Source organism: Salvia miltiorrhiza, chromosome 6 (assembly GCF_028751815.1).
Source record: "Salvia miltiorrhiza cultivar Shanhuang (shh) chromosome 6, IMPLAD_Smil_shh, whole genome shotgun sequence".
In the NCBI taxonomy this organism is placed as follows: domain Eukaryota; kingdom Viridiplantae; phylum Streptophyta; class Magnoliopsida; order Lamiales; family Lamiaceae; genus Salvia; species Salvia miltiorrhiza.
Window position 1 is genome coordinate 35,008,184 of NC_080392.1, and position 138,080 is coordinate 35,146,263.

The 138,080-nt window shown below is 35.7% G+C and overlaps 12 protein-coding genes, 2 non-coding genes and 1 pseudogene across 18 annotated transcripts in view; 10 read left to right on the forward strand and 5 right to left on the reverse strand.

Moving 5' to 3' along the window:
- Positions 1-23,430: 23,430 nt before the first annotated feature.
- LOC130990820 (uncharacterized) lies at positions 23,431-24,873 on the forward strand. The gene is made up of 5 exons (XM_057915055.1): positions 23,431-23,757; positions 23,868-23,954; positions 24,096-24,160; positions 24,245-24,321; positions 24,413-24,873. Exons 1-5 carry the CDS (start codon positions 23,431-23,433, stop codon positions 24,871-24,873), a joined length of 1,017 nt encoding a protein of 338 aa, XP_057771038.1.
- Positions 24,874-46,576: 21,703 nt separating this feature from the next.
- Positions 46,577-49,417, forward strand: LOC130989234 (rop guanine nucleotide exchange factor 1). The gene is made up of 5 exons (XM_057913187.1): positions 46,577-47,094; positions 47,397-47,513; positions 47,606-48,135; positions 48,239-48,595; positions 48,714-49,417. Exons 1-5 carry the CDS (start codon positions 46,833-46,835, stop codon positions 49,146-49,148), a joined length of 1,701 nt encoding a protein of 566 aa, XP_057769170.1. The 5' UTR covers positions 46,577-46,832; the 3' UTR covers positions 49,149-49,417.
- LOC130989235 (F-box protein SKIP23-like) lies at positions 49,281-51,730 on the reverse strand. Of its 2 annotated transcripts, XR_009090541.1 has the most exons (3): positions 50,406-51,707; positions 49,876-50,008; positions 49,281-49,591 (listed from the first exon to the last, which is right to left on the reverse strand). XR_009090541.1 is itself a non-coding variant. In XM_057913188.1 (2 exons), the coding sequence occupies exons 1-2, from the start codon at positions 51,585-51,587 to the stop codon at positions 49,979-49,981; spliced, it is 1,212 nt and encodes a 403-aa protein (XP_057769171.1). In that variant the 5' UTR covers positions 51,588-51,730; the 3' UTR covers positions 49,700-49,978. The 2 variants fall into 2 exon arrangements, 1 of the variants encoding a protein (XP_057769171.1); XM_057913188.1 differs by lacking the exon at positions 49,281-49,591 and having other exon boundaries at positions 49,700-50,008; positions 50,406-51,730.
- An 8,381-nt stretch (positions 51,731-60,111) lies between these two features.
- Positions 60,112-62,148, reverse strand: LOC130989236 (uncharacterized). The gene is made up of 6 exons (XM_057913189.1): positions 61,944-62,148; positions 61,142-61,208; positions 60,941-61,063; positions 60,784-60,867; positions 60,525-60,611; positions 60,112-60,440 (listed from the first exon to the last, which is right to left on the reverse strand). Exons 1-6 carry the CDS (start codon positions 62,009-62,011, stop codon positions 60,354-60,356), a joined length of 516 nt encoding a protein of 171 aa, XP_057769172.1. The 5' UTR covers positions 62,012-62,148; the 3' UTR covers positions 60,112-60,353.
- A 4,103-nt stretch (positions 62,149-66,251) lies between these two features.
- Positions 66,252-67,605, forward strand: LOC130989237 (uncharacterized; annotated as a pseudogene).
- Positions 67,288-71,094, reverse strand: LOC130989238 (transcriptional elongation regulator MINIYO-like). 2 transcript variants are annotated; one of them, XR_009090542.1, is made up of 3 exons: positions 68,811-71,094; positions 68,525-68,674; positions 67,288-67,415 (listed from the first exon to the last, which is right to left on the reverse strand). XR_009090542.1 is itself a non-coding variant. In XM_057913190.1 (2 exons), the coding sequence occupies exons 1-2, from the start codon at positions 69,525-69,527 to the stop codon at positions 68,627-68,629; spliced, it is 765 nt and encodes a 254-aa protein (XP_057769173.1). In that variant the 5' UTR covers positions 69,528-71,094; the 3' UTR covers positions 68,269-68,626. The 2 variants fall into 2 exon arrangements, 1 of the variants encoding a protein (XP_057769173.1); XM_057913190.1 differs by lacking the exon at positions 67,288-67,415 and having other exon boundaries at positions 68,269-68,674.
- Positions 71,095-73,358: 2,264 nt separating this feature from the next.
- LOC130989240 (uncharacterized) lies at positions 73,359-74,547 on the reverse strand. Its single transcript, XM_057913191.1, has 5 exons — positions 74,436-74,547; positions 74,233-74,355; positions 74,076-74,159; positions 73,817-73,903; positions 73,359-73,732 (listed from the first exon to the last, which is right to left on the reverse strand). The coding sequence occupies exons 1-5, from the start codon at positions 74,484-74,486 to the stop codon at positions 73,646-73,648; spliced, it is 432 nt and encodes a 143-aa protein (XP_057769174.1). The 5' UTR covers positions 74,487-74,547; the 3' UTR covers positions 73,359-73,645.
- A 2,583-nt stretch (positions 74,548-77,130) lies between these two features.
- LOC130989241 (uncharacterized) lies at positions 77,131-78,551 on the forward strand. Its single transcript, XM_057913192.1, has one exon. The coding sequence runs from the start codon at positions 77,506-77,508 to the stop codon at positions 78,427-78,429; it is 924 nt and encodes a 307-aa protein (XP_057769175.1). The 5' UTR covers positions 77,131-77,505; the 3' UTR covers positions 78,430-78,551.
- Positions 78,552-80,413: 1,862 nt separating this feature from the next.
- Positions 80,414-87,656, reverse strand: LOC130989242 (transcriptional elongation regulator MINIYO). Its single transcript, XM_057913193.1, has 11 exons — positions 87,500-87,656; positions 87,025-87,366; positions 85,815-86,787; positions 85,474-85,583; positions 85,187-85,371; positions 84,604-84,709; positions 84,254-84,514; positions 83,961-84,149; positions 81,595-83,856; positions 81,249-81,458; positions 80,414-80,732 (listed from the first exon to the last, which is right to left on the reverse strand). The coding sequence occupies exons 2-11, from the start codon at positions 87,241-87,243 to the stop codon at positions 80,538-80,540; spliced, it is 4,710 nt and encodes a 1,569-aa protein (XP_057769176.1). The 5' UTR covers positions 87,244-87,366; positions 87,500-87,656; the 3' UTR covers positions 80,414-80,537.
- LOC130991090 (U1 spliceosomal RNA) lies at positions 87,492-87,651 on the forward strand. Its single transcript, XR_009091053.1, has one exon. It is a non-coding gene; the product is annotated as a U1 spliceosomal RNA (small nuclear RNA).
- Positions 87,657-88,106: 450 nt separating the features above from the next.
- On the forward strand, positions 88,107-88,227 carry LOC130991089 (U5 spliceosomal RNA). The gene has a single exon (XR_009091052.1). It is a non-coding gene; the product is annotated as a U5 spliceosomal RNA (small nuclear RNA).
- Positions 88,228-109,250: 21,023 nt separating this feature from the next.
- Positions 109,251-112,116, forward strand: LOC130989243 (heterodimeric geranylgeranyl pyrophosphate synthase small subunit, chloroplastic-like). Its single transcript, XM_057913195.1, has 2 exons — positions 109,251-109,721; positions 111,464-112,116. Exons 1-2 carry the CDS (start codon positions 109,389-109,391, stop codon positions 112,001-112,003), a joined length of 873 nt encoding a protein of 290 aa, XP_057769178.1. The 5' UTR covers positions 109,251-109,388; the 3' UTR covers positions 112,004-112,116.
- Positions 112,117-112,784: 668 nt separating this feature from the next.
- LOC130989244 (F-box/LRR-repeat protein 10) lies at positions 112,785-115,888 on the forward strand. Of its 3 annotated transcripts, XM_057913196.1 has the most exons (4): positions 112,785-113,060; positions 113,142-113,350; positions 113,568-113,661; positions 114,248-115,888. In XM_057913196.1, the coding sequence occupies exons 1-4, from the start codon at positions 112,875-112,877 to the stop codon at positions 115,742-115,744; spliced, it is 1,986 nt and encodes a 661-aa protein (XP_057769179.1). In that variant the 5' UTR covers positions 112,785-112,874; the 3' UTR covers positions 115,745-115,888. The 3 variants fall into 3 exon arrangements, with proteins under 3 accessions (XP_057769179.1, XP_057769181.1, XP_057769180.1); XM_057913197.1 differs by lacking the exons at positions 112,785-113,060; positions 113,142-113,350 and adding an exon at positions 113,954-114,014 and having other exon boundaries at positions 113,585-113,661; XM_057913198.1 differs by lacking the exons at positions 112,785-113,060; positions 113,568-113,661 and having other exon boundaries at positions 113,213-113,350.
- An 18,973-nt stretch (positions 115,889-134,861) lies between these two features.
- Positions 134,862-135,269, forward strand: LOC130990821 (uncharacterized). The gene has a single exon (XM_057915056.1). The coding sequence runs from the start codon at positions 134,862-134,864 to the stop codon at positions 135,267-135,269; it is 408 nt and encodes a 135-aa protein (XP_057771039.1).
- Positions 135,270-137,268: 1,999 nt separating this feature from the next.
- LOC130989246 (serine/threonine-protein kinase STY46-like) overlaps positions 137,269-138,080 on the forward strand; it is a 6,795-nt gene continuing 5,983 nt past the window's right edge. Inside the window, exon 1 of the mRNA XM_057913200.1 lies at positions 137,269-137,957. Coding sequence (XP_057769183.1) covers positions 137,764-137,957 — 194 coding nt within the window. The 5' untranslated portion in view covers positions 137,269-137,763. The remainder of the gene's footprint in view (positions 137,958-138,080) is intronic.

The following is a 138,080-nucleotide window of genomic DNA, read 5'->3' on the forward strand; positions in this document are numbered from 1 at the left end:
GATGCTCTACTAGAAAGGCTTATAAGCTCTCTGAAGATTTATGATAAGAAATGAAATTGCTCTAAATGTGGTAACTTTCACACATTTGATTTTTTTTTTTTAAGAAACTAATTCTATTCTAACTCTTCTTGATGAAGTGACAAAATGGGCCTATTTTCTTGTCTTGCATAATATACAACCATTATTGATCATCTATGCAAAAGTGTTAGAATAGGATATAATGGAACATAGAATTTCCCTTGATATCATATCATAATTTATTCAGAGAAGTTTATTTTTGTGATTGATAAAGTGCTTGATTTTTTTTATCCTTAAAACTTCACTGTTCATTGGGATGTGAATCAACCAAAACTAAGCTCAAACGATAGATATAATCAAGGGTCTTGGGAATATCCCAAAGTTCTAATCTATCTAAGTAATAAGTGATGATGAGTAATACCTACATCAGTGTTGGATATTTAATAAAATGTCTATTTCAAATTATTTATTATTTATATGGTTAATGTTAAAGAATAATAGTTAATACAATGCTGGGCTTATCCGGAGTACAATGTCATTCTAAGAACCTTCCTTAACAAAAAGAGAGGTCAAACCCGAGTCAACATCGAAGTCACCCGAAGGGAGGATCCGGCGTAGTAAAAGACAAGATACGGTGCAGTCCGAGGAAAGAAGATCTGGCACGGTTCAAGCACGTGGCCTCCAAAAGTCAGTGATGATCGAACATTTGAGAAAACACCTGACAAAAGTTGCAAGTTAGTTACCAATGGGATATTTAACGATGGTGATAAGCAAAGTAGTTGTTGCATGAAGAGTACGTGAATTATATTAGATTTACTATTTTACCCTCCTCGTATCTCTCCTATAAATAGTTAATAAATAGTTAGTTCATCCCACTTGTAATCTTTCACGCTATATTCAATGCAAGAATTCTCTCTGCAATTTACTTCTGAGTTTCAAGGAGTTTATGGTTTTTAGTTAGTGTGATTTTAGGTGTTGATATTTATTACATCAATAAGGAATTAGTTTTACTATTTTTTATCTATCAAAGTTAATTCTTAAAAGTAAAGGCTCTTTATTGATCAAGGCAATCAAAATTTATTTGGCTTGTGACATTTGAATGAGAAGAAATGAAGAAAAATGGACACACTCTTATTAGTGCTATTGATTCAGAAAGAAATTTAATGGGGTGTTTACTTTTCATGATTGATAAGATGTATAATTGAATATTTTTATCCTCGATGGTAGGATTTCCTAATTTCGTCCTTTGAATGAGATATGAATCAAGCAAAATTAAATAGCATAAATAATAGAAATAATCAAGGGTTTTTGGAATATTCAAAAGTTTCAATCTATCTAAGTATATAAGATATAAGCTGTATTATTTGTATCTGTTAAGGCTAATCCTCAAACATAAAAGTTCCTAATAGTATGTGTAGATATTTTGATGAAAATTCTAACAAGATAATAATGTTCATTAAATAAAATAATGTGTTGTCGATGTATTGGTCATTGATATGATATGTCTTCAACTATAAAAGGAGTTCATCTTTATTTTAATTATATTATATTGATTATAACTATTTATATAATATAGCTAACTCATTAATTTTATCTTCTTATAAAGTATAAATTAATTATTTTTTTTATTATAATTAAGTGTGTATCACCGTGGATCACTAAAATTATTTTTTAAAGAGAAGTGTGGTGGTAATACATATGCATATTAAATTTCTCTTAATTGTAATATTATTTTTTCTCTATTTGACTAGTATAAATCAATGTTAATTTTTTCCTTTCATGCTAAAATTCTAAATATTGCACATTCTACCCCAAATCTTGCAACGAATGAGAGGTGTGCATAAAACTCTATCATCAAATATAATACGACAACTATACTCCGACAACTAATTCGCTAAGCCATGCCACCCTCTGTGAAAGCTATCTTCCATAATTAGGGTCGTAATCCGGGTCCAGCTATTCGATTATAACTGAAACTAAATTGAAATTTCGGTTAGTCGCTAATCGAAATTGACCGGTTCGGTTTGGTTATTAGTTATTAAATTTTAGGTAAATCGGTTATTCGATTTAACCAGCAACCGATCGGTTAAACCAAATTAACCGATTTAAATTAAATTAATATATTATATTTTATTATTTTATTTCAAAAATTGGATCTAACCTTACTTAAGTACCTAACCGAGAGATTCACAATCACAGACACCACACCTCGACCTCGGTTTCTCCTTCAAGTTTCCTTCTGTCGTGTCACGGTCTCACTGGCTCAGTTCACGAATCCAAGTATCCTTCAATCCCGTGAGCGAAGATCGAATCCCCCACCGGGCACCAGTCCACCACCGTCTGGTTCTTCGACAAGAACCTACTCGCGACAGCAATTCGAGCCCTAATTTCGTCGCGGCGGCTCTTCCATATGCGCCAATTCGCCTTTGATTTTTATTATTTTTTGGTTGATGAATTCGGTGTCCTGTGATATAGATGTTTATTATGTTGGATTTGTATACTGAAAATAAGAACATTTTATGCTTGTATACAATGATTTCTGTGTTCACTATTTTATCTCCTATCTGATTGTGTTCATGATTGTATATGTATGTCATTTATCTCTATATAAGTTGATTATATGGTGATTAATGGATCACAGAAGGTCATATAATTGGAATGAACTTAAGAGATATAAATAGATCACAGTCGAGATGACTCTAGGACGAGTCATTGGTCTAGGCTGCAGTATAGATGAAAATAGTTTATCTTGACTATTTGTCTATACTGGTACGTCATAACGTATTGATAGGATCACAGTGAGATGTATTCTTCTATCTGACATAAGTGAAGAATCAAGATCTCGGTGACTTAATAAAATCTTAATACTAATAAGATTTCAGATATATATGTTGATTCGTGTATCACTTTGATTTACTATGGGTGAGAGTTATATATTAACTTGAGTACTCTGTATCTTGGGTGATGGCGGTTAATATATGATATTTGGTTATCTGTATTAGTACCCGTATCCGGTATAGGATAATGACATCCCCTTAAGGAGCTCAAAAAGGTTTATTGCGTTAAACCCTGCAGGTTGATTAAGTTCAGGCGCAATAATAAGGTTTGAGTGGTACTGCTTAAGGATTACAAAGAGATTAATCAATTTAAGCTTCAGAGCTCTAATTAATTAATGGATGTCGGATATTTTAAATACGGAGATTTAATAATAAGTCTAAATACAAGCCCCAACTCATCATCGGTAATAAAGGGGTGAGTCAGTATTGATTCTCTAGTGGAATGAATTAATACTTATGAATTAATTCTGATCTGGGCTGATCATAAGAATTAATTCATTAGAGGCCCGTCTTTATTCCTTGTATCTGATCCCTGGACTGGCCCAAAGTCTCCTGAGCCCAGTAGGAGTTAAAATTCGCCCCTTATAGTTATGGAAGCCCTAGGACTGTGTTTTGTCTATAAATACAGCTATCTGCTCTCAGAATAAGACACACACAAAAATCAGGGTTTTAGAGAGCAGTAGGGGCGCCAACTTTGAGGTGGCCGATTTCTCCTTGGGAGTTCTCATAGTTCGTTGTCCATCCAACGTTGGGAATTGAGCGGGATATAGTTCAGAAGGTCAGAACTGGAGTAATTCGATTCAGCCATCGACAGCCTTTGCATCCAATTCACAAGTGATTCTAACTCCAATGTGCAACACTTAAATTCATAGGAGCATGTTAGGAATTAATCGTTGTATGGTGAATTAAGATATTTGAGAAACGATCCACGTGGAGCTAAATCCTTCAATTGGTATCAGAGCCTGGATTGATTTTCTTGGCTCTGTCAGTTAATTCGAGTATGATTAATAATATGCGTTGTTTTTCCTGCTGCTGTTCTTCGTGGTCTGTTGATTCGTGGGATACGTCGTTTTGACGTTGTAATCATTTTTCCACCACGAGAAAATTCATGGTTAGATTTGAATTTCAAATTGTACTTTGTTTTTCGGCTATAATCTGTAATTATGGCAAAACGAGACGAAGACGACGACAATCAGACGTAGAACGAAGAACAGGTTTTTGGAGTGGATGAACAGGTTTCAGGCTGTGCTGTCACGCGCGTCCGCGAGCTGCTGTACTCTGGCCTCTGGTCTGTATGCTGCTCTGGCCTCCGAGCTGTCTTTGCTCTGGCCTCTGAGCGGTCTCTGCTTTGGCCTCTGAGCTGTCTCTGCTCTGGCCTCTGAGTTGCTGCTGCTGCTCTGTTTTCCGAAGCTACCGAGGAAATGGCGCACGAATCTCGAGGTAAACTCTAGGGGTTCCCAAACCCTAGTTTCAAAGACGGGCCTGATGGAGTTGTTTCGAGCCGAGTTGTCGTCTTTGCTTGTTAATATGTGTTTTTAACTGTGCTTAGACAAGCATGCTAGGTTTATCATTTTCTTAAGCATGTTGTAGAATTCTGCGAGCATGTTTTACGTGTTGCCTTCTAGAAGAGCATGTTTAGGATTATATGTTGAGCATGATCAAACCTTTTGAAAGAAAAAGACTAAGCTAATTTTTATGGTGTTTAAAAATTATTTTAGACCCCCACAAGCGGTCTCAAGACAAAGTGATTGAGAATGTGAGTAAACGTCCACACGATCGTGGCTTACTTCATGTTTGATTTCACGAGTTTGTCAAGTTGAGATTTCTATTAAAAATATTTAAATTCATTTAAATAGTGGGAGTTATGTGGAAAACGTCCACACGATCGTGGCTTACTCGTCTGATTTTCATAAGTACTTTAGATGATGGATTTAAATAAGATAACCAATAGATTAAATTGAAAGCAGCATGGTCCTAGTGAGTATGTCAATTTTGAGAATTTAATTGTCAAGGCTAAATTGTGGTCGCTGCTTAGATATCGTTTCAATTACAATGTACAACTCCCTATCGGAGTCCCTTCTTGAATATGATATGGTCTAGTTAAGGTCCAACTATTAATTTCCTTTGTCAAAAGGTTAAGTTGACATGGATGAAAATTAAATGACTAGGTGAATAGTCTGGTTGAGGGATTCATGTGTAAACGTCCACACGATTGTGGCTTACTCGTGAGAGTCCTTGGGCGGTTGGAGGTTTCATTAATATTATTTTTATCAAAAGGTTACAATATTATTGTTACGAATTATGTGCTTCATGTTCTTACATGTTTAAATTGTTTACCTTCAGATATGTCTATGTCTCCTATCATCTCTATTCTTGCAAACAATCCTCTCACCAGTCCGAATTATGTTGAGTGAAAATGCCATCTTATGTATATTCTTGACGCTGAGGAGCACAGTTTTGTGCTCACTCCCCTTACTGATGAGTCGATTGATGTGGAAAGAGAGGCGCATAAGAGGTGGCGCAAGTTAAATAATATGGCCAAGTGCTATATTATGACGCCTATGTCACAAACCTTGCAACTCCAACATCGGGTCATGAATGACGCGGCTGACATCATATTGAACCTCACTGAGGTATTTGGGGAGTCCGAGAGATCTGCTCGCTTTAACATAATGAGAGAAATCTTAGCATGTAAGATGAGCGAGGGCAGTTCTGTACACGAGCATGTCATGCATACGATAAATCTTTTTGATAGGCTTGAGTTGCTTGGAGGTGGTATCGAAGGGGAAGCCAAAGTCGATATCATCCTAAACACTCTCCCCAAGTCTTTTGAGAACTTCCGTCTCAATGCCATTATGAGAAAGGTTAACTATTCTCTTAATGAGTTGTTGAATGCTCTAGTTATGGCAGAGGGAGTTATGGGCAAAGGGAAAGAGGTACTTGTCGCTACCAAGGGATCTGCTTCTTCGTCGAAAGGCGGGAAAAAGAAGTGGAAAGGTTCGAAGGGCAAGGGAGGCAAGGAAGCTAGTGGGAGTAGCGGAGCGGGCGGCCCTACCGGCGGCGTGAAGAAGCCAACGGAGAAGGGAAAGTGCTTCAAGTGCGGCAAGACTGGATACTGGAAGAAAGATTGTCCGGTGCTAAAAGCAAAGGGACAAGGTACGTCACAAGTTCTAGTAACTGAGACATGTTAAGCTTCGTTTTCTACTCATTCTTGGGTAGTGGACACGAGGGCAACTGACCATGTTTGTTACACCTTGCAGGGCTTCAAGCCGACAAGGGAACTAGCAAGTGATGAGATCACCATCTCCATGGGCAATGCGGCAAAGGTCGCAGTTGTTGCAGTTGGAGATTTATCTTTATGTTTTGGTGATGACATTTTAGTTTTGAGATATATTTTGTATGTGCCGGAATTTCGGCGGAACATCAATTCTGTTTCAAAATTGTTTTTGGAAGGATACTCTGTTACTTTTGATAGAGGTGTTTCTATCATGAAAAATAACATGATTATTTATTCTGGAATTTTGAACAACTCTCTCTATACTATTATATGTCCAAGTTATAGTTATGTCCATGTTGCATCTACATCACAAATTTGTCCAAATCCAAATAAGAGGAAATATTTTTCTCATAAATAATATACACACGCTTGGCACCTAAGGTTAGGCCACATCAATCTAAACATGGTCCAAAGGCTCGTGTCGAATGGAATTTTGAAAGATTTTCAAGCTGTTCCATTTAGATCCTGCGAATCCTGTATAGAAGGAAAGATGACGGCAAGGCCTTTTAAGGCAAAGGGGAATAGGGCCTCGCATGCGTTAGAATTGATTCACTCTAACTTGTGTGGACCGATGTCCACAAAAGCTCGTAGAGGGTATGAGTACTTCATCACTTTCATTGACGATTACTCAAGATATGGGTATATTTACTTACTTCACCACAAGTCTGAATGCTTTGAGAAGTTCAAAGAATTAAAGGCGGAAGTGGAGAAGAGATTGGGTAAATCTATCAAGTCATTGTGGTCTGATCGTGGTGGCGAATACCTCAAAAATGAGTTCAAGCAATACTTGTTAGATTCTGGGATTACATCCCAATTGACTGCACCCGGTACTCCCCAACAGAATGGTGTAGCGGAGAGAAAAAACAGAACTCTTTTGGAAATGGTACGATCAATGATGAGTTATGCATCGTTGCCTATTTTATTTTTGGGATATGCCTTGGAAACAGCGGCTTACTTGTTGAATCTGGTGTCGTCCAAATTTGTGCCTAAAACTCCTACCGAATTATGGTCAGGACGAAAGCCCTGCTTGCATCATATAAAGGTATGGGGTTGTCCTGCATATGTGCTCGACAAGGATACAAAGAAATTGGAGCCTAGATGTGAAGTAATGCTGTTTGTAGGATATCCAAAGGAAACGAAAGGTGGTTATTTCTATAATCCTAAGGATCAGAAAGTGGTTGTTAGCACCAACGCACGATTCTTGGAACAGGATTATATGGATAAACACAAGTCTAAGTCCGAGATTGTCCTTCAAGAAATCGAAGGCAATGGACAGGCGATTCCATCACCCCAGCCAAGTGTGCAAGTGAATGCACTACAGGACACTGCACAAACCATTGTCACAGCTGTACCACCATCACTTCATCGTAGTGGGAGGGTTATTGTCCAATCCGATCGATTTATATTTTTGGGAGAATCTTCGGATCTTGTCCTTGTTAATGAACAAAAGAATATCGACCCTGATAACTTTAGACAAGCGATGGAAGATTTAGATGTAGATTTTTGGTACGACGCCATGGTTTCTGAAATAGAATCCATGACTGCTATGGAGGTATACGAGAAAACTAAATTACTAGATGGCTTTTTGGCCATAGGTAGTAGGTGGGTATACAAGAGAAAGAGAGATTCGGATGGCGAAATCGCAGCTTTTAAAGCTAGACTGGTGGCGAAAGGTTATGAACATGGTATAGATTATGATGAGACATTTTCGTCGGTTGCCATGCTTAAGTCCATCCGAATACTCATTGCCATAGAAGCCCACATGAACCTTGAGGTTTGGCAAATGGATGTCAAGACCGCTTTCTTAAACGGTTTCCTTGAAGAAGGAAGGGACATCTATATGCAGCAACCCGAAGGGTTTGTGAAGAAGGGCGAAGACATCTTGTGTGGAAGCTAAAGACGTTTATTTATGGACTTAAGCAAGCTTCGAGGTCATGGAACAAACATTTTGACGAGGTCATTAAATCCTATGAATTTACTCGTTGTGAGAACAAAAGTTGCGTGTACCGCTTAGATGCCAATGGTAATGTGGTTTTCCTTGGACTTTATGTAGATGATATCCTCCTCATTGGCAATAATGTGGCGCTATTATCGAACATAAAAAAGTGGTTATCCGAACAGTTTCAAATGAAGGACTTAGGAGATGCAGCATACATCCTGGGGATCAAGGTTGTTCGTGATCGCCAAAAAAGGATGTTGAGCTTATCTCAAGCATCCTACATTGATACTGTGATTGCTCGTTTTAGCATGCAAACTGCCAATAAAGGATTACTACCTTTCAGATAGGGATGACAATGGATCTTGGACCCGGTCCAGATCCGTGGATCCAGATCCGTTTTTACGAATCTGGATCTCAATTTTTTGGACCCGACGGATCTGGGCCGAATCTGGATCTCAATTTTTAAAATGGATCTGGATCAGGATCTTAAAATTTTAGATCCGGATCCGACCCAGATCCGACCCGTGGACCCGTTTATTTTAATATATATTATTTAATTTTTTATATTTAATTTAGTAATAATATTAAATATATTAAAAATGAATAATAATACACCAAATAGAATACACACCCTAGTTTCTACATTTTCTCCCAACTCTCTCGGTCACTCTCTCTCCAGCCTCCAGGTCGCCGCCCTCCCTCACCCGTCCGGCGGTCCCTGCTCGTCTCCCTCCCGGCGTCCCTTCTAGTTCGACGACGAAGGTAAAGTTATAGGTCGTCGTCCTCCCTCAACCCTGCCCATCTGCCTATCTCCCTCCTAGGTTCCAGTGTCCTTCCAGTTCGTCGGCCTCGCCCTGCCGGCCTCCTTCTCAGTTCGCCGAAAAAGGCAGAGTTACAGGTCGCCGCTCTCTCTTTCACACTCTCTCTTTTATAGCCCCTCTCGATGCATGTCACGCACCGATCGCCGCTGTGCCGCACCATTCGCCGTAACAGCCACTTCTCGACGCACCGTCGGCCGGATGTCGATGTCCACCACAGGGTGCTCAGAATCTAAGGTCAGCCATTTTGTTAGATTTGTTGATTTGGCAGCCATTAAATTGTTAGATTTTGTTAGATAAATTGTTGATTTCAACCATTTTTGACAGATTGAGTTTGTTAGATTCAGTCATTTCAGCCATTAAATTTGTTGATTTCAGCCATTGATTTGGCAGCCATTTTGTTAGATTGGATAATGGTTTTTGATTGAGTTTGTTAGATTCAACCATTTCAGATTGGATTTATCGAAACTGTATGGTTTTTGAATTGGATTTGGTAGCCATTTTGATTTATCATGTTGATAGATTGGTTTTGGCAGCCATGTATTTATCATGTTACCAGATTGGTTTTTGATTTGGCAGTCATTTTGACATATTGGATTATGGTTTTTGAATTGCTCATTAAATTACTTTTAGATTATGATTTTTGACTTGTCATGCCATTTTTGATTTTTATAGGAAAGTGAAAACAAATTGGTAGAAGAAGGTTTTGGAAGACTTGTTCTCATAGATCCATGCATTGAGATTTGTTTATTTTGAAATTTTGATGACTTAATTTTCTATGTTGAGACTTTGTATTGCATGAATGTAATTTGCAGAATATATTGAAATTAGATGTTGTTGATTTTGTGAATTTTTTTAATTTAATATAAAAATAGTAGATCCATGGATCTGAACCCGTGGACCCGCAGATCTGACGGATCTGGATCTGGATTTGATAGATAAAAACGGATCTGGATCTGGTATTGATGAGATCCAGTCCAGATCCGGCCTGTTGCCATCCCTACTTTCAGACATGACATTCCTCTATCGAAGGACATGTATCCTAAGACGCCTAGTGAGGTTGAGGAAATAAGGAAGGTACCATATGCTTCCGCTGTAGGTAGCCTCATGTATGTGATGCTTTGCACAAGACCTGATATTTGCTATGTCGTTGGCATGGTTGCGAGATATCAGTCAAACCCTGGACCAGGACAATGGACTGCGGTAAAGCATATTCTCAAGTACCTGAAAAGGACTCGAGACTATAGGTTAGTTTACAAGTCAGATAATCTAACTCTTTTGGGTTATATCGATTCGGATTTCCAGGCTGACCGGGATGAGAAGAGATCTACCTCTGGTTATGCGTTTACCTTGGGAGGTGGAGCCGTATCATGGCGAAGTGCAAAGCAGAAGTGCATTGCAGACTCCACCATAGAAGCCGAGTATGTAGCTGCTTCCGAAGCTGCTAAAGAGGCTGTATGGTTCCAGAACTACCTCTTGGATCTAGGAGTGGTACCTAATTTGCCTAAGAGTATCATAATTTATTGTGATAACTCAGGTACAGTGGTAAATTCTAAGGAACCCATGACACACAAGGCTACCAAACACATAGAGAGAAAGTACCACATTATACGAGAAATCGTACAAAGAGGAGATGTGCTGGTTGAGAAGATCAATACCTTTGGAGAACTTAGTTGATCCTTTCACAAAGGTCTTACCGCAGAAGGCCTACGAGAAGCATGCTCGAGGGATGAGATTGCGGTTGATGCCACCCACTTAAGAAACTTTCAGTATAAGTGGGAGAAATGATAGTGTTGTAATAGCTAGTATTTAGACGCATTGTATACTAAAAGTTTGCTTTAGTATAAGTGGGAGATTGTTGAATTTGAATACTGAAAGCAAGAACGTTTTATGCTTGTATACAATGATTCCTGTGTTCACAATTTTATCTTCAATCTGATTGTGTTCATGATTGCATATGTATGTCATTTATCTCTATATAAGTTGATTATATGGTGATTAACGGATCACAAAAGGTCATATAATTGGAATAAACTTAAGAGATATAAATAGATCACAACCGAGATGACTCTAGGAAGAGTCGTTGGTCTAGGCTGCAGTATAGATGGAAATAGTTTGTCTTGACTATTTGTCTATACTGGTACGTCATAACGTATTGATAGGATCACAGTGAGATGTATTCTTCTATCTGACATAAGTGAAGAATCAAGATCTCGGTGACTTAATAAAATCTTAATACTAATAAGATTTCAGATATATATGTTGATTCGTGTATCACTTTGATTTACTATGGGTGAGAGTTATATATTAACTTGAGTACTCTGTATCTTGGGTGATAGCGGTTAATATATGATATTTGGTTATCTGTATTAGTACCCGTATTCGGTATAGGATAATGGCATCCTCTTAAGGAGCTCAAAAAGGTTTATTGCGTTAAACCTTGCAGGTTGATTAAGTTCAGGTGCAATAATAAGGTTTAAGTGGTACTGCTTAAGGATTACAAAGAGATTAATCAATTTAAGCTGTCAGAGCTCTAATTAATTAATGGATGTCGAATATTTTAAATACGGATATTTAATAAGTCTAAATACAAGCCCTGACTCATCATCGGTAATAAAGGGGTAAGTCAGTATTGATTCTCTAGTGGAATGAATTAATACTTATGAATTAATTATGATCTGGGCTGATCATAAGAATTAATTCATTAGAGGCCCGTCTTTATTCCTTGTATCTGATCCCTGGACTGGCCCAAAGTCTCCTGAGCCCAGTAGGAATTAAAATTCGCCCCTTATAGTTATGGGAGCCCTAGGACTGTGTTTTGTCTATAAATACAACTATCTGCTCTCAGAATAAGACACACACAAAAATCAGGGTTTTAGTTTGAGATGGCCGAATTCTCCTTGGGTGTTCTCATAGTTCGTTGTCCATCCAACGTTGGGAATTGAGCGGGATACAGTTCAGAAGGTTAGAACTGGAGTCATTCGATTCAGCCATTGACAGCCTTTGCATCCAATTCACAAGTGATTCTAACTCCAATGTCCAGCACTTAAATTCATAGGAGCATGTTAGAAATTAATCGTTCTATGGTGAATTAAGTATCCAAGAAACGATCAACGTGGGGCTAAATCCTTCATATTGGATGTGGGTTTGTATATGATTTATGTTCACAGTTTCAGTCCAAAAATTAATTGACTTTTCTTGATTATGTAGAAAGAGTTTGAGTCTTTTAGATGCGTGTTTATTCTGAGAGGATGACAGTTTTACTTTGAGTTCTTATCTTATCAATATTTTTCTTTGAGAAATCAATTTGAGGTTATGGAAAGTAGGATTTAATGGAATTATGAGTTTTTCGGGTGATGAGGAGTAAAATAGCACCAACATTGTGCACCCGTGGAAATCCACCCATGTAAATCCCACCGTGACAGTTTACCCATGGAAGCTCACCCGTGAAAGCTTGGCTATGAAGTCTGCTTGACAGCCGTGGAAAAGTCACTGTGGCAGCCAAATCAAAGTTCATCCTTGTCAGAAGCCACATTTGACATCCACGTGTGCCGAATTCCACCCGTGGCAACCTCCAACCTTGTCATCGCCACCCTTAGTAATTTCAACCATGTTAATGATTTGGGCCTAATTGTATTAATGGGCTTTAGAGCTAGGTCCACTTAATAACTTATAAATAGAGCTCTTATGCATAGAATTAGAGACAGATTATCCATTATTACTATCCAGCTCTGTACATGTAACAATTCATAGAATATAGTGAAAAAACTTTAGCAACCTTCGTGGATATAGATCATTATGATCAAACCACGTAAATTTCTGTGTCCTTTATAATTTTATTTATTTCTGTGGGAAAAATTGTGCTAAGGCGTGAGTATCTATCAATTTATTTTTCTGAAAATTTGAAAATTTCACGGGTAAGGGACGTCATCTTCTCCGACTAGATTCATCTAATTCATCTTATTCGGGGGTAAAGGACGTCATCTTTGAGAGATGGTTTCTCTCTCAAAGATTCGGTTGATTTGGTTTACGGCTTGAAAAATATGGTTTGGTTTATATTTTTGAAAAAATATGGTTTACGATTTAGGTTTGGTTTTTTAAAAATATAGATCAAACCAAACTGTAAACAGTAATATATTTAAAGTAATTATCATTATTATTATTCCTCAAAAAATATTATTATTATTATTATTATTATTAATTTAGTAATTTGTTGCACACTTATGTAGCTTTTTTTTCTAAGTTAAAAAAGAAAGATGCAAGGAATGGTGTAGATAACTAGATATTACTCATTATAGTACTAATTATTGTCATATTTATTTTCATACAATATTCATGTTGGATTGTTGGTTATGTCACATAAGTTGATGATGTGAAGTTTATACAACTTCTTGATTTTTTGCAACTGTTTTTATTTTTTAAAGATATGTAGAGTCATTTCATTTATGTCTTAGATTAGTTATTAATGTGTTTCGACTTTATTATTATTATTTTCAATGATATTTTATTTTTATTATTTTGAATACCATAGATGTTCGAACTTTTTATTAAATAAGAAAATAAAAAATATAAACAAACCACAAATCAAACCGCATTAATACATTTTGATTTGATTTAAATATGATGCTAACACAGTTTAATTTGATTTCAAAAAATTATCAAACCGTATTTTACAATTTGGATTGGTTTTGGTACCAAACCGCGAACACCCCAGCAAAATATGATCGAATAAGTTGAAGCTCACCACTACAAAATATAAATTTAATAATTAAAAAATAGTGCCTATTGAGCTTTCTCGGCAATTTGTATATTCTATTTTTTTGTCTAGTTTGTGTTGCGGTAGATATATAACTTTCTAGGTAAATAATGTGCAATGTGTTTCTCAGAAAATTTTGTGGGTCAACAATCTTTTAATTTGGTGTCATTTTTTTATTTATTAATTTTTATAAGTTATTGTGGCTCAAAAAAAATTATGCATTACAACTTAATTAATGATCTTTTGATTGTGTTAAAATAAATTCAACATTTTATTAATTAGTTATTAAGAATCTTCAATTAAACTCATATCTGACTTTAGAATCGGGAATTCAACTGAATCCAATCGGATTAAATCTTACATGTATAAAATCGATTAGAGATTAGAAATAACTATAAAAAAAAATAGGGTTAATTGCCTATAAATCCATAACGTTTACACGGAATTGGTTTTTGCTCCCAATTTTAAAAATCTGCTTTTAAATCCATAACCTTTCGTTTTTGTCTCGTTTTTGTCCGATGATCAGTTTTTTCTTATGCCGGCACCGGAAACGACACGGTGGCAGCCGGAATTGATGTGGTGGCAGCCGGAAATTGACACCTAGGCTATTTTTGACATGCGGAATTTAAAAAAAAAATAACAAAAATAAGAAAATCCTCCCCCCCACCCCCCCGGCCCTCCCCTCCTTCCATCAACTTCTTCCCTCTTGCCCCCTAATTCCCCCGCTGGCGCCGCCCTCTGCCACCACCATCGCCGGCTTCCACACAAACCTCACAACAATGGCTTCCTCAACTATGACTTCTTCAAATTCGAACACAACATTCAAGAAGAAGGCTTCCACTCAAACGGTCAAACCTCACAACAATGGCTTCCTCAACTACGCTGCCACCTCCGTTGCCGCTACACTCAGAGAGTTTCTCGGCACCTCCATCTCCCTCAGAAATATGCCGCCACATCCGTCTCCCTCTAAAAACCCGGCACACCCACCTCTCTTTCTGCGGCGACTCAGGGCAGCGGCGACATTATAGCCCCCATTTCCTCCGATTTTCGACGACAGAAACCCTATATCCCCAAATTCTAGCCCCCATTTCCTCCGATTTCCGACAATAGAAACGGCTCTCTTTCCTCTGTTTCAACATCGGCCGAAACCCTAGATCCCCAAATTTCAGCCCCCATTCCCTCCGATTTTCGACGATAGAAACGACTCTCTTTCATCTATTTCAACATCGGCCGACATTAGCAACTCTCTGCCACCACCGTCAACTCACGACCAAACACCCTTCGTTCGACTCGACTCACTCAACCACAAAGCAAGCCCGGAAATTCTAGTTCAGTTTATGCGGCGGCGGTGGCGGAGGGCCGCACAAACTGGCCGACGGCATATGGTGGGGGAGAGAGAGAGGGCGCCGGGCGTCGGGTGGGAGAACGTGGGGAGGGGAAGAAGACGATGGTGGGTGGTGGGAAGGGGGGTTATTCCACATGTTAAATTATTTTTATTTTTATTATTATTTTTTTTACACATGTCAAAAATATGTTTAGGTGTCAATTTTCGGCTGCCACCACATCAATTCCGGCTGCCACCGTGTCATTTCCGGCGCTGACGTAAGAAAAAATCGGTCACCGGATAAAAACGAGACAAAAATGAAAGGTTATGTATTTAAAAGCAGATTTTTTAAATTGGGAGCAAAAATCAATTCCGTGTAAACGTTATGAATTTACAGACAATTAACCCAAAAAAATATATGTGACATGAGAGGCAGTGAGAGTTGGGCCTTTTTGGTCACGACCCAATATAATTTACATTTGATCCATGAAGGCCCCGACCCGGAGTATAATTCGACCCGGTAATTTTCAGTATTCTTTAATTTGAAGAGATGACGATAAAGGAAATTCACAATTTTGATTGATTGTTTTTTTAAATAAGGAAATTCTATTCTAGCTAAGGCCCTCTTTGATGAAATTATCTTATTTCCTAGTATTGCATAATATATAATCATGATTGATCAATGCAAAAGTGGTAGAAGAATAGGATATGGTGAAAAATAGAGTTGGCCCTAGATGTCATATCATATAATGCACTTATTGTATTCTAACTATATATATATATAATGAAGTTATTGGTGAAGGATAATTTTTTTTTCTTTGGCTTGTGATGTTTGAAACGAAGAATAATTTAATTCACTCTTGATTAGGGGTGAGCATTCGGATTTCGGATCGGATTTTTGCCTGATCCGATCCGATCCGAAAATCCAAAATTTTCCTAAAATTCAATCCGATCCGAATCGTATTATCCGAAAATCCGAATCCGAAAATCCGAAAAATTTCGGATAAAATCCGATCCGAACCGAAAAACCCGAAATGTGAAAAAAATTTCGAAATGTCAAAAAAAAATCCGAAATAGATGTCAACCTAACATATTAGATAATTACAATCAAATTAAGGTCATAATTAACAAGCCGTTAATTATAATCAACCAAAATGGGTGTATAGGGTTAGAATTTAGAAATATTTAACTATTTAAAAACTAATAATTATATATATTTATTTATAATATTATAATATTAATTATATTATAAATATAATTCGGATTTCGGATTTTTTCGGATTTTTAAGGTGCCAATCCGATCCGATCCGAAAATCCGAAATTTGCTTAAAATTCAATCCGATCCGATCCGAAAATCCGAAAAATCCGAACCAAATTTTAAATTTCGGTTTGGTTCGGATCGGATATTCGAATTTCGGATATTTTGCTCACCCCTACTCTTGATAGTTATCTTTTAAAGACTCTTGTGTGGTGTAGAGGTTTCGCCTGCATGCGGATTATTAGTAAGAAATCTTGGGTTCAATCTCATCTGTGTACGGATAGTTTTCTCACTTTTTATGTGGATAGTGTTCTCATCTTCGTGTAGGTAGTGATCTCGTATACGTGAGATATTTTTTAACCTTTGTATGGTGTTCGCCTGCGTGCGGTTTAAATATTTGATTATAAATTAGATATTTTTTGTAAAAAAAAAATTAAAAAGCTATACTAAAAAAATCATGTGTGATGAATTGGACGTATAAGAAGATGTTGGTGGGACTTGAAATTTATAAATGGGTGAAACATGAAAGATGACTTTGATGATAAGGTGAGTGGTGACGGCAAGTGGGTCACATGTAAGAACATGCATAAATTGATGTAATTAATTTTTTCTTCAAGGAGTCAATGTCCATTTTTCGTTATATTACGCCTCATGCAATGCTCATTAAACTAAAAATAACGAAGGCCACCGTAGGCCCGGCCCGATGCGGTAGTTAATAAGGCAAAACTAAAATTAATTGATAGAATTATAGTGTTGAAAATCATGGGCCAGACGTTTGATTGCGCGATTTAAGCAAACATTTTTTTTAAGACATTAATTGCTAATTCCTTCCATTAATTGTATATACTTATAAATAATTCTGTATGGATATATACTTTCATCGGATCCGACGTCGTATGTTATATTTGATTGATGAATTTTGTCACGATGTAAATTGAATGTGTAAGACAGATAGGCCATGAATAGGTAATATGGTAATTAATAAATATTGAAAAAACACTACAAGAATCTAAAATTAGGGACCATGAGCATATTATATTGTTGGTGTTAGTTTGCGATTGGTCAGCTGATTAAACTTTGTTACGATTATATCACATATACTATACATATGGTTTTTTTTAGGAATTTGCATTTCATAATAATGCTGTAGTAATAAACTAACAGTACCCACCATTTCACTATTTCACTTTTGGTGATATCTCTTTATCTACCCCCATTTATTGTCAAAAAAGTTAGTTCAATTATGTACCAAACCTTATTTTAATAATGGGCCCAAAATTTGAGTGAACATTAATAACTACTAACAAAAAAAAGGGAAACTTGGAATTCAAATAGTGATGATATTTGGTCGTAATATGGGTGGTCATAATAGCTTTAAATTTAATATATTAAAATATTTTATTTACAATAAAAAATATAATATTACTAGTTTTATTATTAAGTACACATTGTAATTTTTGTAATTTTGTTTTGCAATTTTTTTAATTTTGCAATTTTTTGAAAAAATAAAAAATATATATAAAATAATAACTACAATGTGTAAAAAATTTAAACTAACTAAATACTATTTTTATTTTAAACAAAAAAAATTAAGTACATGAGTTTCATAATTTTTTGGCTTATTATGGCTGGCCAAATAGCTTTTCCCGAATTCAAATAGAGCGATGCTAAACAGTCATATTTGTGGCCACCCACAAAATATTTAAATAAAAATAATAATTTATTTAACTTATTTTTAAAATAAAAATAAGATTTAGTTATTTTATTGTATTCTCTTCATTGTAGTTATTTTTTATATTTTTTTATTAAAAAATAAATTAAAAAATGCAAAATAAATAAATAATTGTTGGGAACTTAATGAAATATCTTAATCCTAGTTTTGATGATACCAAAATCAATAGGTTTCAATTATAATAGACTAGAAATGTTCGAACTCAAGTGTTAGAGTTCTTTCTCTAATTTAGTTGCTGTTCTGATGACTGAAGACTGAAGACTGAAGATGCCGACTGATGTAACGATTAAGGCAACGTCAAATATTGACATTTGACTTATCAGTCGAAGGATCAGTTTCGGCTGATTACTTAATGCGCGCCACGTGGATTCAGCGGACTGATACTAAAGTCAAGTATCAGTTAAACATTCTTCCTCGGACTGAACCTCCAACGTTCAAAGGAAGCCACGCACTCCAGAAGTACAGCCGCATTAAATGCAGAGATTTCAGGATCGTCCTTTCTCTATAGAGGCCATTCCTTTTCGGTGATTACCTTTTCAGAGATGTCGCATCTCCTGCTCTTCAAAGTAGCCATTCTCACCAAACAAGGAACCTCGAAGATTGAAGCCTCAGCCCAAGTTCAAATTACTCTCTAATGGAAGAATCTTGAAGACCATCTCCGCCAACGGATCTATTCAAGACGTCTCCTATAAATTGTGCTCGATGATCACTTCAATCTTCACCGATTCAACAACATAAGTTGAAACGCTGCCGAATTCGTTACTCAACAAAATCAAGCCTCCCCAAAGTTTGAATCGAAGAAGAGAATCACAAAGCCCAAAAATCAGTCACTGCTGATTGTATACATTCTCTTAGAACTTAGGCAAATATTGTATATCCAAAGCCTAGTTGGCAAGTTTTCAAACCTCTCTTCAACGAACCGAATTGAGTGTTTGTGTCGAAAAGGAGTTCAGACCAGTGTTATGTCTCCGTGAGATCTTAGTGTCCAGTGTGCGCTAGGAGTGAGAAATCCAACCCAGTGTGTTGGTACTGAAGATAGGATCTTCAGTCGTCTCGGTTTGTGTGCACCCGCAAGCACATGTTCAGGTTTGCTGTACACCCGTAAGCACATGCATCAGTTTGCAGTGCACCCGTAAGCACTTGCCCAGTGAAGTTGTTGGTCTGATAACCGACCGTGGATGTAGGAAGTATTTTCCAAACCACGTAAAAATCTCTATGTTATTTACAGCTTTCAGTACTTACCTTCTTACTTGTGCTCTTACCTTCATAAACTGAAAATTGACTAATTGCAAAGAGAAACTTAACTGCTGACAACGTGTTTAATATTACAGGCTATTTCGAAATAAAAGTTTTTCGCTACGTGTGTTATCAGTCTAACTGATCTATCTTCTGATAGTCAGTAAGATTCATAACATCTCTCTGTTTATCAAACTCGACTGAAGCCTTACGTGTATCAGTTAAAGTCTTTGACTTAACTAATAACTCCTTACTGAAGAATATTCAGTATTAGTCGCCAACCCTGTTTTGACAAAACTCTTTTCAGTAAACAGATTGAGTCAGTTTGTATTTAAAGTTTCGTTTTAACTGAACAAAAATAGCCTATAGGTGTATTTCCCCTCCCCCTATACACCTATTCGAGACCCTCCGGACCTAATAATAATTAAGTATTATATAGATAATACAATAAAATAATTAAATTCTCTGTTTATTTAAAAAATAAATTAAATAAATCAAAACTATTCCTATTAAACTAGTTTATGGGTGGCCAATATGACTGCATGATTATTTTTTTTTTGAGAGAATGGCTGCATAAATTTATTAATTCAAATAAGACTTGCAATTTTCACTCTTTTCTTTTTACCGTTTTTTTTTTTTCCTTTCTAGGCTTCTAGCTGACATTTTAAATATATTCGAAACGAAAATTGTCATCCATGAATCATGATGCAACCATAGTGCACAACGATTGATTTATGCTAAAATATTATAAGAAGAATTATTTATTAATTCATATATATATATATATATATATATGGTCAAGTTAAATAGAGAATTATTATATATTTCATTTTGAACAAATCTATACATTTTACGAACAAATCAATATAATTAACGAACAGACGTATTTGGTAAAAAAAAAAGAGAAAAACTCGTCACCAGCAGGATTCGAACCTGGGACAAATTGTTGTTAATGTGGTACATTGATTTGTTTATCAAATTTATACATCTGTTCATTTTTATTTCACGAATTCTCTATTCTCTAAATATTTAGTATTATCTGTTTAAGCTCTCTATATATATATTTGTCACTTTTAGATGGATAAATAAATTTAGGTTCGATTCTTAGGCACAGTGCAAGTGTACTCTTATGAGTTATGAGCAATGCTTTTCTCTTAGTGGAAGCAACCAACCATGTATACAAATAATACAGTACATCATATTTTAGTAACGAAATGCACATCATATCCCACTCAAGTTTAGTATTTCCTCGTAAAATCTCTAAATTGTTATGGAATGCACACTTGTGAGATTCGATTTTCATATTTAACATTAATTTTTCCTCTCGTATCATAATAGCTAAATGATATCAAAGCTTATTATTCACACACACACACGCACTTGTATGTATAAAAAGAATAACGGTGTCCCCTTGGGATGGCCTAGTGGTTAGGGTGGTTGCCTGTTGTCCAAGAGGTCACAGGTTCGAGTGCTCTCGGCCACAATAACCACTAGGTGGGGTGTGTGTGTGGTGGTTTGTATTATTTATAATGTAATTTCATCAAAAAAATAGAATAACGGTCTAATCAGTGACGTAGTCAGACTTTTCAGTCAGGGGGGCCCAAATATTTTTCTCTACTTAATTAATATGATCAATATTATTTTTGGACCGTCTCGGTTAAGTTAATTAATTTTCTTATATAAATTAAAAATATGCAAAGAATCATTTAATCATTTGTTCATTTTATTACCAAATTACTTAAAATATTATTTTCTTAAATTTTGTGTCGAAAATAAGTTTGATCAATTTAACTGGGACGAAGAGACTAATAATCACAATATTATAAATTCATAAAAAATATATATAAAAAGACTCCAAATAAATTACAATTTCATTAAAATCACAATCATGCATTAGTTGCATCATGATATTACAAAAATAAAAATAAATACCCTACTATCATAATATTTCCTTTCTTATTTTCATGTTTTGAAATGACTACATAATCATTTCATTAGTAATATTTACAAACACATCGTTTTAGAGGTTAGATATCAGACAACCATTTAATAGCTTATCTCTCGTACAATTGCATAGAAAGAAATTGGAATTATTACTAAAATAATATATTTATGTATTTATTTAATATTAAATATAAAATTACTAAAATATCCTTAATATTTTTGAAATTTTCAGTGGGGCCCAGTGCCCCTGCCCCCCGCCCCCTAGCTACAGCAATGTGTCTAATAATATAATTAGTGACCAATATATAAATATAATTTTAAGTAGCTAAAGTAAAAAATTTGGGATGAAATATATAATTATAAGATTTAAAAATTATGGACGAGGCTCACTCCCTCTCCCAAACATAATCAAGTTGGTCTTGGGTACAACTGATTGTACCGTACAACCGGATTGCACTATGACTCGTACCTTGATTTGAACTCGTATCCTGATTCGAACTGTGTAAATGACATAATTCAGTTATACAAATAACACTGCCTGTAATTGACATTATTCAATTATACAAATGATATTGCGTATAAATGACACTATAACATTGTAAATGACATTGTGTATAATTGACACTATTTGGTTATACAAATGACACTAACCGTGTAAATGACACTATTCGATTATACAAATTACACTGCATATGATTGACACTATAACCAAATAGTGTCAATTATAGACAGTGTCATTTATATAATTTAATAGTGTCCATTATAGGTAGTGCTATTTGTATAATCGAATAGTGTTATTTACACAGTTTGAGTCAGGATGCGGGTCAGGTTATGGGAGTGCAGTCTGATTGTATGGTACAACCGACTGTATCCAAGTTTTTGTGAACGTAATCATATTAGGGCTCTTTGCTAAGTGTGAGATAGAAACCTATATCACCTTAATATGTTGTTTGCTTCAAAACTCAAAACTCTTTATAAATTAATGACCCGTTATCTATTATCCATATCTTTTGGGTTCTATATCACACCTAGGTGGTATGATAGCGTAAAATCTTTTATATATCTTACCAAATATGATATTGATATCTAATAAGGGGCTGTTTGAGAGGGTATATTAGATGAGATAAATTATATTTATTGCCTTAACTCTCGGTTTGATAGGCAACATAAATAATAACAGCGGCCCGCTGCTAACACAAAGCCCGACACAAAATCACTGTGCGCTGAGAAAATTTAACCAATGCCCCTCCCTCCCAAGTTGAATAATATGCGATGAACAGTAGCTTGAGATTATAATTGATGTTCACCTTTTTATCCCTGAATTACTTCAAATCTAGAGGGGCCTGCAAATCCCGCTCCATTTCGCCCTCTCTTGCGACCAAACTAGAATGCGCTGAAAAACTGGGCATCAATTTCTGCTGCAGATCCATTGGAAGGTAGGTTTTGGAGACATTTTTCGCATTTTTGCACTTCAAAAATCATATCCTGTTCATGTTTTGTGAAAGAGGCTGCAACTGATGGTTAGGGTTTTCGAATTTTCTTGTCCTTTTTCTTGTTTTTTTTTTCGTTATAAATTGAATTGGGCATTTCATGGGTGTGGATAATTTTAGCTCTTTTTCGGATCTTCTTATTTCTTGTGTGAGGTAAATTATGTCTGATTGTGAAAGAGTATTTCCATTTTGATGCTATTTCTTTCCATTTTATTTTTTCCTTCAAATAATTGCAAATTCGATCTGCCGCCGTTCATCGCAGGTGAATATATTGGATTGATTTGGCCATCTCCACTCTGATTGAAACGAGGTATAAGGGAATTCGTGAACTGAAAATCCTATTTCTAATTTGTTGCGTGTTTAAAATCATGTGGGCTGTTTTCTGCCTTTTTATATATGGTCATAGCCGCTGATTGCGTAGATTACTGTTTGCACTGAGATAATTTGATTGAATCGGATAAGGATATATATATATATATATGTCAGCATAAGAATTTGGGGCCTAAGTTCAGCTGGAGCCTGAGATGTGTTGTTTTCTGGATTCGTGTCTTCATGTATCTGAAGTTAGTTTTGATTATGGTATTTACAAGTTATTTGTGAACCAAACTGTGCTCGGTAAAATTATGAATAGCTTGCTTGTTTGTATATCAAATTTTTGTCATTGTGTTTAGTAGGGCAAAGCATACTTGATTGATGAGTCCAAAGGAAATTGTGTTGACACTCATGCTTTTAACTCGTAGGATAATACTTGTTACTCAATTTGCGGACACATATTTTGCGTATTGTTGGTTGAGAATCAGAATGCCGATTGATGATGATACCACTGTGTGCATATATCTTCTGATGGAAGAGCTTTTGCTGCAAAACATAATTCTAATACTGGTAACATATCACATTATGGCTAGATTGAGATCACGTAAACGAAAGAGAACTAATAATGTTGCATCTTTTGGAATGATTGAACGTATTCCCGATCAAGTTATGCATATGAGTAGACTCGTAGGTGTTAGCGATATTGATTGCCTAGCAAATCTACGAATGGACCGCAATACATTCGGTAGGCTTTGCATTGTACTGCGTGATCTAGGTGGGTTAACCGATGGGAGGTACATAAAGGTTGAAGAACAGGTCGCAATTTTTTTGTCCATCCTAGCACACCATAAAAAAACAGAGTTGTTAGGTTTGATTTCTGGCGCTCCGGCCAAACAGTTTCAAAATTTGTGCATATCTTTCTGAAGGCAATTTTAAAATTGCACACGATTCTACTTGTCAAACCTGTGCCCGTTCCAGACGACTGCACGGACAATAGGTGGCGATGGTTCAAGGTAATCTAATTCCGAAATGTACATTTCAATTCCACAGCTTATGCCTCATATGTTCTGCCACAATGGCTAGAGTTTAAAATTTAATTGAGGTATTCTGTATGTGATTGACGTGATGAAATGACAATATTGAATTCATTGTAGGGTTGTTTGGGTGCTCTCGATGGCACGTATATAAATGTAATGGTAAGCAATGCTGACAAGCCGAGGTACCGAACCAGGAAAGGTTAGATTTCTACAAACACCCTCGCCGTTTGTGACCGAAATATGAAATTCGTATATGTGTTGCCTAGTTGGGAAGGATCGGCGGTGGACTCGAGAATTTTGCGTGATGCACTCACACGTGTGAATGGCTTGAGGGTGCCCAAGGGTAAATAAAGTTCTATTGTGTTATCAATTATAAAGATTTTGCAAACCTTGTCCATTGTGTTTGACTGCCAGGTCTGAATGCATAATTGCAGGCAATTACTACCTTTGTGACAATGGGTACGCAAACAGTGAAGGGTTTTTGGCTCCTTATAAAGGGATTCGTTATCATTTGAAGGAATGGGGGCCCAATGCAGCTAGACCACAGAATCAAATGGAACTGTTCAATCTACGCCATTCCAAGGCACGAAACGTGATCGAACGTGCCTTCGGGGTATTGAAAATGCGCTGGGGTATTTTGAGGAGCAACTCTTTCTACCCGGTGAAGACTCAAAACCGTCTAATCATGGCGTGCTTCATTTTGACCAATTACATTCGAACTGAGATGCCGAACGATCCTATCGAGCAAGAATTTGACATAGCAAACATGGATGCCGAGGATGATGGCGAGGGGGACCGTGAGTACATAGATGCAGTAGAGTCTTCACCCCAATGGAATGCATTGAGAGATGCACTAGCAGGAGAAATGTGGCAAACCTATTTAAACAACAATTGAGCAAACAATATATGTGTAGAATTTGGGGTATTTTCTGTATTTTGTACTTCATAGATACTTAGGTAATTGTGTCTGTCCTTTGGTTAACAAGTTGCTGCATCATTAAGAATAGGGAAGCATTTCTGGTAATTTATGGCTTCTATAGTATTTAACAAATTAATAACACTCATGGAGATTGTATATATATATATATATATATTTGCTGTTGTGCTGCTATGGAAATTTGAATATGATTTATGCTTGCTGCAAATGTATTTTGTACTTTATATATGTTTGCTGCTATGTTGCTATGGATATTGAAATTGAGAATCTGATATGTCGACATAAGTGATTGAGCTTGAGAAGTTGACGTTCTAATACAACTGCTCCTTCTTATTTCAGGCCATGGAAGGAAGACTTGTGCCTTTTTGTTGTTGTGGACGCGGAAGAATGGTGTTGATGTGTGCCGGTCCCAATGCACATTTCCCGGGAAGATAGTATTACAAGTGCCCGGTGTTAGCAAATCATCGAAGAAGCTTTATATGGTACGACGAGTACCATCAAATGTGGGCTGAAAATACTTCGAGTACCTCTATCTATTCCGCACCGCACTATGGGATACAAAATTCCGAGAATGCTTCAACCTCTGCTGCCGTCGATTCTCCACCTCCACCCTCCAACAATGCCGAACGATTTGGGCGTGAAAATGAAGTTCAAGTTCCACTTATGTTTTTATTGCTTATCACAGTTGCGATTGGTGTTGGCATTGGTAGGTTGTTCTAACGTATGTAATGCATCAAAGACTAGGTGTATATTTTCTAACGTATTTTGTATAAATATGGAGGCTAGTTCTATTTGACTGTCAATTTTCCTTAAGACCGTGCCATAGCTATAGAAACTACTGTTGCCCGACTATGATTATGTATTGTGTATTCCTTATAACATTTTGATTGGCAATTAGCATCAGACCGTGCAATAGCTATGGTGGCTACTTCTAATGCTCTCGAATTATGTCTATGTATTTTGTATTTCTCATAACATGAGAATCTAATTTTCTAACATATTATTATATTGATTTATGTAAGTGGATTGTTAGGAGGCTGCAATTTAAGCCAAGTGAAATGATTTCAGGAACAGAGACATTTAAGAGACATAAATGTGCATATTTGGGACTCTTACTTTTGCAAAATTTGGCTGCGTAATGGATACAACCTTGATAGCAATGGCATATTTGTGTCAACTCATCTTGATCCAGCATCAACCCTCAACTACCGTAATTAATAACAAATTCACTGTCAACCATTTTATTGGTAAACAACAAATTGGGTATATATATATATGTGTTCTCATGCAAGTATAAGCATCACCATCTACAAGCAATAAAAAAAAAGAGTCGCCAGTATAATGGAGCCTAACACACCTTCAGATCAGGATTGGTACTTGTATAATTACAAGTGGAACATTGGAAATGATACCTACTTGATCAACAGGCTGGTGGAGCGCGAACACGAGTGCAAACCCAATCCGTCACCTGCCGACTCACCACATGCTCTAATATGTGCGATGAAGGCTCTTAACAAGGAAATGCAAGCTGATCTCACCTACAGCGAGGTGCTTGATCGCGTGGAATTCCTACGGATGCGCTACAAATGCTTCAAGAACCTCGCATCTCGCATTGAGACTACGTGGGACGTTCAAAATAATCGAGTGACCGCCGACGACAAAGTGTGGAAGGTCATCTTTGGGGTAAAGTTTTTTTTGAAGGAATTGAATTGCATTCATGAAAAAATTTGGCTACGTTTGTCCTTTACATCTATAGTTGAATAACTTTTTTCTTTGTTTCTTTTTCTCTATTCAAAAGAAGGATCCATTCGCAAGAGCCTACTATTCGCAAGGAGACCCACTGTGACACAAGCTATGCCGACTTTTCGGATACAACTCAATCAAGGAAGAACCTTCCCCTACTGTAATCGTGATATCCGACTCACCTCATCCTATGTGTGCTCCTTCTACTACCACTGTCATCTCAATCTCCGATGACGAAGTTACATCTCTTGTGATATCCAACTCACCTCGTCCTACAGCCTGGAAATTAGTTTTCAACGATGACGCAGAGTCGAGGATTGGTCCATCGGCAGCACCTACTGCTCAAGTCTACCATGTTTGGCCACCGATCGAACACCGCCTTGCTTTCCCTTCGGCAAACGCATTTCCTAAGACACCCACGTTTGGTGAGGGTAAAACAAATGACGCTGAGCATAGCTCTTGTGCGTCATCAAGCCCGTTCCATTAGGAGGTCGTAGAGGTAGTGCATGAATGCGTCGTCAGGTTGTCATCTTTATATTTTGTCATAGCTACTACTATGCTGGTTATTATTATATCACCCGCCGTACTCGTACTTTTTGCTGCGTATTTTGTAGGAAGCTTATGGTTACTTTGCTACTCATTTTTCTAGAAACAAAATTCATGTTCTAACTATCACTTGTATGCAGCTGTAGTTAGTTTTGTAAAAAAAAATGTCAAGTTTGTATTATCTACTAATGGAAGTTTTAAATTCGGCTTTTAATAGTTGGAGTAATCTACAAAATGCTGTTATGTCGACCAAATAAGCATAATTCTATCTCACAGCAAGCAACAATTATATGTATTTGTGCAAGGAACACACATATCACTGAGTAGAAATAAAATTGGTAGTGAGAAATTGGACTTATAAACATAGACCATTCTTTTTTACACCATATCTAAGAATATGAAGTGAAGTCAAAATACAAAATATTTAAGCAAAAGAACCCTATAGGGTAAAGTCAGAATTTACAGCTAGCAAAGATTCAAATGAACCTATAGCTATGGCAACCCCAAAACATAGTAGAAAGTAGGATTCATTCACATCCATTCTCCCAAAATTATTTTTAACCAACCACTAAGTTGACTATGGCTTCTTGGACATGAATATGTGCACCACATATTGTGGCTTTGCCTCGTCCGAAAGTGCCATAAACAGCTCCAAAGCTTGTACATCACCTGCCAGAAGTTCATATGCTACGAATTTATCGTTGATTGTCAAAGTGGGCATGTTATTCAACTGCTCGTACACTTCTTTTCTTGCCTTGCTTAAGTCCTACTTGTAGCCCATGCGCGATGCTATTGTGTCTACCCTTTTGTCAGCATGTTAGGTCCTGAGGGTCTCGAATAGGTGTATGGGGGGGAATACACCTATGGGCTATTTTTACAATTTTCTCAATCAGAGGGATCTCAGTCAGAGATCAAAATGAAACTTTACACGCTAACACAGACTCCTGTTTTACTAAAAACAGTTTTGACCAAACAGGGTTGACGACTGATACTGAAAGCTCTTCAGTAAAGAGTTATCAGTTAAGTCACTGGAACTTAACTGATGCAAATAAAGGCTTCAGTCGGATTTGCTAAAACAGAGATGATAACACTCTTCCTGACTATCACAAGATAGATCAGTCAGACTGATATCATACGCAGCGGAAATTAAACTTAGTTTCGCAATAGTCTCGGTGGAACACGTTGTTGGTCTTTAGGTTTCTCTTTGCAGTTAATCAGTGTTCAGTTTATCAATTGAAATAACACAAGTAAGAATGTAAAACTGAAAGCTGTAAACAACACAGAGACTTTTACGTGGTTCGGAAAAACCCTTTCCTACATCCACGGTCGGTTGATCAGACCAACAATCCACTCCGCAAGTGCTTAACAGGTGCACTGCAAACCAAACCGTATGCTTGCCAGGTGCACACAACCGTACCACTGAAGAAAACCCTTCTTCAGTACCCACGCTTCACTCGCGTCGGATTTCTCTGCTCAGCATAACCCGTGCTAAGACTTCTCACTCAGAGTCAGAGTACCTTCCTGAACTCCGAATCACTCAAACACTCTTTTGGGGGGAGGTTTGAACGAGTGCCAACTATGCTACAAAGAACAAGTTCTTTGAAGCAAGTTTGACCTTTGGCTTCTGGGTAAACAGAGGTTCGCCTAAGGTCTAAGAGAATATATGTAATCAGCAGTGACTGATTTTAGCTTTGGAATTCTCTTCTTCGATTCAAGCTTTGGGGAGGTTAAGCTTTAGGCTGAGTAGCAATTTCGGCAGAGCTTCAGCTTATGTCGTTGAATTGGTGAAGGTTGAAGTGATCCTCGAGCGCTATTTGTAGGAGAACTCTTGAATAGATCCGTTGGCGTAGAACGTCATCAAGATTTCTTCCGTTGGAGAGCAATTCGAATTTGGGCTGAGGCTTCAATCTTCGAGGTTCCTTGTCTGGGTGGAAAAGACTCTCTTGATGGGCAGGAGATGTGACGCCTCTGAAAAGTAACCACCAGATAGGAATGACCTCTGCAGAGATAAGATCCTAAGATCTCTGCATTTAATGCGGTTGTACTTAGTGAGTACGTGGCTTCCTCTGAACGTTGGAAGATCAGTCCTAGGAGGAATGTTCAACTGATACTTGACTTTAGTATCAGTCCATTGCGCGCATTAAGTAATCAGTTCCTAACTGATTCTTCAACTGATACTTCAGTTGGTATCTGCAGTCTTCAGTCTTCGACACCGCAAGCTAAACTAGAACCGAACTCTAACACTTGAGTTCAAAACAATTATAGTCTATTACAAATACGACCTATGAATTTTGGTATCATCAAAACAAGGATTAGGATATTCCACAAGATTCCCAACACAGCATTCTTGCTAATTTCTCCTAACACTTCGACAAGTACGTCAACGCCATCGTTCGCCTTCCGTTTCTTGCTCCCTGATCTTGTAGCACCCACATTTTTCGAAGGCTGACACACACTATCATCGGCTGTCTCGTTCTCTGCCTCTTCCTCGAATTCTACATTGTAAGCACCTTGCGTCCCATCGTTGTCAAAGTTATCTCCGTCATTCATTTCGTATATCGCGTCTGCCACATCTTCCGCTTCAGCCCCGTTCGCACGATCCTTCCCGAAGATCTCTTTCAAATCTTCCAAGTAATTCCAGCTCTTCTTGCGCATCCCGGCTGCATTACGGTCATTCTACACAACAAAAAAACAGTCTCTTCAAAATTGCAATTACTATTGATGCTATGCGGTAAATACATGTTCAATTGACATATTTAACAAAAAAACAGATAACGTTACCTTTACAATTAAAGCCCACTGCTCGGAATCGCAATCTATCATATACTTGCCATCTACGTTGAAACCAGTTCCACTCTTCTCTAATATAGTTGTTAGTGAACCATAATTCTTCTTCCATGTGCTTATTTTTGAATGAATGTGAGGTATGCCCTTTAGGTCTGTCCCTGGAAACGCATTCTTAATAGCGCCCTCAAGCTTTCCTAGATAACCAGCTCGGAAGCCGTTGTCGGACTTCCAGCCCTGCACTACGAGCTCCTTCAAAGCAGCGAGAAAAATCTCCTCTTTCCTCACTGACCAGCTTCTTCTAGTCTTGTCGGATTTCTTCGATTTGCCACGGCCTATTTCATCACGTGGCGAGGCTGAGCCTGCAAACACGTAAGAAGACACCAAGTACATGATTATATGAACCAAAGAGGCACCCAGACGAAGATATTTTATAATCAATAGCAATCAAAGTATGAGCACCATAGCCAGATTTTATATGAACCACAGAGGTACCCAAACGATTCTAAACACTACACAACTGAATAATTCAATAGCAATAACATACAGGAATAAACAAGAATGACTCCAACCACTACGATCATGCAATATAATCTATAGCAATCAAGATATGCGCACCATAGCCAGATTAAGCAGAAAATTGAAGAATTTATGTAACAGGAAAGTACAATAACGCAAGAGATACCAAAGGGAAACTCGAAATTCTTGTTTAATAGGGTCGTCTACCCAAAGATGAGAGCTAACATCAAGGAACCGAGTGGGCATCCAAAAAGCCTTATAAACATTGGAAAGGAACTAACCTTGATTGAATGCACTCATGGTGTTGACGGATTTCTTACGACGACGCTATGAACCTACAAGGGAAAAGAAAGTATCAATCAAGTTGCAAGGGTCGGATTATCACTATCGAAGGATTTGAATATCATGTTGTACTACCCTCTACAAAGAATCTATCGCAGGAAGATTTCAGTTCTACTTTTTCTAATGCTGGCTGAAATTATTTGCCCTAGACGAAGAGCAAAAATGGGGGCTGAAAGTTTATTTTCCCCCCAAAAATCGCAAGGGTGAATTATGTAATTTTGGTATTGAAGTGCAGGGTAATGATGTAATTTCAGGTGTTAATCAACACGTTAGTCTTTCTCGTAAAACAATCTATAAATTTTAGTGGAGTGTATCAAACATAGAAAATGAGTTATCTTGACATTAGTTAATATCTATCAAACAATGTTATAGTTAATCAAACTCACAAATTCTGTATTGATAATCCACATATAATTAATGTCTGCATATCTACGCAACTCAATCAAACAACCCCTAAATTAATAGATATCACAGTCAAAGATATCACGTCTTATCTCATACTACGTAGCAAACGAGCCCTTGTAATTGTATCATAATTAAATATTACAAATTCAAATTTCACCAACACATACTCAAATAAATGAAAGAAAATTTAAGGGTTAATTACGTAAAAAATCATGAACTTTGGTGCGATTTCCAAACTTTCCATGAACTATTTTTTTTTATCAAATATTCCCTGAATTTAGACGCCCGAACAATTTTTCCACAGTTTTTACCTCCAGTGATGGTCCGGTCTTAGCTAGCGCCTACGTGGCATTAGTCGAAACGACGTCGTTTTGGTAAAGTATATGAAAAGACGTCGTTTGAACTAAAATTTGCATCAAATGACGTCGTTTCTTTTGCTAGGGTTAAATCATATTAACCTTAACTAATTTCACCGCATTTTCTTACATTCAATATTATCGAATCTTGACTGCAACTGTTAGGGGAGAATTTGACCTTGGGACAACGAGATATTGTGAGTGAAGCTTGTTGACGATGGTTTTTAAGCTTGTTGCTGGAGGTGCTTGGCATCAGGGATGGCAATGGATTTACTCTTATTTCTGATCAACAAAAGGTTAGTTACATGTCTGATTTTATTATTTCATTGTTATTGAGAATGATTGAGTAAATGATTGTGAATGATTGAGTAAATGATTGAGAATGATTGAGTGAATGAGTTACATGTCTGATTTTATTATTTCATTGTTATAGTATGCTCTGAAATGATTGTGAATGATTCAGTGAATGATGACATTCTGTGCTTAACGTAGGGCCTAACTAATGCTGTGAAAGAGTTGGCTCCACATGCCGAACACAAAAATTGTGCTCGATATGTCTATATGAATTGGAAGAAACAATTCAAGGGAGTTTCATTGAAGAACTTGTTTTGGCAAGATGTGAGGCCTACATATTCTGACGAGTGGGAGGCAGCAATGGATAATCTTAAGTCTGAAAATGAGCAAGCATATGAGGATCTTATTGAGAAAGATCCAACCAAGTTTTGCAAAGCCTTTATTTCAACTTGTTGTGTTAGTGATATGGTAGATAACAATGTGTCAGAAACTTTTAATGCGCATATTCTGAGTGCTAGGGGGAAACACATCATCAATATGTTAGAAAAAATCAGAAGTGGTCTAAGGGAGAGGCAATATAAGAAATTACAACATGTGAACATTGTCACTAACATAATAACACCAGCTGATAGGAAAAAACTAGAGAAACTGAAATCACAAGCTAGGTATTGTACTGCTCACCCTGGTCTAGGAGGAAAATTTGACGTCTCAATGAAAGATGATAGGTTTATTGTGTCTCTGCATGAGAGGACATGTAGTTGTAAGGCATGAGAGCTCACTGGGATACCTTGTATCGATGCTGTGAGTGCTATCCATTTTATGAAGGATGATCCAGCCACATATGTGCTTAAGTATTTGAGCACAAAGACATATTTTAAGGCCTACTCATTCCCTCTTGAGCCAATCAATGGTGAGAGACTTTGGCCAAAGGCTTCTGGATATCCAGTTGAGCCCCCACAGGTGAGGATCATGCCAGGTAGACCAAAGAAGAAGAGACAAGGATGAGAAGGACCCAAAAAACCCTTCAAGGCTGAGAAAGACAGGCACCATGATGACATACCAAAGGTGTTTACAAGTTGGGCATATCTTCGACCCAACTGTTGAAACCTATTTTGAAACTATTCATGATCACGTTTATTTTTAGATTATCTTATGTCTTTTTTTTTTGCTGCTGAAAGTTAATTGTAAAATATGTGTGATCAAGTTAACTCTTTTTTTTGAAGCAAGTGATCAAGTTTACTCTTAAATTGCCTTCTGCCTAATTGTTGAAACATATTTCGAAAATATGCCTTATGTCTTTTTTTGGCTGCTGAAAGGTAATTGTAAAATATGCGTGATCAAGTTTACTCTTAAATTGTCTTATTCCCATCTGTTGAAATCTATGTCGAAAATATGCGTGATCACGTTTTTTGTTAGATTATCTTATGTCTTTTTTTTGTTGCCGAAAGCTAATTATAAAATATGCGTGATCATGTTTACTTTTAAATTGTCTTATGCCCAACTCTTGAAACCTCTTTAAAATATATGTGTGATCACGTTTATTCTTAAATTGTCTTCTGTCTTTTTCTACGTGTGCGTACATATGTATGAAATACAAATTCTAATATGAATTGTTATGTTCAGGAAAAGGTTATTATGTGTCAAAGTCTACCAGAGGACGATGGAGAATCTGTGACCGATGATGAAGCATTCATAAAAGCTCTTGGTGAAGAAAAATCTAGCAGATTACGTGGATGTGGGGATGAGATCAAGCTAACTTCTAAAAGAGTAGAAAGGGTAAATCTTGATCTTCAAAAAGAGAATGAAGAATTAAGATAACAAAATCAGGAATTGGCAGCTCGATTTGAGTCCTTTAGAAGCGCAAGTTCGCAACAATGAAGTCAACCTACAAACTCAAGTTGAAGCTGTTATGAGAATGTGGCTCCCATGTCTTATGCAAAGCTCGAGTCAAAATAGTCAAACCCCAAATTTCAATTAATGTCGTTTGTGTGTCTTAATTGAAAGTATTTATTTTCAAACAATGTAATCTGACATTGAATGTGTTTTATGAAATACATAATTTATTTAATTTTCTCAATTTTGTTATATTATATTTCATATTTTTAATGAATGAAGAATTGATAATATTGTATAGTAACTAACAAATTAGATAAAAATATTAATTATGATAAATAATTTAATTTTTGTGACAAATTGTATAATTGACATTATATTAATATTGTGACAACCTTTAAAATTATTTTTTGTTACTAAATTATTATGAATTTGTGACGGTAATTATAGTGATAATAATTTATGTTACTATAGAAATTCTTTTAGTCACTATATTAATTTGTTTCAGTGTTAAAATAGATTTATCACTAAAATAATATTGTTATAATGACAATAAAAAATATTTATTTTGTGACGACTATACTGCGTGAAATTATTACGGAATAGTGACTAAATCGAGACGCTTTAGTGACGGTAATCACATGCCACTATATACAAATTATTTTAGTGATAACTGTAAAATGTGACTAATTGATGAGGTTCTAGTGATGAGAAAGACATGAGACTACATACCAAATTATATAGTGACAGTAAATAGATGTGACTAATTGATGGAGTTATAGTGATGATAAAAAAATGCGACTATATATCAAGTAATTTAGTGACAATTAAAATGTGTGACTACATAAGTGATTTCTTGTGACAAATAATTCATGTCACTGAAACAATGAACTACAGTGACGATCATTGAACGTGGTTATAAAATTGAAATATAGCGATGACTAATTATTGTCACAACATCATCATCTCCAGTGACAAGATCATCTGTCACTATACCTCAATATGCAGTGACGTTATTTTATCGTTGTCACTAATACTTTTAGTGTCGGTGCATACAGTCTCAACTCAACGACGAACACAAAAGTCGTCACTAATCACTTATAGTGACAATTTTGGTACATATAGTGACAAAAAACGTCGCCACTAAAAACTGTTTTTTTTTTTTTTTTTGTAGTGAGAAGCTTGAAGGTGAGAAGAGGAAGCCTGGAAGACCAAGAAAGTACCCACTCCCTGAACCCACAGGGGCCACAGACCACACTGACCCTACAGATACCACAGGTGCTGCATCAAAAAGAATGGGCAGGGGCAAGCCTAAGGGCAATGGCAGGGGTAGGGACCGGGGAAGGGAAATTGCAATGGAGAGACAAGAGGTAAACTGTGTTATCCTTAAGTTTGTTATGTTATTTTCATTTGTCATTACAATTTAAAGTGTAATTTGTTTACATCATTGTAGGCAAGCAAAGGAATAGACCATTACATTGGAGAAGAAACAGGGAACTCTTTTGTTGCAAGTGGGAGTTATGTGCAACAAATCCCAAGAGGAGAGGAGCTGTCCATTCAAGGCCCTTACATAGGAATCCCAAACCAACACTTGAAGATGGATTAAATTTCATGTTGTTCAAGAGGAGAGGAACTCTTATGTTTTTTTTTATGTTTTTGATGTCCAAACATGTACTGTTTCTGTTTCTTCAAGATGGATTAAGACTATTAGAATCTGGATTGTTATACTTGTGGATGTTTTGGCTTAGTTTTTTATGGTATAAATTTCAGAATCAGTTATGTACTTCCATGTCTTGATCTTTCTTCCCTAAACTTTTGAACATTCAATGAGCACATATAATTGCACAGCATTCTGAAAATAAACTTACTTCTCATGACCATTGCCAAAGATATTACAAGGTTGTTACAAAATGAATGACAACAAAACACCATCAACCTTATACCCTAAGCAACAAATGCTTGAATTACCACACTAACAATTCCAACAACACAAGCACAAACAAACACCTTCTTCTTCCAGTTCTTGCTGCCCTTAACCTTCTCCATTCTGAGTAGTTTCACTTCATCCTCCAACAATCTAATTCGCTTCATATCTTCCTCCACATATTTCTGTAGGCGATAACATTCTCCAATCCAGAAGTTTAATTTTTCAGCTTCATCATCTTGATTTGTAGGCTTTATTTCAGGATCTACCCACTCAAAGAAGCCACGTTGTTTCTTCAACAACAAAGATTGTTGCTTTAAGGAAGAAGAGAGAACAGAAATAAACTCAAAAGCAAAAAAAACGTCACAATCACCTCTTTGTTGGAGCATCTAAGGAATCTTCGCCCAGGATTGAGGTGCGTTCGCGACGTTTTCATCTCCACTCGAAGTTTGCACGTACATTCAGGGAAGGAATCAGGTGTAGCCATGGAAGAGGCGCCATAAGATGAAGATGGAGATAAATTCATCTCAGTCTTCTGAAACCCTAGTCGATGAAATGGAGAAGTGATTTCTTAAATTCCCCAAATGTAAACCTAAATAGATTGTAGGAAAGAAAAAAAATAAAGAAAACGACGTAGTTTGATGCTAATGTAGACGACGTCGTTTCTTAATTTCGCCGGCGAAGACATGTCACCTTTTAGGTGACTTAAAGAGTGCCATGTCAGCATTCAAATTGGAGCTTATTCAAAATCGTGGAAAAATTGTTCGGGCGTTTAAATTCAGGGAATATTTGATAAAAAAAAAAATAGTTCATGAAAAGTTTGGAAATCGCACCAAAGTTCATGATTTTTTACGTAATTAACCCAAAATTTAAACCACTACATTCACCTAATAAAATTTCGTAGTGCCTTTTGAAAACCCAGTAACAAGCCGTATAAATTCAAGTCGGGCCAAAACTTGAACTTGATTTTTCTTACGTGAGCGAAATCCGCTGATGCAACAAAAAAACAAGCGAAAATATAGTAAGAGGGTCCGATTCTTGGATTCGGGTCAAAATGTATCTCACATTTCATCATCCATACCCGAATTAGAAGCTCAAGTACAATACACAATCATTTCATTATTTGTCCATCAGATTTTTTCAATAATTTGAATATTGCTTTTGTTTTGAATTTTGATAGAGCGAAAGATAGTTTTATTTATTTATACATAGAAAAACGGCAATTTGGAGCAGTAGAGGACAAGGAGGAAATATAATTGTTCTTTTGATAATTGTATGGAGTAAATGGTGACTTGATAAAAATTCAATTATGCATAATACATTTTTTTTTCTAAATAAATGTAGGCTTCCATTATATGATTTGGTGGTTGGGTCAAATAATTTGTCTGCTTTTTTATAGCGTCGTAGTTTAGTATGCTGGGAAAACATTATTAAAAAGGGATACTAACAAAATAACGTTTTTTTATCAAAAAATAACACATCGTCTTTTATGATAAATAAAAAAAAAAACTTTTTTTTAAAAAAATGATAAATAAAAATACTTATATTTCGGAGCTTCGATTAAAATAAAAAAGGTAGATAAATATTGACCTCGTGAAAGTTTAATCAATTGACCCATGATTTTTTATTTGTTTGTAATTAAAATCGATAAAAATTCCTGCATTTGACGGATGGATGCAAAATGTGGATGGATAATATCATAACAAGTTAAAAATTACATTAATTATTATGCTAAAAAAGGGGCAATTGTGTTATCCAATCAAAATATTGAAGTGTCTCACATTGGATTGGAGATGGTGGCATGAGCCACTTTATATGGTGAGACAACCATCTCCCTTTTTTAAGGAAGAATTGAGCTCAATATCCATTTCTAACACAGAAGAAAAGTGACAATTATTTTAAAAAAACTAACAATTTATTAAATATTTATCGAGTCGAAAATCGAAAATTGGGCTCAATATCCAATATCCATTTCTAACCCAGAAGGAAAATGGCAATTATTTTAAGAAAACTAAGAATTTATTAAATATTTATCGAGTCGAAAATCGAAATCGCCTCATTGGAATTTGATTTTATGAAAAGGCTCGAATATTTAGATTAGATTCTTGTTTCACTAAGGAAAAAAGGCATCTGGGACTGGGAGTTCGATTGTTTTCTTGAGATAAGTGCAAAAACAAATTTGAGATGAAAAAGAGAAAAAACAAAACAACAAAAAAAAGGGCAATAAATAAATAAAGAGAAAAAAGAAAAGTCAGTCAACCCACATTATTATCGGATTCTCCGATCCAACGCCTACAAAAGTGCTCCATAATTCTTACCATGTGGACTTCCGCTTCTTATATCCTCCCACCCTTTTTCGATTATTACAAAAATATTAATTAATAAATAAATAAAAAACACGCCGCTTCCTCTCTTCCACACGCAAAGCAACGCCATCCAGATTTATATTCCAAACGCACCACACATTTTGACGATTTTATTTCTTCAATGTTAATTAATCATCAATTAATTATGGCGGTATCGATTTTAATAAAATGTACTATGATTTTTTTAATTTTTGAATGCAACTCCATTCACTCTATTATTCGAATTTTATTCACATGATTCGTGTGAGGATGGAAAACATTTATGATTACGAGTTTATGACATTGGAAATAGTCTGCAACATTAATGATTTTTTTTTGAAGGAACATTAATGAATTTTAATTATCTGAATTATTGACGTTTTGAATGAAATTCCCAACAGTCGCACGTCTTTAGTTTGATTATAGGTATATTCAACTTCATACAGTAAATGCCGACTTTGAGAGGGATTATTAATAATTGTTTTAATTGTATTTTGAAGAAATAAAATAAAATAATCATCCTAGAATTGACTATGTGATGATGATTATTAGGTTAATTGTCATGAGTTGTGATTACTATTAAGCACGGGTTTAGGCACAATAATATTGGTTTTAGGGGAATAATACATAATTAAAGAAATATTATTAAAATCGCATGCTTTGACTTTATGATAATTTAAATAAATAAAGCATAATATAGTCGAACGGTCTATAAGATTCATGCATCTATGCGCGAAGAAGAGTCGATATTAAATATCCATCAATTTTATTAAGATAAATTGGGTTTTTTATTTTATTTTTGTGACTGAAATTACAGTTGAAATTCCTAGTAAAAGTATCTTCACTCAGTGGAGACTAGTCTCAATGATACTTTAATTTTGTACTAGTATCAATTTTGTACTCCTTATGTCCCATTTCAATAGGCTTGGCACGAAGATTAAGAAAATTTAATTTTGAGTAGAAAAGTGATACTAAATTGGTGGGATCCACACTAATTAAGTACAAATTTTTTACTCAAAAAGAAAAATGAGCCTATTGAAGTAGGACGGATGGAGTATCATTTATAGCAAGGGCAAAACGGGAACAACAAACAGCTACAATTTTCAAGTTTCAACTGCATTTAATATGCTTTCTTACTTTTTGTGAAATTTCTTCATATTGGTTGGATGATGCATTATAATTTAGGATTAGTCGGTTTATGCATAAAGTATGCCTAAATTTTACTAATATTTAGTTAATTAATATAATTTTTTAAACTTTAACTATAATTTAAAATTTCGATAATATTTTAGTTTATGAGAGTGTTGGAATTTTCTTCATAACTAGTCATATAAAAAGTTCACAGAATAAAATTCTGACATCTACTTAGAATTAATTGTGTTCGAAAGTTTAATTTGAACTGAGTTTCAAGTATTTCAAAGTTTAAGTATTAATTGATCAGAAAAATAATACTACTATTGATTAAAAATCAAAATATAAATAAACTTCGAATATTAATAAACAACCTATAATTTAGAGGGTGTTTGGCTGAGCTTATAAGCTCCTCAAAACAGCTTATAAGCTGTTTAAGAGCTTATAAGCTTCTTCAAAGTGTTTGGCAAAATAAGCTCCTCAACAGCTTATAAGCTCCAAAAATAAGCTCCAAGATAAATAAGTTCCTCTACCCCAACTTATTTTTTTATAATCTCATATGCAACAATCTTTTTACAAATATTTTTCAACTATAACTTATTATTTCCATCATATATCATTTAAGTTTATTTTTCTTCGATTTTCTCTCTCTAAAAAAATATTTTCTCTCTCTAGCAAAAAAATTCTCTGTCTAGCTTATAAGCTCAATTATTCTAAACACTTTAACAACTTATAAGCTCTTAAAAATTACATCTTATAAGCTCCAAGAGTTTATAAGCTCTTTAAAATAAGCTTAGCCAAACACCCTCTTATATATGTCCAATTTAATATTTTATCTAGTAAAATTGTCTACTAAGTAATTTCACCGTATTGTACCGTTAGTGGTGGTCAACTTTATTTATTTTTCATACTTTCAAGTTGGTCAATGTAAATAAATTGGATTTATTTTCCAAAACTGCCGCAAAATTCAATAATTTTGTAGGTGAAAAGTCCATAAGCTCCATTGCCGCGACAATAGCAACGCATGGAACCAAAAAAGATGGCCTAGGACGTCGTTTAAGCCACATGAAACACACTGCTAACGACGCCGTTTCACAACATATCATACAACACTTGCCTTCGAAAAAATTTAATATCTTCCGTCATGACACCATTTTTTTTTTGAGAACTAAGATGTGCCCATATATTAAGAATAATCCCCAGATAGCAAGTCACAAAGCCATCGAGGAAAATCAGCAGTCCAACAAACTGGTTGCTGACAAGAACTCGCAAACTGCGCAAGACTATGAGCTACAGTATTCGCCTCTCTATACATATGATTAACACTAGTAAGCATAGACGAACGAGCAACAGAGATGATATCCATGATATCGTCCGGCAGGAAAAGTCCCTCCTCTTCCGGGCAAGCCATCACACGTGCGGCCATCATAGAATCCGTGTACATCTCAATAGGAAAAATATCATGCTCCATGCACCACGTAATTCCCGCTATTATCGCCATAATCTCCATTAGCAGAGGATTAGAGCTCACCCTAGTCAACTTGGCAGCCGCAAGCCTAGCATTTCCCAGATGATCCCGGACCACCACTCCCACACCATAACACCGCCGTTGGGGATCAAACAAAGCATCCACGTCGCAGCGAAACCTCCCCGCTCGAGGTGGATACCACCTCCGCTTACCAAGTCTTAGCCCCATAATGTTCTCAACCCTAAACGTGGGTTTAGCTGCCCAATAAACTTCGAGCGCCACCTGACAGTCGTCAACCTTAGGCGCCATCGTCTCTTCGGTCTTCTCATGCCTCACCTCACACACAAAGCTCCAAATTCTATGGAGAACCATACACCAAACAGCATATTCATCAATATTAAAGTTCATGCGTATTACCTCTGCAATATCAACCAAAGGCATGCCTTCTGCCTTCTTCATCCACTCCCAAAAAACCGACTTCCTCCATACCTCTCGTACCATAGGACAATATATGAGCCCGTGCTCCGTAGTATCCCACCGGCTATGGCATTGTACACACACTCCTTCCACCGGCACCTTGTGATGTTTCAAATTTACACCAGTAGGGATAAGATTCTTAAAAGCTCGCCACAAGAACACTTTAACTTTGGGTGGGAGAGAAATATTCCACACCAATTTCGACCAACTCTTCCTGTCACTTAAGCTTTGATTCGGTGATTGTTCATAGTATCCCAAGCTTAGCAGATAAGCTGTTTTAACCGTAAACACTCCCCTCTGATCCCACGCCCAGCTTACTCGGTCATTTTCATCAAACTCCCCAATAGGGGTTTTCAATACCGCCTCAACCTCATGTGGCCATAGCAGGTTGTGAAGCTTCTCCTCCTTCCACGTTTTATCTTCGCTGATAAGCTGCTCTACCAGGAGCCTTTCATCAACAATCGGCGCACGTCCAGTCACCCTCCCTAGCGGCATATCCAGAACCCACGGGTCAGCAAAAACTCGCACTTGTGAACCACCCCCAATCCGCCACCTTATTCCATGTTCCACCAGTTGTTTACCCCAAAGAAGAGAGCGCCATATGTACGAAGCATTAGTCGTAGAAGATGCTTCCAGAAAATCACAATGACGATAATATCGGGCTTTGAAGACTCTGGCAACAAGAGAGAACGGCTTGGTTATAAGACGCCAAGCTTGTTTAGCCACAAGTGCTTGATTAAAATGCCGCAAATTCCGAAAGCCCATTCCTCCCCACTCTTTAGGAATGCAGACATCCTCCCATTTCTTCCAATGCAAGCGTCGTTTGTCTTCCTTGTCACCCCACCAGAATCCAGCAGATAAACGATTAATATCGTTACAAATTGTATCCGGGAGTCGAAAACACTGCATGGCATACGTTGGAATAGCTTGGATCACCGCTTTTAACATCACTTCCTTTCCACCCCCTGAGAATTCCCGCTGATTCCAGCTAAGAAGCTTTTTCTGAACTTTCTCAACGAGATATCCAAATTGGAGCCGCTTTTGCCGCAAAGAAAACGCAGGCAGACCCAAATATCGCTGGATACCATCACCTCCCTGTACTCCCAAGATCTGTTTCACCTCCTTTTCCATCGCCCTAGTTGTATTCGGGCTAAAAGTAATTGAAGACTTCTCAAAATTAATCAACTGACCAGAAGCTCTTTCATAACTATGAATAATATCTTTAATAACTCTCGCCTCTTCCCCATTAGCACTAAAGAATATCAAGCTATCATCCGCAAAGAATAAATGAGATATACTTAATTGCCGTGGAATGATAGGGACCCCCATAATTCGACCCTGTCGCTCATACTCACAAAATAAAGATGAGAAGCCTTGAGCGCAAATCACAAACAGAAACGGTGATAAGGGATCCCCTTGTCGTAAGCCACGCGACGGTTTAATCGTGCCATACACCTTCCTGTTCAATAAGAAGGAGAACGATACTGATCTCACGCATCTCATAATAAGATTACACAACCCCACCGGAAAGCCAAGCGTTACCATGACCGCTTCAAGATAGTCCCATTCCACCCGGTCGTACGCTTTACTCATATCAAGCTTAAGAGCAGAAAACCCCCGTTTTCCTTTCCGCCGAGCCCGAAGCCAATGTTGACACTCAAAGCTTATCATAATGTTATCCGTGATTTGTCTGCCCTTAATAAAGGCGCTCTGCGCCTGATCAATCAAGCCATCAAGTACTAAACGTAACCTGTTAACAATAACCTTTGAAACAATCTTATACGTGGTATTACACATACTAATCGGCCGGAACTCCGACACCCTTCTTGGCTTGTCCACCTTAGGAATGAGAGCAATAATAGTTTCATTCCACTCCCGTACATCAGCCCCATCATTAAGCACTGCCAGCACCTCCTTCGTAATACACGATCCCATCGCTGGCCAAAAACGCTGATAGAAACGGCCACAAAACCCATCAGGACCAGGGGACTTCGTAGGGTGTAAATCAAACACTGCGCGCCTCACCTCATCCTCGGTAAATTGCTTTGACAGCATGTCAAAATCTTCATGCGATAATCTCTCCCTAATCATCGAGCAAACCTCATCAATATCCTGTTTAAGAGGGCGTGAAGTAGAAAATAATTCCTGAAAATACTCTTTGATAATCCGAGCCTTCTCAAACTCCTTATCCCAAACTCCGCCCTTGCTATCCACCAACTCCTTAATAGCATTCCGCTTTTTCCGCTTAGAAGCTTGAATATGGAAAGCACGAGTGTTTCTATCCCCATTAGCCAACCAATTTACTCGAGCTCGCTGTTTCCAATGAGATGATTCCATCTCCACAGCCTCTTCGATCTCCTTGGACAAGTTAACAACATCCTCCTCGTGCCTTTTGTCACCAACTCCATTCAACAATCTAGTCCGTTCTTTCCGTAGCTCTTTGATACGCTTGCTTAATCCATTGAACTTCTTCCCTGCCCATTTTTTCAGAAAAACTTCACATTTCTTTAGTTTAGCCGGTAAATCAACAACCCCTTGCAAGGCCTCCCATTCACACAAGAAATCAGGAACAAAATTCTTTTCCATAAACCACTTTTCCTCAAAATGAAACCTCCCCGCTCCGTAGCAATCAATCTTGTTATTCTCCTCCTCAAGGATGCAAACAATCACCCTATGGTCTGACCCGTAGAAATCACGGGTCTCGGCCGCAGAGTCCGGGAAAGCAGTATACCATTCCCGATTACAGACGAACCTATCCAGACGTTCCATCATAGTATCACCCCCTCGCTGCACTCGCCAAGTAACACTTTTATTAGTACGAGGCAATTCTTGAAGGCCACAGTATAATAAGGCATCAGAGAATTGGGCCATCTGCCCCGGCGGTCTGCCACGTCCCCCAACCTTCTCAGACATCGCGATAATCTCATTAAAATCTCCTCCAACTAGCCACGGCAAATCATTGGCAACACCCTGATTACTAAGGCGACGTAGTAGCTCCCAAGAGAACTTTCGAAGCTCAGTTCGCGGGTTCCCATAAAAACCGGTAAACCGAAACTTCTTGCCATCCATCTCTACCATACAATCAATATGCCCCACCGAGTACGAGAGGATACGTACATCCATAGGCTCCCTCCACATCAGAACTAAACCCCCACTCTTCCCCACCGCATCAACAACGAACACACCATCAAAACCCAAAAGACTCCGCCACAATTTGCACTTTGAAGTAACTAATCTTGTCTCACTCAAGAAGACAAGCTTTGGGGAGAGATCGGTGATAAGACACCGAAGCTCATAGAACGCACGGGGGCTCCCCAACCCCCGGGCGTTCCAGCACAAGCAACTCATTGTGCTCGGCGGGGCTGCTCAGCAGCCTCCACCGTTAATGCATTTTTTGTGTTGTTTTCGACGCGGCTAAACTTCTTCACCGGGGAGCATAGCTCCGCCTCTTCGCTAGCTCCCCCCTTACGTTTCCTAGTGGCCCTCTCCTGACTCTCAGATATGTCCCCATTCCCCGCTCCCTCATCCAATTCTCTCATCTCCAGAAGCACCCTACCCTCACTAATATCTCCTCGTCCTCCCTGTCCTCGTCCCCCACGCCCCTTTCCGCCTCGCCCTCCAAACACGTCTCCTCCATCTCTCGCTCGCCTCTTCCAGCTAGGCGACTTTACTATTTTTTCCACCTTCCGTCCACTTCCCTCCTTCCCAACTTCATCCCCTTTACCTATCTCCTCTACCCGTATCCCTTGTAGCGTCTCCTTTGTCATCCCCTCACTCCCCTTCTCCCCTTGTCTCTTCTCCAACCTCTTCCCACTCATCCTGTCCCTCTCACGAATTTCTTGAACCACAACCTCCACCATATTCTTTGCACCACTCTCCTGGTTATCCCTAGCCTCCTGCATAGGCCCTTTTTTATCCTTCCGGGGTACCATCGACTGCACCCTCGATCCACTAGTTGCTGATTGTTGAGTAGAAGTCTCCTTGTCATGGGTTTTATGTGGTATCCCTGTTGCAGCTTTCCGTCTAACCTCAGCCGGTTTTGGAGCCATAAGCCACGTTCCATATTTGAGTTCACCCCCTCGCGGTGTAGTCGGGTCTTCACAGTAGCGGAGCAGATGGCCGATTTTTCCACATCCAAAGCAGAAATTTGGGAGTTTCTCGTATAACAACAGCACAATAACCCCTACCATCTCACCATCAGGTAGGATCCGCACACAACGTTTGAGGGGTTTTTCAATCTCCCAACGAACCCGCACACGGGCAAATCGGCCCATACATAAACCTCCTGCTCCCATATCGATTTCTTCAACAATACCAATCTGCTCGCCAATTCGTCGAATGACATCCGGATGCATACATGCAACAGGTAAATTATGGCATTGTACCCAACCCGTAAACTCATCAAAACTAACGTCCATTGGACTTTGAAATCCCTCAAGTTCTGAAAGGAGCAACAAGTCCTGAAAAAAGTGCCATGGACCTCCGACCAGAGCATGTTTCTTGTCCATCAAGGAAGCGAAGAAAGCGACAAAAACATTCGCCCCCACAATCTCAATATCGACTCGTTGTTGAGATTGTAGAATACTTGGCAACTGACTAACCAGTAAATCACGATTGATTTGGCGGCTGGCAAAAACTTTTCCAACAAGACAAGACTTAGTATTCTGGCGAAGGTTCTCCGTTAACGCTTGTGGTAGCGTCACAGTACTTGCATCGGCCTCTTCCGAAAGTTTCAACTTGTCAACTAGACGTTGTACCTCATCATGATCCATCGCACCAACAAGAGTAGTCACCGGCTATCCCGACAGACGGGAAGAAGAGCGCCTCCGAAAGGGGCGAAACCCTATTCTCTCAAAAACCCTAGAGAAACCCTAGAGCGTATTTTTGGAGAAAAAAAAAGTCATGACACCATTTTGATATAATCGATCACAAAAATAACATTATCTATAAGTTTTTCAACATGTTTACATTTATTTACACTAGAAAATCTTAATTTACTTGCAAGAACTATTTTCGAGTGATTATTACTTTTATTAAATGAAATTTAGTGTCCTATAATTTTACGTGTATCATTGTATTTTATTGTTATATTTATTATTTTAATAATATTTTTCATAAAAATAAAATTTATCATAATATTATGAATTATACTTGATTATAATTAAAAAATAAAAAATATATATCATAAATTTAGATTTATATCTCATAAAACAAATAAAAGTGAAAATAAATGATAAAAAATAATTATATATTCTAATTAAGAATAAATTAAAAGATAAAAAAATTAAATTAAAGAAAAATAGATAAAATGAAAAGGAAAAAAACATCAAATTACAATACACAGAGTTTCAAGTGTTACTTTTACGTAAATAAAGAAGAAAAAGAATGTTAGCGTTGAGTAGCATGGAATTTAACTGTTGAGTTACACCCCGTTCCCTATTAACGCCGTCACCTTACAGTTACATACACCTATACATATAGTGAGAGAAGGAATTAGGTACACCTATACATATACTCATATAGAGAGAGAAAGGAGTAGTACCTGCTGCTTTGCTTTTATAGTTGTCGGCTTTTGCTTTTTCCACTCTCCATCTTCTCCACCTTCACCACCACTCTTTTCTGCAACGAATTCTCAGGTAACGGCAGCGCTACGCTTTGCTCCTGCAAGTGAAATGGCGGCAATGTGCATCTGAGATCTCTGCATTTTCCTTCTAAAGCAAAAGGTTCATTTCGTCCGAAGCTTCGATACGATGGGGAGTGTGTCATCGGAGGAAGGCAGCGAGGACAGGTGCGGGAGCTACAGCTTGAGCGCGGACGTCAGCGAGTCGGAGAGCTCGAATGGTGAAGTAGAGGAGGATGAGTGCGGCGGCGCTTCGAGTTCCGCGGGGTTTTCCCCCTTCGCCGCCGGCGGTTCGGCGTCCTTGTCGCCGATTTTCAGTTTTCCGGTCGTCGGAGGCAAGGATGTGGTGGTTTGGGACGAGAAGCCGCTCAAACGTAGCTCTGATTTGTCAGGTTTGCTGCTAGATAGATTGTTTTGTGCGAATTCTGTAGTGTCTACTCAGGTGAAGTTATTGCAGCTCAGAATTTGAGTAATTGAGTTGTGTTTCTAGGTTTCTGGTGCAGATTTTGCTAGAAGAATCTTGTGTTCACCGATCTAATTTGTGCTTGTTCATTTCCTGGCGTAAATTTATTCGACATTTTTGTCTTTGATTTGTTGATTCGATGCATTTAGTCTAGAATCAGTGGATTTGCATAAGATTGTTGTTAGTCATAGCAATGCCCTGAATATTCTCTCTTATTTTGTCGCATTATAGAAATTGAGATGATGAAGGAAAGATTTGCTAAGCTTCTTCTGGGCGAAGACATGTCTGGAGGAGGTAAAGGAGTTTGTACTGCGCTAGCAATTTCGAATGCTATCACTAATCTTTCTGGTATGTCCCGTTAGCCTCTAATTCAACTAGTTTTGATTTCCTGCGCTGGTTCATTTTCTTCCCTTTTTTTGATAATACGGTTGTAATTGTAGCTACTGTATTTGGGGAATTGTGGAGGCTGGAGCCCATGGCTCCTCAAAAGAAGGCAATGTGGTGCAGGGAGATGGAATGGCTCTTGTCTGTGAGTGATTCGATTGTGGAGCTTGTTCCCTCGATTCAACAGTACCCGGGCGGTGGCACTTATGAGGTGATGGCAACGAGACCACGTTCAGACTTATATATGAACTTGCCAGCACTCAAGAAGCTAGATGCGATGTTGATCAGCATTCTTGATGGGTTTTGTGACACGGAGTTTTGGTATGTTGATCGAGGGATTGTTGTGGATGATCAAGACAAGTATTCACCCGGTGCATTGTCTGGGAGGCCTTCTGTTCGACAGGAAGAGAAGTGGTGGCTTCCGTGCCCTAAGGTTCCTGGTAAGGGCCTGTCTGAAGAGTCGAGGAAGAGGTTGCAACAGTGCAGGGATTGCACAAACCAGATATTGAAAGCAGCATTAGCCATAAATGGTAATGTGCTAGCTGAAATGGACATTCCAGCAGCCTATATTGAAACATTGCCAAAGGTGATTGTATTCCCTTTGTGATACAGTTTGTTGATTCGTAAAGAACATAGCTTAACTTACTTAACTAGATGTGTTCTATTTTTGCTCAAAAATGTCTCTGCAGAATGGAAGAGATTGCTTGGGCGATATCATCTACAGGTATATAACAGCTGATCAGTTTGCACCCGAATGCCTTCTTGATTGCCTCGACTTGTCAACGGAGCATCACACTCTAGACGTGGCAAATAGAGTTGAGGCAGCCGTGCATGTTTGGAAGATGAAAGAAAAGAAGAAACACCCTAATGACCCAAAATCTAAGCGGAAGTCATGGGGTGGTAAGGTGAAGGGTTTCGTAGCTGAACATGGAGAAAAGAATCTGTTTCTGGCGCAGCGTGCTGAGACATTGTTGCACAGTCTTAGGCTTCGTTTCCCCGGCCTTCCACAAACTGCACTAGATATGAGCAAAATTCAGTACAACAAGGTAACCAAATCTTGCTTTCTTCTACTTTTTTTGACCTATCATTCGATCAAAAACACTGGTTTGTTGCACAATAACTATCCCGACTAAAATATCAAGATTTTGCTCCTCTCTCTTGCAGGATGTAGGGCACTCCATTCTTGAAAGCTATTCGCGAGTCATGGAGAGTTTAGCGTTCAATATAATTGCTAGGATCGATGATGTTGTGTTTGTGGATGATGCCACAAGGCGTTGCGCTGCAGCAGAGTCCATGTCAATCTTCGGCAGGGGAGGCGGTTTCAATGGCCTGCCCATTCAAAAGAAGATGTCACCGAGTCCCTTCTCCATTCAGCACACGCCCTACACATCTCCATTCGCAACCCCAACCTTCTGTTCATCCCCGCCCATGCCCAACAGCCCGAGAAGGTCCGTTACTCCACTGAGCAAGGCTGCCCAGACAAGAGTGCCAAATCATAAACTCGACAAAGTTGTGCCTACAGATCTTGATAAACTCTGGTCCTACGCTGGAAATCTCGGGTCCAGGAGAGTCCCGTGGGACGCCCCAGAACGCGACTGATGATCTGATTATCTGGTTGGAAGCAAGTCGGAAGTGTTAAATAGCGGAAGATTCATCTTTATATATCCTGTATATTTGCCTAGTTAGGTATTTTTATTTACCTGTCGAAGTTTTGATCTTTCTTCTTAGCACTTGACAAGATAAATTAGGTTTATTTATTTACCGCAGTTATGTAATTTCAACACTGAACTTGGGTAGTCTACAGCTTGTTGATTACTAATTGTGGTTGCTGGAATTTAATGTATTCAAGCAAATTTCATCCTAGAAAATCTGAGGGTTTGTCATGAATCAGGGAAAAACTCTATTCTACATGATGAGAGGAGAAGAGAAGAGGCAAACACTAAGACACGATGAGATGAGACGAACACTAACCCGTACTGCAGGCATTTGAAACCTTAAAATGATGGTAGTGTCATCTTGCTCTTGGCCTAATTGCAGAATTACTAAAATCAAGAAAGTAGAGACATGCATTACTTGGCAGACGGGAATTAGAATGCAAATCCACATTAGAAGGTAAAAAATAGAAACGAACAATGAATAATGGCAGAAAATAGGCAAGGAAAAGCACTATATTAAGATCAAAATCATCATTCAACAGCTGTAAAATAATGCTGTATAGTTAAGACTTGAATTTTGAATACAGCAAACAACTTTAACCATTTTATTGTTCTAACAAAAGCTAAAGGTAGAAAACTGAAACTTATACTGCAGAATCGTAAAGTAGCACCTAATATGTCGACCGGCAAGAAAGATATAATAGGAGCCAAGAAAACATCAGAGATGTGAGTTAACAACCGGCTACAAAACGAGCCAAAACCATCCCCTTTCCATCATCGAATATTCAGCAGCTCCAACCCAGCCTGCACGAAACAAGGAACATTTATATTATTTCTTGTTCGCTATTAGCAATTTACACAACAATGCCAGAAGAAATTACATCTAATGTTCAATTGTAGATATAGGATATGACCTCTACTTCCTTTTCATCTCATAAAATCGCAAAACTACTAAACTTAGAGGTGTGTTTACAGCAAATACTTAACATAACTACACCAAGGCTCAAGACCTAAACGCAAGCAAAATCCAACTACAAATGAAACAATATTCCAAGCACTAGCAAAATCCAACTAGAAATGCACAATGCTGATCAATAGGCAACAAACAATACACATAATAAAGCAAGCTCTAACAGAAATGCAACGCATAAAGCTCAAATTTGCAATGTTGAAACGATAAACTGATCAAACAAGAGCTCACTTCTATAGACGCGGTTGAATAAACCCAATCGGGAGGGGGCCAAAACATCTTTGAATAGCCAATGTGGCTATCAACAGGCCCGATACTCCCACTCCCCAAATCAAACAATCCAACGCCACGAGCCTTGAGCCCCCCCTCGTCCTCCCTATTGCAATACTGGTCTGTAAAGAATATGCAGTTCCCCCTACACTTCTCATCACCAAAAACCTCTGCAGCCGAAGCTGAAAACGCGCAATTATCACCCAAGAACAGCATTATATCCCCTAAATTAGTGATCTCTACCCATCTCTCACCTTCCTCATCCAGCCTAAACACCTTAAACTTCACAGTTCTCTCGCTCATAAACGAGTCGAACTCCTCGTAAAACTCAAGCCCCTCATTGAAACCTAGGTCATCAGCTGGCTCAACGCTTAGATACATATCTACCACCAACAAATCCCCATCAGAATCCACAAGCAACTTCTTGTCACCACCGAAAATCGAATTCGCAGCAACGCTCACATTCAAATCCACAGTGTTGACAACAACAATTCGGCCGGTGTTATCGACAGCGTAGAATTTCCCCTTCCAGAGGATCACATCATCGTACGGCGAGGGCAAATCATCAATGAGCCTCCATCTCTCGTCGCCGGACTTATACACCACCAATTTACCAGAAACGTGAATTGTCAAGAGCACGAAGCCGCCGCTGCTGCCATTGTTCAACACGGCGACTTTCTCCATGTAGAGATTCCCGGCCTCCCCAATCGAGCTCGCCGTCGGCCTGAAATTGATATACTGCAGCGCGTATTCCTCCCCCAATTCTCTAACCCTAATGTTGAAGAAACTGAAGAGCTTCGGGAAGGCGCTCGGGAAGGACTTGAATTGAGATCGATCGAGCGGGTTGAGAAGACGCATTCGCGCCGGGTTGTCCCGATCCAATTTGATGATCCATGAGGATTGATCGGGGAGCGGCGATTGGAGGGAATAGATTGTACGTTTGGAGAGGTAGAAGCCCCAGCTGGTGTCGGAGATCCCGCAATTGGGGAGGACGGGGAAGCGCGCGACGGAGGAGGGCGGAGGAGGGACGGCGGCGCGCCAGATGGCGCAGATGGAGCGGAAGCGGAGGACGTCGGTTGAGGTGGGTAGGTGCTGGGAAATGAGGTGGAGGAGTTCGGCCGGGAGGGTAGACCAATCCGCCATTGAAGATTGAAGCGAGGAAAAATTGAAGAATATTATTTTGGATTTTGAATTTGCTGCAGTGTGTGTTGGCGAAGGAGAGTTGGAATTTCCGAGAAACTACGTGTTGAAGCTTGTGCACGTTCTAAAAATAAACTCTACTTCCCATAATAAATTCCATTATCATTTATTATTAGGATAATGCTAGACACACATAATATCTGCACACATAATACCCTTAAAATTTTATTACCTAAATTAAATTATAATCATAACTAAATTACCCTTAATTTATATGAGAAAGTTTTTACAGATTTTATTTCTTTTTTCAACTTTGATAATTTTGGAAAGTTATTGATTTATTTCTAAAATATGGCCACCTTTTTTTTTGTAAATGATATGTAACAATATTGTTAATTTTTTTCAAATTGGAAAGTTTTTAAAAATTTATTTTTTATATTTATCTATAAAGATTAATCATTAAAAATAAACCTTCCTTAATTTAAGCTTTGTAAATAAATGCCCTAGAAGTAAACGCACTAGGTATATGGTCACCTTTTTCTTTTCTTTTCTTTTTTTACTTTTTATTTTGAACTCTAACTAGATTTTTTTCTTTATCTTTTTTTGAAATATGGCCACTTTTGTTTCCAAATGATATGTATTAATATTATTATTTTTTCTTTATTTTATTTAATATTATCATTTGGACTCTAACTATTAATTTTTTCTTTCTTTTTTTATTTTATTTTTAAATATGACCACTTTTTTAAAATGATACTGTATAAATATTATTAATTCTTTCTTTATTTTATTTAACATACAATTTTATACGGTCAGTTTATTTTGTCATCTGTTTTTTTTTCTTTCAAATTCACCACTTTTTTTTGGAAAATGATATAGTATGTATCAATATTATTAATTTTTTTCTTTATTTTATTTGACATACAATTTTATTTGGTCACTTTATTTTGTCATCTAACTATTATTATTTTTATTTTAAATATGGTCACTTTGTTTTGGAAATGATATGTAATACTTTATAATATAATGTAATATCTAATAATATAGGACATTCCTTAATTGCTTTTTTCAAGAATATCTTATAATTTAATTTTATGAAAATAATTGATCAATGTGCTCCACATATGACATTACTTTCATAGATATAATCATTTATTTTTTCACACACACACACACACACACACACACACACACATATATATATATATATATATATATATATATATATTGTAATGCCCCGCTCTTTTAATTAGATATTAGAATAAATAGTTGCATTAATTACGATATTTCTTTTGCATATTTAATTATTACTTGAGATTATTATAGTGATTCCGATATTTAATTATTATTTCTTTTAATTACATATTAGAATTATTCTTTATTTATATTAGATAAATAAATGAATGGGATTTCCTACATCCTCAAAGGTACATGAAGTACTTCGATAAAGGAAGAACGATTGTATATGAGTTAGATACAGTCGTTTAAGGAAATATGGGTAGTTAGAGAAAGGAGTGAATAGTGATTCACTGCATTTGTTGTTATCTTTTCTATTATTCACTCGAACACATGTTTTCGTGTTATCAAAGGTTCAAATAAACAAAAGCGTCTGAGTAACCTATCACGCTAAGGAAAGAGAATCATTGTCTTAAGTAGCAAAACACTGCAACCAGGTGGGCATTATTTTCATACATATCAAATGAGTTTAAATGTTACGTTCAAGCAAGTTATTTCATGACAGAATCTTTGAGTTGAAGTTATTTCAAGTATTGTCTTGCCAAAAAATGTTTCAATTTCAGTATGATATTTATCTGATGTGGCTTTGCCAATTATCATGTAATCGAATTCGGGTCTTGAGCAGTTGATAGCTATCCTGCCTTGACTAGTGTACACGAGGGACCGTGAGTCATCTAACGGGTTGGCCGGTCCGGTGTCCGTTGAGAGGTGGCCACCTCTCCGGCACTCAGCTTCAGATATGATAGATCAAGAGAACTTAAACTGCAGTCGAACTTTAAGAATCACAAATGAATTTAGTAAGCTTGGGCCTTTTAGCGAAAACTCCCTTGCTTGTACTGTTATGATGGCATGACAATTTACGTTTTTTTTTTAAGCATGCATGTTTATTTTATCTAGGCATACGTGTCCACTGAGTACCTTTGTACTCAACCCTGCATATATTTCTAAATGTGCAGGTTGAGCCGTGGACGGTGGTGATGAAGTGACGGGCGGAAACCTCCTTTTGTCTCAAGTTATATGTATTGATTAACTATTGGGTACATGTCTTCATACATGTAATCAGAACCCCTATTCCGCTGCGTACTCATGTTATTTTGGCTAAGTCGGAGCTATTCGAACTTATTAGTTGAATGAGTCATTGTGACTAAATCTTTGTTATATTATGAATGTTTCCTTCGTTATCAATGATTCTTCGTTGTTTACTTCCCCTTTCTATCCCCGCTCCTAATCTCCCTCCCCTGGTCATGATTTCCCGGTTTAATTATCCTTAATTAAGTCCGGTAGTGACATATATATATATATATATATATATATATATATATTTTGAGTTGACTAATTTAATATAATATATTATCCTATAGTATAATTTCATTGAGTAGTCGATCGAAATGTTGAACGTATGACATTATTTTCATAATTTTAGTAATTTTTTAAATAAATTATTTATATTATTCCGAGTTCACTAATTTATTATAATATATTTTCTTATAGTATATTTGTACTGAATTGTCGATCCATGTGCTCAACGCACGACGACATTATTCCAAAACAATTATAGCCATTTACTTTTATTTTCTAATTTTTATTTCTATGTCCCTAATTTGCTACTATATATGATTTTTTCGTGAACCTATACCTTTATGAAATAATCAAATAAAGTAGCTACCGTGTGTTATCATTCAAACCATTAAAATAATTCCTTCATATTTTATAGTACTGTTTTTTTTTTTTTTTGTCAAGTTCCCTTTATGAAATAATAGAAGAAAGTAGCTAATGTCATCTATCATTCAAACCATTATAATAATTCCTTCTTTTTTATACTCCCTCCGTCCATGAAAAAATTTTCTAGGAGTGAGTGACACGGGTTTTAAGAAAAGATATAGTTGAGTGTATTGAGAGTGAATAAAAGGTAGTTGAATGTATTAGGAGTGGTGAAAATGTGTTATAATTAATATCGAGAGTTGTGAAAAGTGAAAAGTGAAAAGTAAGAGTAATTATAAGTGGTGGGGTATAGTCCAAAAATAGGTAGGAAATTTTTTTGTGGACGTCCCAAAAAAGAAAGATAGGAAGTTTCACGCATGCATGACATTACTTTTATAATTATAGTCATTCATTTTTTATATATTTTTTATTTTGAGTTGACTAATTTAATATATATAATATATTATCCTATAGTATAATTTCATTGAGTAGTCGATCAAAATGTTCAACGTATGACATTGTTTTCATAATTTTAGTACTAATTTTTTATACAAATTATATTTATTATTTTGAATTCACTAATTTATTATTGAGTTGTCGATGTGCTCAACGCATGACGACATTATTCCAAAGCAATTATAGTAATTTACTTTTATTTTTTATTTTTTATTTTGATGTCCATAATTTGCTATGATTTTTTCGTTAACATATACCTTTATGAAATAATCAAATAAAGTAGCTACGGTGTGTTATCATTCAAACCATTAAAATAATTTCTTCCTATATTTTTTTATTTCAAGTTCCCTTTATGAAATAATTGAAGAAATTAGCTAGCGTCATTTATCATTCGTACCATTATAAAACTCCTTCATATTTTATATATTTTTATTTCATATTCACTAATTTATAATGTCCTATTACATAATTTCATTGAGAAAACGATTGGTGTGCTTAATGTATGGGAGTATAATATATTTTCTTATAGTATATTTGTATTGAATTGTAGATGCATGTGACAACGAACGACACTATTCCAAAATAATTATAGTCATTCATTTTTATTTATTTTCTCTAATTTGTTATGATTTTTTCGTTAATATATACCTTTATAAAATAATTAATCAAAGAAAGTAGCTAAGAGTGTGTTATCATTTGAACTATTATTACAGTACTTTCATATTTTATATTTTATATTCACTAATTCATTATAATATAATGTCCTATATTATAATTCCATTGAGCAATCGATCGATGTGCTCAAAGTAAGACATTATTTTATGATTTTACTAATTTATTTCTATTATTTCAATTTCACTAATTTATTATAATATATTATTGTATAGTATATTTCTATTGAGTTGTCCATCAATGTGCTCATATTGTCATTCACTTTTATTTTCTAATTTTTATTTCTACTTCCCTAATTTGCTATGATTTTTTCGTTAAGCTATTCCAAAAATTATATACTTTAAATATATAGCTAATTATTCATCTTTAAATTAATATTAATACAAAATCTAGTTTTGCAATTTAAAAAAGAAAATAAAGAATCCTAAAATGGATTAATCGCATTCTTCTTAATGGCATAATAGTTATCGTAATAAAATAATATGCAAATAAAAACAATAAAATTGGTATCTTATAAAAATATATAAATATATCATTATTATAGAAAATAAGAAATAAAAAAATAAATAAGAAAATCGAAAACTCCAAATTTATGAGAATGGAGTTTTTATGATGATGGAGTTTGATAACGATTTGTTTACTAGTTATAACAGTTATTCTATCTTCGCTATATAATCATGGTGGAGTTTGATAATAGAATAGTTAAACATTAATTGCACCTAAAAAAGGATAGTTAAACAATTTGTGGGATTGATTGATATAATTGAAGAAAGTAAGGTTTAAATTATTATGGAAAGATTATGGGTAATCTTTTCCTTTATAGTATCATGGATATTTATGTAAAACATAAATTCAAATAAATAAAATTAATTTTTTTAGAGTTTGAAAATATATAAAATGACCAAAAAGTCCAATTATGTGCGCACATATTATGTGTGTTTAGCAGTACTCTTATTATTAAAGGGGCAATTGCCCCTAAATACATAAACTTTCACTAAATTTTGATATTGCATCATTTTTAAAATTTGCCTCAAAAAGTCAGAATACATCACCTTTATCTATATTCTGATTTTGTACATGACCACTAAATCTGTATACCGTGAAGATGAGTTGGCAGCCGAAAATCCACATAAGCACACCGACCGGAGCATTTTAATGACGTGGCATACAACATGGCCAAAACTGTGTTGTTTGGCTCAATAATTGAAACACAAAATTTTCAATCCCTAAATCAAAAATTGAACAGAACTCACATTTTGCAATGCAGAATGCAAAATGTTGAATTTAGACAGCGTGTATTTTTGTCATTTGTCTAGGTATTGTTCTGAAGATTCATATGTTGTTTGTTTCGTTGGCCAAAAAGAGGGAACAGTCAGCAACAGATGTTGGTGGCTTAGAGCATCAAAGACTTGGAATCATTAAAATCTGAGCATCTACAAGCGGTAGAGCATATTGAAGTATATAAATGAAAGTGAATAAGCTATCTTAAACCAAGCCAACACTACACAATTATGATGAATCTCAAGATTCCAGATGAACAAAACATGAACAGCCTTCACTGAAAATCGCAGCAGCAGCTAGGTCCAGCCTTCATGAAAAATGCAGCAGCAGCGCTGTCGCGAGCCCAACCATTGAACCCTCCACTGTCGCGATCTTAACCCCACGAATCCTAATCACCTGCGCGTCGCGAGCCTTACCCCCATGAATCCTAATCACCAGCGACTCGCGAGCTTTACCTTCACGAACCTGGTCCGCCGCGCTGTCGTGAGCCACAACCCTACTCAGTCGTGAGTTCACTTGAGAGTTCAGTGAGCGCCGTCGTGAGTTAAGCGAGAGTTGAGTGCATGAGTTCTGTTCAATTTCTGATTTAGGGATTGAAAATTTTGTGTTTCAATTATTGAGCCAAATGACACAGTTTTGGCCATGTTGTATACCGCGTCATTAAAATGCTCCGGCCGGCGTACTTATGTGGATTTTCGGCTGCTAACTCGTCTTCACGGGATACAGATTTAGTGGTCATGTGCAAAATCAGAAAATAGATAAAGGTGATGTATTCTGAGGCGGATTTTAAAGATGATGTGCAATATCAGAATTTAGTGAAATTTTATGTATTTAGGGGCAATTACCCCATTTTTAAATTACTCGTAACATTTGTATCCTATGATAAAAAAATGTTTATACAACACCTAGTTTAACTTTTTACACAAAATCTCCTGTACACTCAGGTGTACGGTACATTCGAGTCGTACCTGACCCAAATCATGACTTGGATCCAACCCAACTGGACTATCCTACATGAATGTCAAGTGTTAGTGTCATTTCGATATAGTGTTAGTGTCATTTACATGTAGTGTTAGTGTCATTTCAATATAGTGTTAGTGTCATTTTCGAAATGCTATCATTTATAAAACAAAATAGTGTTAGTGCTGTTTTTGAAATAGTGTCATTTGTAAAATAAAATAGTGTTAGTGTCATTCCAAGATCGTGTTAGTGTTAATGTGATAACACTCACTTTTCCATGGTTTTTAATGTTCTTATGATGTTAATTTTATAGGAAATTGAATGTTTGATTATTATTTTGTGCTTAAATTGCTTTATCTTGTGAAATATTATATTTGCTCGTACTTTTGATGTATTTTACAGAAGTATTTAGTTTGAATTTGGACTATTGGTCTTAATGAAAGTTGTAGTTCGTCTCGATACGAGTTCGTAGGCGCAAACTATTCAAAAATCCGAGTTCGGAAGAGGAAGATATAACCGAAAAAAGAAAGTCGCGCGCAATAGTGAATAGTTCCGACGGGAATTTCTGAATTTTTGTGATTTTCGGATTTTCTTAGTATTTTTGAGTTCTTCACTATAGTTATCTCTTGTGCCTATATATATGTCTTCTTTTGACCTATTTAGGTTCCCAACTTTAGTTTTTCAGTTCTTTAGCTTTTAGTTTTCATTGTTTTCCAGTTTTTAGAGCTTGGATTGGATTTCTGCACGGATTGAAGATTCAAGATCGTTCTTTCGATTTTATATAATACAGTTTTTACATTTGATTTCTTATTAATTATGTTTATGTTTTCTTTTACTATGTCTGGCTAAGTTTTTAATATGGTTCTAGGGTTTGTAAATAGTTAATTAGATTCATGTAATTAATTTGTTAATATCTATTTGCCTTACTAGTTTATGATTCATAATTCCTGGTGCTTGATTTCTTGTGGATTATCTGGGAATGTATGATATGATTTTAACACCTGACGGAGATAGATGGATCGTAGAGAGCTATTCTTAGGAGCTATTGAGAGTTAATAGATTATCTTGAGACCTGACAGAGATAGATAATTTATTAATCTACGATCTTTGCTGCTCTGAGTATTTGATTAAATGTGTGATCTATCATCATAACTGGATTAAACTGGTAAATAGGATTAATAGATTGATTTTGTGGATTTAGTTAATGAATTTACTACCCTAGAATCAGTTGCTTTATCATTTGATTTCTTTACCTGCATTTTATTTGCTATTGTTTGCAATTTAGTTTTGATTAAATATTCTTCCTATATCGATTGCCTGGATACTGTGATAGTTTAGATTAGGAGTACTTAGAGTTATTTCGTTTATCAGTCCCTGAGGATACGATACTCGATTGCTTTTTATTACTACAATTGCGATGTGTTAGTTGCAGTTTTAATTGCTAATAAATTAGTGATGTCATTTCGTGTTAGTGTTAGTGTCATTTAAAGAAAATAATGGGTCATGATAGTCCAACTAGGTCAGGATCTGGGTCAGGGTACAATCCGAGTGTACAGTACACCCGCAATGAAGAAAACAAGTTGGAAGTTCATCAAATTCTCTCTCTTTTATTCGTCTACTTATCCCTCAATTTCTCTCTCCAAATTCTTCTTTCCTTTCTTACAATTTCAATACAAAAATAGGTCTCTCTTTTATTCGTCTACTTATCCCCCAATTTCTCTCTCGAAATTCTTCTTTCATTTCTTACAATTTCAATACAAAAATAGGTAAACTTGGTGGGTTCATAACAATATTTTACTCCCCTAAACATATACATAGTGTTCAATACTTTTATTTTCATATAAATTGGATAATATATTCGATGATAGTTAGATATTTAAACTTATTCTAAATACAATTAGTACCCGAATCAATTTAAATTTATAAAATATCTAAATAATCAAAATATACATGTGATAGGAGGGAATAGATTGCGAGTTTAGAATGGGCCCAGTTTGAGAATTGATTGGACCTAGTCTTTTTTCAGCCCAACTCGGCCCAAAAACCAAATTACTGATTGGATGTGTTTTTTGACAGCCAGCCCGGCCAAAAATCAGGACAACTCTACGAAGGCCAAATTAAGTTCTCTAAACTTGTTTTGGCAGTGAACTGCCAAAAAAGAGGGGATAAAGTGTAGTACAACTAACTTAACTGTATGTACAAGAGCAGCAAGCATCAGTAATTCTTCTGATACAAGCCTCAAGCTTTTCCACTTGAAGCACAAATTCCTCTCAATCGCTGCAACCTCTTTTCTATCACCCACATAGCCAGTGACATTGGTTTAAATTACAAATCCTAGTAATGTATGATCGGGTAATTGTTTTTCCACAATATGCTATAGAAACCAGTAAAACTATAGAAACCAAACATAAATTACATCTCTTGTAATCTTTCGAGTATCAATACAGGGACTGAGCGCTTTTCTTACAAAGCATCTCGCGCAGAAATCCGACACGTAATAGCATCCGCAACTGAAGATATCCCCAACTCCGGCGCTGATATTTTGTAGTGCTGAGATCAACAAATCAAACAAGTTTAAATGATCTTTCTTCTTTCGGATCTAACAAACATGTGATAAGGGGGCGATGAACGAACCTTGTGTATGCGGGCTTGGTCAGCTCGTGTTTCCAACTCCTCCAACCCTATATATGTCCCTTTAATGAGTCCCTTTAGGGCTGTCATCTGGCAAAACAACAATCACTTAGGAAGAGTTGAAAATCAATTCCAACCCAAGGAAAAGTAAAATAGAATATGAAAAGCAATAAGAAAAGAATAAAAATTCTGACCAAAGATGAAATCTATTCTCATATTAGTCATGATGATGCATTTAGAAAGGTTTGACTGAGGGTCTCACCTCATCAGGTGAAGCACCAAAACGAGCAGCGAGGATGTAAGAGGTGCTGTCTGATATGCCGCACCTCTTCAAGGACTCCGATATCTGGTTATATACAAAGGTAATAACTCAAGCAGAGTTCCACAAGACTAACAATAAGCAGCACACCATTCCTTACATGTTTGGAGCCCGAGTAGTTGTAGACAAGCTCCGAATGAAGAGTGCGAGTCATCAGTGAGTCTCGTGATTTCGCTACGAGCGTCTTGTATGCAGCAGCAAGAACAGGGAAAACATCTGGTATCTGTCCAATTATAAGTCATGAATACCACAGACACACCAAAAGTGCGAAAAAACAAACAAGTATCGCGTTTGTACTTACAAGTGAAGCATTGAGAAATGCTACTTCTGGTTCCAAAGTCCCTGCTTGCATCAACTCCAAAAGCTCTCTGCACACAAAAACCAGGTTTCATCTCCTTCTTCATAAGAGATTAAATGGCAAATGCTCCCTGCCTTGAACAGTATGCCCATAAAAAATTCATTGAGTTTCAGAAACCTTTCTAAGAGGGTGTTTGGCTAAGCTTATTTTAAAAAGCTTATAAGCTAAGAACTTATAAATTAATCAATATGTTAAGGACAAGAAAACCCTAGAGTGATGAAATTGGAATGGTATATGAATAGAACATAACAAATCATGGAGTTATTTTTGTAAAATGATTATTGTGTATAAGATAATGAGAAAATAAAATAAATTGGGGTAGCGGAACTTATTTATTGTGGAACTTATGAACACTTGGAACTTATTTTTCTAGTTTATGAGCTATTGATGAGCTTATTTTGCCAAGCAATTTGAATGAGCTAATAAAAAACAGCTTATATAAGCTCAGCCAAACACCCTCTAAGCAAGACCTCAGTTCAGTTAAACATACACAACACACATAATCGCGTCATTATCTCAGAACCAGAACTAATTTCGGTATTGGCATTAAAACAACAGCAAATTTCTATCTTCTCCTCCGTGAAAGTTATATGCAAACAAAAATGCACGAGACAACATCTTCTATAAGCAACAGCTTGCCAAATCATAGAGTATCTCTAGAAGAATTGAAAAGCACCTAAAATGAAAATTTTACAATCGGCAAGGAAGAGAAATTAGGAGAAACGATAGAAAGGAGTAAGCGTACTTGGAATTGGTGACGTCGACGAAGAGAGCAAGAGAGAGAGTGGTACCACCGATCTCGAAGTTGTTCATTTCTGCGTTTCAAAAAATTGTGGAGAAGAATATATGCGGATTTGGGGTTTTACGGAGGCGCCGAGGAAGAAGGAGGCGGCGCGGTGAGAGTGAGGGGAAGAGAGAATAGAAAAAAAAAACAGAAAAATATCTTAATGGGTTGATACATTTGAGCTTAGTTTATTAATTAATTGGGCTTTTTTATTTATGTTGGACCTTTGTAATTTGTTTTTCTTTTTTCTTCTCTTGTAACCAATGGAGCCAATGGGCTTATTTATCTTGGGCTTATCTGTAAAAAGTTTAATAGAATAACGGCCCTTAAAAAGAGACGAGTTTTTGAAATTTTTGAGATAAGAAAAAAATTACATTTATTTCTATAGTGGTGAATAATATAGTGTTACAAATGACTTAATATTTAACTTAAAGATAGAGAAAATGATGATTTGCTGTGTGGCGTGGATAAAATAAAGTGCAGATAGCTAGAAAAAATATTGAGAAGATAGAAAAGTGTAGAGAGAGATAAATATTTAATTTTTGATTTTATCATTTTACTGAAAATTCAAAATTTTGATAATGAATTGGTAGAGTGTCGGTATATCGAAAATTTTCATGGAGTGGAAGTCGTTCAACAGGTGAGCAATGTTCGAATAGGAATAGGTTTCTCTTCTTGTGGAGCTGAATGCCATGCACTCAGAAGCCAATATCAATTTTAAAGAAGAAAACATCCCTTGAATAACTGAAAAAAAGGAATGATTACAAATTAATTACAAAGATGAACTCATAATCTTTTGAGGGTAAAGTCTATGCCACACCCAGGTGCCCAGCACTCCCACTCCCGATGCACGCCACGTGGCACTTTTCATTTAATCAATTTATCTTTTCCTTTTGTAGTTTTGAGTTAACTCCGTTTATGGGTTCCGTCTAGCACTCAATTGATTCTTGGGAACAGTAATGTCATGGCATCAGAATTCGGCAAAATTTGTTACCGAAACACTCGGCAAGCATGACACATGCTTAATTTTCCGCGCCAATTTTTCAATTCCAATTTTTTGGGGGATTAAAACATGACTTTTGGGTTTACTTTCTTCCATTTCTTCCACACGAAGTCTGAGCTGATTCTGAAGCACTTCATTTTTCTTAAATGAAAATTTATATTGTAAACTCGATTTTTCTATTGTGAAGTGTCCATATTCAAGCTATTTCAAGATCTATTGTAAGGTTATGTTTCTTTTCTAATTTTGACGGATTATTTGTGAATTTTGTTCATTTTTTAATCATTTATTTTTATTCTTCTTATATGAAAATTGAAATTGTAAGCTCGATTTTTCTATTGTGAAGTGTTCATATTCAAACTATTTTAAGCTCTATTGTAAGTTACGTATTTTTCTAGTTTTGACGGATTATTAGTGAATTTTGTTCATTTTATTTGTTTATTGTGTATTTTTAGTTTGATAATATCATATTTTTATGTTGTTTTTTTTTGTTATTGAATATCATAACTACCGATTCTGGCAAGTACATATTTCGGTAAAGTTTTGTTTTTAATTCGAAAAGTGCCTTCTTGTAATAATATCATAAATTTAAATATTGGTAGAGTTTTGGCAATTTTTCATTTCGGCAAGTACATATATCGGCCTATTTTTTTATTGAATAAAAATCTGCCGATATATGTACTTGCCGGTATTGGCAAGTCATTATTTTGGCAAAAGTTTACTTTTTAATTCGGCATGAGACTTATTTTAATGGTATGACGTAATATTTTCGTATTATGAATGACATTTGTAACATTTTAGGTTAATCATGGAATTTGATTTGAATGGGTCTCCTTTTGATGATGTTGGCTTTGAATACGAAGTATTGGTTACTGATGAACCATTTGTAGAAGAACCTATTATTGAAGATGTAGCAAGGGATGGAGATGGTGAAGATGGTGAGCAAAATTTGGAAGATGAGATTCAAAATTTGAATGGTGAAGATTTTGACTTGGTGGATGAATTTGAGAAAAAATTAGAACCAGGGTTCCCCGTGAAAGATCCCGATGTTGCTCAAATTTTTTTTTCAATTTTTCCCAAAACATATAGTAATTGTCAATATAATAATTGCCGAAATACATAGTAATTTTCGGATATAATTGCCGAATAAAATATAGTAATTATCTATCATACAATGTCTCTTTAAAAATAAAACAACTGCATCTCTTTAAAAATAATTTCAAAATTAATATTTTTCATGATTATAAAATAATGTTGTTGCCGAACTAAAATAATGTCTGCCAAGCATTAAAATTGGCTGGCCAAATAACAGCTGCCAAAACCATGGAAAATGGTGATATGCATTACAACTGTATTTTGAAGGAATAAAATAAACATATAAATTCTTTTTTAAAAAAGATAATTTCTTATAATTGAACTTGCTACTATTTAGTTCACATAATCAACATACTTTGAAAATTAATATTTTTCTTAATTATAACTTTAATAATATATATAAATATAAAAATATTGTTGCCTAACTAAACTAATGTCTGCCAAGCATTCAAATTGGTTTACCGAATAATAGCTGCCGAAAATTTGGAAAATTGTGTAATGCATGAAAACTGCATTTTGAAGGAATAAAAAATATATAAATTCTTTGAAAATAAAGTATATTTATTCACATTAAAATTGCTTCTATTTAGTTACATAATAAACATACTACGAAAATTAATATTGGTCATAATTATAATTTAATAATATAGTTAAATATAAAAATATTTTTGCCGAATTAAACAAAATTCTGCCAACAATCAAAACTTTCTTGCCAAATACTAGCTACCTAAAATCTGAAATCTCGTGAAAAGAATGACCACTGATCATTGATAAGACAATACATATATAATTTTTTAAAAAATAAGAGAAATTTATTCAATTTCAACTTGCTTGTATTTATTTCACATAATATGCTTGCTTCGAAAATTACTATTTTCAATAGTTATAAGTTTAATTATATATTTAAATTTAAAAATATATTTGCCGAACTAAATTATTATATGCCGAGTATTATAATTTTATTGCCGAGATTACTTGCCGAAACCATCGAAACGTGTGCCACGAATGACCGCTGAACCTTGATAAAATAAATGTTGAAAAATGGGGTTACTGCGAATGATTACATAGACGGACGTTAAAGCATTTATGTTTATTTTGAATTTAAATTTATTCAACCCTATAAAGTTAAAAATGCCACGTGGCACGCATCGGGAGTGGGAGTGCTGGGCACCTGGGTGTGGCATAGAATTTACCTCTTTTGAGAGATAAAACTCTACCTCTCACATGTCACTTTACTTCTTGGATCACTAAACCACTCTTTTATTTTGTCAGTCAATGACTTGAAATTCAATCTACAACCACATAAAATTCAGATCCACGCCACCTTCATGCAAAACCACCTAATTTATATAAAGGGGTTTTTGCAAATAAAATCACGAACAATTTTGAATTTGCAATTTTAACGTCACTTTTGAAGTATGGCGAATTAAATCATAACCTTTTCAATTTTTGCAATTTCATCCCCTCAATTTTTTCCGGCCACCGGAGTGATGAGTTGGAGCTTATATGGATTATTTTTTTTCCACGTAATTAATTTCTGACTAAGATTAAAATAAAATCAAAACCTAAATCTTTTATTTTTCTTCTTTTTCGTCGAACTTATTTCAGTATCCCCCATTTTACCGAAAGTTCAATGAGTAGGAGTATAATATTAAGTTCAATGAGTATTGTATAATAATAATTAAATTACCGAAAGTTTTTTGTTATTGATTATTATTTTCTATTAAAATTAAAATTAATAAATACTTTTATAATATTGTCTCGATATTTGTTGATAATTGTGCATTATATTTTTTAATTAATATTTTTATGTATGCTTTGATAAAATAATTCAACAAATAAATATTATGTTTTTTTAATCAAAAGAGAAGAGAAGATATATAAATTTTATAGGAGAAATATATTAAAATAGAAATAATATAATAACAAAATACGGAGAAAGAGAAAAAAATAAAGAATATTGTAAAAGAGACAGGAGAGAGAAAAACAAACACTTTAAAATTTTAAATTATAATAAATTATTTATTTCAAATTCATATTTAATGAATTTTTAATCAAATTGAAGATCTTGTCATGATCTTTAACTTAAGATACACATCAAATATATTTTTATAAAAGACGAAAAAGAAGTAAAATAAAAGAATTAGGTTTTGATTTTGTTTTAATCTTAGCTAAAAATTAATTACGTGGAAAAAAATAATCCACATAAGCTCCAACTCATCACTCCGGTGGCCGGAAAAAATTGAGGGGACGAAATTGCAAAAATTGAAAAGGTTATGATTTAATTCGCCACACTTCAAAAGTCGCGTTAAAATTGCAAATTTAAAATTGTTCGTGATTTTATTTGCAAAAACCCCTTATATAAGCCACCATAATGTTAGCCTCAATCCCACTAATTTTCTTTTTCCTCCTCCAAACTAAAAGTCAATTTCCTCGACTCCATCACAAAACCTTTAAATCCAAGCCCACTACTTTAATTCTTCATATTGAGTGAGTTGATGTTGCCACAACAATGAAGGCGAGTGCAGTCCTGGACGGCCGCCGATTCATGGCGTCATGCTTCTTCCTCATCATCTTCCTCTGCATCATAGCCTCCATCAATGAAATCCGGCTGGAAAGCCTCGTCAAATTGGGAAGATGCGCCATTAATAATTCGGAAAATCCATCTCCATCAATATTGAAAGGGGAGGAGGAGGAGATCCGAGTACTGCTGGGAATCCTGACCCTCCCCGACCACTACGAGAAGCGCCACTTCCTCCGCCTCATCTACGGCACGCAGCCCGTGTCCTGGCGCCCGCATCGACGTGAAGTTCGTCTTCTGCAACCTGACCAAGGACGACCAGAAGGTCCTGGTGGCGCTGGAGATCATGCGCTTCGACGACATCATCATCCTGGACTGCCGCGAGAACATGAACAAGGGCAAAACCTACACCTACTTCTCCAGCCTACCCGACATCCTCCCCAAGCCCTACCACTACGTCATGAAAGCAGACGACGACGTCTACTTCCGCCTGCAAAAGCTAGCCGACTCGGTGGCGCCGCTGCCGCGCCGCGACCTGTATTACGGGTACGTGATCCCCTGCCCTAGCATGGATCCGTTCGTGCACTACATGTCCGGGATGGGGTACCTGGTGTCGTGGGATATCGTGGAGTGGATTAGGGATTCCGATGTTCCCAAGAAGCGTCTAGAAGGTCCGGAGGATCTGGTGTTCGGGGATTGGATGCGGCAGGGCCGCCGCGGGAGGAATAGGTACAACGCTAAATGGTCCATGTACAACTACCCGGAGCCGCCCACCAGGTGCACGCACCAGCTGTGGCCCGACACCGTCGCGGTGCACCTGCTCAAGACGCAGGAGAAGTGGATTCGGACCTTGACTTATTTTAATGTCACTCGGGATTTGAAACCCTCCAAACTTTATCATATAGACTCATCATAGTTGAAACTTCAAAATTGTATCATTTTTTATTCATTCTTTTTAATCAAACTTTTTTCTCAAAGAAATATAAAGATGATTGCAACTTTGGATTTGTTGGATGGAGGAAAAATGTCTTATCAATATTTGAGATGTTGAGTAAATAGAGAATAATTTATATATGGAATATATATATAAGGATTGTCTACAATCTATACTATATATATCTATACAGGGTTAGGTTCTATGAAGAAATATAATTAATTTTTTTTTCTAAAAGTTATGAACGTTGAACATGTCAATAGTTTTTTTTATGAACATAGCAATAATTTTGTTGAACATTTGGGGATCGAATCTTGTAGTGCGAAATTTTACACAAATACATCTTTTCAATAAATACGTTCGTTCATAAAAAATTACTGATATGTTCATCAAAATCTGGACACATGATTTATTCTTAATTCTGGACAATTTGATGGATCATGATGAATGGATGAGATTGTTTCTCACTTCTTTAAATATTTGTCTTTCTCAATAGAACTTTTCCCTATAGTAGTATATATTAAGATTTCAATTTTGATCGATTTCAAATTGATTTCAAAATTGAGTGGTAAATGTGTAGTTATAATAAAATTGAAAGTTTATTTGTAAATTATATTTTATCTTTTAATTTCCTTTTTATTTATCTCTTTTTTTTTATTTGTTTTATTTATTTCTAAAATTTTGAAATTCGACTAATTATAAAATATTTAATATGCATATCAAATTAAAGATCACATGCAATAAGAGCTTTAATTTGTTATATTTTATGTAAATGTTTTACCACTATACATAAGCATGTTGCAGAAAAAGCACACCACTTGTATCGTATAACAAAGCAGACGACGAACTATGGCTAAAAGCGCGTTCGTTGCAGAGTCTAACAGTCTATCAGATGACAATAAGTGTGATGGCAGGTGGAGAAGAGTATAATGTGCATGATTTCATCTGCATTAGTAAGCAGCACATGAAGATGAGTTGATGCAAGAGCGTACCTCGTGTTGCTGCCTGCGAGAATAGTCACGCATCAGAGATTTCGCAAGTTTATTGCGCAGTGAGAGTGCAGCATCAGAAACGTCCCCGAAGATGCCGCTTTGTCACGAGACCCACGATTTCGAGTAGGCTTCTAGGATGCTCTCATTATCCTGCAGGAAATTCGAACTCATGGAATTTTAGTCAATGTAAAATGTGTCCCTATCTTCAGAGAGGACTGAGTAAGCATCTCCGCGCGCGCGCACACACAGTTTTATGTTTTGGGCTAATTAGAATCGAACGAGTTACCTCAATAGGTTCGAGGTAGCCATCAGCCTTCGCGAGGCACTTATGCAGAGGGGGCAGGAGCTCAAGAACGCGTGCATTAGATAAGGTATTCCATGCGACAAGCCTAACAGAAACTTCAACGGATTTGTGTAAATACATTGCGACCTGCCGTCCAAATATCATATCACCATAAGATTCAGCTGAGAATTGATCCACTAGAGTTTCATCAGATGCAAATTTCAGGCACTCGACACCCTTGTCACCAGCGAGCATGTCTGAACCCTTTTTCTCATCAAGAACTTCGCCATACACATTCTGCAAGGTTTCGTAGACATCCCTGCTTTTCTCGTCTTCCAGAACACCCATCCCAGAAAGTAATGCCGCAGACATCGCGTGCAGTTTCCAAACAACTGGAACTCGTTTAACAGGCGAGCAGAACTCAGAGCTAAGAGTAGGTAATGCTTCAACAGCCAGGAGAAAAAAGAGTCCGCTCTTGGCAACTTCAAGAATGTTCGAGGGCACCTCCGAATAGGTTTCTCTGTGAGAAGCACCGGGCGGGCATGTGTTCTTGTCGAGCTGAATGGTGGAGATTGCACTGAGAAACCAATGTGCAGGAAGAGGCAATCTCTGGCGAGCCCACTCCAATTTTAAAGAAGAAGAAGACGACTCTTCACCAGCTTCACTGGTCGCATCCATATCCTCATGAATAGTTTCCATGAAACGAACTTTTTTCTTCATAGATTTATGGCCAACATGGTTGATCTCAGACGTGGCTTTTCGTTTCTTCTTTGCACCAAGCCACCTGGTTCGAAAGTGAGAGACCAAAACATTAGCAAACAGCACATATTCTTCGTCACCATAGTTCCACTTCTAAGAGAGAGGAACTTATGAATGCCATATCTCAGATGCTTGAGCACAGGAACCTGGAAGATGAATTTTAGTAACTTATCAAGGACTGAGCTATTCCCCGGGCCCACAATTAAACAAGCCGTAACGGCGCAATCTATCTTTTGCATCGTGCAGCCCATCTCTTCAGCTTCTGATGAATCCACAATAGACGGAATAGTAGAAGTTTCAAGCAAGTAAACGAGCAATCTTGCGTCTTGCTGAGCCAACAAAGAATTTAAGGACCAATATCCTCCACCAGAGGCACCCCACCCGACACCTACTCCTGGAGCAGGGCCGCCTCTACCAAACGTTTCGATAGGCTGCAGGAATTGCCAGTCACCAGCAACTGCTTTTGTCAAAGTTGACAGCAGATATTGTATTTCAATTGTACAGGACTTGAGTATACCATTAGCAAGAATCTTATCATCCCTTGAGAAATTGTCGTATCCACTTCGTGCAGTATGGATATCGAGATTTGCATGTTGGACCAACTTATCGACAGAATTAGCTACTTGGAAGAACCCTTGGAGGCAACATTGAGAAGATATTGCCAATTCAGGCCTTCCTTTAAGCCTCAAATCACATAAATACTTAACTAAGGAGCCATTTTCAGAAGGATCACTTAGTCCTCCAGACCTGAAATACCCATTTTTAACAAATGCAAGTCCAATCTTAGGAACAAACTCTGGCAACCATGGCAACCCTAAATCAAAAATTGAACAGAACTCACATTTTGCAATGCAGAATGCAAAATGTTGAATTTAGACAGCGTGTATTTTTGTCATTTGTCCAGGTATTGTTATGAAGATTCATATGTTGTTTGTTTCGTTGGCCAAAAAGAGGGAACAGTCAGCAACAGATGTTGGTGGCTTAGAGCAACAAAGACTTGGAATCATTAAAATCTGAGCATCTACAAGCGGTAGAGCATATTTAAGTATATAAATGAAAGTGAATAAGCTATCTTAAACAGAAGCCTTATTAAACCAAGCCAACACTACACAATTATGATGAATCTCAAGATTCCAGATGAACAAAACATGAACAGCCTTCATGAAAATCGCAGCAGCAGTTAGGTCCAGCCTTCATGAAAAACGCAGCAGCAGCGCCGTCGCGAGCCCAACCATTGAACCCTCCACTGTCGCGATCTTAACCCCACGAATCCTAATCACCTGCGCGTCAAGCCTTACCCCCATGAATCCTAATCACCAGCGACTCGCGAGCTTTACCCTCACGAACCTGGTCCGCCGCGCTGTCGTGAGCCACAACCCTACTCAGTCGTGAGTTCACTTGAGAGTTCAGTGAGCGCCGTCGTGAGTTAAGCGAGAGTTGAGTGCGTGAGTTCTGTTCAATTTCTGATTTAGGGATTGAAATTTTTATGTTTCAATTATTGAGCCAAACGACACAGTTTTGGCCATGTTGTATGCCGCGTCATTAAAATGCTCCGGCCGGCGTACTTATGTGGATTTCCGGCTGCTAACTCGTCTTCACGGGATACAGATTTAGTGGTCATGTGCAAAATCAGAAAATAGATAAAGGTGATGTATTCTGAGGCGGATTTTAAAGATGATGTGCAAAATAATAATTTAGTGAAATTTTATGTATTTAGGGGCAATTACCCCATTTTTAAACTACTCGTAACATTTGTATCGTATGATAAAAAAATGTTTATACAACACCTAGTTTAACTTTTTACACAAAATCTCCTGTACACTCAGGTGTACGGTACATTCGAGTCATACCTGACCCAAATCATGACTTGGATCCAACCCAACTGGACTATCCTACATGAATGTCAAGTGTTAGTGTCATTTCGATATAGTGTTAGTGTAATTTCAATATAGTGTTAGTGTCATTTTCGAAATGCTATCATTTATAAAACAAAATAGTGTTAGTGCTATTTTTGAAATAGTGTCATTTGTAAAATAAAATAGTGTTAGTGTCATTCCAAGATCGTATTAGTGTTAATGTGATAACACTCACTTTTCCATGGTTTTTAATGTTCTTATGATGTTAATTTTATAGGAAATTGAATGTTTGATTATTATTTTGTGCTTAAATTGCTTTATCTTGTGAAATATTATATTTGCTCGTACTTTTGATGTATTTTACAGAAATATTTAGTTTGAATTTGGACTATTGGTCTTAATGAAAGTTGTAGTTCGTCTCGATACGAGTTCGTAGGCGCAAACTATTCACAAATCCGAGTTCGGAAGAGGAAGATATGACCGAAAAAAGAAAGTCGCGCGCAATAGTGAATAGTTCTGACGGGAATTTTTGAATTTTCGTGATTTTCGGATTTTCTCAGTATTTTTGAGTTCTACACTATAGTTATCTCTTGTGCCTATATATATGTCTTCTTTTGACCTATTTAGGTTCCCAACTTTAGTTTTTCAGTTCTTTAGCTTTTAGTTTTCATTGTTTTCCAGTTTTTAGAGCTTGGATTGGATTTCTGCACGGATTGAAGATTCAAGATCGTTCTTTCGATTTTATATAATGCAGTTTTTACATTTGATTTCTTATTAATTATGTTTATGTTTTCTTTTACTATGCCTGGCTAAGTTTTTAATCTGATTCTAGGGTTTATAAATAGTTAATTAGATTCATGTAATTAATTTGTTAATATCTATTTGCCTTCTAGTTTATGATTCATAATTCCTGGTGCTTGATTTCTTGTGGATTATCTGGGAATGTATGATATGATTTTAACCTTAAGATCTGACGGAGATAGATGGATTATAGAGAGCTATTCTTAGGAGCTATTGGGAGTTAATAGATTATCTTGAGACCTGACAGAGATAGATAATTTATTAATCTACGATCTTTGCTGCTCTGAGTATTTGATTAAATGTGTGATCTATCATCATAACTGGATTAAACTGGTAAATAAGATTAATAGATTGATTGTGTGGATTTAGTTAATGAATTTACTACCCTAGAATCAGTTGCTTTATCATTTGATTTCTTTACCTGCATTTTATTTGCTATTGTTTGCAATTTAGTTTTTGATTAAATATTCTTCCTATATCGATTGCCTGGATACTGTGATAGTTTAGATTAGGAGTACTTAGAGTTATTTCGTTTATCAGTCCCTGAGGATACGATACTCGATTGCTTTTTATTACTACAATTGCGATGTGTTAGTTGCAGTTTTAATTGCTAATAAATTAGTGATGTCATTTCGTGTTAGTGTTAGTGTCATTTAAAGAAAATAATGGGTCATGATAGTCCAACTAGGTCAGGATCTGGGTCGGGTACAACCCGAGTGTACAGTACACCCGCAATGAAGAAAACAAGTTGGAAGTTCATCAAATTCTCTCTCTTTTATTCGTCTACTTATCCCTCAATTTCTCTCTCCAAATTCTTCTTTCCTTTCTTACAATTTCAATACAAAAATAGGTCTCTCTTTTATTCGTCTACTTATCCCCCAATTTCTCTCTCCAAATTCTTCTTTCCTTTCTTACAATTTCAATACAAAAATAGGTAAACTTGGTGGGTTCATAACAATATTTTACTCCCCTAAACATATACAATAGTGTTCAATACTTTTATTTTCATATAAACTTGGATGTGTTTTTTGACAGCCAGCCCGGCCAAAAATCAGGACAACTCTACGAAGGCCAAATTAAGTTCTCTAAACTTGTTTTGGCAGTGAACTGCCAAAAAAGAGGGGATAAAGTGTAGTACAACTAACTTAACTGTATGTACAAGAGCAGCAAGCATCAGTAATTCTTCTGATACAAGCCTCAAGCTTTTCCACTTGAAGCACAAATTCCTCTCAATCGCTGCAACCTCTTTTCTATCTCCCACATAGCCAGTGACATTGGTTTAAATTACAAATCCTAGTAATGTATGATCGGGTAATTGTTTTTCCACAATATGCTATAGAAACCAGTAAAACTATAGAAACCAAACATAAATTACATCTCTTGTAATCTTTCGAGTATCAATACAGGGACTGAGCGCTTTTTTTACAAAGCATCTCGCGCAGAAATCCGACACGTAATAGCATCCGCAACTGAAGATATCCCCAACTCCGGCGCTGATATTTTGTAGTGCTGAGATCAACAAATCAAACAAGTTTAAATGATCTTTCTTCTTTCGGATCTAACAAACATGTGATAAGGGGGCGATGAACGAACCTTGTGTATGCGGGCTTGGTCAGCTCGTGTTTCCAACTCCTCCAACCCTATATATGTCCCTTTAATGAGTCTCTTTAGGGCTGTCATCTGGCAAAACAACAATCACTTAGGAAGAGTTGAAAATCAATTCCAACCCAAGGAAAAGTAAAATAGAATATGAAAAGCAATAAGAAAAGAATAAAAATTTTGACCAAAGATGAAATCTATTCTCATATTAGTCATGATGATGCATTTAGAAAGGTTTGACTGAGGGTCTCACCTCATCAGCTGAAGCACCAAAACGAGCAGCGAGGATGTAAGAGGTGCTGTCTGATATGCCGCACCTCTTCAAGGACTCCGATATCTGGTTATATACAAAGGTAATAACTCAAGCAGAGTTCCACAAGACTAACAATAAGCAGCACACCATTCCTTACATGTTTGGAGCCCGAGTAGTTGTAGACAAGCTCCGAATGAAGAGTGCGAGTCATCAGTGAGTCTCGTGATTTCGCTACGAGCGTCTTGTATGCAGCAGCAAGAACAGGGAAAACATCTGGTATCTGTCCAATTATAAGTCATGAATATCACAGACACACCAAAAGTGTGAAAAAACAAACAAAGTATCGCGTTTTGTACTTACAAGTGAAGCATTGAGAAATGCTACTTCTGGTTCCAAAGTCCCTGCTTGCATCAACTCCAAAAGCTCTCTGCACACAAAAACCAGGTTTCATCTCCTTCTTCATAAGAGATTTAAATGGCAAATGCTCCCTGCCTTGAACTGTATGCCCATAAAAAATTCATTGAGTTTCAGAAACCTTTCTAAGAGGGTGTTTGGCTAAGCTTATTTTAAAAAGCTTATAAGCTAAGAACTTATAAATTAATCAATATGTTTAGATAAGAAAACCCTAGAGTGATGAAATTGGAATGGTATATGAATAGAAAATAACAAATCATGGAGTTATTTTTGTAAAATGATTATTGTGTATAAGATAATGAGAAAATAAAATAAGTTGGGGTAGAAGAACTTATTTATTGTGGAACTTATGAACACTTGGAACTTATTTTTCTAGTTTATGAGCTATTGATGAGCTTATTTTGCCAAACAATTTGAATGAGCTAATAAAAAACAGCTTATATAAGCTCAGCCAAACACCCTCTAAGCAAGACCTCAGTTCAGTTAAACATATACAACACACATAATCGCGTCATTATCTCAGAACCAGAACTAATTTCGGTATTGGCATTAAAACAACAACAAATTTCTATCTTCTCCTCCGTGAAAGTTATATGCAAACAAAAATGCACGAGCAGGGGCGGAGCCAGGGGGGCTAGAGCCCCCCCCCCAAATTTTGAAAAAAAAAATTATTATATGTCTAAAAATGTTGTTATTATTGTTATTATATTTGTATTTTAGTAAAAAAATGTCTAGAAGGAAATTTAATGCCCCAAAAAAAAATTTAGTAAATGTTGAACTATATTATCTATGAAAATGTTATTATTATTATTATATTTGTATTTTAGTAAAAAATGCCTAAATGTATTGAATGCCCCCAAAAAAAATTTTAGTAAATGTTTTGAACTATATTATCTATGAAAATGTTGTTGTTGTTGTTATTATTATTATTATTATTATTATTATTATTATTATTATTATTATTATTATTATTATTATTATTATTATTATATTTGTATTTTAGTAAAAAATGTCTAAAATGTATTGAATGCCCCCAAAAAAATTTTAGTAAATGTTTTGAACTTATATTATCTATGAAAATGTTGTTATTATTATTATTATTATTATTATTATTATTATTATATTTGTATTTTAGTAAAAAATGTCTAAAATGTATTGAATGCCCCCAAAAAAATTTTAGTAAATGTTTTGAACTTATATTATCTATGAAAATGTTGTTATTATTATTATTATTATTATTATTATTATTATTATTGTATTTTAGTAAAAAAATGTCTAAAATGTATTGAATGCCCCCAAAAAAAAATTTAGTAAATGTTTTGAACTATATTATCTATGAAAATGTTGTTATTATTATTATTATATTTGAATTTTAGTAAAAAAATGTCTAAAATGTATTGAATGCCCCCAAAAAAAATTTTAGTAAATGTTTTGAACTATATTATCTATGAAAATGTTGTTATTATTATTATTATATTTGTAATTTAGTAAAAAATGTCTAAAATGTATTGAATGCCCCCAAAAAAAATTTTTCGGGACCGATCTCAAAGTTGTTCATTTCTGCGTTTCAAAAAATTGTGGAGAAGAATATATGCGGATTTGGGGTTTTACGGAGGCGCCGAGGAAGAAGGAGGCGGCGCGGTGAGAGTGAGGGGAAGAGAGAATAGAAAAAAAAAACAGAAAAATATCTTAATGGGTTGATACATTTGAGCTTAGTTTATTAATTAATTGGGCTTTTTTATTTATGTTGGACCTTTGTAATTTGTTTTTCTTTTTTCTTCTCTTGTAACCAATGGAGCCAATGGGCTTATTTATCTTGGGCTTATCTGTAAAAAGTTTAATAGAATAACGGCCCTTAAAAAGCGAATGAGATCCTCTGTCCCAAAATATAGTGTGTACCACGTGTACCACTCTTCATTTCTTTATATTTATAAATTATTTTTTATTCCATTTTAATTTATTATGCTTTTATATATTATAAAGATAATTAACAAGGGTTCACTCATCCATTTAGGGTTTATAATTATTTTTTTATATTTATTTGAATTAATAATAGATTATTTGGGTTCATTAATTCAAAGTTAGGGTATATAATTTTTAAATTTTTTTTTTCAATGATAAATACTAATTAGAGTTTATAATAATATAGTAATTTTTATTTTTATAAAAAATAATTTATAAAATAAAGAAATAAAGAGTGGTACACGTGGTACACACAATATTGTGGGACAGATGATCCTATCTGCTTAAAAAGAGACGAGTTTTTGAAATTTTTGAGATAAGAAAAAAATTACATTTATTTCTATAGTGGTGAATAATATAGTGTTACAAATGACTTAATATTTAACTTAAAGATAGAGAAAATGATGATTTGCTGTGTGGCGTGGATAAAATAAAGTGCAGATAGCTAGAAAAAATATTGAGAAGATAGAAAAGTGTAGAGAGAGATAAATATTTAATTTTTGATTTTATCATTTTACTGAAAATTCAAAATTTTGATAATGAATTGGTAGAGTGTCGGTATATCGAAAATTTTCATGGAGTGGAAGTCGTTCAACAGGTGAGCAATGTTCGAATAGGAATAGGTTTCTCTTCTTGTGGAGCTGAATGCCATGCACTCAGAAGCCAATATCAATTTTAAAGAAGAAAACATCCCTTGAATAACTGAAAAAAGGAATGATTACAAATTAATTACAAAGATGAACTCATAATCTTTTGAGAGATAAAACTCTACCTCTCACATGTCACTTTACTTCTTGGATCACTAAACCACATTTTATTTTGTCAGTCAATGACTTGAAATTCAATCTACAACCACATAAAATTCAGATCCACGCCACCTTCATGCAAAACCACCTAATTTATATAAGCCACCATAATGTTAGCCTCAATCCCACTAATTTTCTTTTTCCTCCTCCAAACTAAAAGTCAATTTCCTCGACTCCATCACAAAACCTTTAAATCCAAGCCCACTACTTTAATTCTTCATATTGAGTGAGTTGATGTTGCCACAACAATGAAGGCGAGTGCAGTCCTGGACGGCCGCCGATTCATGGCGTCATGCTTCTTCCTCATCATCTTCCTCTGCATCATAGCCTCCATCAATGAAATCCGGCTGGAAAGCCTCGTCAAATTGGGAAGATGCGCCATTAATAATTCGGAAAATCCATCTCCATCAATATTGAAAGGGGAGGAGGAGGAGATCCGAGTACTGCTGGGAATCCTGACCCTCCCCGACCACTACGAGAAGCGCCACTTCCTCCGCCTCATCTACGGCACGCAGCCCGTGTCTGGCGCCCGCATCGACGTGAAGTTCGTCTTCTGCAACCTGACCAAGGACGACCAGAAGGTCCTGGTGGCGCTGGAGATCATGCGCTTCGACGACATCATCATCCTGGACTGCCGCGAGAACATGAACAAGGGCAAAACCTACACCTACTTCTCCAGCCTACCCGACATCCTCCCCAAGCCCTACCACTACGTCATGAAAGCAGACGACGACGTCTACTTCCGCCTGCAAAAGCTAGCCGACTCGGTGGCGCCGCTGCCGCGCCGCGACCTGTATTACGGGTACGTGATCCCCTGCCCTAGCATGGATCCGTTCGTGCACTACATGTCCGGGATGGGGTACCTGGTGTCGTGGGATATCGTGGAGTGGATTAGGGATTCCGATGTTCCCAAGAAGCGTCTAGAAGGTCCGGAGGATCTGGTGTTCGGGGATTGGATGCGGCAGGGCCGCCGCGGGAGGAATAGGTACAACGCTAAATGGTCCATGTACAACTACCCGGAGCCGCCCACCAGGTGCACGCACCAGCTGTGGCCCGACACCGTCGCGGTGCACCTGCTCAAGACGCAGGAGAAGTGGATTCGGACCTTGACTTATTTTAATGTCACTCGGGATTTGAAACCCTCTAAACTTTATCATATAGACTCATCATAGTTGAAACTTCAAAATTGTATCATTTTTTATTCATTCTTTTTAATCAAACTTTTTTCTCAAAGAAATATAAAGATGATTGCAACTTTGGATTTGTTGGTTGGAGGAAAAATGTCTTATCAATATTTGAGATGTTGAGTAAATAGAGAATAATTTATGTATGGAATATATAAGGATTGTCTACAATCTATACTATATACTATATCTATATAGAGTTAGGTTCTATGAAGAAATTAATTTTTTTTTTCTGAAAGTTATGAACGTTGAACATGTCAATAGTTTTTTATGAACATAACAATAATTTTGTTGAACATTTGGGGATCGAATCTTGTAGTGCGAAATTTTAAACAAATACTCACATCTTTTCAATAAATAAATTCCTTCATAAAAAAATTACTGATATGTTCATCAAAATCTGGACACAAGATTTATTTTTAATTCTGGACAGTTTGATGGATCATGATCAATGGATGAAATTGTTTCTCCACTTCTTTAAATATTTGTCTTTCTCAATAGAACTTTTCCCTATATATATATATATATATATATATATATATATATATATATATATATATATATATATTTTGATCGATTTCAAATTGATTTCAAAATTGAGTGGTAAATGTGTAGTTATAATAAAATTGAAAGTTTATTTGTAAATTATATTTTTTCTTTTAATTTCCTTTTTATTTATCTCTTTATTTTTTATTTGTTTTATTTATTTCTAAAATTTTGAAATTCGACTAATTATAAAATATTTAATATGCATATCAAATTAAAGATCACAAAAAGAGCTTTAATTTGTTATATTTTATGTAAATGTTTGATTTTATTTATTTAAATATTAAAAAGTTCTCTCTCCTCTCTCATTTTTTTTGAATAAATCTATTTTTTATTTTTTTTAGTATCAAATTTTATTATTGTAAATTTATTTATTTATTTTTATTTTTTAATATTTAGTTTAAATATATTTAGTTAATTTTTTTTATTATATTTATAAATATAATAATTAAATTGATATTAATTTTATAAAAGAATATAAAAATGTTTCATGTGTATGGCATAAGTTACAAATGCTATTTAATGAAGTCAATCGAGTACCACATATTGAAATATTGAAGGGTATTGTATGATAGAAAAAGTGACAAATTAGCGGCCAAAGTCGCTAAAGTGGAAAGAGTTCTTTGATTCCACTTTGAATGTTGAAATACTCAACATGCATTTTTTTTCCTAGGTCATTCAGTTTTTACTCAACATGTAGTTTTATGTATGAGGTAAGTTAATGAAGAACATGCATTAATTATTGGTTTCCCTAGATCCAATAAAATTCAATTCTATATATTCATTTTATTAATAAATCAAACGCTTTGCTTTTAGCACTCAACATCCAGTTTTTCGGTCGTTTTCATTACATTTGTTCGTTGCGCGTTAAATGAGTAAATAAAAAAAATTTAAACATCGTATGACGAGAGACTCGAATCCAAAACCTCAAATCTTGAGTATTAACCTCGTACTATTAGGTCAACACACACATGAACAATGACTTTCTTTTACTATGATTGTGAGGTGTAAACAGCAATGAAGAATTTGGAAAAATGCAATAAAAAAAAATTAGAATAAATATCACCTCATGTCTCAATTTATTAGTGTTTTAACAAATATGTTATATCGTTCGGAGAAGTGCATAAAAGTACCCAACGTATCAAGTTTTTCTTATTAGAATTTATGTCGATCCTCGTCACGGTTCCAATGCCGAAAAAAAAAAAAATCGGGACATATAAGAAAAATTGATACGTTGGGTATTTTTATGCACTTATCCGAACGATATAACATATTCGTTAAAACACTAAAATATTACATAAAGTGATATTTACCCCCCAAAAATTATACAAAACTTTTTTTCTTTTTTGAAACCTACAAAACTTAAAATAATGTTGGCGATGGGAAAGGGTTCTCTACGAAGCCCGAATTAAGTTCCCTAAACTTGTTTTGGTAGTGATAATTAAAGCCATCTTATAATCTGCAAAAAAGTTATGGGAAATGTGAAGAACAACTAACTTAACTGTATGTACAAGAGCAGCAAACATCCAAATTCATCAGTAATTCCATACTCATTTTGAACTCTCTTTTCTGATACAGACCTCAAGCTTTTCCAGTTGTGGCGCACATCCATCACAAATTTCTCTCAATAGCTGCAACCTCTTTTCTATCTCCGACACAGGTAGACACGGAGCTGCCGTCTCCGATGCCGGCAGCTGGGAATCGATCTCGGGTTTCTTGTAGCATATCAGTTTTACCATCATCCCCTGTCAATGATTTCACCACTATACATAAGCATGTTGCAGAAAAAGCACACCAGTTGTATTGTATAACAAAGCAGATGACGCGCTATGGCTAAAAGCGCGTTCATTGCAGAGTCCAACAGTCAGTCTATCAGATGACAATAAGTGTGATGGCAGGTGGAGAAGAGTATAATGTGCATGATTTCATCTGCATTAGTAAGCATTGACGTATATATATATATATATATAGGGTTAGGTTCTATTGAGAAGCTGTAAATGAGATTAATGAACATATCAATATAACTGATGAACATGCGAATCTATTTAATTTGTTAAAAAAAATGTCACCGCTGGGGATCGAACCCCAAATCAAGCGCACGTTCATAAAAATTAATTGACATGTTCATCAAAATGTACTAACTTGTTCACAACTATTAGATTGCTTCTCAACTTCTCAACTCATTTGAGCTTCTCAATTGAACCTCTCCCCCTAACCCTATATATATATATACATGAAGATGAGTTGATGCAAGAGCGTACCTCGTGTTGCTGCCTGCGAGAATAGTCACGCATCAGAGATTTCGCAAGTTTATTGCGCAGTGAGAGTGCAGCATCAGAAACGTCCCCGAAGATGAAGGATGAAAGATGATGCAGAACAAGAGAGAATGCTGCTGAGCTCCTGTTTGCCGCTTTGTCAAGGGCGCCCGAGACCCACGATTTCGAGTAGGCTTCTAGGATGCTCTCGTTATCCTGCACGAAATTCGAACTCATGGAATTTTAGTCAATGTAAAATGTGTCCCTATCTTCAGAGAGGACTGAGTAAGCATCTCCACGCGCGCGCGCACAGAGTTTTATGTTTTGGGCTAATTAGAATCGAACGAGTTACCTCAATAGGTTCGAGGTAGCCATCAGCCTTCGTGAGGCACTTATGCAGAGGGGGCAGGAGCTCAAGGACGCGTGCATTAGATAAGGTATTCCATGCGACAAGCCTAACAGAAGCTTCAACGGATTTGTGTAAATACATTGCGACCTGCCGTCCAAATATCATATCACCATAAGATTCAGCTGAGAATTGCTCCACTAGAGTTTCAATAAATGTTGAGTAGCTATCGTGGATGTCGGATGCAAATTTCAGGCACTCGACACCCTTGTCACCAGCGAGCATGTCTGAACCCTTTTTCTCATCAAGAACTTCGCCATACACATTCTGCAAGGTTTCGTAGACATCCCTGCTTTTCTCGTTTTCCAGAACACCCATCCCAGAAAGTAATGCCGCAGACATCGCGTGCAGTTTCCAAACAACTGGAACTCGTTTAACAGGCAAGCAGAACTCGGAGCTAAGAGTAGGGAATGCTTCAACAGCCAGGAGAAAAAAGAGTCCGCTCTTGGCAACTTCAAGAATGTTCGAGGGCACCTCCGAATAGGTTTCTCTGTGAGAAGCAACGGGCGGGCATGTGTTCTTGTCGAGCTGAATGGTGGAGATTGCACTGAGAAACCAATGTGCAGGAAGAGGCAATCTCTGGCGAGCCCACTCCAATTTTAAAGAAGAAGAAGACGACTCTTCACCAGCTTCACTGGTCGCATCCATATCCTCATGAATAGTTTCCATGAAACGAACTTTTTTCTTCATAGATTTATGGCCAACATGGTTGATCTCAGACGTGGCTTTTTGTTTCTTCTTTGCACCAAGCCACCTGGTTCGAAAGTGAGAGACCAAAACATTAGCAAACAGCACATATTCTTCGTCACCATAGTTCCACTTGAAAGAACTGTATCCGTTTCTAAGAAAGAGGAACTTATGAATGCCATAACTCAGATGCTTGAGCACAGGAACCTGGAAGATGAATTTTAGTAACTTATCAAGGACTGAGCTATTCCCCGGGCCCACAATTAAACAAGCCGTAAGGGCGCAATCTATCTTTTGCATTGTGCAGCCCATCTCTTCAGCTTCTGATGAATCCACAATAGACGGAATAGTAGAAGTTTCAAGCAAGTAAACGAGCAATCTTGCATCTTGCTGAGCCAACAAAGAATTTAAGGACCAATATCCTCCACCAGAGGCACCCCACCCGACACCAACTCCTGGAGCAGGGCCGCCTCTACCAAACGTTTCGATAGGCTGCAGGAATTGCCAGTCACCAGCAACTGCTTTTGTCAAAGTTGACAGCAGATATTGTATTTCAATTGTACAGGACTTGAGTATACCATTAGCAAGAATCTTATCATCCCTTGAGAAATTGTCGTATCCACTTCGTGCAGTATGGATATCGAGATTTGCATGTTGGACCAACTTATCGACAGAATTAGCTACTTGGAAGAACCCTTGGAGGCAACATTGAGAAGATATTGCCAATTCAGGCCTTCCTTTAAGCCTCAAATCACATAAATACTTAACTAAGGAGCCATTTTCAGAAGGATCACTTAGTCCTCCAGACCTGAAATACCCATTTTTAACAAATGCAAGTCCAATCTTAGGAACAAACTCTGGCAACCATGGCAACCGACCATTAGGCAAGCTCGTAAAGTCCTCTGGGACGACAGCTTTCAGCACGCTGGCAAACATACTTAAAACAGAAGAAATCACCCACAGCAAGGAATTTACCTCTGAATCCTGGAAACTGAGTCTCTCACCATCATTACTTTGGGAGTCGAAGAGCCTCGATATGTATGGAATATTTCTAACTTGTATCCACTCGAGGGCCAGATCTATAATGGGACCAAAGTGTCTCCATGACCAAGCCTCTGTATCTTGAATAGCATCTGCCGTTGTTTCTTGCATACGAGAATAAAAGTTTGGAAGTCTATCAGCCATAACACCTAGAAGAAGATATGCTTCCCTTGCGATGGCACAGTATTCATTCATCACATCATTGCCGATTAGCTTCTCAAAGGTAGGTAGAGTCAACCATGCACATAATGACGTAAATAGGTCAGAAAAGTCAGAAATATTATATCCATAGTTAACGGAGACCTTCCATAGACGTAATTGTTCAACTAGCAAAGAAGATGAAAGTATGCAGGACTCTCTCCCAGACTTGACCCATTGATTAAGAGAAAATGGATATCGGTACAGGTGCCAAGTCAACTGACGAAAAATTCCATTGTTTATAAATGTTGAGCAATTCTTCCTGCCATGTCGAGCCAATACCTTTAAAACACCAACACATGGGTAAAATATTTGATTATTTATCAGAAAAGAAGTTCACAAAAGATAGACGAGTAAGCAAAATAAATCATGAAACCACAGCTCACTTTGAAGAGTGTAACAGATTTTATTTTGCTGGAATTGATTTTCATTTGTTCATTTGAAGCAAATCTGCCAGCGACTGTCTGAACAAGCCTTCCACAGTCCAAAACTGCAGCAGCACAAGTTGGAGAATGCCTTGCTAAAGCGACCAATATCGATATTAAGCATTCTTCTAATGGCGCAGCAGGATCTGTCTGTTGACACAGGAATCGTTAAATATTCATTTTGCATAGAAATAATGTTCCAGAGTCGCTGAAATGACTCTGGGAACCTAAAACAATTCGAATAAATATTTTACCTCCAAGAGATAGCAGATCCTTTCAAGCGTCCCCATCCTAACAAGACCGGCCACAAAATCCTGCCCAGCAACAACTACATCGTCCTGAATAGTGTGCTCGCCTTCAGCTTTGTCATCCACCATCTCCTCATCAAAACGAAGAATATTGGAAGGCTTAGTATTATACTTCCAAAAGCCACCACGAAGAAAACCAACATTAACATCTGGTTTACTTCTGAATACAGGAGCAGTACAAACATCCCTTGAATAAGTTGGTGTCCTCTGAAAAAAGGAAAGGTTACAAATTACAAAGATAAACTCATAACTGAACGCAATATTAAGAAAATATCTTTTGAGAGATAACACTCTACCTCTGACATGTCAAATAAGATATTGTTCATATCACAGCTCATCGCACTAAGAATGGCCTTGGCACAATTTAGGACCACATTATTGTGGTTATCATCAAGAGATATTCTACAAACAATATCAGAAAGCATCACGGTCAAATTATCATCCAGATTTAAGATTCATAAGAAGCTATATGTTTCAGTCAAACATAGAGGAAGAGAACACTTACTCAGAGACAAAATGGGTTATAGTGAGATTTACATTGATTTGTACATCTCGGGTTCAGGGAATTTATGTGCTTGTTCATGTATTCTCATTTCTCACGAAAGATAGTCATTCTCATTCGATCCATTCTCTCTCTCTCTATATATATATATCATGAAGACACAAATACGCATTATTGCATACACAGCCTGAGAAAAACTTGGTTTCATAATTCAGTAGTAACTATAAGCAGGACTATAAGAAAAGGTTAACAGAGATATTTGACAAATATTAGAAAATGGTAATTAGATTTGAGCATACACCAATGGACCTTACACCAAATTATAAGCAGAAACAAAATCCAAACTAGATATGACACCATGAAGGACATAGATTTACCTCAGTGATAAAGCGAGCTCAGGTTCCGGGCCCAGAGCATATGCCCAAATAGCCACCCAGTCAGTGGGCTCCACGGCATCAGCAATGTTAGAAACATAATCAACTTGATTCTGGATGATGTTACAAATCGCACGATTAAGTATAGCTGCAATTACACTTAAAGCAAGTGTCCGTTGGCCAGGAACCTGAAACAAGTGTTCCAGAAGCAACAATGGTTAATCGGATAAATTTATTAAGTTTATATTTACAAAGACATGTTATGAGCTAGAAAAGAGATTCTCACTAACCACACTTCTAGCTAAGGCTATTGCTTCTTTTATTGTATAACCAGCAGCACCAGGATCGCCTTCAGTTCGAAGATAATCACGTTCAGAAACATTATTTGAATTGTATTGACCTACAATCAGACAAAATTGCATCAGCACCCCTGGAAACATTAAAATGAAAAATAAAATCTTCTGAAACTAATTGACCTATGATTATTTGTTCACTGATTATGTTAAGCTATAAGTACTAAATACACGTTTTAGCACAAAATAAAATTAACAGACAATCCAATAAAATGAAATAAGACTCGTGCATCGGCATTTTAAATATGTACACTTATGAAGCTCACTTGTACACTTACCAAGATCGGACTCCATACCAAAGCCAATAATGTCTCCATCTAAGGAAAATCGCACATCTCTAACACGCTCAACTCTTTTGCTCCAAGAATTCCATATGCTTCCTCTATCTGGACTTACATTTGGGGAAACTTTGTCTTCCTTATTTTTCAGTGCATCTTCAGTTTCAATTTCCATGGCTTCATCATGAGAGACCATGTTCTCAGAAAGTTTTGGCAGAGCTTCCCCATTTTGCATACCATCTGATGCACTGCCTGTGACATCTGTCATAGAAGACTTTTGCCTCTTGCCTTTTGCCTGGCCCCGTCTTTTCAATGCCTCGATCAATTTTGGGTTCAGCTTAGCCATGATTTCAGCTTGTGCTTCAGCAAGTTCATCAACAGACATACTTGCTAACCGAGCACGATTCTCAGCATCGATCTGATTTTGAAGACTGTTTTCTTCTCCACCTACCAATGTCTGCACAGGAAAACCAGAAGCCGTAGGTGATTTTTGCACATTCTCCATTTTCAGGTCTAGTTCTTTACTCAATCCATTTTGAACATGATTTTCAGTTTTGTCATAACTGAAGCTGCGAAACTCCTCGGCACTAGCCAAATGTGACGGCTCTTTTCCTTCCTCCTCCGCCTCTTTGATTGTCGAAGCATTATTAATCATAGTCACAGACTGCAACTTGGCATCACCCCGGTCAGCAATTTGTCTGCTTAACCCATTAGAAGCCATTTTTTTCTCAACTTCCATCCCATTCGAGTACCTTCCCTTTCCCTTCTCATGGAACCCCGAATTGCCCTCTTTTTTCGCAATCTCCCTCCATCTACTGAAATCTAAACCCCTCTTCTCTTTCCTTTGTACTGGATTAGCAACATTAGCAGCAGCTACTTCCATCCCCTCAAAATCTTCGTCTTCTCCCAGGAGCTCATCTTCATCGCCTTTGTCATTATGAAGGTTCAAATTTACAACTTTAGGAGCCCAATGCTGCCGAACAACAACATTAAAAACATAATCACAGCATCCACAAATGCTCAACAATCAGATGTATCCAAAACAGAGACAAAAAACAATATCATTAATCGAAAACAAATCATTCCAGCTTATCATATGCTACAATTGAACCCTACAAAAGAGGGGAAGCAATAAACAAAAGAAAAACAGATGCCTCCGATACAGAAAGAAGCAAGTGATAGAGAGAACAAGGGACAGAATGACACATACCGGGCCGTGTGAGCGGTGGCGCGCCACCGGAAAAGGCAGAACGGTGGGGCGCGGTCCCGAAGGCGGAGCCAACGGCCTAGTCTGCCCAACTTCGGAGAAGCCCTTTTCGACTATACCGCCAACCAGCCGCGAAACTTCATCTTCACCAATTTGGAGTTGGGTTGCTCCTAATATTTTGGGTTTTGGGTTTTTGCTCTCTGTGGAGGGATCTTTACTCATGTCGGAATCCCGGCGAGTTTCTCAGAGGCACAAAATCAAACACCTGGTAGCCGTTTCCTAATGAGAAGTGTTTATTGGCCGGATTCTGTCTCCAAAATTGCCGAGTGTTTGACGAGTAAGTAACTGCAAAATTGAAACAGAAGCAACAACAGTGAGAAATTGAAGAAGCAACTTTCCCACATCGAAATGGTAGCACATGGAGTATGGGAGTAGCACATAGATAAAGGGAAGAAATAAACATGAATTCCATACTTACCTGGACGGGGTCAATGGGCGATCCATAAGGCCCATGGCCTAGGTTGGTGACCTCCATTGCACCTTGGAGGGGTGCCCGCCTAAGGTCGGCTCAAGTAGTCGAGCCTACGTCATAATTTGTGATAGTGTGGGCCTGCGTTCGCGCGGCCCACTTCCAATTCCAGTCCATATTTTGTTAAATTTTTGAAATACTATGGGCCCCTATTCGTGCGGCTCATTTATAATTCCAGCTCAAGTTATTGTTTATATTTATTCTTGGTTGTTTATATGTAAATGTATACCACATAAAAATAGATTTATTAAGATGATTCATTTTTGTGATATTTGATAAAAGAAACTGCAAGCAAACAAAATAGGTCGAAATATTACAAAAGATGGTAGCATATGTTTTCTTAATTTTGATGCCAGAGCTATAAGCCATTACAAAACCTACATACAATATTCAAACGAAAAGGAATCCGACAATGGAAAAACACAAGTTTTCTTGAGAAAAGAGTGAGCTAATAAACAAAAATTTTCACTAGCAATCGTCCCACATCGGAACAAAATGAAAGAGGTGAAAGCAAGATTTATAAATATCGGGAGATATGCATTAAACTAAAATCACGCAGCTGGGTGTTGAGCACATAGCGAACTATTCTTTCGCCTTTTACTAAAGAATACCGTGTGCTTGTCACAATTCAAACAGCTTACGTCATTTTTTGAGGGTATTTTCTTTTTAAGGAAAATCCCAACAATTTTTAAGTTAAATATTTTATTGTATAATTTTTGAGGGTATTTTCTTTTTAAGGAAAATCCCAAAAATTTTTAAGTTAAATATTTTATTGTATAATTTTGTTTATTTTTTGTTTTAACAATGTAGTGAAATAAATGTGTCTTTCATATTTTTTATTAATTAAGATAACTCTGTTGATTTAGTGTCAAGTGATTAATGCTCAAGGTATGAGATTTTGGGCTCGAGACCCTTGTCATACGATTATTAAATTTTTTTTATTTATTTACTTGTGTAATTTATAAAAAAAAAAATACTTCCTCCGTCCCATTGGGCTTGTCACATCTGGGCGAATGCAGGAGGCTGTCGTCAAATTTGGGGCATGTCGTCGTACTGTGAGTCGGCTTTGGTCAGCTGCAAAGAAGCAACAACAGCAGGGTGAGCACTGATAACACTCATTTTTCCATGGTTTTTAGTGTTCGTATAATGTCATTTTTACACGGAATTGAGTGTTGGATGGTTGTTATGTGCTTAATTTATTTTATCTTGTGAAATATGATTCTTACTCGAACTTTGAAGGAAATTTTAGGTTTATTGAGTTCGAATTTGGAAAACTTGTCTTAAATAGAAGTTGTAGATCATCTCGCTACGAGTTCGTGAGCGCAAACGGATCATAATTCGGAGTTCGGACGAAAAAGTTATGGCCGAAATAAAAATATCGTGCGCAGCAGTCAAAAATGACGGTCAACAACTTTGACCGCCGAAAATGGGCATTTTGAAGAAGAAATTCAGCGACCTAAACGGCGACCGCCGAGTTGGTCGCCGAAATCTCTATTTCAGTTTTGCACTGCGAGTTCTAAATTCGGCGGGCGTCGAATTTGGTCGTTTTTCAGCACAAAAACGGCGGTCAACTCGGCGACCGCCGAGTTTGACCGCCGAATTGGGCAGATTTGCGAGTTTTTCCGATTTTTAGAGTTCTTCTGGGTTCCAAACACTGTATTTTACCCTGACACTATAAATAGGTCTTCTTTTGACCTATCTAGGTTCCCAGCTTTTATTTTTCTCAGTTTCATAGCTTTAGATTATTATTGCTTTCCAATTTTTACTGCTTGGATTGGATTTCCGCAAGATTGAAGATTCAAGCTGCTACAATCGTTCTTATTCAGTTTCTTTTATATAATTCAGTTTTTCCAATTGCGTTCTTATTATTTATGATTATGCTTTTGTTTTATTTTGCTATGTCTGACTAGTTCTTTTATCTGAACCTAGGGTTTGTACAAAGTTGATTAATTATGTATGTATGATTTATTGATATCAATTTGCCCTCCAACTTGTGATTCATGATTTCTGGTGCTTAATTTCTTGTGAATTACCTGATCAATAATTTACATGTTTAGCTGTTCAGTTTGAGTCTTGAATGCGATAATTGTTCAGCCGATTCAGGAATGCATGATATAGTGTTAGCCTTGAGTCTTGAATGCGACAGGTGAAGCTATAAGAAGCTATTCTTTGTGTGCTATTTGGAGTTAATTTATTCCTTGGAGTCTTGAATGTGAAAAAGGGTAAATTAATCTACGTTCATAGGTGTTCGTTAGAGAAGCTTGTGAATAATATAGTGATCTTTCATCAGGGTTGGATTAAATTGGTAATTGAATCAATAGGTTGAATACATATGTTTGATTAACAATAGTACATCCCTAGTGTCAGAGTTTGTTTTATTATTTGAGTTTTTATCCTGTTTTATTTTGTTTTGTTTGGATTTTAGTTTTGTTCTTCGTTCTCGTGGGAGTTTGCATGAATACTACTAGAGTTTACTTGGAATTACTTAGAGTGATTGACAAACATGGTTTTCGTACCTCAATTCCACATGTTTTGTTGTCATTTCCCTTCATGTTTTGCTTGTGAATGCTTGTTTGTGCCCGAATATTTAGTTTTATGAAGATTTGATATCTTGGTGTAGTTTTGGAGTAATTTCAGGAACCATCAATGATTAATTGGAGGATTTTGAAGATATGAGATTGAAGTACGTCTCGAGAGGAATCCGTGAGCGCAAACGGCGACCAAATCCGAGTCCGGACGAGGGAGAACGGAGCAAAACGAGCGGCCTGCGCAATACGCCCAGTAGCCCGCGGTCACCACCCGCGGCCGCGGGGTGGGACCGCGGGTCAGCTGCCCCCGATTCAGGAGACACCCGCGGTCACCACCCGCGGCCGCGGGGCGGGACCGCGGGTCCCCTGACTCTCCCCCACGTTTGCCGACCACGGGCGCGGGCCATGACCGCGGGAAAAGAGCGGAGTCGCGTTTTTCAGCCCTTAACCCCCATTTTTCCCCTTTTCCTCACATTATTCATCATCCCCTACATTCAATACTCATTTCCTACCTCCATATCCAAGCCCTAACCCCCATTAATACTCATTCCTACCCATTTGAAGAAGGCATTGAAGAGGAGAGAGGATTGAAGCAAGCTTCTCAATAGGATTTGTTCATTCTTTCTCTCTCTTTCATTTATGTTTCTCTTTTCATTGGGTATGTTATTGTTGAACATGATAGGCTAAATTTCTCTTTGATTTGGGGATTAGGCTAGATGATTATTGTAATGGATTGATTATTTATGCTCAATATAAATCTTGTTTGTTCATTTGCACATTATCTTTTCAAACCCTTGATTTATTTCTTGTATGGATTGTTGGCCACATTCTATGCATTTCTAATTTGCACTTTGAATCGGGAGAGGATAATTGCAATAGATAAGGTGTTTGAAACATATCAATTCGATAACCGGGAGGTTGAGAGTTGGGTGAGAGTATGTCGATCTTTGTGTGCTTTTGGGAGTTATAAGTTAGAAGTTGACCGGGGACGGCAACTATGACCCGTAATCTACCGTTTTAGTCGTCCGGGAGGGGGCTAAAACCAGTTGGGAGATCACTCTAGATAATTAGGTTCGTCAAGATTAGTATTGAGTTATAATTGAAGTCCTTTTCTTAATCATCGATGCTTAGTCCCTAAATCGTCTTAATCATTGCATTAGTCCACGTTGTTCATTTGATTTTATTTGTCTTTGCACTTGTTGAGTATTTAGTTAGATAATCAAACCAATCACTTCATCGTTTAGTCTAAATAGCTCTAGCATAATGACTTAAGGTAATCACTAGAATTTGACTACTAATCCTTGTGGAATACGACCTTGCTTCCCTATATTGCAACTACACCGTATACTTGCGGCGTGGTGAAAATATTAGCGAACAAGTTTTTGGCGCCGTTGCCGGGGATTAGTTTAGTTTGATTACTTGTGATATTTTGAATCATTGTGCTTAACTACTTTAGACATTTTACTTGATTTATTTTTGTTTTCTATCTTAAGATGTTTGTTTTGACTCGTTGTTTTGTTGGTTGGTAGGGTGATGAAAAAGAAAATTGTTACACAACACCAAAAATATTAAATGGATGATGGAAGGAATGAGTTGGTTGAGCAACTCGAACTACAATTGGCGATGATGCAACTTAAGTTGCGAGTTTTAGAAGCAAAAAGAAATTGTAGGCAACCATTTATTCAAGAAGCCTTCCAACCCACACCTTCTTATGGCGAGTATTATGACATGGGGTGCAATGCCATGGAGTGGCAATCACCATTGGAGTATGAGGACCATTTCAATAGTTGGAATTATGAAAATTCTTATTTCACTAAAGAAAGCTTTCAAGGGGGAAATCGGTACTATCAAGAGGAGAAACCGAATGTTAGAGACGATCTTCTACAATGCTTCATAGCTACACAAGCTTGGATAGAAAAAAGTATAGCAAACTCGGATGTTATGCTAGAAGAGCAAAGAAAGTCTTTGGCTACCACTATGGAAAATCAAAAGCGAATTGATGATGTGTGCATGGCCATTAGCCTACAAAATGGAACCTTGTATGAGGAACCAATGCCAATGCTAAGTGAAGAGCCTCAAGAAGTTGAAGAAGATGAGGATCAATTCTCCAAATCCCTTGAAGTCGAGAGCCCAACTTTTCCAATGCAACCTCTACAATTCCAAAAAGATGAAGACTGCACAAGCTTCAAAGAATGCAAAGTCATAAATTTTGTCGATCCTTACCTCAACACGGGCGATTCTATGAAGGCTTGCTTCTTTCACTTTTATTTATCTTCATCTTTTGATTTTCACTTTGATTTGTCTAATAAGGAATTGTTTGAGTGTGGTGGTACTCTAGATGGTGAACGAGATTATCATGACGCCCGGGATGTCTCAAGAATTGCAAAGCCACCATATTTTTGGGTCGCGGTGGATGGAGCATGCAAATTTGATGAGAAATGGCCACCGCCTAAGCCTCCACCTCGTTTGTGAGTACGAGACAAGTAACCATTTTCTCCTTCATCCAAACTTATTTCTCCTTTGTGTGAAATAAGTTTGGGGGGAGGGTGAAGATGGGTTACTTATCTCATTTATCCGTTGTTTATTTATTTAGTTAGTTTAGTTATGTTACAATAATTAGTTTTGTCTATGTTTTTTTTAGCTTTTCCTTGTCTTTTGTTTTTGAGCTTGATTGTTGAAAAACATGAGTTGGATGAAATGTGTGTTGGGCTTATGATATGAATGTTGCTTTTGAAAAGAAATTGTTGAGTATCACATGTTGATTTTGCATGTAGAGTTTAAACTTGTGACAATGAGCTAAATGTTGTACCTCCAAGAACTTGAAAAAGAAATGAGCTTGTGAGAATTGAGCCTTTGATTGTCATACATTTACAATCTCATTTTGTTCTTGAGTGTAAATCATTTGAGCATGTGTGTTGATCTCTAGAACTTGCCATGAGTCCTCTCTTGAAAATAAAAGTAGATGTGTTGTTAATATTGAAGTGATTTAAGGCCATCCTTGTTAGCCACTTGACTTAAATTGTGTCCAAATTCTCATATGATCCTAGTTTACCCTCTTTGTGCCTTGTAGCATTTCTTTGAATTAACCAATGATGGGTAGAACTTAGATTGTTAGTGGTTACTTTGATGAAAATGTTTGGGAAATGATTGAAATTGCTTATCAAGCTTTGATTGAGTGAAAATCACTAGTTCCCTATGAGCTTAAAAAGAAAAGAAAAAAAAAAGAAATGAAAATGAATGTGAATAAAAGAGCATAAAGGGGAGTGATTTGCCTTTTGAATCATATCAAGATAAGTATCACTAAGGGTGAAAAGAAGAAATGTGGGGATATTGGTTTTTGATTGATTAGAAAAGAGAAATGGTGAATTTGACTTGTTCATTGTGATTGTTAGATTGTGGGATATGAGTCATTTGCCTAAAAACACCTCACCTCACCAAAGAGCCCTCATTACAACCTTATGAAAGCCCTTGTTGATCATTATTTATAACACATTGAAGTATAGAGAGTTAGGATAAATGGCAAGCCTATGGTAGATTGCATACATGATTCAATTTGAGTGCAAACACGTCCATTCTAAACACTTGAGAGTTGAGTGCATCATTGAAACATCCACTTTGTTAGGATTCAAGCTTGGAGGTTATAATATTGAACTCATTATCACTTGTGACATCTTGGAATGCATTTCTACTTGTGATGCACTTTTGAAAGATTTTTTGTAAAATTTGAAGCCTTTGAAATGACACCAATTCATGCTCACATGTTTGTTTACTTTTATTTCTCTTTTCTTCGTCGTTTGGGGACAAACAACACTTTAAGTTTGGGGGGTTGACAAACATGGTTTTCGTACCTCAATTCCACATGTTTTGTTGTCATTTCCCTTCATGTTTTGCTTGTGAATGCTTGTTTGTGCCCGAATATTTAGTTTTATGAAGATTTGATATCTTGGTGTAGTTTTGGAGTAATTTCAGGAACCATCAATGATTAATTGGAGGATTTTGAAGATATGAGATTGAAGTACGTCTCGAGAGGAATCCGTGAGCGCAAACGGCGACCAAATCCGAGTCCGGACGAGGGAGAACGGAGCAAAACGAGCGGCCTGCGCAATACGCCCAGTAGCCCGCGGTCACCACCCGCGGCCGCGGGGTGGGACCGCGGGTCAGCTGCCCCCGATTCAGGAGACACCCGCGGTCACCACCCGCGGCCGCGGGGCGGGACCGCGGGTCCCCTGACTCTCCCCCACGTTTGCCGACCACGGGCGCGGGCCATGACCGCGGGAAAAGAGCGGAGTCGCGTTTTTCAGCCCTTAACCCCCATTTTTCCCCTTTTCCTCACATTATTCATCATCCCCTACATTCAATACTCATTTCCTACCTCCATATCCAAGCCCTAACCCCCATTAATACTCATTCCTACCCATTTGAAGAAGGCATTGAAGAGGAGAGAGGATTGAAGCAAGCTTCTCAATAGGATTTGTTCATTCTTTCTCTCTCTTTCATTTATGTTTCTCTTTTCATTGGGTATGTTATTGTTGAACATGATAGGCTAAATTTCTCTTTGATTTGGGGATTAGGCTAGATGATTATTGTAATGGATTGATTATTTATGCTCAATATAAATCTTGTTTGTTCATTTGCACATTATCTTTTCAAACCCTTGATTTATTTCTTGTATGGATTGTTGGCCACATTCTATGCATTTCTAATTTGCACTTTGAATCGGGAGAGGATAATTGCAATAGATAAGGTGTTTGAAACATATCAATTCGATAACCGGGAGGTTGAGAGTTGGGTGAGAGTATGTCGATCTTTGTGTGCTTTTGGGAGTTATAAGTTAGAAGTTGACCGGGGACGGCAACTATGACCCGTAATCTACCGTTTTAGTCGTCCGGGAGGGGGCTAAAACCAGTTGGGAGATCACTCTAGATAATTAGGTTCGTCAAGATTAGTATTGAGTTATAATTGAAGTCCTTTTCTTAATCATCGATGCTTAGTCCCTAAATCGTCTTAATCATTGCATTAGTCCACGTTGTTCATTTGATTTTATTTGTCTTTGCACTTGTTGAGTATTTAGTTAGATAATCAAACCAATCACTTCATCGTTTAGTCTAAATAGCTCTAGCATAATGACTTAAGGTAATCACTAGAATTTGACTACTAATCCTTGTGGAATACGACCTTGCTTCCCTATATTGCAACTACACCGTATACTTGCGGCGTGGTGAAAATATTAGCGAACAGTGATTCATTATAATAGTCCATGTGGATACGATACTCGACTTGCTGTTTCTGTGCTACGATTACACTGTTTAGTTGCAGTTATTGTTGTTAAGAAATTAGCGATCAAGCACATACATTTATTAAGTGGTAAATGTACAAAAAGATCCAATAGGATGCACATCGATTTGGAGTTATTTTCAAGTTTGGCATTAAGCAAGAGAAGCACAATTAGAAGATTTGCAAGTGGTATAAATTGTAGCAAGAGTACAGTATGGCGATGGATTTGAAAGGGTTTGATCAAAGCTCATACAAGTGCAATCAAGTCGGACTTGACAGCCCCTAACAAATTGCTTCGGCTTAAGTTTTCACTTGAAGCCATTAAGTATGATAGAATACTTAAGGTTCTTCAATTTAAAAATATGCACAATACGGTACATATTGATGAGAAATGGTTCTACATAACCAAAGCATCTCATAGGTTTTATTTGACCCCCGGGGAGGTCGAACCACATAGGACGTGTAAGTCTAAGAAGTTTATTGAGAAGGTTATGTTCATGTGTGCTGTGTGCAGACCCTTATTTGCACCAGATGGGACTATTTTGTTTGATGGAAAGATAGGAATTTTCCCATTTACAGAATGGGTTCCAGCAAAAAGATCAAGTAAACACAGAGCGGCAGGGGCACTTGAACAGAAACCAATTCAGTCTATCAAGAAACAAGTAATCAGAGACAACTTTATTCATAAGGTATGGGTTTCTAAAGAGTTGTGTGCAAGTTGTAAGAGTAGAATGATATGAGTACATAACTCAATCTTATTGTACTAGAAATATGAATTTTATTCAAGTTATTTTATGAATTTGAAAATATTGTACAGATTGTTCCAGCCATAAAGTTTAAATGGTCTTGTTTTGCAAGCAAAACAATTTTTATTCAACAAGACAATGCAAAACCTCACATAAAGGATGATAACCTTGAATTTATAGAGGTGGCAAGTGCTGATGGGTTCAACATAGGGATAGTGCATCAACCACCCAATTCCCCGGATGTCAATATCAATGATCTAGGGTGGTTTCGAGCAATACAAAGTCTACAAACTGAAAATGTTTGTAGAAATGTTGATGATCTTGTCAATGCAGTGGTAAGTTCTTTTAAGGAACTATCACCCACTACTCTAAACAATGTGTTTCTAAGCCTACAAGGGTGCATGGTTGAAATCATGAAGGTGAAGGGTCACAATACCTATAAGATCCCTCACATGAAGAAAGGGGCCTTAATAAGGCAGTGAGAACTACCACTGAACTTAAAGGTGCCTCATGACTTGGTGAAGGAATGCATTACATATTTGATGGAAAAGGGCATTGTGAGTGGAATGGAAGAGCTAATGCATGCAATTGGAATGGAAGAGAACCTAATGGAGAATCTGGTTATTAAACAAGTATAGCCAAATGTTTCTTTAGGCTATTCAGCCTATATTTTGTAAATGAATGCTTTTGTTTAAAAATGAAGGATGATTTTGTAAAGGGATGATGATGTAAAATGCAGCCTATATTTTTGTAAAAGGCAGCCTACATTTGTTGATGATTTTGTAAAGGCAGCCTATAGAAATGTTGATGATTTTGTAAATGAATGTTTTTGTTTAAAAATGAAGGATGATTTTTTTAAGGGCATAATTTGTTGAAAAAAGAAGGATGATAATTGTGAAGAACCTTAGTATTCTTAGATGTATCATCAAATGCAGCCACACAGGGCACCAACAAATGCAGCCAAACATGCTTAGGCACCAGCAAATGCAGCCACATAGGGCACCAAGACACATAATCACATAGGCACCAACAAATGCAGCCACACAGGGCACATAAACACATGCACAAGGCCACACAGGGCACCAAGACACATAATCACATAGGCACCAACAAATGCAGCCTCACAGGGCACATAAACACATGCACAAGGTCACACAGGGCACCAAGACACATAATCACTTAGGCACCAACAAATGCAGCCTTACAGGGCACATAAACACATGCACAAGGCCACACAAAGCCTATACCAACAAGCATTTCATACACATATGTAATCATAGATGGTTTAATACATACACATTTAAACGAGCAGGATACTATCATCTCAAAGCCACAATCAACCATCGCCCAATAGTACGCATGAACAATTAACCACTGTCAAATTTATAAACACATAGCCAAATGACAGATCTCACCCGTTTCAAACCAGGTAGTAGATGGTAGACAAAGTTGATGAAATTTGGTGAATGACCCCTCAAGTCCGATAATTCCAAACCTTGAAAGGAAACCAGCTCATCCCAGTTTTCCTCACAGAGCATCGAAAAAGAAACCGAGTCAGATCCAAGAAGTAAACAAGAATTAGAGGAGGCCAAAAGACTCTCATGAATCTTACTTACACGACGATAGATTGGAGTTTGGAGCGAGGGTGAAGCTCCAACCGGTGGACACTCACACATAGCTTCAATCTCCTCTGTCTCGATCGACGCCGGATCTGACTCCGAGAAGGTAGCAGACCAAGGGAAAAATACCTCCGGAGGCGGGCTCCAATCCCGTTGTGAGTCCTCCGTGTCGGGAACAAATTCTCCGCTCAGATAACCTTCCCAACGATTATTCATCAACGCGTGAAAGACGGAAGGCGGCGAGTTAGGGTTTACATCGGCCATAGTAGACCAAGAACGGCGAGATCGAAGAAGTTCCCGCTTAGGGTTTTCGCACTATGGCGGTGAAGGACCACCGGCGAGGTGTAATAGAAGAGAGCGCCGCTAATTGACGGCGAGATAGTGGGTGGCGCCGTTTGATCTCCCCAGATTTAGGATTTTCACGAAGGGAAAAGGGGAAGGATCGGGAGAGAGGAGAGAGCCGCGTGGAGTGAATGAGGGGGGTAGGGTAGGTTTTAGGGTATTTATATTAGGGATTAGAGGGGTTTTAATTATTTTTATGTTAAGTGTCAATTGTTCCCTAATATATTAGCTATTTATAGAAATGGGACAAGATAGTGAGACAAACAAAAAAGAAATACGGGACAAGATCAATAGAACGGAGGGAGTAACTTTTTTAAAATAAACGAATGGAACAAGGTAATTTTTTTAGGAAATATCAAACATAACGAGATAACTTTTTAAGAAAAATCGAACAACACATTATTAGTTTTTAGGAAATGGGACCAAATTAGTACTCAACATCGAACTAAATAAAAAATAATTCGAATGAGTTTTAAGAGAATTGCAGGACTTGGAAGGGTGTTTTTCTCGTATAGAAAATACCAACAATTTCAATGTATTTACGCTTCTTTAATACTTAGATAGCTAGATAAGCTGAGGTATTATTTATCTTTAGTTCTTAAAGTAGTAAGTGACCCGTCGAAATTTGATGGGGTCTATTGAAATATAAATTCATAAAATTATTAATGTATTTTTTGGTTCATGAATTTTTTCACTAAAATAAAGAATTTAATGAAATTGTTTTAAAATAGAAAATTATAATATTTATTTGAAATTTGACCGACCTAATTTAAATATCTTATGAAATTTATATGTAAGCGGAGTTTTAATCCAATTTTATTGTGATTTTTAAGGGATCTGTAGTCTTTTTCTATAGTAGTTTTTTTATTCCTAATATACAGTAGGTATTAGAGGCAGATTATGATATAATAAATTTTAAATCGTGTCCATTAAATTAAAGTATTATTGATTAAGGGTATAGATTAGTTCTACATTCTTATCTTAAGAGTGATTTTTATTTTAATCCAATTAAAGTATTATATACGTTGGAACCTGAATTGGTCTGCCCATGAGGTCGAAGATAATTTTTTAGGGAATATAAATAGAATTAATAACATCAAAGTCATATATATTAAAAAGTAAATCAAGTACGTTTTTAAATTGAAATTGGAGAGTTGGATATTATGAAGTATAATATTACAATAATCATTACAACCTCAAAATTACAAATATATGTATTTTCTATTTTTCGTGTATGGATATAAATAAAATTTTATTGATCAATGGAATACTAATATAAAGATTTTTAATTGACCAATGGAATACTAGTATAAAGATTTTTAGATATTTAATAGTTTTTAGACATATAATGATTTTTAGATATTTAATAGTTTTTGGGTATGGAAATTGATTAAAAATAAAAAAATAAAAATGAATGAGAATTGATGAAAATTAGAACGGAGTGATTGTACGACGCCACGTAGGATAGAATTTATTTTGTTGGAATATTTATATAATGATTTTTTAGATATTTAGTTTTTAAATATATCATGATTTTTAGATATAGAAATTGATTAAAATTTAGAAAAAAATAAGAATGAATGAGAATTGAGGAAAATTAGAATGAAGTGATTATAGGATGCCACGTACGGTATGATTTATTTTGCTTTAATATATATATATATATATATATATATATATATATATATATATATATGGGGAGGGCTACAGTAAAAATACTTCTTAAAATATAAATATAAACGTTTTTTAATGTACGAATTTTATCCAACAGAGTTACGAATTCATCCAACATGGTTACGAATTGTGAAAAATAAATTTTTGCTGCCTTTGGGATTCGAACCCAGGACCACGAATTCATCCAAAAGGGTTACGAATCAACCGTAAATCTTGATGATCTAAGGGCTGAAAATCATTTATATTTTATACACTTAAGAGTGTTTTTATTCTAGCCCTCCCCTATATATATATATATATATATATATATATATATATATTGAGAAAATAGAATTTATTTTGTTGGAATATGTAATACCCCATATTTCGTTAGCTAAGTTTAGAATCATTTTGAACTTAGAATCATTTTGAACTTAGAATTAAGATGTTAGCTAAGTTTAGAATCATTTTGAACTTAGAATTAAAATGATTCACGCTGGATTCCAACAAAAATGATTTTTAAAAGTTTATGTTATTTAAATTCTTATGCATCATATTTATTTAAATTGAGCATTTAACATTTACACGAGCTATTCATTTAGCAAACCCTGAAGAAATATTACAATCTCGGCAATTTAAGGGATTTTAATTGTCAAATAATCCACCTTATACCATGCTTTCCCCTTATCACTCACGTACTACCACCACTTCAAAGCAAGCCCCAATTAAACTTTAAGCCATACACCTCATTCTCCTCACAAATCAAGCAATCGAACCATTTCAGATTTCAACGGCTCAGCTCAAAACTTCTAAAGGTTCATCTATGAACTCCCTTGCCTATTCTACTCAACCAGTTTCGTTTTAGCAATTAGTCAAATTTTCATGAGCATTAAACTGCATAAGATTTCATTTTGTATAAGCATGCTAATTGAAAAAAAAAATGCGAACTTTACTTGATATATGCATACAGTATAAATTTCATGGACTGCTTTTACAATGGAACCATAAAAAGGGAAATAGAGAAATGTTTTGTATGCTGTATGAATCAAACTTGGGTCTTGGGTTATTTTGGCTTTTGCTGTCGGCGGTTGTGAGTATCGAGTCAGGGCGTCGGTGGTGTCCGTCCTGCGATATGAGAGAGGGAGACAGATGGTTGACGTCGATGGCGGCGGCTGAAGCTGCTGTTATCCGGCCAAGGGTGAAGAATGAGAGGACTGTGGTGTGTGTTGTTGGAAATATGGTTTTAATGCCATATCTGGAAATTATTATTTAATTAAATATTTATTATTTTATTAAAATAATGATTGGATGTTAATCTACATCTCGAGTAGATCAACATGATATACTTGAAGTCTCAAAACCGATTTCCGATGAGTGAGATATTGTATGTCAAAGTTTGGATGTTGAAGAGGGAAAATAACATTTGTTATGTTATCCCACATTGGAAAACATAGAGATGTTTTTCATGTATAAGAATAGCAAAGCACATGGAGTTAATAAATTGACTTGTGGGCTTGCTAGTGGGCTTGATCTAAGTAATAGCCTCGCGCGCACACACACACGCGCGCCGCCGCCGACGATCGATCGATCGGACGGACGGACGACGACGCCGCCGCCGCCGGACGGGCGGGTCGGGTCGGGTACGGGCCGCGGCCAAGGACTTGGATCTTGGATCTTGGTGCTTTGGGGTGGTGTTTGGGGCCCAAACTATTTTTTGGACCAACTCCATTGGGCTTTTAATTTTTGGCCCAACAGAATTATTTATTATTGGCCCAACTGTAAGCCCAGCCCACACCACAACTCGAACCCACATTTCCAGCCCACACCACAGCAGCAGAAGAAGCAGGTAGCAGAAGCACGCCAGTACGACTTCTGCATGGCAACTTCATTTTTGCAGCTTAGTTTCTTCAATGACTGCGCCCACCGGCCATCATCTTCAACATTTACGGCTTCCAGCCGTCGGAGTAGAATTCAAGGTATTGAATTCATACTTACCACATGTCTATAAATAGACTTGTGGAGAGCATGCAGAAAGTAGGTACAACACCAACAAATTTCTGCAATCTGCCATTTACAATCACACTCTCTGCAAACACTTGTGCTCAGTTCTTGATCCTATTCAGTTCGCCGGAGCTCGCCGGATTGTGGTGCTACATCCGACGAGACGAAGTCGTTTTACCTTTGGGGAAGATACGCCAAACCGAAGAGCACTACCGGGGCGATAATCTTCTTGCGGGAAGAGATTCATCTCGACTCGACTTTGTTTATACGTATAATTTATTTATGCAGTGTATTTCAGTTGTATCAAATTATTTGAGTTGTAATTTCTCAAATTATTTACTTTGTAATATTTTCAATTATTTTGAGTCGTAATTTCTCAAAATAAATATTTTGTAATATCTCGATCGTGTACCCGGTTCTAACATGTGTGTCGTCGATGGTGGTGGCAGAGCGCTGCTGACCGTCCGACTATAGGAGAGAGAGAGAGAGAGACTTGAGGGCTGAATCAACGAAGGCGGCCATGGCAGCCGCTGTGGTCGCCGGAAATTGAAGAGAAGGGTGTCGGTATGGAGGAGGGGGTTAGTCGGGGGAGGCTTAGCCTAGAGCTTTAGGCGGCGACTTCACGCTGTTCTGAGCCGGAGCACGAGAGAGAAAGAGGCGAAGAGTGAGAACAGAGGGAGGCAGCGGCGGTACCTATCGCCGTTGCCAAGGAAGAAGGCGGTCGTGGTTGTGAGGGCGATTTCACGAATGAGGTAGAAAGGGAGGAGAGATCGGCGGTGTTTAGGTTCGAGAGGAGATGGAGGGGGTGTACGGCTGAAACTGATTTCAGCAGAAGAGAGAGGTCAGAGGGAGATGAGGCCGGTAGCCTTTCTCCGGAGACGGAGCCGCGGCTGCGGAACTTGTGGCTGAGAGGGAGGGGCGAATTTTGAGAGAGAAAGAGAGAGAGAGGGTGATGGAACGGCTGTGATGATTAGAGAAGAAGGGGAAAGATAGGGTTTAAGTGTTGGGCTAGGGTTTGGGCCTTGTGCTCTATTAAGTTTGGGCCACATTCATTTATTTAAGTCTGGGCTGCCCATACTTAATCATTTGGGTCATTTTGCTTTTAATATTTGGGTTGTGAATTGCATAAGGAAAATGGGCTTTCATTTAATTATTTTAGGGTTGATGCATGATAATTATGATATTATTATGTGCATATATTGAATATAATTACTTATTATATGATTAAGCATGAAACGAATTTGCATATGCATTTTTGCAAATAAAAGTACTCATGATTTAAATTGGTTTTCATTGAATTCAATTATTAAAGAAAATCGAGTAAGGATATTGTTGGTGTCCTAGACTCAAGAAAATTAGTTTTTAATCCTTATTATTAAATTTTGAAACCCGGCGTGATGAATCAGAGAATGTTTCGTACACTCACTAAGAAATAAGATTAGCTTCACGAGACCTATTAAGAATAGAATTTCTTGTAGGCTTTGTGACCAGAGGGATTAGCGCTGCTTTCCCAAGACAGGTTTATATGTGATTATGATCTTCAGGTTTTGCCTAACCAGGTGGGCTTACTTTCCAAATATATAAAGTATGATTGAGTTATTAAGCTCTAAATGTTTCAATGAAATGCAAATTGTTTATTCAATAAAATGCAAACTGTTTATCCAATAAAATATTTTGTGCACTCTGCTCCGTTTAAGGCTCGCAACAATGAATCGATCGAGGTTCTCTCTTGACCTAACACGTTATTTGAGAATTGTGTACACCTATTAGCTGACCTGGTGGGTTGATCTCCATCGGGCACTAATCATGTATGAGGCGTTATAAGGGTGCTCGACGGGATGTGTTCCGGAGCATTGGGTCCCAAATGGGAACTTGGCTGGGTTACGCCCTCAGTTCAAGCAAGAGGGAGTAATGGATCCGTCGGTGGCTAAAAGGTCCGGGATCACAGCGAGTAACGGAAAGGGAGTGTGACATGTGCGCACAAATGAAAGAAATTATTTTAACATGATTAGAAGTTATTTCACTTTAAAACCTTCTGAGTTATGTCAAGTATGATTGGATAAACTGTCTTTACGAAAATATGAAATGTTTATGAAAATGCATGCCCACTGAGTACATTAGTACTTAGCCCAAAAATACTTTCAAATGTTTTCAGGTTGGCTGGCCGGTGCTGACGGGACTGAGCTGAGGCTAAGGTTCAATTTCTATATAGACTTCCGTTGTAGCAATAACTCTTATTTGTCTTTTGTTTTCTCAACTTAAGACTTTCGTGTTAGATTTAGAATGACATCTCTGATTGAGCTTAAACACTTAACTCCTAGTTTTATGCTAATGAATACTGGTTATCATAAGCATGAAACAAAACTTGTGATCCAAAGAGGCCTAGCCCGACTTACCATCCTATTATTCGGGTTCAACAAGGATTTTCCCTTGTTTATTTCTATTAATTAGTCACACCTCGATTATACTTATTCCTTCAAGGATTGGGGTGTGACAGAATATTTATATAATGGTTTTTTAGATATAGAAATTGATTAAAATTTTAAAAAAAATAAGAATAAATGAGAATTAAGGAAAATTAGAATGGAGTGATTATAGAATGCCACCTAGGATAGGATTTATTTTTCTTTAATTAATATATAGATAGATGCCTGATATTTAAATTGTTTAAAGAAGCTAATGATTTTCATCAAATATTTTTTTCTAGGTAGTTAATTGACGCCTTCTTAAATATTTTTAGGATTAAAAAAGTCTACAAAACTAAAAACAAACAAAAAAAAACAAAAAAAGTACGAGCAGCAAACGTGTTGGGAATTCCATACAAATGAATTCCTTATTGGGTATAGAGACTTAGGGGGGTGTATTAGTACAAGACTTTAATAGATTTCTGCGGACTTTTAAAATCTGGGTGTATTAGTTCAAGACTTTTAAAAGTCTATGAAAATCTGGGTGTATTCGTTCAAGACTTTTAAAAGTCTATAAAATTTTGGGTGTATTTGTTCGAGACTTTTAAAAGTCTATGAAAATTTAGGTGTATTCGTTAATCTATGGATTTTAAAGTTGGAATGACTTTCAATGATTTCGTTGAAAAAATAGGCATGAACAAATCCGAACACAGACCACGAGAATTCACAAATCCAGCAAAACCCTGCGCTCGCTGGGTGCCAGCGCCCGCGGCCAAGAAGCCAGCGGCCGCTGGACCCTATCGCTCGTGGCCAACTATTCCAACGCTCGCTGGGTGCCAGCGCGGCCGCCTGCAATATATTATGCAGTATATATTGTTTTGATGTTATTCTATGTAATGTTGCATGCAATAAAGATCACTTACAGAAGATTCTTGGAATCAAACACGAATTGGAAGCTGGAATATCATGCATTGTTACACGTGGATCTTATAGTGTGTTACTAGTGCTTCCAAAAAGCTGTTTGGACATTTATACAAACCTTGCACAAATTGCAACCATAAGGGAGTGCATAAGTGTCTTCTGCTCTGTCAAACCCGCCGCCCCAGCACCTCCTCACCTCACCCAACACTCAAATCCTAGCGCCACACCGGACCGCCCAGCAGCAGCCTCCCCTCGCGCCACGCCGCCAGCAATCGCCTCCATTTCACGCCGGCACCCTCCCGCCTCCACGACCCCTGTCTCCATTCCAATAAGTAAGTGCAGATTTTTATACATCCATTGATATTATAAAGACTTTCATTTTGTACTTTAAAATCATTTTTTTTGTCAACCATCTCGGTAATGTGTTTATATATTTGGCTGAACAAATGTGTTGCAGGCTAATCATTGCTACTTGTGGATTGTGTTGTGACTGTTGTGTTTTAACAAGCCAGCGGTCGCTGGGCTTCAGCGATCGCTGGTTCTTCAATACTCGCGTGAATCCAGCGTTCGCGGGGCCTGCAGCGCTCGCGTGTTCGCAACGACCGCTGGCTTTGTGGATTTCAACTCCGAGAAAATCACGACAAATTCTTGGTAATTCAATCAAAATCCGACCAAGAATTCATTCAAAATCATGAAGAATCCGCGTGAATTCTATAGACTTTTAAAATCCATGGACTTTTAAAATCTACATAAATCTTGAACTAATACACCCCCCTTAGAGAGTGTGATTGAGGTATTTGATTTGCGCGAACAAATAAAACATTTTTAATTCGTTCTAAATTATTCGATTCAAATACGATTTTAATTATTTTTGTGTGTTTCGTCACAATAAAAACTAATTGCAACACTACCTAATGATAACGTGTAAAATGAAGATTTCTAAATATCACATGTATGTGAGTTAGGGCAGCTAGTAGGCTAAAAATGTTTAAATAGTTGAAAAATGAAAAGTATTCCACAAAGTAAAATATTATTCTAAAACAATAGCTGCATTTATGTTCAAATAATTTAAGACTAACCCTATGTCCTAAGATATTAGTAGTATTTAAAAGAGTATTTATCTTTTATTTTTATTGTAAAATAAAATATAAATACTTACAAACGATTGTTCTCGTTGGCCATTGAAAAAATACACTCAAAAGCAAAATAATTAAACACATATAGACAGTGATCTCAAAAGAAGAGGAAGAGGGGGGGGGGGGGGGGGTATGTTCTTTATTCCACTTTTACACCATAAAATAAGTTGGTTTAAAGTTCTTTTTTAAATGGAAACTAGTACACTCTCCCGTGCGATGCACGGACTATGATTACACTATAACATTAATATAACTAAATTAATAGCCGTCATTTAATATAATAATTTTGGCTTGTAACATTCCAAATCGTATATTATTTTAAATTCTAATTTTAAGATATATAACTTAATATTTTATTTACAAATTCATATTAAAATTAATACAAATTTCCTCATCCCTTAATTGCATTAAAAATTACTGTAATTTAAATAATTATAATTAAAAATCATGTAAACTTTTTTAAAAGGAAAAAAATGACATATGCTTATGTTTGTCACCAATAAATGAAAATACAATGAAAATAGAGTATGATATTCAACATTATAGATAAATGAGAGCGAACAAAAATTAATTTTAATATTTTAATCGATCATCACATAATAATCTCAAATTTAACTTTTATAATTTTTATATCAAATTAAAGATCTTTTCCCAAACTTTAATTTAACATCCATTTTGAGCACTATTTTTATAATAGAAATTAATGATTCTTTTAAAAAGAATTAAAAAAAAAGATATAAAATTTAGAGGATGATTTTTTTAAAAAGAATTAAAAAAAAAAAAGAAGATATAAAATTTGGAGGAAAAGTTTATGAGGAGAGAGAAAAATTGGAGGTAAACAAACTCCACTTTTATATTATATATAGATTTTGAGCACTATTTTTATAATAGAAATTAATGATTTTTTTAAAAAAGAATAAAAAAAAAAGAAGATATAAAATTTGGAGGAAAAGTTTATGAGGAGAGAGAAAAATTGGAGATAAACAAACTCCACTTTTATATTATATATAGATTTTTGTCTTATTATAATATATTTACTTGAAAATATGTCAAATGGAATATTAGTATATAATAGCACCCCTTATAAAAATAATTTACGGTTGTGGCCACAAACAATGAACGGTTAATCATGGGTACGTAGTAGCAGCCCTATAATTAAGGAATGATATTAACAAAAATTTTATTAATATAGTTATTTGAATGTTTCATAAATTATGACTATAATTTCTTCATAATTTACAAAATTGCCATCTCCAAATCAATTTGAAATCAATTTCAAATTGAAAACTCCCTTTTTAATATAGTATAGATTGAACCAGCTAGAGGTTGGCGACATCAAATAGGAGCCGTGTTTAATAAAAGCTACTATAGCTTTAGTTATTAAGTTATGCACAAACCACAATTGTTTTTAACAAATAACGTTTCAAGGTAAAACACATTTTTATTTATAGTATTATGATTATTTTGTCCTCATTATCCGGATCAATTTTATCCAAATAAATTTACCCTTTTAAATTTGAACTTTGCGTTGTTCTTTTCAGCACTCTCAGCAGATCACCTAAATGCATCACTAACTCTAAATTTAGGCTAAAACAATTGAAAATGAGATAAAAAATGCATTCAGCAGATCCCCTAAATTAGATGGGGCCCACAAAAAATTTTACACCTACCTAAATTCAATCTTAAATTTACACTCACCCTAAATTTATTTTAAGCTTATAATTAGTAGGGCCCACACATAATTATTATTTTTATGTAGAAAATAGGAGATCTGGTGTATGCATTTATAAAATCGAGATCCTAAAATTAAATAGGAAAGCTTTAGGAAGGAATATAGGAAGCATAATTTTGGGATTTCTGCTGGGAGTGCTCCCTTTGTCCTCAATTAAGAGTTACGCGTCATCTATGCTCAAAAAATAGATAAAATTATTCTTATATCATTATATGCTTAATTATTGCATGAAAGTATGATAAGAAATTTTCATTGAAAATAAGAGTATAACAAATAATTTGACACCATTTATTTATAAAAGAATAAAATAAAACACTTATTAAAAAAATGGAATAGATGGATTATTATATAATAACTAAATTTACAACTGTGTATGAGGACGTTTACTCCACATGTAATACATATTTTTTATGGCAATTTATTTGACAAATTTCGAAACAACAAATTACCGGTCAACCATTTTGTGCCATAGATTTTTCGTGTGACAATAGTCCTATGTGCCGCCTAAAATTTAATTGTATGTTAAAATACATTGTTATAATTTGAATTCAACGATTTTAGAAATTCAAGAAAACAAATATAACTAATACGTCCCTTTTTAAAGACGTATAATAAATAATAGCCCTCTAAGTTGACGAAATGAATTTTTTTTCTGCTCCTTCAACTGATAAATTCATCAGGCGTTTTTCTCACCAATAAATTCATGTATATCACCAATAAATTCATGTATATTAGTAGTTCTATTGTCGTGATTGTCACGCAGCAAACTGTTGTCAAATCAAATATACTATTCCTCATATTTGGTTAAATTGTTATTAATTTTTTAAATTCATATTTTAATTTAATTTTTAGCAATCTGTTGGTTACTAAACAAGTAAACAAGCATATATAACTTTTCAAACTTATTTGAATAGCTAGAATACTTTAAATATGATATTTAGTTCACGATTTCACTTTAATATTCTAATTTTAATAGTTTTTTATTCTAATACATCAAAAATTAATTTTAGGACTGTCAAATTTTCAACCACCTAAAAACAAAGTATGATTCATTCTTTTATTAATATCTTTGATGTCAAAGGACAAAATGAATAAATCGAATTTTTATAATTTGTAAATCTGATTATTTTAATTTTTAAGTCAGTACTATGACAGAGCGACATATTAGTACTCTTTTAAGTTTGACTCAAGTTTTAGAATTATTTGATGTATTTGTGAAAAACAAGAGAAATACAAATTTTCAACAAGTCATATTTAGTCGAGTAGTATAATTTATTGACTTCATTCCCAACCCTTTCATTTTAAATTACCACAGTCAATTGCATGAATAGAAAAATTGCATGGCGTGCTATAAAATACTTTGATTTTTGCAATTAATTAATATTTTTATTGAGTGAGAGACTCCTTATATAGCCTCACAACACATATATTTTCACATAAAGATAAAAACATTATACTACAATTCAAGTTTCAATTGATCCATGGCTTTGTCGATCGCAGTAACGCCTTCTTCCAATTCTCGCATGCCGAGAACCGCCGTCCTCCGCCGAGCCGTGCGATGCAGCTCCGCCGCCTCCGTTCCGACTACTCAACCCGACCTCCGGAATTATTGGACGTCTCTGATTAGCGACGTGGATCGGAAACTGAACGATGCGGTGCCGTTGAAGTATCCGGAACTGATTCATGAATCCATGCGCTACTCGCTTCTCGCGAAAACGGCCAAGAGAGCGCCGCCGGTAATGTGCATCGCCGCCTGCGAACTCTTCGGCGGCGACCGCGCCGCCGCGATCCCCACCGTCTGCGCACTTGAAATGGTTCGTCGTTTTCCTTCTTCTTTGAATTAGAAGATATTTTTATTTGTTTTTTTTAGTGATATTCTTTCTTTCAATATTTCAATTGGACATAATTTAGGGATGATTATATAAACCACATTTATTGTATAAAATGTATCCATTATAAAATATTATGAATTTATTGTTAAAAGTTATGAATTTAGAAGAATCGAAATTTTTGTCACCTTCGAAATTTGAATCTTCAACCATGAATTTTTTCAGTAAAATCATGAAATCATTATAAATCTTTACAAATTTTAATATTAAAAATAATTTTTATTTTATACGATAAATAACTGGAGTTATTTGAACCACTAGCTTCCATATAGATATGTATAATCAGATATATATATATATATATATATATAGGGTTGAGTTCAACAGAGAATTATCTTTTTCGAGAGAACGAACAAATCTATATATTTTACGAACAGATCAACATAAGTAATGAACAGACGTATTTAATAAAAATATAGAAAAACTCGCCACCAGCAGGATTCGAACCTGGGGCAAATTGTTGTTCATGCGGTACATTGATCTGTTCATTAAAACTATAGATCTGTTCGTTTTTATTTTGCGAATTCTCTATTCTCCACAATATTTAGCTTCTTTGTTGAACCCTTCTCTCTCTCTCTCTCTCTCTCTATATATATATATATATATATATATATATATATATATGGTCAAGTTAAACAGAGAATAATTATATATTTCATTTTGAACAAGTCTATACATTTTACGAACAGATCAACATAACTAACGAACAGACGTATTTAGTAAAAAAAGAGAAAAACTCGCCACCAGCAGGATTCGAACCCGGGGCAAATTGTTGTTCATGCGGTACATTGATTTGTTCGTAAAAATTGTAGATCTGTTCATTTTTATTTCACGAATTCTCTATTCTCTAAATATTTAGCATTCTCTGTTTAACTTTTCTATATATATATATATATATATTTGTATGTTTATATGTAGACATAATATATTTTGCTTTCCACATAAAAATATTTATGATTACAACCAAGGCCCTCATCCTAAAATACACTTGACAAACTTAAGAGCACTTGAAACTTGTTAATAATATATGTGTTGGTCAATTGTTAAAGAAATTACGAAAATTAACTAGATTTTTTTATTATCAGTATTATAAATTATTATAATAATAACATTACTTTTTTATTCGTAGCAAAATAAATATATTGAACTTTTCTGACAATCTGATGTGAATATATAACATATAGTTCTATTTATAAAAGTAGAGTCCACAAACTCAACTCGCAACAATAGTGATATCCAAATTCCATTCACAATAATACACATTACTATCAACAACTATTCACAAATTTCTCAAAATATGTGTCGTCCACAAAGTGGCAATAATATTGTGGACGGAAGGAGTATAACATTATCAATCATGCATATCTAACTTTTATTCCAAAATATTAGAGATAAATGTAATTATACGCTTTAACTTTGAATTTATCAATTATAATGATGATTTATTTAACTAATGAAAGTGAAATTAAAGATAAAAAAATATAGTTACATACACTGATGCACTAATTGGATGTAATAAACACTAGTTAGTGATTATAATAGATTAAATTCAAGCATATAAAATTGAAATAGTAAAGAAAAAGGTGAAAGAAAATAAAAAATTAAAAACTGAACACCAAATTTAGTATATTGAATCTCAAGTACTAATAAAGGCATACTTTAATTAGGTGCATGCTGCTTCTTTTGTTCACGACGACTTGCCCTACATAGACGATGCCCTATCCCGACGAGGCCAACTACCCAACCACACATTATATGGTCCAGACATGGCAATTTTAGCCGGAGACGCATTGCTCCCTCTTGCCTTTCAGTACATTGTTCTGCACACTCCAACTCAACTCGTCTCGCAGCTCGACCTCCTTCGAGTCGTGCAGGAGATTGCTCGAGCCGTCGGCTCCACCGGAATGGCGGCCACTCAATTTATTGGTGAGAACAAATTTGGCGAGCTAGGGCGGTGTTCCGCCGTGTGCGGTGCCTTGCTCGGCGGCGCCTCAGATGAGGAGATTGAGCGGTTAGGTGAATATGGTCGGATTGTGGGCATTTTGTACCGAGTGGTGGAAGATATGTTGGAAGGTAAGAAGGTGAATATTGGTGTGGTTGAGGATCTCAAGTCTCGAGCTAGGAAAGAGTTATATATGTTTGAGAAATACGGTGACAAGGTTTTGCCGTTACATACTTTTATCGATTATGCCGCAGAAAGGGTGTGAGAATTCTTAGTATATTGTACTGTATTTTCATATGATGTGTAGTAACGAAATGTAACATAAAATTTCATATTAGGAAATTTGTGATATTAAATTTGTGGTAACTTCATTTCTTATTGAGAAACCTATGCATTTTTTTCTTCTTTTTTTAAGCCTATTGAACACTTTTTATTCCCTAAAATTGAAACCAATTTTAGGAATAAAAGGTATGAACTAACCCACTTTTTTCATATGATATAATCAAACTAATCATCTGATTTCAATGGTCAAGACTATGTTACTAGATCAAGGGAACATATAATATATTTTATGCAAAAAAAAGGTGTTTTTGAACTTATCACGAGTGATTTGGAGCTCAACTCGATTAAATTCAAATTATTTCTATTAGCGCAAGATTAAACTAACTTCAGTCAAGTGTTAAACTAAATTAAATTAAGTTAAGATTCAAGTTAGGTTTCATTAACATTTAATTAAATATCTCAAACTCATATCGATCTCAAATAGTTTGTAACGAAAATCAAACTCACCCACATGCAAATACATGCATTCTGCTTCTTTGAACCTTCTAAATATGTCTTGCTAGTTTCATTTAATTAGAATTTTCTTGAAATTATAAACTTTATGATGCACGAAAATCGAAAATGACTTGGCATTTACTCCTACAAAAATTGGCAACAACACAAAATTTTAAGCTATTCTAATTTCTACTAATTTATAAAGTCCACGCTCATCTTGCTAAAGGTCGCTAATAGGTCTTAGCGATTTCAATTCAAAAAATTGGGAAAAGCATCAAACTGAACAGAACGGGACACCCCATTCTTACATTTCGTGCCCCCATCAACTAACAACCCTTTCTTCCTCCGAGAGAGAGAGAATGGCAGCTCCATCCCGCAATCCAAGGCCGGGAATTCAGGGGCTGGATCAACTCCCCGCAGCCCTAATCGCGACGATCATGACGAAGCTCGACGTCCCCTCCATCCTATCACTGGCCTCCACGTGTAAGGCCTGCCGCTCCTGCGCCGCCGAAATCCTCTCTTTCCTCCCCAATTTCCATCTCCCAGTGAGTTTTGACTAGTTGTATCTAGTAGTTTTTTTTGTTAGAGCATTGAATTTTGCTAATATTTTGGTAATTTTTTCTAAGGATATTGCGCCTTCGATGGATTTATTGAGTCCGCTGCTGCCGCCGAGCAACCCCTACCTGCGTAGCTTGAAGGTGGATTGCACGCGCCTCGACGATTCGTCGCTAGGCTTTCTCCTCCACCCTTCGTTGCAGGAGCTCTGCCTCCGGAATTGCGCTGATTTCAGCGGCAGGCTTTTGTCTGAGCTCGGGCGCAGTTGCAAGGATCTTAGGTTTGTAGTTTTCGACCATTTTTTCCGACGCAATTTCGTTTCTTTTGTGATAATTGTGCTGCTCTTGTGTTTGCTCATTGGTAATTGAAATGCTTGTTTGAGAAGTTTTCATCGTTGTTGGTGTTTCACGGCCGAATTGGGATGCATTGTATATTATTGAGTGGGCGTGTGTGTGTGTTTGGAAGCTGCATTGTGTCTGAAGTAATGTCCATTTCAGGTTTCTCTATTTAAGTTCCGTAGCAGAGAAAAGGGGAAGATCAGTTGATGTATTGCATCTAGAGGAAATGCTCACTGGTTGCACTCAATTGGAAGTAAGGGTTTATCTTGTTGTTGATGGGCTTGGAATAGCTGTGGGAAATCGCATATCAAATTATTGGTTTGGTTCAATGAAATTGGATTTGTTGGTAGTATCTGAGATTGCATATAGTTGGCATGTTTATCTTTATAGATTGTCTTGGTGGGCTGTTACGGTAGATGAATCGGGTAGATCTCTTAGTGGAACGAGGTTATGGCTTCATTGATTTGGAGCAGTTGATATCTTAACATGATGTTTTTTCATCCTTCAATAATAATCTCTTACTGGTTTCTTTCAATCATTGACTGAGGAATTTAATATACTAGCATTTATTGCTGCCCAAGCCATTATGTAGAGCTAATCTTTCAGGTGATCTATGTTTTGTTTTGTGTAATCTGCATTGACCTTAGCAAACTTCTGGAGTACTGAAGTATACCCCCAAACTCTCCTGCATCTGCCGTATATGATGATAAACCGACTGAATTGCCCTTGTTAACACTGGCTTGCTTTTTTTTTTTTCTTTTTTTTTCGTGTTGTTATTTTTGTATATAGCTATTCGTCGGGTATGAAGGTATTCTGACCCTGATATATTGCTTTTGTAGACATTGATCCTGATGTTTGATGTCTCCATATTTCTGCGTCATAGTTTTGCTCGTGTGTGGGCTCTGGCCTCGTCAAAACTCATTTCTCTCGAGATTGAGTATATTTCCTCAGTAATGGTGACAGAACTGCTTAGCCCTGCTGTGGGACCCCACCAGTCATCAAGTCATCCCTGGCCATCCATATTGCCTAATTTGCAGAAGTTATGCCTTTCTGTGGACTATATTACTGACACCATGGTGAGCACGATATCTAAATGTCTTGTCTCCTTGACCCACCTAGATCTTCGAGATATACCCATAATGGAACCTAGAATGGCGTTTGATCTCACTAACAATGGCCTTCAACAAATTAATGCGCATGGTAAACTGAAACACCTTTGTCTGGTGAGAAGTCAAGAGATTGCTCCTACATTCTTCAAGCGAGTCAATGATCTCGGAATCCTTCTTATGGCTGATAAATGTTCGGCCATGGAGAGCATTTGTCTTGGTGGCTTTTGCCAGGTGACAGATACGGGTTATAAAACACTTCTGCATTCCTGCTCCAAGTTATATATTCTCAGGGTGTTTCATGGAACTCATCTTACCGACCTGGTTTTTCATGACATAGCTGCGACATCCCGTTCAATGACACACGTTAGCCTACGGTGGTGTAATCTCTTGACAAATTTGGCTGTCACACGCTTGGCATCCAATGCAGATCTCTCCACTCTTGACTTGCGGGATTGCAGAAACCTTGGAGACGAAGCTCTTCGAGCTATCAGTACGCTTCCCAAGTTGAAGACTCTACTTCTTGATGGTTGTGATATAACCGACACAGGTTTATCCTTCTTAAGCAAAGGTGTGATGAATCGCCTGGTTTCGTTGTCTGTGAGAGGATGCAAGAAACTTACAGACAGATGCATCTCTTCCCTTTTTGATGGAAATTCTAACCCAGAATTGAGAGAATTGGATCTTTCAAATCTTCCTAACCTCTCCGATGCTGCTGTCCTTCTACTAGCAAGAAGCCGCATCCCAATATCTGAGCTACGTATGAGACAGTGCCCCCTCATCGGTGACACTTCTGTCATGGCACTAGCCTCGATGCAGGTGGATGAGAACGCGTGGTGTGGCAGTAGCTTGAGGTTGTTGGATATCTACAACTGTGGGCGCATCACTCAACTTGCATTCCGGTGGTTGAAGAAGCCGTATTTCCCAAGATTGAGATGGTTGGGGGTGACGGGTACCATGAACAGGGATATAGTCGATGCTCTGGCAAGAAGCAGGCCGTATATGCACGTTACTACTCAGGGCGAGGAGCTAGGGATGGAACAGTGGGATAACATGGAGGATGCTCATTTGCAAGACTACGACGACGTGGACGAGTTTGAGGAGTGGCTTCTGGGAGAAGAAGAGGAAGAAGAAGAAGAAGAAGAAGAAGAAGAAGAAGAAGAAGAAGAAGAGGAAGAAGAAGACATGAGTGATGCTGAGATGGAAGATGCTGTTGGACATGAGCCGTGATGGATCTGTTTGAATGATTATTGTTAGGTGAATAATCAACTTATTCCTCATGCTAACTATTTATCAACTTATGCTCGTTTTGTATTTGTAAGATTATGTGTGAATATTTATTTTTGTGATAATTGTTGACATTTGAGTTTATAAGTATTATGTGTATCTCTTTGCACGTAAGGTACTTCGATTTAGAAGGTTTTAGTGGGATCTGAACTCTGTTGTGATAATTGTTATATTCAAGTTTCATTTGTTTATTTATCTAAAAAGAAGGTTTGATTTGTTTATTATTTACTCAAATCTCGTATTTGATTTATTGAATATTTTGAAGCTCACGCGCTTAATCCAGTCTAGGTGAACTTCCTAATTTTATACTCCTCCCGTGCACGATATAGTTTTTACTTTTGCTATTTTGGTTCATCCACAATATCATTTGCACTTCCATTTATAATAGTAGGGTCCACAAACTCCATTAACAACAATAGTGAGACTCAAATTTCATTCACAGTAATACCTACTATTATTCATCACGTTTTTTAAAACTCACGTTGCCCATAAAATGAAAACGATATCGTGGACAGTGAGAGTAGTATTTATATTCAAAAGTAATTTTTTTTTAAAAAATAAATTATTTCATTAACAATTCCTGAATTACATGATATATTAATTATTTTCTTATAACAAACATAGTTAACTAGAGAGTTAAATACGATTCTTACTAATTATAGTATATAAATATATATCGTACTCATTTATGAGATGTGTGGTTAAGATTGAGTTTTGAGTGGTTTTGTAAATAAAGAGTGTTAGTAAGGATAAAATATTAAAGAAGATGGTGGGACTATTGCCATAAAAGCAAAGTGACATAATCTTGGCGGACGCCAAATATAGTAATTTTTACACAATCTTGGCGGACGGGGGGAGTATTTAATAATAAATTATTCTATTCGTAGCCCTCATTTTACTCTTTGTAGCTCCCTATCTAAAATAATAATTAGAAATAATTAAAATTTTACCAATTTACCCTATACTTCATAGCCCCCAAATTAAATTAATTTATCATCCTCCTTCCACTTTGTTCTCTGTTTCAGAGAAATTTTCTGTTCGGCACCCTGGTGGAGCCCATGGGACAGCTTCGGAATGGCGGCAAGATGAGGGCGCCGCGGGAGGAAGCCTTTCTCTGGTGAGAGTCGGAGGTGCAAAGTTGGCCACGAAGTTGAACAAACAACAAATAATGCACACAACAATGTGAAGAGTTTCTGAAAACTCTGACGTTGAGGAGGAAATTAAGAATGGAGAGCTCTCTGGAAGAAAGGAAAGGAAACGTGAAGTTGAGGAATGGTTGGGAGAAGTCAGATCCATTGAAAAACAAGTTGTTGAGTTGGGGAGTCAAGTAAAATTAGGTTGATTGATGGAGGATCACCAGAAAAACTAAATGGTTGGCCAAGCATTTAATGAAAATCTGGAAACAATTTTAAAATTTTTGGAGACTATACAAGTGCCGAATATTGGTGTTTATGGTATGGAGGTGTGGGCAAAACGGAATTGGCAAATCAAATCCAGCAACAATCTTAGGGAAGTGTAATTTGGGTTACATTATTACAGTCTTTCTCAAGAATTTACTGTTACGAGTTGACGAGATAAAATTGCTGCACAAATCGAAAAATTTAAGCTTTGTAACAGAGAAAAAAGTGGAAAGGATGGTAAATTAATTTAATTTGGAGGCTATAAAATATATAGGGTAAATTAGTAAAATTTTATTTATTTTTAATTATTATTTAAAATGAGGGCTATAAAGAGTAAAAGGGGTTCTATGAATAGAATCACTCATTATTTAATGAGCTAACGAGCCGAATACTATTAAGTTCAAGCTCGGTTCGTTTATTTATATTGTGGGTTTTGGATACCATAACCCATGCTTTGTCTTTGGGCCTTTCCGATCCAGTATATGAATAAATAGGCCGACGTAATATTCACTCGACAGCACACAATCTCATTTTGGTGGACTTCTAATTTATTTTAAACGGACCTAAATAAACCAATATAGAAAGTAGTTAAATAAAAAGACACTATCATTATAATCCTCTCTCAAAAAAAAAAACACTATCATTAGACAGCAAAATTCTGTGAACAAAAAATAATACTACTCCCTCCGTTCCACTCTAATTGGCTCACTTCTTTTGGGCATGAATAAGAAAGTGGTAGTAAAGTGGTATGGTCCACACCAATTAAGTACAACTTTTTTACCTAAAATAAAAATAAAAATGAGCCTATTGAAATGGGGCATCCCAAAAAGGAAAATTAGCCTATTGGAGTGGAACAGAGGGTGTATAAAATAAATTGAGCAAACCATCCAATCATACCCACTTTTTATATATTACCACATTTATTATCGTACTTAAATTATCTAGGCAGATAGTTTAGTTGTGCCGCAAATGAAAATTTCCCCACAGATTTTATATAAAAATAATAATAATAGTGAAAAGGGGGCAATGGGCATTGCTCCCCACATGTTGGAGTTGGACAGATATGGTTTTATCCACAATAATGGTCTGAAAATGGATTGGCTTTGTAATGAGTCATCCATATTTTGAAGACTATTGCTGATAAGGATCCTTTGTCTCCTTTGCTAATTTGGAGCCCACTATGTTTATGTAGATATTTGAAAAAAATAAATCCCCCCCCCCCCCACCACCAATTGGAAACATCACCCCTACCCCTAGTTCTTTCACATACTTCATAAGTTCATATTGATTTTCTAAACCTTTTTTTTTGGTGGATTGGTTTGAGTTAGGAAATTAAAATTTATTAGCATAGAAACTATATTTATATTTTAAAGAAATTTAATCAAATATTTTATTAATCAATTAGGACTATGAAAAAAAGTTACACGAACTTTGGTGAAAATTTCAACTAAACCAAAAAAATACATAAATTTATACTTTAATTACAATTTGTACTTGAGTTTGACTTTCGGCGAAAATAGAGCTTAGTTGGCAGTTGAAATTAAGTCAAATATATTAATTTTTGTCTTCTTAGACCTCCAAAACTTGTAAATACTACTCATCATCAGAAGCTAGACCAACATCAAATGAACTTCCAACTGCCATCTAAACTCTAATTTCACTGAAAGTCAAACTAAAGTGAAAATTGCAACTAAAATCTACGTTCATATATTTTTTGGCTTAATTAAAAGTTCAAATGAAAATTACAATTTTTACCAAAGTTCGTGTATTGTTTTTCCATAATCCCAAATTTTATAATAACGTTATATATTTGGGCATAACATGACCGGACATAAAATAGTCAAATACACAAAAAGTTGGTTTATTTACAAATTTTAGTTAAAAAAATAATTAATTTTATTATTTTATTCACATTATAATTATTTTTGTAATTTTTTATAAATTTTTTTTAATTTTCATTATTTTATGTTAAGTACAAAGATAGCTAGATAAAACACTAAAACTAGCTAAATCCTCTTGTATTTTGATTTGAAAATTTTAAATAAATTCCTTTTTTATGTATTTGACTATTATATGTCTCGGTATATTATGTCCCAAATATCACTATTCAAAATTATGATATCTATAATAAGTTTAACAAAATTGTAAAGAAGGAGCGTACTAATAATTATCCAATTAATTATCTCATTGATTCCACATTTAATAGGATTGGATTATAGAAATTTGTAAGCAAATAAAGAGGGTTGGGAATGGCATATTCTAGCGGCTATTCCAAAAATTTCCCAATTGTAGATCAGGTCGCCACTTCCCCACCACGCCAGCGACGGTGTTCTTTCATCTCTCCCTGACTTTAATACTACTATGTTTTTTATTAAATCAAAACTAAAATTAAAATTAAAAGTAAAATCAAATCAAGAAATGTTATTACAAAATAAGATAAGTATACCTTTTTCTTGAGTGGCCCTTTGAGAACCCAAAGGGGCATGTGCCATGTCATCGTTTCAGACATCTATCCACGTGGCATCCTAATCCTCTTTTTTAGGTTTCCCTAAATCTAAATTACCAAGAATTTTTCACTTTGCAATGGTGTTCCTCCATTGAAGTCAAAGGGCCCACATGTTTATTTGTTTTTGTTTTTTTCCTTTTCTTTCCTTTGTTGACAATTTAAAGTTATAAACATGATGCACTTTTGGCGAAAAAAATGAGTTTGTAGCTTAATAGTTTTAGGTTTAAATTGAATACGAAGCGCAACTCAATTAGTTTAATATTTTTTTTCTCAATCAATATATTAAAAGTTCGAGTTATTTAATACTATATGTGAGTGTGAATATGTTTGAATAATAACTTTTAAAAAATTGTAATCTAACTATAATATATAAATAATTAGTAAATTGTACTTGGAGCAATAAATAAAATCCGAAATAAATTAGTTTGTTCTCATATAATCCAATGGAGTGAAAACAACATGCAAAATCAAGTCATGATTCTATCTTGATGTAAACCTATATCATGAAATTTGTCCCTTTTGTACCATATTTTGCAATGAGTTGATTATAGTTTATAGCCTGAAATTTTAATAAATTTTAGTTTATAACCTCAATTTTAATTTATTTTTTGTATAGCCTGAACTTTGAAAATTTATTTAATTATAGCCACAATTAGACCAAAATTATGTTAGTAGCCTATTCTTTATCGTAATTACAGCTAAAACGATTATCAATTGCCACGAAACTAGAGTCTAATGTATTATACATGAAAAGAGATTTTCAATAGTAGGTACCACATCATCATCGGACCACCGGTGTAGTCGGAATCGGGCCAAAAAATTAGTAAAATGATGCCAATTTTTAAACGTGATTCCGACCTCACCGGTGGTCCGATGACCATGGGCTACCTATTGTTGAAAATCTCATTTAGTGTATAATACATTAAAATATGATTTCGTGAAAATCGATCATCGTTTCATATGTAATTTCGATAAAGAATAGTTAATGTCATAATTTTGATGTGTTGTGACTATAATTAAACAATTTCTCAAAGTTCAGGCTATATAAAAAATAAATCAAAATTAAGGCTATATATTGAAATTTGCTGAAAGTTCAGGGTATAAACTATAAAAAACTCTTTTGCAATTGACCGGCCAAACTTATTCTTTATTATCTTATTACCTATACTTTATCCTAACATAATAACTCATTATAAAATTGTGTCAAATGCAATATTAAATAATTTTATCATGGTTTAATAGCCAAAGGAATAATTTTATCATTATTTTGCATGGATTGGTCATTTCACAAGGCTCGTTAAAATTTATCACTAGTAGTTTATAAATTAAACATGATGCTAATTGTGAGTTTGATCAATATATATTAAGTGGTTTAACAAATTTAATAACACAAAAACTTAATTTGGTGTACCATACAACCGAATTGACCCATATTCAAAATAGTGTTATTTATAAAGTTCGAATCATGATACGAATTCCAATTAAAGTGTGGGTCAGAGTATAAGTGAAGGTGCAACCCGAGTGTACCCAAGACCACTTCATTTTAAAAACACAGATATAATAGTCATCTAACATGAAAACTTTGCCATCTGTCATTCATATCGTGCAACTAGATCTAAACCTAGTTTATAAACTTAACAAATATCACTCCTAATTATAAAACACACGTTTCCACGATATAATAAATAAAATAAACTTAATTAAGAAGCGTTGGGGCAGTTTGGACTTTCGTATAGAATACTAAAAATGGCAACAAATAAAGATGTTAATTTGTGGGATTAGATAATTTAAATTAGGCCTTCTGTTACTTATCCTAATTTGTTATTTATTGTCATAGTTATGCTCCCGACATTGATATATTTAGATTATCATGATAAACTCCAAGATCGCAAATATCTGTAAACTAAATTACTTTATTAGTATAAAATTCAATTGTTTTTAGGTACATCTTCACTACCAATAATTGCATTATACTAATTAGTGTGCCAACAATTGTTTGTTACTTTTTATTGTGCGAATCAATTATAAGATGTCAACTTTCGCATGGGATTGTTAATGGCTGCTTATTTTTTTAAGAGTAACTCAGTTGGTAAGACGCTTTCTCTCTAATTAATAGGTTGATGGTTCAAGTCACCAAGGAGAAAAATAGAGAACTATTATTGATCATCTTATAAAGAAAGAAAGAAAGAAAGAAAGAAAGAAAGCTTTCGCATGGGATTGTTGATGGCTGTTTATTTTTCTTTTTTCGGTTAATCATAATTTCAGTCTCTCAAATTTTAATATTTTCTTAAAAATATCTTTAACTTATATTTTAATTTACTTTAAAAATTACATTTTGAAAAAAAAAATCAATTTATACGTCGTATTATCAAAATCTAACGATGGAATAATGATTAATCTCGTTAGATTTTTATCATGTAAGAATCATTGATTCATTATTTGTTCACTGAATTACTAAGGCTTATAGTCATGTTTTCCATTTTTGGTAAAGGAAATAATTGGGTATTATTTTATTTTTTTTATTTTGAGGAATAAATAATTGGGTATTAATTATTGATTAATTTACATTCTATGATATTGACTAAGTCCATCGAGTTGTCGTGTTTGACGAGTCTCCGCGATTGGCTATTTGAACCGATCTTCGGGCAATAAACTTAATAAAATAGTTACACCATGCTAATTAGCATTAGTAATATATAAAACATCGATTATTGTTAATTAATTACCATAATTAACACGTTCCGATCAACTTTATATTAAATTTATTAAATTAGCATCTAATTAATCACTCCAACGACATGTAATATCTGTGCACAGTTAATTCTCCCCAAATGAGAGAGAGAGATTCCATAATTTGAATAATACTTATTTTGGTGTGATTTGTAAAGAGAGAGATTCCACAATCTATCTATTATATAATAGGATTAAGCCTTAGCCTATGTGGTATATCTAAAATCTCACCATTTCAAAATTTTCCATATATAATCTTCATCATTTATTAATTAATTAACTATTACATTCTATATAAAGATTCATTAATCATAATAAATATAACTAATAATAAATGTATATATATAATAATATTAACATTACATATAATCTAAATTAATAAATTTTATTATTTATTTTTTCTAGATAAAAATTAGATTTATATGTCTAATAAGAAAAAAATTATAATCTATATACGATAAATTATTTTAATTGAATGTTAGTGATTAGATGTATATTTGTTATTAATTTTATATTTCTCAATAGCGTACATATTATATGTATATGTTGCAATATATTATATTGTGTGTGTGTGTGTGTATATATATATAATATTTATATTCTTAATAATTTTCAATAAAATTAATTTTAAATTAAGTTTGAATTGAGACATGCACATATATGTAAATTATAAATGGGTCCGGTCATTGATTTACATGTTTGCATAATAAGGCACAAATTCTATAAACTGATTAATTTAAAACAAAATCTTATTTTATGTCTATCAAAATAATTAAAATTTTATTTTTATTTTTTATAAAATAAATCCATACATTTTATTTATATAGGGAAGAAAAATATATTTTTCATTTCTGCAAACTTTATTTGTTTTTGTTCGTCCATTACTATAATAATAATAATAATAATAATAATAATAATAAATTCTATAATACGATTAGACCTTAGCTTATGTGGCATGCCTCAAATTCTTTCTTTTCAATCTCAATCTCCAACGTGGCATTTGAGAATCCAATCTATATATTCCCATTCTCACTTTTAAAACAAAAGTCACGCCTCCCTCTTCCCCCTCTTCCTCATGCCTGCCTGTTCCTCACCCCATCGCCATCGTCCCTGAATCCGGTCGGCGCCGTCTCCCCCTTCACTGTCTCTCTCTTCTCTCAATCATTTTCTCTCTCTAAAGTCGATAATTCCTTAGTTAAATTCTATAATTGCATACCTAGATTTTTAGCTATAAATTCCTTAGTTAATAATGATTTACGCTTCATCGTGTTTTTTCAGCCAACACAAAGTACTTTTGTTCTTTTTTTGCTGTGTTTAGGGAGCAAAGCAAACCTTTTGCTGTGTAATTTTAGTGCTTCGTATTTGAATAAAATTTGTTTCTGACTTGTGAAAGATATGTTATAAGCCTTTCGACGGAATATGTAAATTACAGTTGATTGGGTCCATATAATACCATTTTGAGTTGCTAGAGTAAAGCTTAAAGAGCAGAGTTGTCATAGCAGAGCTGCCAGAGCCAGAGCAGAGCTTCCAGAGCAAAGGGTCAGAGCCACGTTGCTAGAGCAGAGATGCCAGAGCAGAGCTAGCCAGAGCCAGTGCTAACCAGAGCAGAGTTGCCAGAGCAGAGCTGACAGAGCCAGAGCTAACCAGAGCAGAAGGCCAGAGCCAAGTTGCCAGAGCAGAGATGTCAGAGCAGAGATTCCAGAGCTAAGTCATTAAAGTCAGAGCCAGAGCCAAGTCGCCAGATCCAGAGTCAGAGCTAAGTCATTAGAGTCAGAGCCAGAGCCAAATCGCCAGATCCAGAGTCAGAGCTAAGCTATTGGAGCCAGAGCGCGGAGCCACACGCTAGAGACAATTCGCCAGAAGGCGGAGCTACTTAGCAGAGCGGAGCCAAAGAGTAGAGGTCTGCCCCAAGGAAGGAAATCCAGAGCTCCTAGACAGAGCGGGATGATGAGGACAGAATCCAGCTCTGTAATTAGGGGACAACGACCTGACAAGTTATAATCTAATAATAGCCTTAATTAGTTTAATGACGAGCATGTAGAATAGATGACCAGACGAATTTACTACTTTACCCCGACTGTAATGCCTATAAATACCTACGATGATGAAATAAAGCACACGCTCTCTCTTTTACTGCTTTAAGAACTCTTTTCTTTCCTTTCTCTCTAGAGTTTGAACTAATAAAATTACATATATAAATAAAATATCTAAATTGTTAGAGTTATGTTTGTTAGATAGTTGACAATTGGAGTCATGGTTGAATATAATTTCATATTTGATGATGCTCTCTCAAACTCCAGACGAGATGACGCTCTTTCAAGTTTTAGACGAGATGATTCTCTTTCAAGTTTCAAATAAGATGATGCTCAGAAGTTAGAGGTGATCTGTCAAGTTTGCGACGAGCTGATGCCCACAACTTGGTTGGTCTTAAAACTCCAAATGATACGATGTTCGATAAATCAGTTATGGTCTTTTAAATATCAGGCGAGATTATTTTCATAATTAGTTATGCTTTTAGAAGTTCGGAATTATATGATACCTATGTCAAATTTATGTATTTCTACTCTTTTTTTTTCTTACGCGTCAACTTTTTATAAAATTTTATATGAAAACTAATGGGTATTTTTATGATCTCAACAAAATTAATAATTTAATTGCTAAAAGTTGTTGACATTTATATAATTTAAAATGTATTACTAATTTAATTTAATTTAATTAATTATATAAATAATTTACATAAAAAATTATTTTATATAATTATCATAAAAATAACATAAAATATAAATTACAAAAAAATATGTACCCGTCGAATTTCGACGGGTAATACACTAGTTTGAATAATATTATTTTGGTGTGATTTGTAAACTACTACGTTATGATATGATTTCCCCATTTACGAAACTATCCAAAAAAAAGTGTTAAAACATCTCCCACGCTAACCATTCCCTTTATTTATTTATTTATTTTTACTTTTTTGACTTTAACTTTATTATGTAATTAGATTAGCCAGTTTGACACCATATATATCAATTAAATTATTAGAAAAATATATCTATTAGATATGCCATCTCTAATAAATACTGCTAAATTTGATGTATCAAAACATTAATATTCTATATATTCCGTTTTTAGATATAAGAAAATAGATAAAAACAAAAATAAAAAATATCTAAGTTGAATTACAATATATGTAGCAGAATATTTCATAATTTTATAATGTTGCTATCATCTTTTCCTTCCCACCCAACAAAGTTGGAAATGTCACCTTCTTATCACTACTGTTCACTTCTCCACCATACATGTTACATCTCACACCACATTAATACAACAGAAATGACTAATTAATTACAATAGATTATTTATGCACCCACATTGTAGTTAGTCATAAATGATAAATTAATTAAATAGAAAAAAATAATTTATTTATTTTTTAAATAAAAAATTTGATTATTTTACTGTATTGTATGGATTTAGCTATTTTGTAATTTTTTTATTTTATTTAAAATTAAAATTAAAAGAAATAACTTCAATATGAATAATATATATAGTAAAATAACTAAATTCTTTTTTATTTTGGTTAGTAAATAATATATATAGTAAAATAACTAAATTCTTTTTTATTTTGATTTTACTAACCACAATGTGATCGCATAACATCACTCAATTAACTAAGACGTTTCTGAAAGTAGAACAACGAAACGAGCCATACATGGTATGACGTATGGGCTTTCGAGCCCAAATTACATTGTTTCAGGTATTTATCGGTCCTTTTAATACTCCCTCCGTCTCAGCTCCATAGTCCACTTCATTTTTTCACACATATTAAGAAAATGCAATAAATAGTGCTTGGAAAATTCAAATAGTACTTGGAAAATACAAAATATATGTAATTATTCAATTTTGCCCTTATTTATTCTATGTTTGACTATATTTAAATAAGGTTACTTTGGTAAAAAGAAGAAATTGTGGGACATGAAGGTGAGACGGAGGGAGTATTTTACTACGTTCTAACTTTTTGTTTTTAATGTAAAATTTGTTTAGAGTCTATAAACTATAAAGACCTATTTTCGGTGTTTTGTGAGATATCCACTGGTATTCCCATTTTCATTGAAAAATACTATTTGGGCATGTTTGTTTGGCACGGATTCTGGCCTGGGAAAGTAATCTGATTCCAAAATATTAAATTCCTGTGTTTGGTTAAATTTTTATGAGTCGAGGAAAGTAATAAGAATCCTGAAAACAAGGAAAGTAGTGCAACTTTCCAGGATTCTTATTCACTAGATTTTCTTAGGTATTCTTTTTCCTCATTCTCAGGATTCTTATTTATTTGTATTATTTTATAATAAAATATAAATTATAATTTTTATTTTGTTGGAATGTAATGTTTCTATTATTATTATTATTATTATTATTATTATTATTATTATTATTATTATTATTATTATTATTATTATTATTATTATTATTATTATTATTATTATTATTATTATTATTTAATTAGTTCATAATTTATTTTAAGCAAATTATAATGTAATTATCGTAACTATGTATCAACTTTATATTATTATTATTATTATTAGTTCATAATTTATTTTAAGCAAATAATAATTTAATTCTCATAACTATGAATCAAATTAATAATAATAATAATAATAATAATATTTTAAGCAAATTATAATTTAATTCTTAGAACTATGATCATACTTTATTAAGAAAATCTTAATTTAATTTTTTAAAACTACAAAAATCATACTTTATGTACATTATTATTATTATTATTATTATTATTATTATTATTATTATTATTATTATTATTATTATTATTATTATTATTATGTAAGAAAATTTGAATTTAATTTTAGAATTATAAATCATATAATTAACCTTAATAATGTACTTTGTTGTTACTAAAAAAATTATAGAGAAATTTATTATAAAGATTAAATTATAATTTAATTCTTATATATATTGATTAATTATATTTATTTAATGATACAAATCCAGAATACTAATAAATATTTTTGGTATTTCCAAACACTGGAAAATGAATCTATTAGGATTCATTTTCCACGGAATCATTTTCCTGGGAATAACAATCACAATTCACATTACTTTCCTGGCAAACAAGCATGCACTTTATCTTTTACATATATTAATGTCTCGTGTTAAATAAGAGTCGTGTATTTCTTGAGGAAAGATGAGCCTTCACCAGTAATTCACGTTTATCTCACTAATTTTGAACTCCTTGTCCTTGAGTAACTTGAGTTGTCAAAATCGAGCCCTCGAGTCTCATACGTAAACTACATTTTCATGACTTAAAAGTTGAAAATGAGCAAAATTCTAAATATCGTAGCATTCAAACCGAATAAAATTTTATTTTGTGTTTGAAACTGTATAGTACCATTGAAAAAAATAATATGTATTTTAAAGATGCAAAATTGTTACATAAATTTCCAAATACGGATTGGAATGTCAATTACGAACAAGACAAATTACTCGTGAGCTATTCGACGTTTAACTCAATAAAAGCTCGATCGTAATTTAATGAGCAACTCGTTTAGCTAAATGAGTCAAACTTGAGCATGACGATACTCGACTCGTTAGCTCGTGAGCAAACTCGATAATTAGTGATTTATCTTAAAAACATAAGATTATTATTTAAACGTCTTATATTTTATACTATAATTAATAATATTTGGATTAAGTATCTAAATAATATCATTTATTTACAAGAAAATAGTAAATAGTATATTACATTGTTGTGAATAAAATAACTTATATATTTGAAAAATAACTTATGCATTAGGAAAATAACTACAATTTTAAATAAAAATTAAAATCTAAGAAGCTTGATTAGACTCGGCATTGTATTCGGTTCGATTAAAGCTCAATCGATAATTAAAATGAGCAGCTCAATTAGCTAAACGAGTCAACTTTGAGCAAGACACTATTCGGCTCGATTACAACCCTACAAGAGAGTATTTTAGGACTGCTAATATTAAATTAGAACAACCCTTCATGCGATTACGGTAATAATCATAGTTAAATAAATAATAATAAAGACGTAGTATATATATATAGGGGCGCGCTCCAGTGAGACCCCCTATTTTTCGTGTAACATGAGTACAATGAATAAGACATATAATACTAATGAACAAAATGTATATCTAATAAACAAGATGTATATACTGATGAAAAATAAAATTTAAAAAATTCGTAATGAATAAGACATATATACTGATGAACATGGCCGTATATACTGATGAACAATGCAGTATATACTGATGAATAACAAAATTTAAAATATTCTGCTCCCTCCAGGATTCGAACCCTGCGAAAAAAAATCACCCTTCAGATACAATATCAGCCATAGGATTGATAAAATAAACGCACCAGATCGTGCCCTAGATCTCACTAAAATTAGGGGGTCTCATTGGAGCGGCCCCCTATATATATATATATATATATATATATATATATATATATATATATAGGGAATGACTAAAATAAAAACATTTCTTAAAATATAAAATATAAACAATTTTCAGCTCTTAGATCATCAAGATTTACGGTTGATTCGTAACCCTATTGGATGAATTCGTGGTTCTGAGTTCGAATCTCAAAGGTAGCAAAAATTTATTTTTCACAATTCGTAACTTGTTGGATGAATTCATACGTGTTCTACATAAAATTCGTACATTGAAAAACGTTTTTATTTTTATTTTAAGAAGTATTTTCACGGTAGCCCTTCCTTATATATATATATATATATATATATATATATATATATATATATATAAAGTGACATTATATATCGATTTAGTATTTTTTTAAATAAAATGGAGTATAATATATAATGTGCTAGTATTCTATAACAATTAATTTTCTATTAGTAATTGTTTATATAAAACAAATAAATACACATAATTTAAACTATTAAAATTAATAAAATATAAAAAATGCAATTATTAAAAATAAAATTTATAGCTTTAAGGAAATTATTACTCCCTCCGCCCCACTATAAGTGGCATGTATTCTAATTTGGGTTGTTCCACTATAAATGACCTATTTTTATAAAAAAAAAAAAAAAATAACTCTTAAAAAGGTGTAGGCCCTACTACTTTTAACCAATTTACACATTCTCCTTAATTTTTGTGCCGAAAAATTTTGAGCCACTTATAGTGAGACGAAGGGAGTATTATTTATGTTAAACCTTTAAATTTTGCTCTTGTACAATAATAACTTGTGAATCAAACAAAAAGAGATAAATTGCATGTACTCGACAATTTGACGCAACAAATTCGATATATATAATAGAGTTAATTACGCCAAAACTTATGAACTATACCCTAATTTTTAACTTTTCCATTAACTTTTTTTTTTAATCTGCAATTCTATGAATTTAAGGGGTTAAATAATTTTTCCATGATTTCTAAAAATCCTCAAATCCACAGCTGACATGACATTTTTTAAGTGACCGGAAATATGACATGGCATCGCCGTCGGAGAACAGAAAAATGTCGTTTAATTGGGGGTAAAACGATGTCGTTTAACACCAGTCCTACTTTCCGAGCCCTAATTTCGCTACAGGTGATGCCGAGGAAGAAGAGGAACTCGCTGATGGGAAAGTTTCCAATGTGGCTTGAGAAATTGGCGGAGGGAAGGAGATGGTGGGGGCTTTGGTGGAGGAATGGGGCGGAAATTGGAGGTGTTTGGGGAAAAAATTGCCAGAATTTGACGTAATCAGCAGGGAGGCAGGGCATGGCGGAGGCGGATGAGGTAGGGTTTTGGGGGTTAGGATTTTGGCGAAGGCGACAATGGTGACTTTTTCGCCAGATTTTGAATTTGAGTCAGGAACTAGGGCTCTGACGGCGGCTTGTTGCTGTCAATCAAAGCGAGACAGGGGCGGGTCTTCGGGTTTGAGATCGAGGGAGGCGGATGTGCCTTGTCGTCGCCAAGGAGAAAGACGGAGGCGGTGGTCCTCGCCGCTGCTTCGCCGCCTATACGTCTGAGTGGTGTGGGCGAGTCTTCAAGACGGAGAGAGAGAGAGAGAGGACGGTCGACGGCTCTTCACCGAAGGAAGGCAGCGGCGGTGGATTTTGAGAAGGGGTCACCTTATTCCAACGGTGGTCCACTGAACCTGGAGGAGGGGGAGGGAAAATGATGAATTTTTTTAAAAATTGTTTTCCATGCGTTAATTTTTTAGTCCAAGTAGGCGACATGTCAGCTCGTTACTGCCACGTGAGAGCTATGTCATCTCGGAGTTTTATCGGAGAAAAAAACATGGAAAAATTGTTCAATTCGTTAAATTAAGGAAATTGCTGATAAAAAAAAAATTATGGAAAGTTTGAAAATTGGGGTATAGTTCATGAGTTTTGATGTAATTAACTCTATATAATTTTTTTAAAATATAATATTTTAATCAACAACCTAATTTTATTTATAATTGTATAATATCGTTAGCTTCTATAGCTGCTAGCTCTAAAATAAGCACATTTAATCATTTATCATATCTCGTGGTCTTATCATAAATTTAAAGAAACATGTATTTTTGTAGGAGGATTTAAACAATAAATTTGATCACACGAAAATTGGAAAACAAGTGCGACGGTGGAGAGTTTCCACGTGGAGACACTCGCAATCAACGTGCGGACCACAGGTTTGCAAAATTGCAAATAATAACAGCGACATATCAAACATTTGGTAATTTGCTCAAAAAAAAAAAAACATTTGGTAATTAATTGATGGAACAAACATAACCTTTATTTATTATATTATTGCAAAAGTGAAGCTTCATTAGAAATCGAGTAAATACTAAACGCATCAATAGCGTGGCATTTAATTTAACTAAATAAATAAATGCATAACTTAAAAGACAATCATAGCCTTTATACATTTTTTTCAGTCTTATTCACAAATCTTAAATTTTATTTTCTTCTTCTGATAGGATAAAAAATATTTAAAATTTTATTAATTATACGTATTACACAACATAAACTTACATGTGCAATTAATTAATTTTACTAGTTGATAGTTATTTAAACTTTGTGTTCGAATTGTGATGGTGTATTTCAATGACAAAATTATTTTAACGTATATTATTCTAATTAATATTCCACGTATTTAATTTAAGGATATACTTTTATTTTATTTGTAAGATGTAACACAAGTATATATAAATGTGGAATACAAGATAATTACTTGGGTGCTACGAGATTAATGCCATACACGGTCCAAAATATTTTTTCCATATTGAAGTCATTATCCTTTGCGGTGAAAAATGAAACTTTAATCAATGTAGATTTACGTAAAAAAAAAAATGGCTTGGTGGTGGGTGGTGGGGGGTGGGGTAGATAGGGCGCAGAGAATTAAAAGAATAAAAAAATATTTTTTTTATTTAGGGGTATATTAGGCATATTGCCTAATTAATGGCCATAATTTGTGTTTTTTCAATTAGTGGCCAAATATTGTGTTTGCATCTTCAATGTGGCCATTTGACACCATTATTTCTAATAAATATGGTATTTTCATTGTAGGACATACACATTTATACTTTTACTCTTATTCACACACTATATTTGTAAAGATTATTTTTCAAATTATTTATTAATAACTAACAATTCAACTTTAATGAGACCTTTATTAACTTTATACATATTTTTTAATATTTTATTAAAATCTGTGTCATCCAATCTATACCAGACTTGTCATGGACGATGACTTATTATTTAAGTAGAGGGTGCAATTAAACTCAAATGTTTAGCAGACGCTTAACGACGTTAGAGATCTGGATTTAATTGCATCCTATTTCTAGATTATGAGGAAGGTTTTTACACCAAGATCGAGAATGTGGAGATCAACGTTCTAGGGATGTTCATTTGATCATTTCAGAGGTGGATCTGCACTTTAACCCTAATTTGAATGATCACACATTAATTTGTATTGATATTACAAAACTGCCACCATCGATGACTCGGATCCTTGTAGATACACTGTGCATGTACTGACAACACAGAAACTATCATTAAATAACTCGCTTTCCTAAGTAAATAATATTAAATTTTGATGTTAGATTGCATTTGTACAAATTACAATTGAGTATAAAACATTAATCATTTCATAATGGCACACTCCGTTGAAATTCACCCTAATTCCCGTTAATTCCGATTTGTCGACAACATTATTCTCTAAATTGAATAATAAGTAGAAACAGTTACCACCACCACCACCTGAATAATTATAATTAAATAGTCGCTTAATCAACATTAAACTTAAAAAAGTAATTGGATAATTATCTCGAATCATGCAAAGTCAGATAAAAGTTAGTACAAATCAGCTATATGTGTACGAGTTATTGTAATCTTTGTATTTCTAAATCGAACATGGAGTATGAAATTAAGTCAGTGTATTGGACCACTAATTTTCCCATTTTAATTAGGGATATTATTTTTGAGGATTTATCGTAATAATATTATCTGACTTTGCCCTCCAACGGAAAAAAAAGTCTTACGTGCATTGACGAGTCACGAAAAAATGGCACTTGCATAAAAAGTCATTACAAGACCGTTAATTCCACAAATGACGAACTCTTACATAAAAGATAAAACACACTCACAAAATAGTTTACACGTTTTTTTGAAATAAAACTTTCATTTATTTTTATTTGTTTTGCACACAATGAATATTTTAAGTGAGTAAATACTGATGTGGAAATCGAAACTTCGACATAATTTAAATGAAAGTCTTCCTAAATTAGGAGTGAGCAAAAAATCCGAAACCGAATAATCAGATCGATTCAAATCGAAATTTTAAAATATGGCTCGATTTTTCGATTCAGTTCAGTTTGAATTTTTTAAACCGAACAAAATCAAAAAACCTAATTATATTATATATATATATATAATATTTTAATTATAATTTTCTAATATCTAACTTGTAGTCTAACCCTAATTATAATATTTTAATTATATGTTCTTAAAATGAATGATGGATAATGATAAAATATATAATCTAATTTTGAGCAATTTTGTTATTTTATTAAAAAAAAATCATTTTTTTCTCCGAATTTTTCAATTTTTTCAATTTTTTTTGGATTAATTTGATTTTTCGGTTCAGTTTGGTTTTAATTTTAAAATTTTTCGGTTAATTTGATTTGGTTTATTCGGTTAATTCGGTTTATATAAATATATAATCAAACATAAATTTGGTTTGGTTTGATTTTGGCAAAAATTGGACCAAATAACCGAATGCACACCCCTATCCTAAATAACGTAATTGCATATTAGATACTTTATAATACAATAACACGAAAATATATTAACAAATCAATAAAAAAGATATGCAGCCATAGAAAGTGCTAAAATAAATATGAACACCGATTTTTATGATTGCATATCTCACTTTTTATTGTTTCGTTGATATATTTTTGTATTTATGTATACAATCTACCTAATGTCGAGCTAATTGTTCAAAAATATTTTTATTTCAGTCACATAGAAAGTTCCAACATCCGATGATAGTTACGACTAAAGACAACTTAGTGAGTAGGATACCTATGCTCTATTTGAAAAAAAAAAAAACATGAAAACCTTCACAGCCGCTGCTGCTAGGGTTTACTTTCGCTGTCGTTGATTGCAGCCGAACCTTTTGTCGGCGTCCCGTTTTTTGCTATAGCCTCGTCTTCTCTCAATCTAAATAGAGACTTTTCGCAAGTCTCGAATAATTTTGCGTTGAAGGCGTCGTCCCCCTCATGTCCGAATGTTGTTGGGAGAGTAAAGCCTCTTGAGGAGAAGCTGCCGAATTTGGGGAAGTTTACTTTCCTAGACCATAGACAATCAGAAGATATCCAACAGAAGGTCACTACTGAAAACGCAAACCCCTAACCATACTAGGGTTTCATATGCTTCAGAATTTAATAGGGTTGCCTCGAAACCCCAAGATGTTCTGGCTCAAGACTACTGCTCGCTGCATCCATTTCTGAAGAACAATATCCCGCACTTTGACATCCCTGATGAGCTCTATAACCAACAACTTCAACGTTTTAAATTTGTGGTTCATGGGCGGTTGTTATTACAGAAAGGAGATTCTCCCCGTTTTGCTGACGATATCAAGAATGAATTGCAAACTCTTTGGGCAGTTTCAGTACCCTGGCAGATTATTCCGCTTGGCAAATGGTTTTTTACTCTGCGTTTCTCTGGCGAAAGTGATACGATGCAGGCTAAATCCAAGCCCTTTTGGAAATTGAAAACTGGAATTATGAAAATTAGGGAATGGACTCCGCTCTTTAATCCTTACAAGGAGACGGCTTCTCTGTCGCAAGTCTGGCTGCGTATTTATTCTCCCACACGAAATTTGGCATCCGGAGATTATCTCGGGGATTTCACGTGTGGTGGGGACCCCCATCAAGATCGATGAAACGACGTTTATGGGCGTTGTGGGGCATTTCGCAAGAGTTCTCATCGAGATGGACGTGACAAAAGATATCGTCTATAACTTGATTGTTAATAAAGGTTCCTCATTGTTTGAAATCGAGTTTGTTTATGAGAACTTACCGTATTTCTGTGGCATCTGCATGAAAGTGGGACACTCCTCTGATAAATGTCGGCAAAAGATCGATGATTCTAAGAAGGATAATCTGATTCAAAAGAATGATGCGACCTTAAATGCTGAACTCAAAATCTCTATTGCTGGAGGTCCAAAATTGAATAGGTCAGGTAATTTTGTCAAGCCACAGACGATCTGGAAGAAGGCGGAGAATCTTCATACTAAAAACTCGTTTGCCGCTTTAGCGAAGATACCGGATGAGAATGCGAGTACTAAACCAATGAAGTAGGTGGTGAGTGATCACAAGGAAAATAATAACGAAGATGATATGGTCGGGGTTCCTGAGAAGGTGGATAATGCTTTTGATGGTTCGACTAGTGATGAAGTTAAGATGGGGGCTGGTGTGTTTGCTAAGGACCAGAGGACGCCCTCTGGATATTATAATGCACATATTAATTATCACTTTGATGTGGAAACTATTGAGGAAGATGATGACTCTGAGGAAGATGAGCAGGACAGGGAAGCTCCTAAGCTTTCTGAGAATTGCGAGTTTATCTCGGGGAAGAGCCCGAAGGTTAATGAGAATGGTGAGATTATCGATAAGAAGAGCACAATGACCGAAACTCATTTTGTGGACGCGGTTTCGAATCTTGTAAATGATGAGCTTGCTTGGGTTTCGAAAAAGGAAAAGCTCTCGGCTTCGAAGCAGTTGGAGGCTAAAAAATTTCAAGCTAAAATGAATGTTGTGTTGCAGCAGCCTGTTAAGTGTATTCTTCGCTCCAATATTAAATCGGCTAACGTGGGACTTCACATTAAGGATAATATCTCAAAGCCGAAGGGGAGAGGGCGACCGGTTCCTGAGGCAGGAAAAGCTCGACAGAAAAAACTTGGAATTGATATTGTGAATGAGCAGTTAAGCGTTGCTCATGCTGGGGGAGGCAGATGCGGGACTTTGTGGTGGAGTCTAGTTCTACCCCGAATCTGCGTACCATGTCGAATATGGCTATCAAGAATTGGGCCGATGAGGTGGAGAATGAGGAGAAGTCCTCGTTGAATGATGATACTCATCAATGAATTTTCTCCTCTTGTGTTGTGCTTGCTTGCTACTCAGTGTTGCTGCTGAGATTGCTATTGGCTTTTTGATCAAACACTTGGAGGGCGTGCTCAGCAGGGATCGGTGCGTGGATGGGTTTGCTGCCATTTTTTTTCAAACACTTGGAGGGTGTGCTCAGCAGGTTTCGGTCTTTTGGGGCGTGGCTTGGCCACTCCTGGTGGCTGTGTCCTTTGACTTTGCTGTTGGTCTTGTATGGCCTCTGGCCGTGGCCGCTTGCTAAGGGTTGGAGTTGTGATAGGGTGATGGTTAGTCCGAAGCTCTGCCGCTGCTTCAATCTTTGGTTGAGCGGGTCTGTTTGTGTTGATAGTTTATGGGTGATGGTTAGTCCGAAGCTTGGAAGCTATCTTTACGTGTCTTCGTTTTTGGTTGTTTTTAGACAGACACTCTTTTTCCTGCTTGATGTCTTACACTTTGGGTTTTCATTAAGCAGGTTTTAATGAAGCCTGACCCTTTGCTTGGTTTTTTAGCATAGGTTTTTAGGTGGTTCGCTCTCTCTGTCTTCGCTCTTTCTTTTTTCCTTTTTTTGGTTTCAATAAAATTCATTTTAATAGAAAGTTCCGACATCCATCTCACAATTCATTCGTTGAAAGTATTCATTGTATGTAAAAAATATATATCTACCTAATGCTCCATCATTCCCAATTCAGGTCATGTTTCCTTTATTTAGACGTTCCAATCAATAGGTTACTTCATAAAATAGAAAGTCAATATATAATAAATATTTTCACAAATTATTTACACAAAATGCAATTGTATCTCACACATAATTATATTTTTTCTTATTTGTATCTCTCCTACTTTTTGGACAAATATATCCTCAATAAAAGTTACTTTATCTCTCTTTATTTATTATAAATTATTTATTTTTTAATATTCGTGTCTATGTCTTGTGACCTATTAAATTGGGACGACAGGAGTATCAAGTTGCGCCATGTAAAAAGACTTTTATTTCAGTCATGTGGACAATTTTTACTTCCACCACAACATTTAATTATGAAAATATAGGTCTCATGCAAACAAATAAAATAAAAAAATCCACCTCAATATTTAATAGCTGAAAATATCCGTCTTGTATAAAATAATAATAAAAAAACATATATTTTAATATAAAATTGTAAATCAGTATGTAAAATTAGAAATTTATGAAAATTTGTGTATACCTGACATTATAATTTGGGGGCAATAAACCTAAACTCGCTAGACCTAGACGTATTTTTTCCCAATTTATATATATACCCCACTATTAAAAACCAAAAAACCCAAAGCAAATCCGGAAACCAGAGTTCCCCAAATATTTTATTTTACTCTTTCAGAATCCAGACAGAGAGGAAGGCGAGAGAGAGAGAGAGAGAGAGAGAGAGAGAGAGAAAAGAGAGACAAGGATATGGATGGAAGAGCGGATCCAATTCAGAAATCAAAATAAAAATCTCAAATCCACATTAGTGAGATTCATCCGAAGAGTTCTCTCATTTTACCAATTATCCTATTTACCAGTGGGGCGCTAATATGTTTACAGGAATTTCGCCATCTGAAATCTACATCAACTACGTGCGTGATAGAAATCTCACTTTACGTGAACCGTAAAAGCCGTTGGATCGAAATTTAGAGAAAAATCAAGGCGTTTGTGGTTGTGATTTGTGCAAAAAGCATCACGAATTCAGAATCTCAAATGGTGATGGAAGATAACGAGAGTTGTGGAAGTAGGGTGGTGGAATCTTCGGCGGCGAAGAGCCGCCAGCAGCGGAAGAAAGTGGAGGTTTACAATGAGGTTTTGCGGCGGCTGAAGGAATCCGATCATCCGGAGGCGCAGGAGCCGGCCTTCGATGATCAGCTTTGGGCGCATTTCAATCGCCTCCCGGCCAGGTTTCCCTTTACTCTTCGTAAAAAATTTATAACCTACCCCGTCACGGGCTTAACGTTGTTGTTATACTGCATCGGTGTAGTTTGTCTTTTCCTTTCATTTCTTTCCTTCTTTTTTATTTATTG

Coding starts and splice junctions, on each gene's coding strand:
- LOC130990820 (XM_057915055.1), top strand. CDS start 23,431: ATGCCGATTGATGATGATACCACTGTGTGCATATATCTTCTGATGGAA. Junction 23,758..23,867: donor ACATAAAGGTTGAAGAACAG/GTCGCAATTTTT, acceptor ATCTTTCTGAAG/GCAATTTTAAAATTGCACAC. Junction 24,161..24,244: donor AGCAATGCTGACAAGCCGAG/GTACCGAACCAG, acceptor TGTGTTGCCTAG/TTGGGAAGGATCGGCGGTGG.
- LOC130989234 (XM_057913187.1), top strand. CDS start 46,833: ATGGGGAGTGTGTCATCGGAGGAAGGCAGCGAGGACAGGTGCGGGAGC. Junction 47,095..47,396: donor ACGTAGCTCTGATTTGTCAG/GTTTGCTGCTAG, acceptor GTCGCATTATAG/AAATTGAGATGATGAAGGAA. Junction 48,136..48,238: donor ATATTGAAACATTGCCAAAG/GTGATTGTATTC, acceptor ATGTCTCTGCAG/AATGGAAGAGATTGCTTGGG.
- LOC130989235 (XM_057913188.1), bottom strand. CDS start 51,587: ATGGCGGATTGGTCTACCCTCCCGGCCGAACTCCTCCACCTCATTTCC. Junction 50,009..50,405: donor ATTCAACCGCGTCTATAGAA/GTGAGCTCTTGT, acceptor TGTTTCGTGCAG/GCTGGGTTGGAGCTGCTGAA.
- LOC130989236 (XM_057913189.1), bottom strand. CDS start 62,011: ATGAACAACTTCGAGATCGGTGGTACCACTCTCTCTCTTGCTCTCTTC. Junction 60,868..60,940: donor ACTACTCGGGCTCCAAACAT/GTAAGGAATGGT, acceptor GTATATAACCAG/ATATCGGAGTCCTTGAAGAG. Junction 60,612..60,783: donor TTGGTGCTTCACCTGATGAG/GTGAGACCCTCA, acceptor TTGTTTTGCCAG/ATGACAGCCCTAAAGGGACT.
- LOC130989238 (XM_057913190.1), bottom strand. CDS start 69,527: ATGAAGAAAAAAGTTCGTTTCATGGAAACTATTCATGAGGATATGGAT. Junction 68,675..68,810: donor GCTACCTCGAACCTATTGAG/GTAACTCGTTCG, acceptor AATTTCCTGCAG/GATAATGAGAGCATCCTAGA.
- LOC130989240 (XM_057913191.1), bottom strand. CDS start 74,486: ATGCAAGCAGGGACTTTGGAACCAGAAGTAGCATTTCTCAATGCTTCA. Junction 74,356..74,435: donor CATTTCTCAATGCTTCACTT/GTAAGTACAAAA, acceptor ATAATTGGACAG/ATACCAGATGTTTTCCCTGT. Junction 73,904..74,075: donor TTGGTGCTTCAGCTGATGAG/GTGAGACCCTCA, acceptor TTGTTTTGCCAG/ATGACAGCCCTAAAGAGACT.
- LOC130989241 (XM_057913192.1), top strand. CDS start 77,506: ATGAAGGCGAGTGCAGTCCTGGACGGCCGCCGATTCATGGCGTCATGC.
- LOC130989242 (XM_057913193.1), bottom strand. CDS start 87,243: ATGAGTAAAGATCCCTCCACAGAGAGCAAAAACCCAAAACCCAAAATA. Junction 83,857..83,960: donor AATCTGTTACACTCTTCAAA/GTGAGCTGTGGT, acceptor GGTGTTTTAAAG/GTATTGGCTCGACATGGCAG. Junction 81,459..81,594: donor GCTACCTCGAACCTATTGAG/GTAACTCGTTCG, acceptor AATTTCGTGCAG/GATAACGAGAGCATCCTAGA.
- LOC130989243 (XM_057913195.1), top strand. CDS start 109,389: ATGGCTTTGTCGATCGCAGTAACGCCTTCTTCCAATTCTCGCATGCCG. Junction 109,722..111,463: donor CCGTCTGCGCACTTGAAATG/GTTCGTCGTTTT, acceptor TACTTTAATTAG/GTGCATGCTGCTTCTTTTGT.
- LOC130989244 (XM_057913196.1), top strand. CDS start 112,875: ATGGCAGCTCCATCCCGCAATCCAAGGCCGGGAATTCAGGGGCTGGAT. Junction 113,061..113,141: donor TCCCCAATTTCCATCTCCCA/GTGAGTTTTGAC, acceptor ATTTTTTCTAAG/GATATTGCGCCTTCGATGGA. Junction 113,662..114,247: donor CTGGTTGCACTCAATTGGAA/GTAAGGGTTTAT, acceptor TTGCTTTTGTAG/ACATTGATCCTGATGTTTGA.
- LOC130990821 (XM_057915056.1), top strand. CDS start 134,862: ATGGGCGTTGTGGGGCATTTCGCAAGAGTTCTCATCGAGATGGACGTG.